Source organism: Cupressus sempervirens, chromosome 3 (assembly GCF_028749045.1).
Source record: "Cupressus sempervirens isolate cs-2001-9-10 chromosome 3, ASM2874904v1, whole genome shotgun sequence".
Taxonomy (NCBI): Eukaryota; Viridiplantae; Streptophyta; class Pinopsida; order Cupressales; family Cupressaceae; genus Cupressus; species Cupressus sempervirens.
In genome coordinates, this window is record NC_143120.1 from 772,931,823 (window position 1) to 773,076,001 (window position 144,179).

At 34.2% G+C, this 144,179-nt stretch overlaps 1 protein-coding gene and 1 pseudogene across 2 annotated transcripts; both read left to right on the top strand.

Moving 5' to 3' along the window:
* Window positions 1-8,092: 8,092 nt before the first annotated feature.
* LOC149569081 (glutamate--tRNA ligase, cytoplasmic-like) lies at window positions 8,093-107,079 on the top strand (annotated as a pseudogene).
* On the top strand, window positions 106,747-114,769 carry LOC149569082 (uncharacterized). Of its 2 annotated transcripts, XR_016362682.1 has the most exons (3): window positions 106,752-107,868; window positions 109,189-109,435; window positions 114,263-114,769. XR_016362682.1 is itself a non-coding variant. In XM_089821867.1 (2 exons), the coding sequence occupies exons 1-2, from the start codon at window positions 107,287-107,289 to the stop codon at window positions 109,342-109,344; spliced, it is 738 nt and encodes a 245-aa protein (XP_089677993.1). In that variant the 5' UTR covers window positions 106,747-107,286; the 3' UTR covers window positions 109,345-109,696. The 2 variants fall into 2 exon arrangements, 1 of the variants encoding a protein (XP_089677993.1); XM_089821867.1 differs by lacking the exon at window positions 114,263-114,769 and having other exon boundaries at window positions 106,747-107,868; window positions 109,189-109,696.
* Window positions 114,770-144,179: the final 29,410 nt, after the last annotated feature.

Here is a 144,179-nt window from a genome sequence, read left to right on the forward strand (position 1 = left end):
GATTAAAAAAAAATAAAGCTATTCTCAGCTACATTGACAAATGCTGCATTACAATGGTTTAAGAGCCTTAGGGACATTAGAGCATGGGACCAAATGAAAGATGCTTTTCTAGCAAAATATCAAGAGTATTGTAAGACCAAGGAAGTATGGGATGAAATATTTTGCATGAATCAATGAGAAAATGAGTCAGTTGAGGATTTTCTAGAGAATTTTTCCTTTAGCTTACAATGTTTGAGACACCTTGATTTAACCATAGACACTATCAAAATACTCTTCCTAAGGGGAATTCACGATAAAACCGTGGATGCTTTAAATTTTATTGGTAAAGGTAATATTTCTAAATTATTTTTCGATGAAATTTGTAATATATGTAGGAACTATTCATGGTATCAAGAAAGTTTTCCCCTATGGGTAATGCATAAGGTATCTCCAAACAAGAAATTTTTAATCTACTCGAAGACCTTAAAACTAATTTATTAAATCATATAGGCAAGCAAATTAACACTTTTTATACTCCTAGGAAACAAGAAGAAGTTGAAAAGGTGTTGGTAGTATATTTCCCAACTTGTCATAAGAAGCATGGACCATAAGACTACCCCTATAATCTAACTCATATAGTATCCCTCGAGGAAGTTAGCAAGACTTTGACACTATGACCTTTTCTTGAAGGAATGGTTCCTATGGAGTATACTGAAGAACTAGTTTACTTTATGGCTCCATGATGCCAATTTCCACCTAAGGGTTCCCCAACAAACATTTTTCTAGACCATCTCAATAATTTTCTAACCAAGGTCCATAGTATGGAGGTTGGAAACAACCTCAAACAACCATGGCATCAAGCATGGAGGCCACAATCTTCATATCCACCTCCACAACCTTATACACAATCCTAACTTCCATAGTAATCCTTTCCTCCACAGCCAATGATAAGTCCCTATCAACAACCTCAAAAATTTCTTCCTTCAATACCTCCATCTTCTTGAAATCCACATTCAAATCTACTACAACCACCTAAACCCACATCCATGCCAACTCAACCAAATCCAAATCCTACTAATAAGCCTTCTCAACCACTTTATAATAATAAGGTGTCCAATTTTCCTACCTATCTCATAAACATAGTGAGTTGGATGATGTACAACTAAGATCTAGGAAGGCTCTTAAAGGACATACTATCTAATACTATCATACTATCACTAGTACATTTGAGACCATTTTTTGACCATTATTGGTCAAAATTTTGACCCAATTTTTGACCAAACTTTGACAATTTTGACCAATACGTTGGTCGAAAAACTTCCATAGCCATGGTGCAATTTCTGCTAGGAATTGGTCAAAATTTTGACCAATGAAGGTAGAAAAGTTTGACCAATGAAGGTAGAAATTTTGACCAATGAAGGAAGAATTTTTTGACCAATAAAGGTAGAAATTTTGACCAATGAAGGTAGAAAATCTTGACCAATAAAGGTAGAAATTTTGACCAATGAAGTTCAAAAATTTTGACCAGTGAAGGTAGAAATTTTGACCAATGAAGGTCAAAAAATTTGACCAATGAAGGTAGAAATTTCGACCAATAAAGGTAGAAATTTTGACCAATGAAGGTCAAAATTTTTGACCAATGAAGGTAGAAATTTCAACCAATGAAGGTAGAAATTTCTACCAACGCCTGAGTGCAAATTTTTTTTAGGCATTCTATAAAATAGTTCACATGCCTTGCATATGATATGACATTTTGCATGCATCCTGCACTCTCTCATCCAACTGATGATGGATTACAGAGAGTGATATGAAACCATGATGCTAAAAAACACACACAATCAAATCCAAAATGAACTTGCATTACAAATGGATTGTGGAAATCTGATATTTTTGATTTTGCATGCATGTCTACCAGGACAATCACAACTTAAACATATCTATTATGTTTAAGTTGTGATTGTCCTGGTAGACATGCATGCAAGATCAACAATATAAGATTTCCACAATCCATTTGTAATGCAAGTTCATTTTGGATTTGATTGTGTGTGTTTTTTAGCATCATGGTTTCAGATCACTCTCCGTAATCCATCATCAACCAGATGAGAGAGTGCGAGATGCATGCAAAATGTCATATCATACGCAAGGTATGTGAACTGTTTTATAAAATGCCTCAAAAACATTGACAGTAACTAATCAAATTTTCGTAAACACTGACAGTAACTAATATGCTTCTTCATTAATATGTTTGATACAATAAGTGAACTTTGCAACTATGCACACCAAGTTATATGCTAAAAGGAAATCATTTAGGAGATATAGAATTTGAACAACCATATGTTAAGATTTTACAATTTGTATCACTTGCCTAAGTTTGACTATTGAAAATAAGTTTTTCATCCTCCCTATAGTATGCTCTAATGGCTTGCACATCCACAAAAGTTCCAACATCTCAAATTTGTAGAATACGAATTGTTTGGTAGCAAATGGACATGATTGACAATAAATCATCATATAAAAAGACTCCAATGTTGTGACCCAGATGAATAAGGTCATTGCAAAAAGTTCGTACATCCATGACTTCCCCATTTGTCAACCTTCAAACAATGCCAAAGTAGGTTAGTGCAAATTTTCCTAGACTGCAACGGGAAACTTCAATCATGGTTATTGTGACTGAATTAGTCATCTATCACAAGCATATAAATAACTTTTTAGTTCAATTATAACTTATTACTATTACATTAGATCCTACAATCACATTGAGAAGGGTAAGCCAAATGGCAAGGGACACCAACTACAACATCTATGTTTACTAGAAATGCTTGTCTATGCAACATCTATGTTCACTAGAAATGCTTGTCTTGCAAATGCTTGTCTATGCACTAGATACCTCTCTCATGGAAAGTATTTCAAGAGCCTCTTTATATTGTGACTTTTGAATTAAATGTCGACCTTTTGCATGAAGCATTAGTCCCATCATAACAGCCCTATTCAAGGAAAAGAATCCTTTAATTCAATATGGTTTACAAGAAAAGACTTCTACAAGTTTATACAATTAGGATGAAAAACATTAGTAAGGGACATTGATTGCGAGCACAAAAAATATATTGTTGATGGAAATGGCAATGAAACTGACATTTGTATTTGTGCCAAGTACAATTAATTATGTTCTATATCACCACATGGGTACCATATGCAAAAGAAACATTAAAAGTCATTATAAAATACTACCTTTGATCAGTCTCTAAAATAGACGACATCTTTTCCCCATGCTAATTCTCGAGCTCGATGCAAGGCTAGTGATTCAATGCTCTTCTATCCATCTGAAACTTCAAGCCAAAGATATGCAATTTTTCCCTTGACACTACAATAAAACTTAACTTGCACATAAAGATATACATAGAGATATATTCTATGTGCAAGTTAAGTCAAATACATTCTACAAGCTAGGTTGACAATGACATAATTCTCTAATGAGTTATTCTTCGCCAATATATTGATATGATCAAAAAAAGATAGAGTGTTAACTATGATGAGATACTAGGTGTAGACAAAGGAGAAATAACATAAAGAATAAAACTAAAGTGCTCTAATTACAAAGCATAAGATTGATAGTCCATGTTAAGGCCTGAAGAACACACATACACACAGACAAGAAGACATACCTCAATCATGCTCTTAATTTGATTAACTCTTCTCTCAATAGCCTTCTGAGTCGTTCCATCACTAACTATTGTTGTTGAATCTTTTGTCAGCACTATCTTGGCAGCAGTTCCCAAAACCTCATTCCAAACAGTGTCAAGGGCCTTCCCTACTTCATCTCTAATGACAGTGCATGCATTAAAATACATGGTTTAGATTATAGTTGTCTATATTACTGAATAACATATTAGGAGAATGAACTCTGAAATGACAATCCTAAGCTGACAACTTACTTTTTGCACTCAATTTAAACTCATGTTCAAAATATTAAAAAGACTACTTCATTATGGCCTATGAAAAACTAAGCAACATAATCAACATTGGATAGAAAACTACCATGATAAATGATTGAGACAAAAATTTAGGGTTCAGTTGATAATCATACTACTAAATAATATTCAATAATACCTCTAGTCAACACGACAAGTTGGGGGGTGGGGTGGGGAAGTGTTTTAAACTAATCTTAATTAATTTTCCTTCCTTCAAACTTTAGAACTATTTCAATAGACCCTTGAAACCTACAAACATTTAGTAGACCCAACTGTCTCTCTCAATGATGATAAAAATTTATTGAAGGAATATCATTTTAAATTGCCCTTGTCATATGATTGTTCCTAGCCAGGCTACACATTAACTTTGTTTCTCTCTAAATCTCTAATAAGCATTTTGCATGCTTCTCACCCCAATTTACATTTTTAAGCCTTCTAAAAACTATTCTACATGTTCATGCTGCATCTCTCCCCCCTCAACCAGCAGGCATCTTGACAGGTGCAAACTACATTCACACCTATCTTGGCATTTATTTCCTGCCACCAAATGAATGAATGCTTCTTCTATGAGCGGGATGGAATAGCAAGAATACTGCATACAAAAGAAAAAGGGTAAAAAGGAAGCTACCAAAACTCATTCAAAGCTTCGTTGAGATCAAGTTGTTTTGGGAGACGTGACCACTATCACAAATGGTTGAATTATTGTGATTGCAGAATAAGTCATAAGATAGGTTGATCTGGAGGTCAGAGTTGTAGGAAGTATTGTCTTCATCTATGCTGCAAAAAGCATCAATAAAAATCACTGAAAGTGATTAATGAAACTACAATGTGCATCAAGCTTATTTATTCCCTACTTAAATGCTTGGACTAGGCCAGTGGATCTAGATTAAGTGATTAATTTCTCTTATGGCATCTCATGACTGCTAAAAGTACATTTTTTTGATGGATGCCAATGCCATTAAAGTTCTCAAAGAATGAATTGTACAATTTTCCTCCAAAATGGCATAGGTAACTATATTGATATTTAGTCAAAAACCATGAAAGTGCTTAAAGAAACTAAAGAAAAGAAACATGCCCCTATGTTTGGATCTTGGGAAAATATAATGGTATCCAGTGATTATCTCTGAACCTACATTTTAATAGTATGAAAAATAACACAGAATTATAAACCAACAAAAAAAGTCGAATAATGTTCTTTTGTCTAGGCCATGTACATAGACATGATAATTAGCTTTTCTGAAAATAATATTTGTATTCCAGATTCATCTTTCAATTGTTACTTGCAAATAATGTGCAGTAATTCCCATCTATCTATGACTTCAAAAGTTAAATCCATGAAAAATGTTATTACTTCATCTTGTTTCTAAGTGATTATCAAATCACTATTTGGTAACATTTCTCTTGATCAAGATATGCCTAACAAGTAATGAATTGTTTCTCAAATAGACTGATATATTGGACGAAGCTATTGTATGCTCTTCTATCCATTTGACACTTCAAGCCAAAGATATGTAGTTGTTCCCTTAACACTACAATAAAACTTAACTTGCACATAGAGATATGCAATTAAATCACAGGAATGTATTTAATCATATTTCCAACTTCATAATTGTTCCCAACACGAAAACACAATTAAGAAAAGATCATTACTGAAAATACTATTCTGGAGGTTGCATCAGTGAAGCTGTCAAACCCCTATTTGAACTGAAGTTGTCCTTTCCTTAGAAACCCTACTTATAATATAAGAAAGAGGAATGTTTATAATACTAAGTGACAAGATAGTATACAGGAAGAAATGAAAGTTCAGATTGAGATAGAGGGCAAAGATTTGGGAGCATATGATGACTAGACAATGTGACATGTGATAGTGAACTAAGGACAAAGAGCATAAGGGTCTTAAGTGAATAGATACATCAATGTGGGTTAAATTGTGAACCTTATCCCGATTCTACTACTCGTAATTATTAGTCTTTGACATATCTCAAAAATATGGGAGAGAATTATTTTATTTATACCTTCTAACATGCTCACCTATCCATGACAGCTATATGATGCTTATGAGTATCATATGATTCTATACCACCCATTGATATTTATAAATGCTCCCTTGTGAACCCATGAAACTCTATCAAGATCTAACAATAAAGAAATCATACCAGAAAAATGTAGTGCACTAAAACATATAATTAAGAAGGTATGGTCAATCCTCACTGGTTAAGTGTCTTTACATCTAGAGCCTTTTCATCTACCAATTGCAAATACTTTGATATAAAGTTTTGGTGTCAAAACTATGATGATCTACAACCTGCCATATAATACCATAGGATGTGTCAACTCCCATAGTATTCTTTCATGATATTTTTCCTTAAACAGTTCTAACAAAAAAATTAATACTCATGGATAGGTAAGCATGTAAATTAAGATGTCAACAATTACAAGTAATATATAAAAAAGACATCAACAATTCTAAAATTTGCAACAACTAGCAATTCACAAATGTTTCGCTACCTTTCAGGGGATTCATTTATATTTTGATTTAACATAGTTTTATTTCATCTACAGTGACTTTTTATTCTAATCATATTACATTGACTAACTGAACTGTAAGTTTCTTCATTGTTACGCATTTCGACAATTGTTTTTTATAATCCCTTGGGATGGAAGTGCAATGAAGCAATCAAAATTCTAGTAATTTTTTATTCCTAAGGGATTCTCTTCTTTAAATATTAGATTCTAGATCTATGGCAGTTGAGATCATTACATTCACACGTACGTCCTAAAAATGAAATTTAAATAAAATGTGGAAGATTTAGAAGCTTTAGTCTCTAGTGACCATAAATGGATTGGTCACCAAAAGGGCTTGTAGCTCAGTGGTAGATCATCCTAGCATCAAACTAGTGGTCATCAGTTTGACTCCTAGCTGGTACATAGAAAAGTTTACCTTGGTATCAAAGCCAAGGTAAAGTAGACCAGGGCTAGGATAGGAGCCCCAAGCACTTGTAGTTTGGATGAAAGGGAATGTAGGAAACACCTAAACCATAGATGGACTAGTAAACAAGAGAGCTGGTAGTACAACGATAGAGCAACCCAACAACAAATAGATGGTCCCAAGTTTGATTCGTAGCTGGCCAATGAATTTCTCTATCACTAATCCAATTGAATTATCTTTCTTAGCTTTATCCCTAAAACTTGAGTTAACAAAAGTATGAATTTTTGATTTTACTTAATCTGGGTCATTCTTTATTCAATACCAATATTATTCCTGAGACTGCAAGTCATATATCCACTCTTAAGAATGTTCTTATTGTTCTAGACTTTCAGTATATCCAAATAAGCCTAAAGGCTGGTTAATGCATATTGCAAAAATTGTATGTTTGAGACAAATCGTCACTTTAGAAAGCTTAAATAATAGTTCTTCTATCCCATAGGCTATCTTTGTTCTTGTGGATATTTAAAAACTTATATTCAATTGTGTACACTGCAAAAGTGCTCAAGTTTCTAAAAGAGCCCTCAAAATACTATAATATTTCTAGACCTTATATTTTGAATTTACTTAACAAGTTTCTATGTCTAACCATCGTCTACCACTTATCTTTGTTACCTATGATTATAAAGTTGCTCAGCAATACTTGTTTCATATCCTAGGTTGGCATGGCAGTGTCTTTGAGGGAACTCCATGTAGGAATTGAAGAGAGAAAGATAGTACAATAATTTTTGTGAATGACACAAACATAGATCAACAAAGGGTGTAAACAGTAAACAATCTTCTCCCTTGAATTACACAAGAAGAATGCCACCCCCAAAACCTTGATTAGTAGGAATGGAAAAGAATAAAGATTTTAAGCTCCGCTACACTTCCTTAATAGAAATAGGCAAATTCAGTTGCAACTCAAACAAATCAACTAAATTTAGACATCTATATAATACAAATGTCATTTGCAAAAAAAGAGGAATCTATATAATCCAAATGACATCTACAACACAATGGCAAACATACTTTGAAGCTTAAAGCTCCTATGCATAAGGATGCTATATGAAGCAGAATGCCCTAGGTTCTTGAGGTTCTTCCTTTCAATAAAATGCAGATGAGTGATTGTGCTATTTAAGGCAATTCTAAAAAGTAAATGCATCACAAAAACATCCAGATGACCCATGAGTTTGGAGTATATTTGAAGCAAGAGTATGTTATAGACTGTACCCAGGTAAATTTGGGTCTATTTTGTAGGTCCTAGCCAAATCCAAAAGAGAACTATGTCAGTACCCAGTTTGTGTACAAATTGGTCTTGGATCTAGGATACAATATGAGTGAATCAGTAACACAGTTTTTAGGCTCCATGAAGCCTTTCGCACCAGAGAAAAGGATAACTATGTCCTAAGAATTCTTAACACTAATTCATGGTATTTATGACCAAAAATACATCATAGTTGCTTGTGGATATATTATTAGCTTACTAAAACCATATACTAATTCATGGCCACTTATTCCTAACTTATTCTCGAGATTATAATATGAGCTGGAAGAAGTTGTTGAAAGCCAACCTATAACTAGCTTTCAGGGATGCCTAAAGAAATACCCACCCTTTGTCAAAAAAGGCCAGTAAGCTAGAAATTATCTCCATGCATTAACCAAAAAATAAAATCCTCTCATAGTAAGAGAGGTGAAAGCTAGAACAATTTTAAGCTAGTGCCTTAGGAAACTCTCCTCACTCTATTTAAAGCTTGATTACACAATATTAATCCAAAAAAATTAAAATTAGTTCACAATAGAAAAAGGAACATTAGACATTGAAATGACTAAATCTAGCATTCTGCTTTCATGAATTTAAATCATAATCTTGTACACTTTGTAAAGCCTAAGTTTAAATTAGGAAAATTATTTGTATTTCATACCCATATGTGTCAAGTAGTCATGCAATCACCTTAAACAACTTGTAGTTCAATTATAAATATAACTTACCCAAGACTAGACAAATACTACCATTTCAAAAGCATTCTGCAGTATCAACATAAAGCCTCTATTAACATTACTAAAATCCAACATAGACAAGCATGTGTTCTTAAAGTAAATTTCAATTTTACGACACCTACTAGAAGATCTTGATTACCTGAAATGAAATGAACTAAATCAACCACAACAAAAGTTGAGGTTTACCAAACCAAAAAAGTTGATCACAAGGCTTCAATTGAGTCCCTGCAGTTGCATCTATTGCTGCATTGTCCAAAGCTAGTTTTTCTATCACATGTTGAAGTTTTGTGTCAATGAATAGGATCAACTTTCATAAGTATGGAGGAAAGAAGAGAGATTTGAATAAGAATAAATAAGGTGGTTTGTATACTCAGTAGTTTAGTGCTTGATAGAATTAAATAAACAAAAAGTCATTGGACATAAGACAATATCATAAAATAAAGATAACTACAAAGAAATAAGTGATTGGTTTTAACTGATGAACTTGTCATCACTTACTATCGTAGGGATGAATGATATCCAGAAGTAGAAGTTCAATCCTGATTCGAAAATTAACAAGATTTGATTAAGAAATTAAATGTTAAAGATGATGGTTATTAGTTGGACCCAAATATAATTTTAGAACATATTTCTTTATGAAGATAAGAAAAAACCATTTTTTCATACATAACAAATTGAGGAATTGAGCATAAATTTACCATGCAGATTGAAGAAAATGTAGATAATTGTGTATCCCTAGAGTGGCCAGCTGCAAAAATACCAATCATTAACTAATTTAAGGTTATTCATTCACTTTTATAGATCATATTTTTTTTTTTTCAAAATTATACAAGTAGAGATTGAGTCACTGTAATAAATTATTAATTATGTTAGTGGTATGTTCTCTAAAAGAGGCCATAAATCATCAATAAACATATCCAAAATACCAAATGAGGTCAATAGATATCAGAAATAACTATTTTTCTTAAAGGGCCATGTGGAATGCCACATGTATATTTGTCTCTCCTCTCTCTAGTCCTTTTACATGCATCATTATCTCCTATATTGTCAAACACATTGTTGTGCAGGACTTAATTTCAATTCTGTATTAGTAGGTATTGAAGTTTCGCCATAAGTTCCTCCTTATAAATTTTGGTGAATAAAAATACTACACTCTCAGCATATATGCTTACATGGATAACATTTTAAAATTTAATACCTCTCCTGACTCAGCCTGTATGTATGTTCTTTTCAATTTCTGTACTACAGTCTCCTGTTTCATTCTAGAAGCAAAACACATTTTCACTTAATAGTTAGGGATTATGAGGTAACATAATCATCAATAGTGTCCATACTAGTTTCAATTAAATTTTTTTTAATATGTGTGGATAAGTTTGACAATTAGGAAGTTATCATAAAAAATCATAGCCAACAACATTGTCAAGTATCGACCAGAAGTATTTGGAAGATAGGGTCCTTATAAGCTGAATGGTGATCCAATCAAATGGGAAGCCTTGATACATGATTGGTCAATTGTCTAAGTTTTGGCACAAGAGATTTGGTTTCCTGCACAATGGAGCTCTACCTCTCTTGAGGAATAATCCAAAACTATGTTCTTGGTTACAACTGAGAAAGTACCTTTTCCCCATTTCAATCCAAGGGAGTCTATGCACATTTTTTGATGTGATAATTGGTTTTCATTATTTTGGCACATTAAAGACATGCATACAAGGTAATGGCTCTCTTTTTTTGGCTCCATTACCATGCTGAAAGCTATGTTGTGTGCTATGCCCATCAATTCTATTTCTTGTTTAAATTTGACAAACAATGTGGCGGCAAAACTGGATGAAAGTTTTGGGTGGCTCAAACAAGTCTCACTAAATCCCTCTAATAAATTAGGATTGTATCTTTTGCAATAAGAGAAATAGGAGCCTAGCTGTCAAGCAAATTTTGGAAATATTTGACACTGTGAGCAAAACTTGTCTTGAAAGTGTTCAAGAGCTCAAAGAAACATTGGTGCAAAGTAATACTTAAAAAATACTAGGAATCAAATGATTTAATAGGAATTGCGGCTATGTTTTGACTAGGTGATTAGCTTTTAGGCAGTTCATGTGGGAGTGCAGAAGCATCATTGTGAATCACATTTCATGGAATATTATAAAGGGCAATATATTGGACTTTTGGGACAACTTATGGGAGGGCCACCAAGCATTAGGCTCTATTGAGGAATATAAGACTCCTAAAGGATAAGGTGGTCTCTAAGCTCTCTGATTACACTGCCAAAATCCATTCTATATGTTACTTTAACACACAAACTGTAATAGTACAAATACAAAAGTCCGAACTACGAACCATTCATGATAATGTTAAGGATATAAATGAACAAAAACAAACAAGCACCAAAAACAAAACATGAAATCTTTTGTTAATAATATGAGATGTACTCTCGTGCAATGTGATTTAGCTATAAATTCAAACTAAAGGCAAATATAACCAAATCCAAGTTTGAAATTTGGTAGGCATGCCCCTTAATTTTCTTTATAGTTTGACACTTTAAATGTCGAGGTTAAATATGATTTGTAGTATTCATAAAATCATTTACAAGTAAAATTGTAAAACATAATAAGAGTGTTAAAAAAATAGTCCAGCAGCAAATAGTCTAGTGGTAAGATTGATTGGCATGTACCAAAATCCTTTAGTCATGCAATACATAAATGGAAAACAATCTAGTGGTTACAAGATTGTTGGCACAAACCAAATTGCATTAGACAGGCAACCTGCTTCAAAACAACCACAATAATGCAGGTCCACTAAGACAAGGCTAAAAGAAAATGCCACAGGTACTTTTGATAGAAAATATATACACCAAGCATGACTTCTATGCCAAATAATATTGAAGCTTGATAATCCATTCTCAATGCATCAAGTGAGAGCAAGCTAGTTTTAACCACTTGGGCAAAGAAATAAGAAAATAATGTCGATAACTAGAAAAGAAAAGTTGACAACTGTTTGAAATCGACAAAAAGTAGAAATGTGAACACCTTGTGAGCCAAAGTGTTAAATAGATCACTCAATAAAAATAGTATAGTAAGAAAAACATCATCCAAAATTTAGAATAGAAAATGACATGCCTAAAAGATGCTACTGGCAGATAGTAGGACTAGTACTTGTTGCCTAATAGAAGGAGCCTAATTTAACTTGAGTAAATATAATAGTATGTGGAAAAGTCAAAATCAATGAAAGGAGGCTCAATTATATCTCCTTAATGTATGACTCAACTCTCAAAAGAAATATTAAAATTAAAAAATATCACTTGCTTGTTAGCAATTTTTGACTAGTGACTGCTGAAAAGAATTTTCAAGATCATTATAAAGAGACATGAAATAATTATGACATCATCATCTTATTATTTATATTGAGTATTTTTGTCCTATAAAAGTATGGAAATTGTAGGCCAACCCTATTAGCGACATTATTAAACAATTCATTGCTGAGAGCATGGAGCATATGTCTTTGGCCTACCAAATTTAAGGTGCTAATGGTTAAGCAGTAAGCCTATAGATAAATTGTTAAAAAGGTAATGTAGTTTAGGCTTAACAAATCCTTCATCAGTAGGAAATATTTAGTTACTACAGTCTTGATCAATGTAACTAATGCTTTGTTTAGGCCTATAAATGCTACTTTTATCTTGGTGATTCAAACTAGCATCTCAGGCATCTTCAATCATATTTGACATCCATTATCCCAACTTATAAATTGAGGAGGCCGGTGTTCACAAGATGTAGCATTTTTTAGAAAATATGAAGCATTTTAGGCACAACATTATGTTATCCCTCATGTGTGATTCTGACAGATATTATTAGTGTCCAGTTGCTGAAAGTTTTAAATCTAGTAAATATTTCCTGTAGCTTCCTCATTTGATCAGAGGCAATAAAGACCAAAAATAAGAAATACTTTGGCATTCCACTAATTTGAGAGGTAGTTTAAGTAAATTTGAAAAATAAGAGCTGAAATCTGTCATTCCTATGAAGGATCCTAGTTATCGGAACCTAAATTTGGCAAAAAAATTAGCATTTATATAGATTTTGAAAAAGGCCCATATGAAAGATTGCGCTTAAATAGGAGGTAGATAGAGTCGCTGCATTTGAGAAGTGAATTCAGTGTTCCATAGTGATGTGTCCCTTCCAAGAAAGCACATCCCCAGTGCAAGACATTTTTGAGCCTTGAGGAAACATTCCCCTACAGCACCAATTCTGCCACCTATGCTAGGTCCATTACTAGGTTGCTTGCTATATGACCATGCCATTACATACTGAGTGTAACCTTTGACTTTGTGAAAACTAATTTACCTGTCATGAAGTACTAGCAGAGATATTATCCTATAGATATTGCCTTGAAGATTTACTGTATGGGAAGATGTTTGTCGGCAATGAACAATCACTTGAAGTTCTTTCTTACAATTAAATATGAGTAAAAAGGTAAATTTATATTTTATAAAATAAACAAATAAAATAATAGGAGACCATACAAGTACACCACATACAAGAGACCATATATTTATGATTTTATCCAATATTGTTAGTAATGGACTAAAAATTACAAGTATACATCATTGGATGTGCTATAAATGCCAAATGTAAGTGGCACTATCATCCAAAAATAGATTGTGTGTTTACAAAATCCAGTGAAAAAAAAATTCAATAAACTTGCCTATATGTTGTTGAATTCCAAATGTGTACAGTACCATCTTGAGAACCTATGATAATGATAGGAAGTTTAGGATGAAAGCCAACTACTAATACATTATGGGTATGTCCATCAAGAGTCTAGATACAACCTTTTGTCTTGTAATCCCACACCTAATACAAGTACACCAAAGAAAATGAGTTGTGGACTATTATTCAAAAAGATCCATACAAAAAGTAACAAATGTCAACTAAGAAGGAATTTGTAAAGAGCACCTTTGCTGTATGATCATCTAAACCTGAAATCAGATACAATTTGTCACCTCCTATAAAGTAATCAACATAATTTACACCCTTTGTATGGGCATCAAGGGTAAATTTTGGTTCTTATAGTGAACTAAGACTCTAGATCTAGATGATAAATTCAAGTTAGGCAAATTAGTTCAAATAAACATGATATCTAATAAATAATTCCAATTTTGGCATACAAGAGGTATAAAGAAACTTGTCAAATCAAGCCCAATTTTTAATTTTTTAAACTGGTAAGAGAAAACTGATTCCCACCTTTATAGTGCGATCCAGTGAGGCACTTGCAAATGTATTTGTGTCCTTCAGATTAAAGGCAACTTGCATCACATAATGTGAATGACCTTCAAATATTTGTGTGCATTGCCAACCTTTATCCTAGTCCCAAAGCTTGATTAGCATGCCATCTCATGATGATAGAATATAGGGTAGGGTTGGATGAACTGTCACACACCTGATATAATCAAGCTAAGATTGTGGAAAATTTTACATTAAACTAAGAATGCAAGCTAGCTCTTACTTGACATCTGTAGTCTTGAAAGATTTGTATCATAATTTGAGAATATGTTTTTGATCCATGGAAAACAACTTTTAAGTTAAAATAAAATATGTTTCACAAGCCAATAATAGGTTGGCATGAGGAAATGTGGGAATTTGTACATTGAATTGATGCTGATTTATTTTCATGATTACAATCTATAGCCAAATAAATATAAACACATTTCATCCTAAAAGAATTATAGCAAGGGCTTAAGAAACTTGCTTTAGAAGTGCCTCGCACCATTTTTGGCTCAAGCTGAAACATAAATTCTAGATCTAGATCCTTGATAGTTGTAGTCTCATCAATTTAAATTTTTTCTATTGATCGACCTTGAGATGAGCCTTTTAGATTGAAACACATATGTATGCGAAGCTCTGAATAGAACATATTTCCCATAACTATAAGATTAACCTATTACAAATTTCCAAATCCAATTTTTAAGAATTTGTGATAAGTTTTGCTTCACAATCACTTTGGATTCATAATGGCAAAGGAGTCCATGACCCAACAAGCTGGAAACTAGCTCTAATTCCACTGTAATATCCTACATTGAGTAGTGTTGGAAAATTTTTTTTCATTAAATGTATAGCAAGGGCTAAACATAAATCTTTGAAGATCTAGAAATCAAACTTACCATGGTCCACAAGCCTATAGTTTGATGAAAGAATGTTCGAATCTTAAGATCCAAACTCCAAGCTCATGACAATTTTGCCCAGCAAAAACTTGCTTAACGCTCTTTAATGGTTATGTTGTACATTCTCAATAAAATACTTTGGTTATTGTAAAATAAGTTTGATCAGCCAAAAAATGAACATGTGGAAATTAATGTAATCAAACAAAATGTTGCATCTAAATTCAACACAAACTTTGGCTACATATAAGCAAGTAACAAGCATCGGATTTCAATTAAATTGATAATCTACTCAACATATAGTACTAAGAATCCTTTGTGCAAGAGCTAAAATCTCAAAGGGAGTCTTGATATAATGCCCAAATTGTATTGTAGATTGTCAAGTAAATGACATGCCCAAAAGCTAGAGTTTGGAAAATATTTTCCTTGCAACACCATTTTAATGTTGACAAGTACAAGTAAAATGAGAGTATATAACCAGGTCAAAGATGAGAGGTAATCCCCAAAAAGAATTGCCCCTAACTATTTTCTCTTCATAGATGCTAATCATGAGTGGCAACTAACAATCTAGGTCCATGCTTCACTTATACGAATCATGTTAACAAATGTTCCAATTTATCTAAATAATGTTTTGTAGACATGTGAACTAGCAAAATAGTTTGCAAATTCTCTTCTCTTGATATCCATAGAAAATGGTATTAGTTTGAAAGATCAATCAACCACTCAATCATTCAAGGTCTTGTGAAAAGTTGTCTACCGCGAAAAATCCCATATTAATGCAAAAAAAGCATGACAACTAGTCAATTCTAGAAACCAATGACATCCAAATCAAAATTATGCACACAAATCTCCTAAAATAAAGCAATAACATATCACTGGATGATAACTTTACTAATACATACCGAGGTTGATGTTTTCAATAGTTCACAAATAGCCATTGCTGCATAGCATGAAGTGGGAAGGGTGAAGCTTATTTGAAGAGTAGTATGCAATGAAGGTTCAGAGCCACCATCATGATTAAATTCCTTCACATTTGTTTTCAATATCTCTTCATTGTAACCTTCAACTACATTATTCTGTGGGCTCTGCTCTCCCTCCAAAGCCAACAATTTTTCATGTTTAGTTGATTTTTCATTTGATGTTTCTTGCAACACATTATTATTTACATTATTACATTTCGCTAGTTCATCAAGATCTATTTTGACCAACTACTGTGTAGGTTCCTCATACTTGGTGATATTCCTGCAAAATATTACCACTAATAGTAATAAGAGAGAAAATCATGTCAGAAGGAAAACAACTCATTTTATTTTAAAGGATAGTAAGACCTATATACAGAAGCTAACTTATAAAACTAGAAAACAAATAACCATCTATCAGATAAAAAGATCGAAGCCAAACTTATATAGTAGTCATTTACAAGTACAACCATCAATTCAAAGTGATCTCGTCAATGAAAACATGAAATGAAAACAAAATCATAAAAATAATGAAGTCCTCTCATACCACAAATAATCAATTGGCTTCTGGATTAATCTTCTCTATCCTCTTGCCAAGTTCATTATTGAAAATTCCATGAAATGATGAGAAAGAACTTCAAAATAATAAATAAACCACAATCATGGATGGACAGCATGGAACAAGACAATATTCACTTATGTTTCCCTACTAAATTTCATAACTCCATTGTTTCTAATCAGATCACAAGCATTGCTGCACTTCAGTCTTACAAAAGTCCTTTAGATATTCTAAATTTTGAGAACAATAAAAGAGATATCCTCACATATGAAAATACATTGAGGAAATTACTTCACACTATGTGAGCTATCTTGCAAGTTAACTAAATCCTAAAAAAGAACCACATGATCACCAAAATTGTGTATCTTGTTTTCAGGCAAATCACACAAACCCTTAATCCATCAATTGAATGCTACTAGAGCACATTGTTTTTGGCATGCCAAGTGTACATGAATAGAGATATGAGAAAAAAAAATTAAAAAATTGATGTCATTGAAACCAAAAAAATTTAAACTGACAAAGAATGACAAAATATTGGTACTTCTTTTAGAAACGTATATCAGGATAGTCCAACTTCAAATAATACTAATTGTGGGGTGGACATGAAGAAATCATTTGGATTATGGAATACCAATTTTCCTCTATCAGCTAATGGCTTAACACAACCTAGACTTAAAAAATAGCCATAGCAACAGAAGAATTACAAAAACAATTGAAAACATGACATTAAGATACAATCATGTTAACTCGTTCCACTACTTTGATAAAGATAGATATCATATGAGTTCATTCAATTTCAAATGCATTAAAGTGAAGAATTATTCTTAAATAGGAATTCAAATATGTAGAACCACCTTGTGTAGGAAATTTATACACACTTTAAACCCTTGATAATTGTGTAAAACCCTAAATTTGCAAATATGAGATTTGTTGCAAAATAAAAAAAAGAGGGATTCCTAAAAAAATTGGTCAAGTTCTGGTTAGCAAACTAACAATCATCAAAAACTATATCACCAACCCTAGCCACTAAACGAACACCCCTGATTTTGTTTCAAATATCATGGGAAAAATTAATGAAAACCTAGGCACAACTTTTAGCTATTTAAAAATCTGCAATTACTACAAAAATTGCCACACAAATTCACAAATACTAGCACCACAACATTTTTAAAAATCTCACAATTTTCCTACCCTTAACGAGTTCGTAAAATTGCATACAAACTCTTTTGGATCTTGAATCTTCACTGGTCTTCACATCCAATTTGACAACACATCAAAATCAACCGTAATCCCTACAATGATTTGCTTTCTCAGATCCTGAAGCTCAACTTAAGCTTCGATACTAGATTAAGAATTTTTTTTTTTTTTTTTTAATCAAGATATTCAATTGATAAACTAAGAAACAAAAACTTTCTTATGTAGACTTACACAGAGTTAAAAAGTAAATAGAACATAAAGACTTATTTCAGACTAATCTATGTAGACACCTAAATTTGATTACATCGCTTTAGTAATCCTATTTAGTTATCTCTAAAGGCATCATTAATTAAATTCCTATTTAATTAATCCTTTGCCATCCCCTAGCTGATTAATTTAATTAATCATCTATAGTCCTAATTGATAAATCAAATAATCTATTATTTATCAATTAAATCCTTTTCTCCTATCTAATTCCAAAAATCCCCATTTATTAAATAAATCTATTTGATAAATGAAATCCTCAAATTCAAAAACCCCTAACCTATCTCTAATCCTCCATTTAGCCTAATCCACCCCATCCACCCATACTAAACAAGCTTAACCACTAACTCACCCACCCTCATTAATGCCATCCACTTGCACATCTCTAACATCCCTAATCTAATCCTAAACCCAAGCCTAATCCACCCCCTAATGTTGTCACATTCATTAAACAAGTTTAAGACTTTCCTAATCCAAACCAAAGTCTCCCCTCAAAAAACCCAACCACTAAGTCATGAGTGCTCTTACAAAACATAAATACTCTTACAAGCCCACTCATGACTCTTACACCCATCTTCCACACTCTTCCCTCTTCCACACTCATTCCTCTTACATCCCTCTTACATACTCAACCCCACTCATCATGACTTTAACTAACCCTTTACCCTACCCTCTCACACTCATCCTCCTTGTGACAAGTGTCACCTTTTCATTGGTGCTAAAAAAGCACAATCCATGTGCTCTCTTTTGAGTGCATCCTAGCCCTCCTTAAGCCTTCATCCATCCTTGCATCTAAGTCCTCCATCCCTCTACCCCTTAGCCTATAAATTGAATCCCATTCCAAGCCATTTCATCAACAATCTTTGAGCTAAAGTTACCATGCTATTTTGAGAACCAAAGCCATCAACCATACCCTTATAATGCCAAATTGAGAGCTCACAAAGCTACCAATTTGCCATTACCCATCTCCATTGAAGCAGCTTTTGAGCATCTTGAGCATACATCCACAACAAAAGGACACATCTACAGAATCAAGAAAGCATGGAGTGTTTTCTCTTGTGAGGTTTGCACTTCTTGTTCTCTTTCTTTGTCTAAGCATATATGTGAATTTAGTTTTTGGTTTGTGAATGTTTACTTTATTTGTTAATGTTCTCTGCATACTGATTCTAGTTCTACATTTTGGCACGCCCGGTGGGACCCCACTATGGGTCATTTAATCATCTATTTTCATCTATATGTCATTTTTCTAACCATCTAATGTTTGTTGTTGTTTGAGTGTGTTGTGAGGGTGTTTTGCTTGTTTTTGCAGGTTAAAGAACGCACTTAGGAAGAAGAAATACCATCTAAAATTTTTTTTTTGCATTTTTCAGCTTTTTTTTGGCGCAGTTTTGGCATCTGCAACCTGTTCTGTCTGCGAAAATTAACGTCTGCGAAAATCCGCGTCTGCGCAAATTGACATCTGCAAAAATTCACGTTTGCAAAAATCAACGTCTGCGAAAATCCACGTTTGCAAAAATTGACATCTGCGAAAATCCGCGTCTGCGAAAATCGTCGTCTGCGAAAATCCGCATCTGCGCAAATTGGCGTCTCTGCTTGTCAGCTGTGTTCTGTGCTGCAAATCTATTTTGTCCTCTTCGTATTTTGGCGTCTCTGTATTTCAGTGTCTTCGTATTTTGATAGACTGTCTTCTCTGCTTGCTTATGTTCCATTTCTGCTTTATTATTTCTGCACTTTGTAGCTAAAAAAAAGAAAAAAAAAAGAGTATAAATCAAAATTTGACTTTTAGTGGTTCCGTAAGATTTAGACCATTTTAAGCATTTTTACGCGTAGAAAAAACAACAAAAAAAGTTAAAATTTTTTTTCCCATAGTTAAGCTCTCATTTTTGAAGATTTTGGCTAACTAACTAAATTGCTTTTTTTTTTGTCTCATTGCAGGTTGGAGCACATATGGAACCACTAACCCTGTTTCTTGTAGGTTTTCATGTTGCTAAAAAATGAACTTGAATGTTTAACCATTTGTCTTTGAATGCATGTTGCTAAAAAAAAAAAATGAACTTGAATGGTTAAACACATTTTCCATTGAATGAATGTTGCTCAAAACACACTCTTGAATGTCATGGATTAAAATCAACTTTCTTTGGAATGCATGCTTAAAACAAAAAATCCAATCTTGAATGCCAAGGATCAATTAACCATTACAATATCAAACACTTCATTTGGAGCTTCTAAAATTGAACAAAACAAATCTCTTTTTCACATGCAATCTAGGTAAAGTTTGATTTTTGGACATTTAAGAAACTTTGTTAAGTTAAAATACAAATTTACAAAAATAAATTTGAGTAGTTCCTTGGACTCACCTCTTTTCTAATCACCCATCAAATATTAACCATTGGTTGCAATCTTAGCGCCATTTATGGGGATGGGTCTACTTGAAAAAGGTGTTAAATGTTCCACAATCTAACTCACTCACTTGGTCTTTGAAAGTTTGCTTTAACTTTATCAAAATTCTTAAATGGCCAAAACTCTAGATTAAATCGGTCACACTTCAAGTTTGGGCACTAAAATTGAACAACAACTGACGTGGAGAGCCTCCGAGCATGCGCTTGAAATCGAATCTCACAAACTTTTGTTTTGGGCTTAAAACAAACTCACACTCAATCTTGAATGCCTTAAAGAAAATTAATCGATACTTGACGTGGAGGGCCTCTGGGCGTGCGAGTTTGCTTTTGTTGACCCTAACTCTTCTTATTGTTTGCATTCTTCGATCGATTTACTTTTGTTGGCACTTCAAGTTGGAATTGAACATTGTCTCTTAAACATGAGTGCTTGCAAAGTCTAGATTAGCACACATAAGAGTCAGTTGGTAAAAAAACAAGCGTGTTTTTTAGCGCAAGGTCATCCGAGTCTTCTCTCCCCTTGTCATCTTTCAAGGCCATCTTGGGTGCATAAGATTAGGATCCAAAACCTTGTTTCTTTTTAGGAGGCCTGATTGGGGATTTCATCACCCCTTGGACGACCTCAAATCTAGTGCTCCGGCGGAGTATAAGAATCGGGAGGTGAATCGAAAGACACCTCTCTTGGGATCAAGATTTTGTCATTCGGGCTAAGCCTCAAGGAACTTTATACCCTTGAGAAGTGAAAGAGGAGAAGTGGGTTACCGCTCCTCTCGGCTGTAAACCAAGAACATCAACTTTTTTCTAGATTAACTTTTTCCATATGTAATTCACTCTCCATTAAGAGGCAATGCTTACCTAGGACCATTGCTAAAGTGGACCGATTAAGAATGGCTCCTGTAGCGGCCTACTCATTTTTCCTAAACATACTATAATTAGTTGATCAATTAAGAATGGCCCTTGTAGTAGTCTACTCATTTTTTCCTAAAGATACTATAATTAGTTGAACGATCAAGAATGGCCCAGTAGCAGCCTATTCATTTTTCTAAATATACTAGGAGTATTGCAAAATCTTGAGAACCTAGACTTGAAAAAATTGAAGTTTTTGTGGTGGTTCCATGCTATGTAAGAGTGTTGCATGGGGAACCAAAACATTTGGTGATTAAAAATAATCTAAGCACGACATAATTTTCCTACTCATGTCACATATTTTTTTAAGACTCTACCATACAGGACAGAGTGACAAATTCAACTGAAGCAGAAAGTCTACTATAAATATTGTGTAAGAAATATATATTGAAAGGACATTGCCAACATAGATTACAACTTGCATCCATAAATATTCAAATTTAGCTTTTGTATTTTCCTTGGCATAAAATAGATTTTCAACCTTATGAGTTACAAATGTTTGAAGACATACTATACAACACAGAGTGATAAATTCAAATGAGAACAACAAGTGTGTTGTACACTATGTGTAAGCAATATTTATTGTGAGGACATTACACGTAAATTTATAGGTGTAAATTGCAAATTGTACCCATACTTATTTAATTTACTTTTGCATCATCTATAATTAAAATAATTGAATGAAACAAAAGCGACAACCAAAACTCCAAACTTCACTCCATTGTTGAAGGATACATAGCACACAACATCTCTAACTATCAGCGTCATTGTTGCACCTTATAGGTGCATGTGCTGGTCATTACAAAATACCAACTAAATTAGTAAATAACATATAAGAAAGGCTTGACTTCCTTATCCCTTCACACACATATATAGAAGAAGTCATCTAAAAGGAGAGGGAAAAGATGGGAAGGTATCCACAAATCAAAGAAATATCAAAGTTTAGCTAGATGGTTTAACTCAATATTGTCAGAGTATCCAATACTTGGTCAAGTAGCTGATAAATATGTTGGTAGAAGAGGAACTAGTAAGACAAAGCTAGTAAGTCTGAAAGAAAGTGCGCCTAATGGTATCAAAAGTGAAATCAATGAGAAAGAAAAGGAGGAAGGTTCTTTTGACATTGATCTACCAGATGTAGAAATTGGGAAAGTTTGTGCTCGGTTTCCTCCTGAGTCAAGTCGATATCTTCATATTGGACATGCAAAAGCTCATTTTTTAAACCAATACTTTGCTCAAAGGTATAAAGGGTGCTTGATTATATGATTTGATGACACAAACCCTACTAAAGAAAGCAACGAGTTTGTAGAGAACATATTGAATGACCTTGATATGCTAGGAATTAAAGGAGAAGGACCTACATACACTTCAGATTATTTTTCGTAGTTAGTAGAAATGGCTAAGAAATTGATATCTGAGGGGAAGGCATATGTGGATGACACACCTCAAGAGAAGATGCAAAAAGAGAGAATGGATGGAATTGAGTCCATCAATAGGAATAATTCTATGGAGCAAAATATGTGTCTATGGAAAGAAATGATTGCTGCTACTGAGAGGGGGATGCAATGTTGTCTAAGAGGTAAGCTAGATATGCAAGATGTTAACAAAACATTGCGAGATCCTATTTATTATAGATGCAATCATGTCCACCATCACCATGTTAGATCTAAATACAAGATATATCCAACATATGATTTTGCATGCCCATATGTGGATAGCATTGAAGGTGTGACACATGCTCTCCGGTCAAGTGAGTACCATGATCATAATGAACAATATTATAGGGTCTTAGAAGACATGGGATTGTGGAAAGTGCATGTGTGGGATTTTAGCCATTTGAATTTTATTTATACTCTCCTGAGCAAGAAAAAACTATAGTGGTTTGTAGATAATGAAAAAGTGGAGGGTTGGGATGATCCTCGCTTCCCAAAAGTGCAAGGAACATTGTGAAGGGGATTGACAGTAGAGGCCTTAAAGCAATTTATTCGATCACAAGTTTAAATGTTGGACTTTTTCTTTGGAACACCTTTTTTTTCACTTAATTTTCTATAGTTTCCATACAGATTCTTATAACCTATACCAATTAAAATTATAAATCTAAGTTTTCTTTGGCACTTTTTTTTCAAGGAGGATCAAAAAATCAAAAAATCTAAATCTGATGGAGTGGGACAGACTTTAGACAATGAATAAAAAAATCATTGACCCTGTCTGTCCTAGACACGCTGCTCTTTTTGAAAATTGTGTTCTTCTATGCTTAACAAATGGGCCTAAAGAACCTTTTGTCAAAATTCTGGCTAGGCATAAAAAGTATGAAGGTGCTGGAAAGAAAGAAACTACTTACACAAAACACATTTGGTCGGAGAGTGCTGATGCTACTCTTGTCTTAGAAGGTGAAGAGGTAACACTGATGGATTCAGGCAATTCCATAATAAAAAATATTGAGAAGGAATCAAAGGGTATTATTGTACGGCTTCATGGCATGTTCCATCTTGAAGCATTAGTCAAAACAACAAAGCTAAAGCTAACTTGGCTACCATAGATTTTAGAGCTTGTCAACTTGTCACTTGTTGAAGTTGAGCATTTGATTACTAAAAAGAAGGTATATTTTTCACTGACTCAAAACCTTTATGGTTAGTAATGGATGAATTTATGTATGTTTCTATACATTGTGTTGATATTTTACAATGATGTCCAAATATGACTCTCATTGCAAGTTGCTGATATAGCTTTCAGCAATCTATTCAAACAAAGATGTCCAATTTGGCTCTGTGTCACATACACACTGGTAGGGGAGCTCTCATAACTATCAATGTTCTAAATTGTTTTGTATGGGAAGGTATCCGCAGAACATATACCAGTGAACATTTGAGAATTTATACTTCAAGAAATTGCACAAGAGTGTATTCTAATAATATATGAAAGTCTTGAAATTCAAAATTAAAATGCTTGCTTTGTGTGACCTCAGGACATATTCCCACCCTTTCATTCTCTATGAAATAGTCTGTAGATTGTTGTTCAATGGAGAAGGAAGAAGTAACCTAGTTCAATTTAATAGTATATTTAATGTGGTCGGTTAGAGTTATGTTACCTTGTAAATAGAGCCAAATCTCCCTTCTCCAAGCTTGTTATCATCATGAAAATTTCTAGTTGTAGCATTTATATTTTCCAAGTTGAGCAAAATTCCATGCAGAGTACACCTTTGTATCAGGATTCTCTACTGATTGATGCATGGGAAAAATATTACAAATTTTGTATAGAGAAGATTTTATTTTACAATGAAAAATAAATGGAAAATTTTCCCCCTTATTTCCTTTTTGAGTGAGTAGCTCTTATATAATCAACTAGCTAGAATTTTCGTTGACATTTGAAAGAACAATTTATCGAAAAACAATCACCTCGAAAGTACCTTTCCTTCATGCTGAAAACTTGAATCTTCTTCTAAATCTAAATAGACATAGCAATAACATCAACAAGAAGCCCCCAAGAATACCCAAAACTATACCCACTTTGTTTGAAGACTTGCTTGCATAGGAGATCAATTCAAGTGTTTAGTTATATAAAAAAAAACCCTAAAAAAAACCCTATTCTGGTCAATTAAAAACATCAAGACATAATTAAAACATTGATGGTTGGAATCAATACTTCATGATAAGTTCTCATTCTCATTAAATCTGAAGATGAATCATGAGTATGATTCAAAACTTCTATTGAATCTTAAAATATGATGTGAAACTTCGATGCTAAAAATGCACACACAAAATGATTCAGAAATATATATACGTTACATTTCATGGATTGTAAGATGGGAAGGTATCCACAAAACATATTTTTGATCACTATTCTACCATAGCTCTTTTATTAAGTCACAACCAAACTTTGAATAAGTCTCTCTATTTGAAGTGGTGTCTTATTGTCCAGATGGGTTTCGATCAGGTTGCCAAAGACATTCAAACATGGTTATGATCGAAGAAAAAATATTAAAATAAAAGGTCTACTTAGATACCCATAGTAGCATTATCAATATTGTTCAAGTTGGATCAATCCTCTGATCTCTGACATACCCAACTTTCCAACTATTGCCTTGAGATTAAGCATTCCACAGACTAGATATGAAGATCATATTCGGCATAACAATGCAGAGTGTGCATAAAAATGAAATAGGGCGCGGTCTTTTACATTTTCAAAACAACGTGAAGCCTGTGTTGGTCAAAATTTCAACCAACTCTTAGTGTTGGTGAAAATTTTGACCAACAAGGGCATGGATTAAAAAAAAAACACATTTTTTCTTGACTATTTCGACCAATTTGACCCCATTTTAATAGATGGTCAAAAATTTTGGTCTAAAAATGGGGTCAAATGTACTAGTGTATCATGATGGTGAGTGGAATTTTTGTTGTGCTATATAGGCTAAGAATAGTCTTACTACTTCTATTCTAGCCATAGGAGCATAGGTCTCATCATAGTTTAATCCTTCTTGCTATAAGTAACATTTACATACCAATCTTTCCTTGTTCCTTAAAAATTTTCCTTGCTCATTCATCTTGTTCCTAAATACCCATTTAGTTCCTATGACATTCTTGTCCACTATTCTGGGGACCAATTCCCATGTCTCATTCATTACTATCTAATTCAATTCTTCTTTCATAGCTTGTTTCCAATAATCATCTTTACATGCTTCATCTACATTCTTAGGTTAAACTTGATATATCAAACTTAGTTCTTCATTGACTCTACTTCTTGTCATCACATCTTTGTCTTTTCTTTTGATGATCTACTTGGATGGGTGATTCTTGATCATATTCTTTCCCAAAGTAGGAGTTTCTATCTCAACTCTTGGCTCTACTGAAGGTGCTTTGTTCCTGCCTTAGCTCTCATTCATTCTAACAATCATTGTTATTCTCAAGAAATACCTTATTTTTCCTTGGCTTGGTAACAACACCATCATTTGAATTGTAATAAACTATTCTCTCTTGTATCCTAAATTTCTCATCAATTCTCATTTGCACTTTCCATAATAGTCTTAGTTCTTAGATTATAGCATCTATAAGCCTTTCTTTTCAAAGAATAACCAAGAAACGTACATTTATCACTTCTAGTGTCAAACTTACCAATATCATCATCTCTTTTGATATAGCACTTACTTCCAAAATTTTTAAAATACTCAACTATAGGTGAGTGATTAAACCACAGTTCATAAGGGGTCTTGTTTGTGTCTTTCCTAACTTGCATTATATTCATAGTGTAGACTGTTGTATTCACAACTTCTCTCCAAAAAATCTTGGATATATCATTCTTAGCTAACATAGCTCATGCTACTTCCATAAATGATTTGTTCCTTCTCTCTGCAATGCCATTTTGTTCAGGTGTTCTCAGAGCTGATAACTATCTTTAGATTCCATTTTTTTTCACAAAACATGTTAAACTCATTTGAAGTAAATTCTCCCCCACTATCTAATCATAAACATTTAATCTTCATACTAGATTAATTCTCAACTTTATTCTTGAATATCTTAAACTTATCAAATGCCTTAGATTTCTCTTTAAGAAATGCAACCCACATCATTCTAGAAAAGTCATCAACTAGAATCATAAAATACCTTTCACCATAGAATCCTTTAGTCTTCATAGGACCACTGAGATTTCTATGTACAATTTCCAACTTTGATGTAGTAGTTGTATGCACCCTAAAATGGTTGCCTAGACTATGGGCTCCCATTATTCAATTTATCAATTTCCCAAATTTATGGTTTTCAATATTTTATTAAATCAATTCAAATCAATTTCCTTGCTCAAATTCAATTTATTTATTTTTCTAAGGTTGATGATTTTATCCTAAGTCTTATTTAATTAAAAGAAAATCTCCCTTTTAATTAAATAAAATAAGTTTCCATTTAATTAAAGGAAACCTCTCTTTTAATTAGAATAATTCATCCACATTTAATTAATTAAGAGAAAAACCCCTCTTTTATTTTAAATAAATATTTCCTATTTAATGAAAAGAACTTGCTCCCTTTTAATTAAATAAATTCCCATTTAAAGAGGAAATAAAATAAATAAAAATTGAAAATTCATCTACACTTAAATGTACATATTTCTAAGTGAGATTTCATTTAATTCTTTTCCTATTTTCTCATTGGTGGATCTTTATTTCACATGAATTATTCTTTCTCCACCTTTGATTAAATCTTTTTTCCTCTTAATCTTGATCATCTAATCTTCTTTATAAGGGAGAGCTCTCTCCTTATTTTACATACACACACTGTAGGCTATTGTTATGCTGCAGGTTTGGAAAGTGATTTTTGAAGGAGTTTGAATACTAAAGCTTTTTGTGGAGAATTTCTATCTTCTTGTATTCTTCTTTCATGCATCCATGGCTTCTACCATCATGATTCATCTTTGCATTTTCATATTAGCTTAGATCTTGCTTTCATAGATTAGATCTTGCATTGATAGATTAGATCTTGCACTATTTTGCATTGTTATCATTTAGATTAGTTTGCATCTCCATTTGCAGGCATATTGGATCTTTGAATCTCTCATTTTATAGTGTACTTGCATGGGCACAAACTAGGTCAAAACTGAGGGCCTCCATTACAAACCCTTGCACTCCATGAATAGAGAGCTATGAGCTGCCATTTGATACCTCATTCTTGAGAAATCTTAGATATAATGACTCATAGAAGTGTGCTCACATTTTAGGCATAAATTTTTGGTGCCCATTGTGGGGCAAGCCACATTTACTTGCTAGTTTTGGACTTTTTAAAATCAAACCCCCTTGTACGGAATTGTTTGGAGACGAAAAATCCTAGATCTTAAAGATTTGATCATATCTCGCAAATGGCTTGGTGTTTTGGTCTAATTTTTTTTTTGTGAGTTTTTAACACATTAGAAAAACTTTATTCCAACTTTCATATTTTTTTGAGGTATTTTCAATTTTTTAATAAAATTTTCTTGATTTTTCATGAAAATTTATTTTAGAGAAAAAATTGGTACATTTTTTTTAAAAAATTACATTTTTAGAAAGGTCTCTAAATTATAAATAGGGTTGGTTCTTTGTGTTTTGATTTTAGAGATCATATTAGGGCTCAATAATTTAATTTATTAAAACTATTCTATTTTGATAAAATGGATCCCTAGGGCACAAATGAAAAGATATTTTCAAAATTCTAACATTTTTGGAAAGCTCTCTGATTTTTTATAGTGTTTACTTTTTTGCATTTAGGTTTTTGGATTTAAATTCATATCAGATATGTCCAATCTTGATGACTAGGTAAAAAATCAATAACAAAAAGGACATTTAATGAATACCTTGCATTTAATTTTTACAATGGATCAATGCATGATGTGAGCTTTCATTTGAGTTATTTTTTGATTATTATCACTATTAAAAATTATATTTTTATATCTAACCTTAGTTTTTCATAAGTTGGATAGATATTGCATATCTTGTGTTTGCTTTTTTTGCTTGTTGCTTTGTTCATTGCGAGCGAGTGTGCAAGCGTAAACAAAAGGTATAGTAGAGAAAATATGTGTTGCAAGGATTACTAGGTATTTTGTTGGATCTCTATAACATTTAGATTTAGAACTAAAATGAACCCTCTCATATGTTTACGCTGAGTTCTTTTACATGCTTTCATAGATTCACACTTCATTTAGTGCTCTAAAATTGGATCTAGATTTACTTTCATGCATATGTGTTTCACATAGTAATTAGGCCCTGTGAAAACTACTTGGGATATCTTGAGAGATTGAGCTTCATTCACTTGCTTTGCATGGGAAGCTCCTCTTGACGATGAATCTCCTTGTAGGTAGGGAATGTTATTTGTTATTATCTCACTATTCCACTTGGATTTGTCCTCAACACCCATTATTACTTTCTCTTTTGAGATTGGTGGTGTTTGTTGTTGATTTTCCAAAAAGTTGGTGAGGTGATTTTTAATTATCATGTCAAATAATCTTATTTGCTATGTTTGGGTAAGGTGAAGAGGCTAGAGGAGTATGATCTGTTCCTTTTTGGGCACATCAGAAACTTGGAATCCTTGAATCCAAACCAAGTCCCCATGTGGTATAACTTTGTGAGTCTTCTTTTATTAGAGAGGGTTAAACCATAGTGGACATTCCCTTTATTGGGTCAACCACATAGATGGAACCTCAAGCGGTAATAGCCATTTTTGATGTGGTAGTAGCAACCACCATATAAATGTCCTTGTGGGGGAAATCTTCATAGGTGTAGTCTTTTGTTGGGCTGTCAGATCTCCTTAGTATCTCCGCTTGATTAAATTCTCAAAATATGCCAAAACCCTGGTGCACTGGGATTAGATTTTGCCCACTCTAGATTGCAAAAGCTACTAAGTTGAACATTACTAAGAACCATAGTGCTACCAAAATTTATTTTCTAGGACTATGTGTGTGATTGAAAAACATTTTGAGAACATACATAGTAGTGGTTCTAGGGTTTAGATTGATACTATGACACTATACTTGTTCATGTGCAAAGTTGCTTTGTCCCTTGCTCACTGTTTGAAGACATTTGCTTGAAATCCTTGATTACTATCTTGAATGCCTAGTTCATGATTAAAAATCCATTGATACACCTAGTTGGACATTTAAAATGAACCAAATTTGAGTTCCTGAGTTGAGACTTTACGATCAAACTACTTTGTTGTCCTATTATTTCCAATCTCCCTAGGTTGATCTAGTTCAGATTAGGCTACTTACCCCATTGTTAGAATCTTGTTTGCACCTTGGGTTATTGTGCTTTGACCTCTTGAATTAGTGATCTTTGGTTTCGCAAGTGACCTTGTTTGGATTCAGTGAGTTAGAGACTATCCTTGTTGAGAAAGATATACCTTTGGACCCTTTGATATTATGCTTAGAGAGTCTTAGTAATTTCTTGTTCATCTACTTTCATAAAAATTCAATTTTAATTATTTATAATTTGGGTAAATCATCCTCTTGGTCCATATGTGCTAGGGTATTCACCCAAAGTTGTGGGCACATCTGTGGCAGTGTTGGTTTATGCCTATTGCAAAATTCTATCTTATCACATCTCTTTTGGACAAGTGAAGTGCTTTTACTATCCTAGTTTGGTACCAATGTTTCTTAGGGTTATCCTATCAACTAATACCTTTTCTTTCATGTTGGTTACAAGTGTTGTTATATGTTGCTCAATATTCAAATGAATTCAAATGGTATCAAATTTCCCAAAATGACTCTTGGTCTTCTTTCTTCGTCATCTTTCACATCTTTCTAATCTCCCATTTCCATTCTTCCTCTTCTTCATTTCTTCTTGATTATTTTCCTCCTATTATCATATAGTCTACCTTCTTCTATTCATCCTTTCTCTTCTTCCATGCTTGATTCTTTTTCTTCTAGAACCATGGATCTTGAATATCTTGTTAGGGACCCTAGTTTGAGCACAAATGAACTTGATCTCCTTATTGAATTTGAAAAGTGTTGTTACTCCAATAGATATATGGATTCTAACCTTGTGACAAAAGTGATAGAAAAAGGGAAGAAATTAGATATTCTTGCTAGGATCATACACAAGATCATATCACAATATCCCTCTTCCAAATATTCCTTATCTTCCAAGTCTAGTCATGATTCTTCTAAGTATCATTCACATTCTTCATCTTCTAAGTCTTATCACAATTCTTCTAAATATCATTCACATTCTTCATCTTCCAAGTCTTATCATGATTCTTCTAAATATCATTCAAGTTCTTCATCTTACAAGTCTTGTCATGATTCTTCTAAATATCATTCACATTCTTCATCTTCCAAGTCTTGTCATGATTCTTCTAAATATCATTCATGTAGGTCTTCACCTACCTCTTCTTTGTGATATCATTCTTCTTCTACTTCTACCAAGAGTCTTATTCCTCTTATTGATACATACCATAATGAACAACATGAAAAGTTTTGTGATATGCCTATCTATAATGCCTATAGTGACAATGATTATGATGACAATGACTATTATATTCCTACGAGTCCGAAAAGTCCTCCTAGTCCTGTTCTTGTGCTTAAAGGGGATGAGTCATGGATAGATATTGATGGTAATCCATATGACTCAAATTTTGAAAAAAAAATTGATAAATTTTGTGAACCATACCTAAATGATAGATCTACATTTTTTGAGGAAGAGAAAGCATTTTTTTGTGCTGAAATAAAACATCAATGGCATAAGAGTTCCTCTTCTAAAAACCTTCATGCTGAAAATAAAGATTACACTCTTGAGCAAGATCATGTTAATATTGAACCTTTGTCTTCTGATGCTCCCCTTCCATCTTCTACTTCCTCCACTATCCATACATCCCCTAAAGATTCAGAGTCTCTCAAATCTTATAGCAATCCTTCATCCAACAAAGATCCTAATTCTTTTCATGTGGTTCCCTACAGTTATCTTCAAAAGCTACCTCTTAAAAAAAGTCAAGCTAACCTTCGCTTGGCTGAAAATACTTTTAATAATGCTAAACCTAAAGAGCCTAAGCTTTCATGCACTATAATTCCTACTTCAGCTAGTCCTTCATCATCTATTCCAAAGTTTTCCATACAATTCAAACATGCTTCCTTCTCCTTATGAGTGGCTTCATGTCGAGGGGACTCTAAAAATGATAAAGAAAAAAATATAAAGAAAGATAAAGATCAAGAACCCTCCATGTCATCCAATTATTTTCATGATGTCTTTGATCCATTTCATGGTTCTTTTGATCCTTCATGCTCTTCCTCATTCATTCCACCATGTCTTAAGTCTTCTCTTAAGCAAGATCAACCTACTACTTACACCACTGAGCTTATTGACAATCAAAATGATCTTAATATAGTTGCACCTTCCAAAGATGATACTTCCATTAAGGTTATTAAAAATAGTGTTGTTACTTCCAATGTTGAGCCTATTGAAAATCAAGAGAAAAACTCTATACTTATGCTATCCAAAGATCCTTGTCAAGATTAAAGTCTTCCATCTTCTTGTTCTACCACTCTATGTTCCCTTCCACTTTCTACTCTTTCTAAGTCTTCTCAAGATTCAAGTACTCATATCAAAGAAGTTGCTCCTATTCAAGATGTTCATGATCCTATTGAAAATCTTAATGCTGACTCTAAAGATGCTGATGTCCTTGATTGTCATATAGATGTTGATGAACTTATTGATTACCCTTTTGCATCTTCCACATCCATCCTTGGACCTCCCCCACCAATACTAAATGATTCATGTATTCCTTCCATCTTGGGTCCTTATGTCCCTTCACTTTCCCCTCCCAACTCTCCTAATTCATCATCCATCTTGGGTCCTTACATCCCTCCCTCTCCTATCTTTCCTCAAGATCAATGTAGATGCATATCCTTGAATCCTTTTCAACCACCCACTTACCTAAACTAGTCATATCATCCTTCTTACACAAGTTCCAAGTCTTTTCGAAGTAACCTAAATATTCAATACAAGAAAAATAAGCCATTCAAGAATCCATATAAAAAAGAAGACCACCATGTCTTCTCTAATCAACATGGGGGCATAAAGTCAAAAGAGATATCTAAGGAAAAAATTATAAGACAAGTATGGGTTTCAAAATTCATCATTGAAGATATTATCTTTAAATCATCAAAAACAAATGAAAAGAGGCCTATGGCTATATGGATTCCAAAGTCTCTCTTGAGAGAGTCTAATGTTGAACAACAATTAAAGTTGACATTCAAGCTTCCAAAGAATTCCACTTCATCTTCTTCCAAAAGCATTCTTCCATTCCATGTGCATAAATTGCAACCTCTTCTATTCACTCACCATATTCCTTCATGTATACCTTCATTCACATTTTCTCCATCCTCTTTCCACCCTTCAAGGTGTGTGTAGATGTTGATCTCTCCTTCATCTTCCTCTTCCAATCTCACTCGCTTTGCATAAAGCCATATCCTCCATTTTTTTCTTCCATCTTCCTTTCCCTATTAGCATCTTTGAGCATATCATTTCAACTCCTTTGCATGTCATGGTTTAAAATTTCAAGGAGAATTATCTAAAAATCTTGACTTCTTCCAAAAAATTCAAAAAAATTGAAAAAAATTGACAAAAAGAAAGAAAAAAATGAAAATTTTGAAAATGTGCCTTGGTGAAAACCTAGTAATCAGGCACCTTGGTAGCAAAATTAAAGAGAAATAAATTCATCCTATGGTGAAAACCATTCCCTTGTGGCACCTTGGATAATTACCATGATAAAAACCTGATAATCAGGCATCATGTGTAGTTCTTCTACATCTTTCATCTATTCCATCTTCTCTCTTTGATCTTGACATGTTGACCTATACACAAAAAAATACTTATCTTGTGAGCTATCTTATGATGATCTTGTTTTCATTCCTTTCATGTTTAGCCTTCATATCTATTTTTCTCCATTCATTCTAGTCTTTCACTATCTTTTTCCCATTTACACTTTTGGTCTTGATCTAATAAAAAGAATAAAACATGATGCTATGAAGCCTCTTGATATGTATACTCATTTGGATTGCATCTTTCCCACTTTTACATTATGCTTTCGTGAATGATCTTATGCTTGTCTTTCATTTCTTGTCTAAATGTGCTTTACATGATAAATTTTCCCTAGCTTGGGTACTGTTGAGGAGTTTTCTCTTAAGGATTTCTTCTATTTATTCTCCTTCATTCTCTTGTCTTTCATTTCTTCCACTAGCTTGCTAATCACTCTTGCCCTCCACCTGGCTAGACATTGGGACTGCACGATGTGATCTTGCTTGAGAGTTTGGTCCTTGTTTTTGTTTGGGGGCATTGTATATTATTTGTATATATTTATGGATCTTGAAAAAATACAAAAGAAAATGATATATTTCAAAAATCCAGAAAAAATGATATATTGTGAAAATTTTAAAAATTAGAAAATGTTTTGAAAAAATGATCATCTTAGTGAAAACCTAGCAATAGGTGCTTTGATGTATCTTTAAAAAAATTATATATTCCAAAATTTTTTTTAAAAAATAAAAAATCCAAGTGGTGAAAACCTATAAATGAGTGCTACTTGAGGCCTTTACACCCTTCTTTCTTAGCACATGTCCTTGACACTTGGCCTTTCTCCATCTTGCCTTGTCCTTGTTGCCTTGGCTTGGAATTGGTCTTTATCTAGGGGGCATAACTGTGTTCACTTTGGTCTTTTGGCTACGTTAGTCTTTAGGACACCTTGCAAATGGTATTTTTCAACACCACCCCAATTGTTTTTTATAATAAAACCCCTGACATAGAGTGTTTTTCAACACTTATTGGTTTGGTTTTATCCAATTTTTTCATGTAATCTTACCTATTTGCAAGCATTTGATCCTTATCCTCAAAACTCAGTATTAGTTAACACAATTTTTTTGAAAAACACAAACACTTAATGCTTGACTTATGTCATTACCTTTTCTTTGTGTGGTGACTGTTATTGATTTTTGTTGAGCGTCCTTGTCTAATAAGTCTCTCCAGGATGTATACCTAGAGGACTTGGGGCATGGGGCATGTTTTTATTTATTTATGCTTATGGGCATGGCCTTGAAATTCTAGAGTGTCTCTTGTTGTCACCTTGGAACACTTAGAATATTTGAGGTATTATCCTTGACTATTTTTGTACAACCATTCTTCTGGTCATCATGGCATTTATTCCTTTATGCAAGCATGGTTTGCTACATTAAATTGTGTAATCTAACAACACATTCATCTTGACATTTATGTCTTTGATGGTTATGTTAGAATCTTTCCACATTCCAATCTAATATAAGTCACATTCATATCTTCATAGTTGCACTTGTGACTAGTGATGATTGTGTGATTTTTGATGTTTGTTAATAATGGCCCAATGATGAAAATAAGTTCTTTTACATTCTCTAATGAATGATGAACACAAAATCCTATGTTACAGTTGCTCCATTGCAAGTACACCTTTGCATTTTCATGTAGCTTGAATTGTTAGGCTTCATGTTAGTTTTCAATTTTAGGGTGCATTATGAGTTTGAAAGGGTTTTCCCTTCATCTTTATTGTGGACTTTTAATCAATTGTGGTCATGTTTTGATCTTCATTTCCTTATCTTATTTCGCGATCTCAATCAAAATTTCTATCTTAAATAGTTGATTGATTTTGGAGCATTCTCTTTCTTAGGCAAATGATCTTTCTTCTTTCCATTTCTTTCCATCTCTTCCAAATTTCTATCTTGCATTCTCTTTCACCCAACTTCTTTGCTTTTAATTCAACTTTGGGGCATAATATTTCATGCTTTTTGATCTACCTTGGTTTTGTGATTCTTATATCTTTTATCTTACATCAAGAACTTTATCTTTTGTTCGATTTGATCAAATTTATCAATTTTCTATTTCTCCTCCATCTCATTTTGATTTTGATCACGAGGGGGTAGTACTTATCAAACTTCAATCCTTAATTCAATTTTATCAATTTTATCCTCAACTTTTTAAAGTCAAAATTTATTTGTATTCTTTGTCTTGATGTGTTCCCAAATCGACCACACATCTAGGTTGTTTTGTGATCCCAAATCGATCTCATAATTCAATTTATTTCTTTGACTACATGTGTTCCAAAATCGATCACACATTAGTCAAAGAGGGGCAAATGTATGCACCCTAAAATGGTCCCCTAGACTATGGCCCCCCATTATTCAATTTATCAATTTCCTAAATCAATGCTTTGCAATATTTTATTAAATCAATTCAAATTAATTTCCTTTATCAAATTCGATTATTTATTTTTCTAAGGTTGATCATTTTATCCTAAGTCTTATTTAATTAAAATAAAATATCTCTTTTAATTAAATAAAATAAGTCCCTATTTAATTAAAAGAAAACCTCTTTTTTAATTAAATAATTCATCCAAGGCAAAAGTCTACAACATAATGGTAAATTGTGAGCTTCTTATCGAAGAGGTCTTGGGTTCGAATACTCATGATTGTGCTTAATAAATAATAATAATTAATTAAAACACATAATAATTAATCTTGGCTTCAACATCTTATTGATAAATTTTTTTAAAAAAAAAATCATCCACAATTAATTAATTAAGAGAAAAACCCCTCTTTTAATTTAATTAAATATTTTCTATTTCATTAAAAGAACTTGCTCCCTTTTAATTAAATATTTCTAATTTAATTAAAAGAACTTGCTCCCTTTTAATTAAATAAATCCCCACTTAAAGAGGAAATAAAATAAATAAGAATTAAAATTTTTTCTACAATTAAATGTAGATATTTCTAAGTGGGATTTCATTTAATTCTTTTCCTATTTTCTCATTGGTGGATCTTTATTTCACATGAATTATTCTTTCTCCACTCTTGATTAAATCTTTTTGCTTCTTAATCTTGATCGTCCAATCTTCTTTATAAGGGAGAGCCCTCTCCTCATTTTACATACACACACTCTAGGCTATCGTTATGTTGCAGGTCTAGAAAGCGATTTTTGAAGGAGGAGTTTGAATACTAAAGCTTTTTGTGGAGAACTTCTATCTTCTTGTCTTCTTCTCTCATGCATCCATGGCTTCTACCACCATGATTCATCTTTGCATTTTTATATTAGCTTAGATCTTGCTTTCATAGATTAGATCTTGAATTGATAGATTAGATCTTGCATTGTTTTGCATTGTGATCATTTAGATTAGTTTGCATCTCCATTTGCATGCATATTGGATCTTTGAATATCTCATTTTGTGGTGTACTTGCATGGGAAAAATCTAGGTCAAAACTAAGGTCTTCCATTCCAAATCCATGCACTCCATGCATAGAGAGTTATGAGCCACCATTCGAGACCTCATTCTTGAGAAATCTTAGATATAATGACTCATAGAAGTGTGCTCACATTTTAGGCATACAGTTGTAAACTTATTATTGGGAAAGTAAGTTCTATTATACTTTTCCAACACACACTCCTTGCAAATTGTGTTAATAGGTTTTACAATCTTCGAAAAATATTTAACTGCAAACATACTACTAGTCTTCACAATACTATCAAAGTTTATATGACAAAATCTCTTATGCAAGCCAATTCTCATCTACCTTTTCAACCAAACATGTTATTTCAGTAGGATTCAATTGAAATACATTACCTCTAGATTTGGTTCTTGTTCCAATTACCTTTTCATGTCTATCTTTGATCATGCATGTCTTCTCTATGAACTGCAACTGCTAACCTTTGTCTACTATTTATCTAACACTCAAAAGATTGTGCTTCAAACCATCAAAAAAAATACATCCTTAGTGTTAGTTTTACCATCAAGAGTTATAGATCCAATACCTTTAACTTGGCATGCTACATTGTTTCCAACTCCGACAATGCCTCCATCCTGACTTTTGAAGTCAAAAAATTTGATCATATCACTAGTCATATGATGTGAATAACCACTGTCAATTATCCAATCAAATTTCTTTTCTACCTCTGACACTGATGCTATTTTCTATGGAATTTCTTCTTTAATTTCCACAAATCCTATTTCATCATCACTAGCACTTATTGCTTATTCATGAGAATCATTTTCTTCATTTGCATACAAACACTCTCTATCTTTTTTAGGTTTGTAATTTTCTTTGGACTTTTTCTCTCTTTTAGGACACTTGGATGCATAATGACCATATTCATCACAATTCCAACATTTAAATATTTTCTTACCTCCTTTTTCTCTTCTTACTAGAAGGGCTACTCCTTCTTCAATATTTCTATCCTCTTTAGATCTGCTACTACCAGCAAAATGTCCTCTAGCACTTGTGCTTCTTGATAAACTAGGTTAAATATTCAAGGCACTAAAAGTTGTCTTTGTTCTAGTCAACTCTCTGGACTTTCTAAGCTCATTCTCAATTGCTTCAAGTCTTCCAAGCAATGTCTCCTTTGTGAAATCTTTGGTATAAGATATCAACAACTATATCATTTGAGTTGCTGGCTTAAATGGTGGTGTTAATCTCTTCAATATATTCGATATAACTTCATCATCTTCTTTGGTTCCTCCTTGAGATCTAATAGCTACAGTAATCTTTGATATTCTTCCTATAGATGTTCCTACAGATTCATCTTCTATCATTTTAACATCTTGAAATACATAAATCCAACTTTGTAGCCTTAGTATCTTAGAATTTTCATCACCTTTAAAACCATTTTTAAAAGCTTTCCAAATCAAGTGTGAAGTAGCAAGTGACTTTACTTGATTGTATTCAATTTTAGGAAGTGCAGTCAATAATGCTTCTCTAGCTCTCATGTCACACATAAAAAGATCTTTTTTGGCTTTGGTACAAGTTTCCAAATCCTTTTCAAAAATGATTTTCTTTGCTGATTTTGTCAAGATCCAATATCCCAGACTGATACACAATAGATATGTCTTCATCTTTTCCTTCCAACTTTCATAATTTGTTCCATCGAACTTCAAACTATCTTTCCTGAACATGCTTTCCATGGATCTCCCAAAGTTGTTAAACTTTATCTTCAAGGATTTGATGCTCTGATACCAATTATTAGAAAAAATAGTCCACCAAGATAATTGAGGAGGGGAAGGGGGGGGGGGGGTGGTGGTGAATCAGTTATCTAACAATTAAAACATTTATCTTCTTTAAATCAACTTAACCATTCAACCAAAGTAGACAAAAACCATAATAAGATGCACATATACAATTACGCTAGATATTTTGACTAGGGAAACCATTGATAAGAGGGAAAACCCTCGTGGGAATGATGCCGAAGGATGATGTACTAATATAAATATTCCTTGTTAGAGGATGGACCCTATTAGGAGATTCCAACCTTGTTAGGAGTTGTAGTACAATGTATGCAAAATAAGTCCACTACCCAAACATGCAATTTTAACTACAAGAAGATCTCACTACCTAAACAAGTAATTTACTATTATGTTCTTATTTCCTTTATTCTATCAACCAAACCAATCACTATTAGACCTTGTAGACTAGGTCACGAACCTCGAATCACTCAACAAAACCTCGACAATGAAGTTTCCTTCACTACTGCTCTGCTTTGCTCAACCTTGCATTTTGCTCTTGTGCTCGTTACAAATATCATCCTCATCCATAATGTGATAAAGGAAATTTCCCTTCCTTTTACTGATTCCATAAAACAATTCCCTAAGTTGGTTGTTAGACCTTCTCAATTAATCATTATAGGACCATAGTAAGAACATGTTACACTTGGCAATAACATTAATCTTTTGCCTTACAACTTGAATAAATTTTTGTACACACAGTATTATGACGAGTGAACTTAGCCACATCATCATCAACATGTCTTCTTCACATCCTCAACCTCAATTCTTAGAATAATAATTTTTCTAAGAGATATAACAAGTTTATCAAAACATGCTTTTGTAAACTCTATCTTAGAATAAACATCACCCTAACTTATATAATTTCTTCCAAACTTATCATTTCTTCTTCCAATGTTAGTTGCATATACTAGATACTTAGAATTATCTCTCATAACCTTGGATAGGTAGAATACTCAACTATCTGTTCCTACCAACTTGATCTTTCCACTATTCTTCCATCAAATACCATAGAAAACTGCTATGTTGACATCAATGAAAAACTCATTCATGGATGTAACATATCATTAAAGTAACATATCTAAAATACTCCCCCATAGGAATATCATCAACACTCATGCTTCAAAAAATCTCTCAACATACTATGGATCAAGGACCCCAGTTCACTTCAGATCTCATTGTTGCATTAGGCAAAGAGTATAAAATCTACTACTAGAAATCATCACCCTATCACACTCCATAAAATATAAAGGTAGAGATCACTAATTGGGAATGAGAAAATATTCTTACCAAGACTGTTGCATTTCATGAGTGTTATTGGGCCACATAGCTTCCTAAAGCCATGTGGGCCTATCATATAATGTGGAAGACCACCATTGGTTTGACCCCTTATGAGATGGTTTGTGGTAAGAAGGTTTTTCTTCCTATTTAGTTCAAGATTAAAATTCTTTGAACTGCACTTCAACTTGGTTTGAGTCTCTCTAATTCTTGATGGGAATGTATAACACAACTGCACTCTTTGCATGAAATCCATCAAGAGGCATTCCTCAATACCAAACTTGTTAAGAATCAATGTGCACTATGGCATGACAAACATATTTTCCAATGTTCCTTCTAGCCAAGGGATTAAACACTTTTGTATGACTCTTAGTTTTAGGATTTCAAAGGTAAATTTTATATTTGATGGCTATGCCCCTATGAAATTGCACATGTATTTAATAATGGTTTTGTTCAACACTACACTATAGACTCTAAATGTTGTAAGCTCCTTGTTAACAACCATCATCTCAAATTATATTGGAGGCCTCTTTTGGCCTCCTTCAATTTTTTTTTTAAACCCCCCTCGCAAAAAAAAAAATACAAAAAAAAACATTGAAAAAACACAAATGACTCATCTAGTTCTTTTTGCTATAGGTACCCACCTTCTTCCATCTTTTTGTGTGATAGGAACCTTTGCATCTTCCTATCACCTTCTCTACTCCTGGACACTTTTTTTTTTGGTTCTTGCCACCTCTCCATTTGCATGTGACTACATATTTTTATGCCTATCAATTCGTGTTGGCAGCAAGCAAGTGTCCCTTGTAGGACTCGTAACATGGCTTAACCACCTTCTATGGTTCTATAAGACTATTGTTTGTATCAGGCATCTGTAGGTCAATCTTTTGGTGCAACTATAACCTTGGCCTTTCTAAAAATTGGTATAAGAGCCTGGTGATAGGTTCAAATCTCACAAGCCACAATGACTAAGGCTAGGAGGGGGGTTGTTGGTAGTGGGTTATTATCCCTCATAGGATTTTGGTTAACCATCTCATGTGGTTATATAAGACTATTGGTTGTATTAGGCATTAACAGGTTGATCTTTTGGTGCAACAATAACCCTGGCCTTTCTAATAGTTCACACAAGTGATATGATGTCCTGCCTACTTTAGCATCCCCACACTCTCACCAGGTGCTCACGTGTCTTCTAGAATGTGCCTTCTTCCAATAACCATACTACCAAATAGGTTGTGTTTTTTTGGCATCATCATTATCATATCCTCCCTCAATCTGGAATTTTTTTTTTGCCATCCTAGGTGTTGTTGCACATATGTTTCAACATATCATTCCTTGTTGGGCTATGCAATTAGGAAGTACTTTCTCCCCTTACATTTTATTTCAATATATTTTTTTTCTCTTCTTCTTATGTGGTATCACTAGGATGGTTTGACCCTTTCAATTGGGGGGGTGGGGGTGGTAGTTGTCTACATCATTGATCACTTATGCCATCTTTTCCATGTCGTTAGTTATTATTATACATCATCGACCTCATTAATTATCGAAGATATGAAGATAAGATTTTCTCTTACCTTCCCATTTTTACTTCTTAGAGACATACTTCTCTTATTTTCACCCCTTTAAGGCCTCTCCTATAATTTGTGTTGCTATTTTCTTTCTCCATTTCTAGAACCTCTTGCTTTGTGTTTTCAGTAGCCATTGTTGTCTAAGATCATGGGTAGCCATCATCTTTGTAAGGAGTCAAACTCATTCCACCGTCTGTAAAATGCTAAGGAAGTTTACAAAATATTTGAACATTGGGGATGGTAAAGGTATTGTGAATGGTTATGTGAATTCATTTCCAGTGATAAGGTCACTGCCAAGTTTGTCTTGACATTTATTGTGCAAGAGCCACAATTCTAGGTCAACTTACAGACTGTCACCACTGCCTCTGGTCTCCCATAAATTGGGAACCATTATTTCTCTACAGGATCTCCAAGGTTTTTGATTTGAAACCCCACAAGAAGCGATTCTTTCAAAGAGAAAAACCAGTTGAAATGACCCAAGAACTAGAGATTATCCACAAATCATTGCCAAAGCCATGGGATGAAGTTGTCCAATTTTTGATTCAATTCATTACATGTGAAGGTCGTTATAAGTATGTTTATGCTCACTTCTACTACACTACAATATGGGGTCCTTTTCAATCTTCCTTCTTATCTCTTTCATTCTTTGAAATGGTTCCATTGCTAGTACAGAGAAGGGCATATTAATTCTCTTTCCCACCATTATTTGATGAAATTACTTATCATTCACACCCTAAAGTCCACTCAAATTTCCCTAGGATGGGAAAGATTTATTACCCTTACCAATGTGGATGACCCTGAATCACCTCCTAGTGAAAAAGCACTTAAAGCTAGCTCTTCTAAAAAATGACTAACAAAAACCTCATCCTAATCAAAATCCAAAAAGCTAAAAATCCTCAAAATACAAGAAAAGGACAAACGTTCTAAGCAATATAAAGAAACCTAAAGCCCCCATCCTATGGTTACTAGATTAAAATAGAACACTTTGGATAAAATATAAGAACTAGCCAACATAGCCTGCTACATCTAGAAATTATTAGTGCTAAAAATCCCTTAAAGAAAAATGATCATCTTCTAAGGGAACAAAGGTCATAGTTCAGGTATAATAAGAAACAAGATAAATTGAAACAAATGATGTGTTAGTTTGTGGTGATTGATCAAAGAAGTACTATATGTACTTTATAATTCTTATCATGCCTTATTTAGATAGCCATATTATAACCCTAAGGAGGGAATATATTATACAAGATAGCTTATGGTTAGGGATTGTGGTAATGCAATGTATAATGAGATAGGTTGTTCTTGCGGTGGTATTGAGCTGTAAGGGTTTGTATTGTACTCACTAGATAATAAGAAAGGTTATATGGCTATGTAGGTGGACATAGCCTAGGTTTTGGGTGAACCATGTTAAATCTGTGCATTATCTATGTTCTTATGGTTTTCTTCTTTTGTTTTTGCATTTAACTATTTATTAGTATATTATTCTAGATCTTTCGAATCCTAACATGATGGAGCAAGATGAATTGCCCTCTAAAGGAGAGAAAGATACTAACAAGGGGCATGAAATAGAAGAAGTATGAGGGATGGAGGCAAATCCAAAAATTGAAGAAGGCTAAGAAATTGACAATGGATAGGAAATAGAAGAAGGGCAACAAGAAGATGAAGGAAATAGTGAAATTGAAGAAGAATAGGAGGTTGAAGACATACAAAAACTAAAGAAGAATAGGAGGCTAAAGATGAGAAAGAAGTTGAAGAATAATTTGAGAAAAGCACACCAATAAAAAGGAGGATGATGTTCCAAGTACATGATAGAAAAATCCTACTAAGGACGTTGTCACTGAAGAAGAGGTAAGACTCAAATCTCCTTTGGTAGCAAAATTTCCAATAAAAATATTACCCAATGCTACCATTGAGAGGGTAATAGAAATAGCCTGTGGTATTCCCCTTGGTGATAAAACTTAGTTGGAAAAAATATAAGAACTTCCTCGATTAGATACATTTATAATACAAGAAATAGAGTCTCCTCAAATTGATGATACACACATTATTACTATAACATCTTAGCCAAACCCTAGTGATGGTGCTTTAGGAACTATTGAAGTTCCTGAAGCAATACAATATTTTTTCCCTGAAAAAATAATGCAAATCATCAATTAGCTCCAGAGGTCTAACCCATAGTTAAAGGCATAGATACAAGAACTATCTACACCCAAGTCTGCTAGAGATGAAACTACAAGAGTCATGATAGTATTTGGAAATCTAGCAATTGAGTTTACTGATGTTGGTTGTCCACTAGCATGTATGAGAACATACTTGATCCTTCAGTTGAGGGGAAATGATGGGTGTGCATTTGTGTGTCTTTTCATATATTCCTTATGCATATTTTCACCCAACTTTGTGTCATCCCACTCCCATTTATGCCACTAATTAGCATATATTTAAAGTATATCGATAAAATCTAAGATAGAAAGTAATTACTAAAAAGTCCACCAATGTGTAGAATTTGACAACATTTTGGATATATTTGCTACAAGAGCTAAGCATGGATGTTTGAGTGGTTATAGGAGCTTGGGGGAAAATGGATCAGTTGTGTAAATATTATAGCTCTATTTTATTATCCAATTTTGGGAAGACATTTTTCTTAGTCTTTGGTCTAGAGTGACTTTCGAGTAGAATAATATTCTATTATTATTATGTTTAATGTAGTTAAAAGACTAGTGGCCTATGAACAAGATAGTGTTTTTTTAACTTAGATCAATGACTTGTGACCATAACAATATGATTCAACTATTTTGGTATTTTAAACACTATATAAGTATATACATGATCATATGAGAATATCAGAGAAATATACTTATGGGTATGCTATTATAAATTATCCTTTTGTAATACTGTTTGGATCAGTTTTGAATTAGTTTAAGTAATTTTGCATTAATCTTCTTCTCAGCAAGCTACCTGGAGGAAGGACCCCCTCTTTGAAACCCTGGTGAGAGTGTCTTGTGTGTGTTAATTCTTTCATTTATGAACTATAAAATAGAAATTGATTAGGTGTGTGTATAAACATTTATGACACTTGTACAATTCATGCTATATGTTTTTATTATCCAAAGGCCTAATTGTTTATTGGTTTATTGGCTTGCAACTACTTCGTCTTATTTGATCATTACTCATCCATTCAAATATCTATATCAATAGAAGCCATATAATCCATTCACCAAAAACTATCATCCGTTACATTATATTTTCTAGCACCTTTTTCCATAAAATTCCTATCACTACCCATCATTCCTAGTGAACTTCTTGTCACACATTACTATTTGGACTTCTGACTGAATCAAAGACTTCCTACCACAATCGATCTTCCTATTGAAAATCGAGTCAATCTTAATCTTCATTATATTAAACTATTTTTCAATAGTGGTGTTTAATTTATTGGACATATTCATGGATTATGGTATTTAATATGTACTTGTTTAGGTGTGTGGCTATTGTCAAGTTTGATTATTTCTTAATTAGTGTAAAGATATGCTTTAAGCAATTGTTTGGATTAAGTGTGAAGATACATTGCATACACATTCCTTCTTAGTTTCATTCTTTAACATGTGAGTTCTAATTTGATTAATTAAAATCCTTTTAGTTTGATTTCTTAGAATGCATAACTTTCATTCATAACCACTTGATTTATTATCTTCATTCCTTGAGCAAATAGTTGTTATATCTCACACTAGTTACAAATCCCAGATTGACACTCTTAGGGTATTTAAATTCAATCATGTTCAGAAATAATCCATCAAGTTAGAATCCAAATTTTCCCTACAACCCTCATTTTTTTTCCATTCAAGCATTCAAATTTAAAACTCTTCAATTAGGGAAAGTAAAACCTAATCAATATTCATAAAGAAACCAAACCCCTTGATGTCATTATTGAATCAAATTACACTACTATGTTATACAATTTTGTTTGTCACATAGAGATGTCAAGTTGCTAGGGATTTCCCTCATAAATCCATAAAGAGAGGGAAAAAATTGGTTTTATAATATTAATGTACATACATGGGCCCTAGAATCCCTCAAGTTTTATATTTTCACAAATGTGGATACATGCATGAAATCCATTGGTTGTCTCCAAAGGTGAAAAGGGTTTCAACCAAGATATAGATAAATAAGTTTTCTCCCTTATCCTACAACTTCAAACATTAAAACTTGATGAAAGTGAAACAATTCTTTAACTAGATCTATGAGCCATTCCAACCTACCAATCTAGTAGCATAGGAAACATGTATAAGAAACACATAATTTATTGCAATTCCTCACTGTTTCATCCACCAACTTGAAAAATATCCTTCACCACACATGTATAGGTCACTAAAAAGGTTTTAAAATATTTTTACAATATTGGAAAAATAATTTTTGAATTAGTTTACTTTTATCCCCTAGTTTGGGAAAGTTGACAACTTTTTACAAATGTTGTCATTGACAACATTGCAACTTTTTTTGTAATTTTGCATTTTGCAACTTCATAAGTACTCTAAGACCCCAAAAAAATTGAAATTACTATATTAACCTAAAAATATCATAAAAATCATGACCATTTTATTTTCCCCACATTTTGATCGCACTTGACCAAATAAACCTAATAATCCCTTATTAGTCCTAAAGTACAAATTTGTGCCAACTTTGGCTTCCAATTTTTTTTTCCCATTACATTATCGGTATACATGATTCATGTGATCTTATTAAATTCAATATAACCTACTAGGAACCCAATTAGTTTGGGCCTCCAATATAAACTTGAGGTGCCCCTACACCAACAAAGTGTAATATTCAAATCCTAGTCATGGGTAACACCTACAAAGGTATAATAAAGGTACTTATAACCTTATTTTCATAATACTTAACCATTATAGGATTTTTTCAATGAAAAATACATTTCATTATCTATCTTAGAAAAAAATAGTAGAGTAAAAAGGCTACACAATCCATCTTTCACCAAAATAGTCAAAAGACAAAGACATTGGCATTAGTAAATAAGACCATATACACTTATTAATAACACAAAACATTTAGATGACTAAAAAAAGAAAGGAAATTAAGGCATAGTGTTAGTCCCTTAAATAATTGCCAACTAGTGTCAAATAGATAGTGATGGAGAATGAGTTAGTTGGCGAATACTATCACCAAGTGTCATTATATTTCGTGAGCAATGAAGGAGGAGATGTAAGAGTTTTTAGTTAATATCCAAGCTTTGTACGTATTGATTACTTCTTTATTCATTGAGTAGAGACATTATTGAGAAAGTTTGATATACCCAAGGAAAGACATCACAAAGAGACAACATTTCTACTGAGTAGAGACAATATATTTATCAAGTGGAACAAAGGTCACTCAAATGTTTTAATTGGCACAAAATAATGCATGGAACAATCATATCGAATGAGAAACAAGATTTCCATAGACTGAGGAAAATATTTATTGGTAAAAGATCTTTGATTGTCATATTATTTCAAGGTAGAAAAGAGCCAATAAAAATGCAAAAAGGAAAATTATGGAACACATATTATTCTAGATCTTTGATTTTGATCAGTAATACAATCTAGAGAGTTCCTAAACTCTAATTAGGATAGAGATCAAAGAGGGAAAGTAAAACTATAAAAGGACCTATATGGATACATTTTAAGTTGTTGTCTAAGTGAGAAAGAGGGGTATTATTATTGTTGAGAAAAGTTTTTATATCCAAAAAGTAAAGTGTAGAGTATATTAGAGATCATGGATTCAAGTAAAGTTAAGAGGTATTCAAGGTTAGCCACAACAAGGTGATATATAGTTGTGCAAAAGAGAGATTTGATTAGCAAAGTAAGTTGCATTATTTAGATTAGGTTACTACTATTTTCTAATAATTGTAGCAAATTAAATCCTTCTACAAGGTAGACCTAATAGTCTTATTTAAAATATATTAACCGAGTATACAGTTAGCATAGTTTGTAAAATCCTTGAAGAAGGTAGATCTTAGTAGATTTAGTTGTATACTCTTAACATCGTAAGTCACCAAAAGTGACAAAAAAATTGTATCCATAACAAGGCAACATCACAATTTTCCTTCTAACCAAGGGTTTCTATGTGACCAAATACTTGTGTTATATGTTGTGAGTTTATGTTTATGATTTAATGGTTAATGCAACTTAGATAAGATAGAGTTATTATTATTTACAAGTATTGTGGTTAGTGATTAGTACTTATCGAGTTGTGAAAAGGATAAGGGAACCAATGAATTTATTTAAGGTCAAAGTTTTAGAGGATATTGATTCACCCCCCCTCTCAGTATCCTACCATTTCTATCATTACAACAATTGGTATTAGATCTTAGTTCTCTATTGAGTGTTTTACCACCTAAGAGATAATATATGAGATATGGAGAAGTAAAATCTTGAGAAAACCATTGAGAATCAGAAACTTGAGTTAAGGATGGACATGAATCAAACCAATGAGATGAAAGACTAACTCAAGTTGTCATTGAATAAGAGGAAGAAATTTTCCCAAAAAATGAATGAAACAACATATCAAGAAGATTTGATTGAAGAATTATCTGATGAAAACATGCATGATGAATCTAATGCTACCATGGTTGATTTGCTAAATAAAATCATAGCCTTATCAAGAAAATTAAATCCTTGAAAAGAGAATGAGAGCTACAATCTACTAAGATGTGTGAAGTGTTTTAAAAATAGAGAAAAGTTGAGGATGAGAAAACAATGATGGAAGAAGGTAAGAGACAAATCACTATAAGATTAGATTTCAAGGATGATTAAATCACAAGGTTAACTTAGAACCATTATGATATGGTAAATTAGTTACTCAGTGTAAATCATGAGATTGACACAAAGATGAAAGAGATTGTGGAAGTGAGAATAGAAAATGAAAATTTGAAATGTGAATTGAAATTAGAGAAGAAAAATAATGAAAGACATAAAATATTAGAGGAATGCATAAGAATATTGGATGAAAAAAATTAGACGACAGAGTTGACTGAAAGACACATCTGGACTAGGCTATACCGAGAATTCTACTACTGAGAAAGGAGAATAAGCAAAGAAAGATGAAGAAAGGAATGTCTATACAAATCCCAAGACAAATAATCCTACATGCTATTATTATGGAAAGCTTGGACACACAACAAATATTTGTAGGAGCAAAATTAGTAAGTCCAATGTTACTCCAAAATTTGATGGTTAAAGTTACAATCAAAATTAATATAGACATAAAACATATGAATGTATATCCAAGACTAGTTAGTCCCTTAAGAAGTAAAAATTCAATGGTTACTGTCATACTTGCAAAAAAATTGAACATAAGTCTCAAGACTACATATTACATAAAAAATTTAACTTGTCACCAAGAAAGAAAGGTAATACAATCAATTGGGACTATAATACATGGTATTCTTGTAATGCATATAGAAAATATGGAAACATTGCTGATAACTACATAAGATTAAAATTTTCAGGAAGATATGGAGGAATGAAATGTTATCATTGCCACAAGGTTGGTCACTTAAGAAAAAACTATAGGTACCAAGTTTCAACACCTAAAGAGGAGGATCCAAAATAAAAAGGGAAAGTCAATGCGAATTTGTGAAAAAATGATCAAGAAGTGGATAAGAAAGATATAAGAGAATGAGACATCAAATGCAATTGATGGTGGCACCTCATCTAATGGATTAGGTGAAACATCTACTTCTAACTAGACCTTATAAGAAGGTGCAATTACACTATTAATGGTATATCTTACATTAGTTTCTAATACACAATGGAAGGAGGTACATATCTACATAATGAATGATGCATACAAATAATTCATGAAGTCTAAAAGTTATCATAGTTAATAAGTCACATAGAGATGATCAATAATTGAAGGCATAGTGTTAATCGAGTAAGTGAAGTTGTTGGTATAAGTTAATGTGCTAACTAGGTTTGAAATGACACTGCAAAGATAACTGAGAAAGTGATGAAAATGAAGTATGTCTGAGTTCTCTATGGTAATCGAGTATGAGGTACAAAGAATTTAATATTCCCTAATAAGCATTGAAATCTACTATTTCATATTAAATAGAGTAATTATTTTTCATTTGGTTACCCTACATTATCGAGAGTGAAACATAAAACTTAAGCTATTTGTGTGAGTGGTTGAATTCAAAATCTTGTGAAACGAAAATTTGTTGGATGATTTTAAGTGTGAAGGTAAATTTGGAGGGAACTAAGTGATGTGTGAAAGTTTATTTACCAAAACTTTAACCTACAATAATGGTGCCAATTTGTAGGCCAAGGTGAACAATCTAAAATTGGTTTGAAAAGAAGATTATGCAAAGCCAGACTACAAGCCACATCCTGAAGTGGCTACACAAATAGATAAGGTGAGTATATTATCATCTATTCCACCTAGGGTTTTATTGATAAATGATATTTGTTCAATTTATCATTGTAAAATTGGTGAAGTTGGGGACCATGAGATACGTGAGGTTTATGAAAAATTGTATTGTATGTTGATAGGAAATTGAAACAAGAACACAAAAATATGGAGACAAAAGGTGTCCCCCATGCCTATCATTGCTTGAAAATATTCAAGGTGGACTAAATTTGTATCATGTTGAGTAGATTCCACAACATGAAAATGTGGTTATAATAAAAAATGTGTGATTCACATGGTCATAGGTTACCCTCTTACTAAGAAGGTGAAATCAATTCATACGACTTCAAAGAATGAAATTAAAACTAACACCAAGGCTTAGTGGGATAAACATGGTTTAAGGATTTCCCCAATAGAAGACTTGGAAAAAAAATTTGGAGTATATGTTGTTGTATATAAAATCTATTAGTCAAGAAGGCCCAATAGTGTGTTATGTGTAGCAGTTGATCTGGGTTCTAAAATTCTGAAGAAAGTTCATAAATATGAATTAGCTAAGCTATAGCTTAGGAGAGTTTCTAAGAAGATGAGAAAAGTTAGAGTTGCAAGGACAAATACATGCAAATTTGGCTCACTATTGGTATGCATTTTCTTTTACACACAAAACTATTTCCCCTCAATTTATCAAGTGAATTTGAAAACATAGACACCTGTTATTTATCAGATCAATGAGTTTATTCAAAGCTTAGGAAATAATCTTGGAAGTGTTATGAATGAATACTTTGACATTTTCTAGGAGATAATGAATCAAAGATATATAATTCCACCCTAGTTAGTTGAGAATTATCATGATGATATTTGTTTTCTTTTTTATACTAACACCACAGTTGTGAAAGCGATAAATCCAAGGGTTGGATGGCTTGAACCCATGGAGTATGACATAAATATTGATTAGGCTACCAAGGAAATATAAGCATTACTTAATGAATTGGTGAACAAGATAACCAAACCATTTGACACATATAGACAAGCCAAATAAAGGATAAAAAATGATGTTGTAACACTGAAAGTGCATAAGAAAACCAAAAAGATGATTGAAATATTGGAAAGTGCACTTGTTGCAAGAAGAAAATAGAATGAGCCCTTGATGATTACTAAACAAAAGGGTGAAGATATTGTTGAAGAAGAAGGTAAAGGAAAAGAAATTTTATTTGTAGAACTTGAGAAGAAGAAAGGCCAGAAGAGGCCATTGGATACCCCCATAAGTCCTAAGAACATTACGTCAAGGACCCAAACAACTCAAGAGATTACACCACCCTCAAAGAAAGGAGTTAAAATAATCATAAAGTCAACATTGAGAACACATCAATAGAGGAAGAATGCTACTGAATCTACTAACAAGCCAACAAAGAGAAGGATGAAATTGATTCTTAAAGATAATGATGATGTCAGGGACAGTGAAAGGACTGAATTTGACGAAGGTATTTGTTTTAAAGTTGTTGTACATATGAGACCTGATACTATTGATGAAATAGTTGAATCTATTAGAGAAATTAAGGGTCTATCTACATTCAAGTATATCAAGTGCAATAATATGAATGATGAGGACAAGAAACAGATAAAAGATGTCATAACAACCATGATGACTAGAATCAAATACACACCTCTTGATGTAGGCAAAGGGTGAATAACTAGAGCCAAAGGCTCACCTAGCTATCTGAACCACTCTACAAGAGAGTTAACACAATGAAAGCAAACACAAGGAACAACAACCAAAGGAGGAAGAAGAGTGAAATACTTTTATTGATTCATCAAAATATCTTCATACATGCCTAGCTATAAGTCCTTCTAGGTTACAACCAATTACAAATACATTCACATTCAAAGGTCCAACTACAAATTCACACTTTTAGTTCTGCTTTGCAATCTTGTTCTCCAAAAACTTGCCCAACTCTAAGCCTAAAACTATATATATCTTGCCAAAATGGCTTACAGATTATTCTAGAACATTACAGAAGAGGAGGGCAGACCCAACAATAGTCTAGACACATCCCAAGAAAATATCTTAACATAAATTTCACGATCAAAATAAATCCTGCAAGTTAGCTCGTAGAAATCACGTCCAAATGCTAACACTCAACATATACTGGGTAACTCAGCACATGAAGGAATTGCTACAGTAGCTCGACACATGAAGGAATTTCTAGGCACATGAAGGATTTGCTAGGCACATGAAGAAATTTCTATGCACCAACTTGTAAAATCAAAAAAAAAATGAGTAGGATAACAAGGCAACCCAGGATGCTCCTGCATCAGACAATCGGGTTTGAAAGAAATGATTCTCCTGAATCATTGAGATGTCACAACTTGAGCTTAATCCAACTCAAATTGAGAAATCCATGAAGCATCTTCAATAGGTCTGTTCTTCCACTTCACCAAATATTCATAATAATCTTTTCCTCTTGTGCTCTTGCCAACTCTCTGATCCAATATTTGTTCAACTTCTTCAATCTGCTTCTTTGGATAATCATTTGATACAACAACTTCATCCTCTAATTCATGATACTTATAAAAAATCAGAAATATTGAATATAGGAGATATATCCATGTCATTAGGTAACTCAACTTCATAAGTATTACCACTATCAAACTTCTTCAAGATCTTATGAGGTCCAAATTTCTTCATCTTCAACTTATTGTATGTTCCAACTAGGAATCTTCCTTTCTTCAGATGAACCATCACCTCATCACTAACTTGAAAACAACGGTGTCTTTTAGACTGATCAACATTCTCCTTATACTTCTGATTACTTTGTTCCAACCTCAAGTTCACTTCCTTATGCAACGACTCCATAAAATCAGCAATTTCTTCTCTTATAGCACTTTTCTTTTCTTCACCAACAACATCTCTCAAATCTAATATACCTCTAGGATGCATACCAATAACAATCTCAAAAGGTGTCTTTCATGTACTCCTATTCATAGAATTATTATATGCAAACTCAGCTTGTGCCAGTACCATCTCCCAATTACTTGGCTTATTCCCAACTAAACATCTCAACAAATTACCCAAGCTTCTATTCACAACCTCTATCTATCCATTTTTCTATGGATGGAATATAGAACTAAACTTCAGCTTAGTACCCATCTTCTTCCATAAAGTCTTCCATTAAATAACCAACAAACTTACTATCTCTATTAGAAATAATGCTTCTTGGTAATCCATGCAATCTCACAATCTCTTTAAAGAAAAGTTCAACAACATGCTCAACATCTGATGTCTTCTTACATGGTATGAAATGAGCTATCTTAGAAAATCTATCCACTACAACAAATATGGAATCATACCCCTTCACTGGCTTAGGTAATCCAAGAAAAAAATCCATAGTAATGTCACTCCAAGGTTTCTTAGGAACAGTAATAGGTGTATACAAACCGGTATTTTGACTCACTCCTTTTGCAACTTGACAAATTCTACAACTATTTATAAATTTATGAATATCCTTATACATTTGTGGCCAATAATACTTCTCTTTCAGCAAACTCAATGTCTTATCAATTCCAAAATGTCCAGCTAATCCACCACTATGCTTTTCCTTAATTAGATTCAACCACATAGAACTTCTAGCAATACACAATTGAATACATTTGAACAACATACCTTCTCGAATGAAATACTCATCATACTTATGTGATTTTCAGATTTGGTCATTTGCACTCTCTCCATGCCTCAAAAAAATCAAGATTAGCATCGTATAACTCTTTCATTTCATAAAAACCAAGAACTTTAACCTTCATTTCATTCAATAGAGAATGTCTTATGCTTAATGCATCAACAACTTTGTTAGTATCTCCACTCTTATGCTTAATGACAAATGTGAAACTTTGCAAATACTCAACCCACTTCATATGTCTTTGATTCAATTTATGTTGACTTCCCAAGTATTGTAAAGCTTTATGATCAGTATACAACAAAAACTCCTTAGGAATCAAATAATGTCTCCACTTCTTCAAAGCGTGAACAGTAGCATAAAATTCTTGACCATACACAAAATATTTCCTTTTAGTATCATTCAACTTTTCACTAAAGAAAGCAATAGGCTTACCTTATTGACTTAATATAACTCCTATTGCACTACCACTTGCATCACATTCAACTTGAAATACTTTATTGAAATTAGGCAAAGCCAATACAGGTAACTCAACAACCGTTTGTTTCAAAGTCTCAAAAATCTTATTAGCTCCATGTGTCCACTTGAATTCCTTTTTATCTCCTCTCATTGTCTTAGTCATAGCATTACAAATAGAACTGAAATTCTTTACAAACTTTAAATAAAAACTAGAAAAACCATAAAATGATCTTACCTCACCCACATTCTCAGGTGTAGACCACTCCAAAATTGCTTTAACCTTCTCAAGATCCATCTTCAACCCATTAGCTGAAATCACAAATCCCAAATACACAGTCTCCTCTTGCATAAAAGAACACTTTTTCAGATTAATCAGCAACTTTTCTTCTTTCAACCTCCACAATACTTGTCTAATATGCTCAAGATGTTCTTCCTTAGTCTTACTAAATATTAGAATTTCATCCAAACAAACAATCACAAACTTACCCAAAAATCATTTCAAAACTTCATTTGTCAACCTCATGAAAGTACTAGGTGCATTAGTCAAACCACAACACATAACCGACCATTTATACAAACCATCTTTTGTCTTGAAAGCAGTCTTCCATTCATCACCTTCCTTATTATAATATGATGATAGCCACTCTTCAAATAAATCTTGGTAAAATACTTTGCTCCACTCAAACAATCCATTATGTCATCCATCCTTGGCATAAGATACCTATATTTCACTGTTATCTTGTTAATGGCTCTAGAATCAGTACACATTCTCCATTCTCCATTATATTTGGGTGCTAATATAGTAGGTACAAGACATGGACTCAAGCTTTCTCTGATCAAACCTTTTTGCAACAACTCATGCACTTGTCTGTTGAGTTCTTCATTCTCTGTAGGTGTCAATCTATATGGTGCTTTGTTTGGCAAACTAGCTCCAAGAATCAGATCCATACAATGACTTATGCTTCTCACTAGAGGTAAACCATTAGGAATATCATCAACAATAATGTCTTTATACTCATTCAAAAATTCTATAGCTTCTACTAGTACTCGACTATCACTTGGTTGTTACTAGCTTCTACTGCTTGACCATTAGTACCAACACTCGGTCCTCTAGGAAATATGGCAAAATAGACTTGATTCCTTTTCATTTCCTTTTCAAATTGTTTCCCATTAACCATGCAAACTTTTATTGTAGTGCAACTAACCTCATATGGACTTTCAATCAAAGGCAACAATATTTGTTTCTTTCCATTTACCCAAAGAGTATATTGATTCAATCTTCCATCATGCACAACATATCAATCATATTGCCTAGGTCTACCCAAAAAAATATGAAAACAATCCATAGGCATAATATCACACAAAACTTCATCAAAGTAATATCCAATCTTTAACTTCACAAGGCATTGCTCACTTATTAATATCTTATGCTCATCTTTGATCCATGAAACATGATAGGGTTGAGGATGCTTTGGCCTCTATAATTGCAACTTTGTAACTAGCTCCTTTGATGCCAAATTTGTAGAACTTCCACTATCAATGATCACTTTGTAGCATTTTCCAACCATCTTACATCTTGTCTTGAAAAGACTCCTCCTTAAAATAGGTTCCTCATCACTTCCCTTATTAAATAAGGTTCTTCTCACCATCAGATTTTCTCCAGCCTTAGGTCCACTTGGTGAACCCTCATCATCTCCTTGAGTCACAACATTTTTGTTACCTTGCCCACTTTCAAAGGATCTATATTCAAAAGATCTATGTCCCTCTTTACCACATTTGAAATAATTACCATGAAATCCACCTCTAGAATAGGAATTACCTCTTCCTCAGTAAGAATTAGTGCCTCCTCAGTATGAATTGCCACTTTTCCATTCAGTCTTTCCTTTTTCATCATTCTTCCATTCAAATTTTCCTTTTTCCTGCATAGAATTGTCAGATCTACCACCTTCACCATAAGATCTACCTCTGCCTCTCTGGAATCTACCACCTCTACCTCTTTGTCTTTGTTTATGCTTCTTTGTCAAGATCTCCTCGACTTTCAGGGCATATTGATATGCTTCTTCTACACTTTTCATCTTCACAAAACTTATATAATCTTGTATACTAAATCTCAATCCATTAATGTACCTTGCCATTTTGTCAACATCATCATCCATATGTCCAGATCTAATGTCCAATCTATAGAATTCCTTGGTATATTCTTTCACAGTCATGTCTTTTTGTTTCAAAATTTGCATCTTTCTCAACAAGCTAACTTGGTAACCAGTATGAATGAATTTTTTCTTTACCTTGTTCACCATCTTTGGCCAAGTTTTGATCTTCTTCTTTCCTCTCCGTTGTCTATCAATTTGCAAGTGCTCCCACCATAGTGATGCATGACCTTTCACCCTAGTAATTGCAATCTTCACCTTTCTATTATCAAGAGTGTTTTCATACTCAAAGAACTTCTCCATATTAGAGATCTAATCCAACACAAAATTGTTATCCAATTTTCCATCGTAAGGAACAACTTCTTCAATAGGCTTTGAATTTTCCCTAGACAACACTCTCAACAATTTTTCCTCATCTTGATCTTCTTCAAGTTTTGGATTATGGTTTGGTGTTGCTACTTCATCATCAGTTACATCATCAAGATGTGCTCCTCTCCTTTGGGCTATCTCCATAACATCTAATCTAGCTAAAATTTGTCTCAATTGATCCAACATAACATTATTGACATTTCTTCTAGCACGAACCATCTTTAAAAATTAGGTTCTTGCAAGACCGTAACCTTCTACAAGTTATAGGTCAAATCTGTAGATCTACAAGCCTATAACCAAATCCAAATTAGGGTTCTACACAATCCAATCTCCACAAGGATCAACCTCAAGCTCTAATACCAACTAACAGAGGCAAAGGGTGAATAACTAGGGCCAAAGGCTCACCTAGCTATCTGAACCACCCTGCAAGAGTTAACACAATGGAAGCAAACACAAGGAACAACAACCAAATGAGGAAGAAGAGTGAAATACTTTTATTGATTCATCAAAATATCTTCATACATGCCCAGTTGTAAGGACTTCTAGGTTATGGCCAATTACAAATACATTCACATTCAAAGATCGAACTACAAATTCACACTTTCAGTTCTACTCTACAATCTTCTTCTCCAAAAACTTGCCTAACTCTAAGCCTAAACACTCTATATATACTTGCCAAAATAGCTTACAGATTATTCTAGAACATTACAAAAGAGGAGGGCCAACCCAAGAATGGTCTAGACACATCCCAAGAAAAGATCTTAACATAAATGTCACTATCGAAATAAATCCTACAAGTTAGCTTGTAGAAATCATGTCCAAATGTTGACACTCAACATAAACTAGGTAACTTGGCACATGAAGAGACACTTGGCATACACTAGGTAAGTTGGTACATGAAGAGTCACTCAACATACACTGGGTAACTCGACACATTAAGGAATTGGTACAGTAACTGGGCACATGAAGGAATTGCTACAATAACTCAACACATGAAGGAATTGCTAGGCACATGAAGGATTTTCTAAGAACATGAAGGAATTTCTAGGCACCAAGTTGTAGAATGAATAAAAATGAGCAGGATAACAAGGCAACCTAGGATGCTCCTACATCACCTCTAGAGATTAGAGATTCAATTCCTAATGAGCTTTATTAAATAATTGATAGTAGATGAAAATATGCATTGAAGATAGAAAAGGAAATGAGGGGTATTTCACTTGCTACAATTATGCTCAACTTTGGAAAGGAAGAAATAAATGATGCATTGGAAAAGTATAAAAATAGATTTATTAAAAAGAGAAGAGCTCTCTATTTTTTTTCATGACACTTGGAATACATTGATGAAGATTTTCAAATGATCTACAACATAAAATATCTAGAAGTGATTCAAGTTGATAATACCCAGCCCAAGAATGATAATTGTCTACATAGCAAAGAAGATGTATATGAAACTATTTCCCCATAAGATGTTTCTACTTCTGTACATGAAATAGTGGAAGATATAGTAGGAAGCAAAGAAAATGTTACTATTGAAGATATAATAGGAGAAGATCCATCTAAAAAATTGAAGAAGGATGGAGATATTATGGTAGACACTAAGCTGAATTTAACATCTACCGACTCAGCTCATGATCACATACCATACTTTGCACTTGTTATTTTTCAAATCAAATAGTATCCTACACCTGAGAAAATGAATGAACCATAAAATGAGAAGGATACACTTGTTGGTCCTTTGCATATCTTATCTAACACTATTCCAATAAATATCAATGATTAGAAAGAATACATAGATACCAAGAAACAACCTCAAAATACATAAGGGGAAGACAACTACCATTCAAAAAGTGGATTTATCAACTACTATAACTGAGACGGAGAATTTTGTGCAAAATATTTCAATATTGTTTCAAAATTATGTGATATTTCACTCCTCACCAGTCAAGCTAAGAATAAACTACAACAATCTAGTGAAGACATGAAAGCTAGTGCAGAAAAACTAAGAGAAGATTTGAGTATATCATCCTTGCACTATTCCCAAGTAATATTTTTAATGGAATTTCAACATGAATTATTACAAGAAGAAAGAAAACTAAGAATTGAGGTCAATGAAATTCAATTTTTTTTATTACCTCATTTTGAGGACATGCAAAATGATATAAAGATTATTAAGGATCTCATAGCTATCCTAAGCTTATCTATTGCAAACCACATGATAGATCTTGAGACCATGTTGAAGATTGAGAAGAAGAAAATTGTGTTGGTCAAGATCAACTGGGATAATACAATGGAATGTATCTTGAAGAATAATCAAGAGCTTCTTAATCACTTTGGATTACATCCAAAGTAACTATTTTCATGTTTAAAGTTGTCTTGACATCAATGTCAAAAAAGGGGGATGTATATGTTTTGTCTATATATTTATACATACTATGTTTATGTAAGGAGTTATAAGGGGATGATATAATACTAAAAGAAAAATAATTTTGAAAAAGATTTTAAAAAAATGTAGCTTCTATCGAAGAAGTATATGTATAGGGTGAGTTGTATAAACTTACACTCATTCTATTTTTGTTCATAATTTGTTTGCCACTAATGTCAAAAGGGAACAATTTTACTCCCATAAATACTCATGTTTCTAATTAGCATTAAAAAGATAGTGAAAAAGATTGAGTTAGTTGATGAACACTATCTTCGTGTGTCATTATATTGCCCAAACAATAAACAAGGAGATGTATGAGTTTTCAATTAGTACTCAAGATCAATACTTAATGAGCACTTCTATATTCATTGAGTAGAGACATTACTGAGAATGTTAGATATACCCATGCAAAGACATCACTAAGAGACAACATTTCTATAGAGCAGAGACAATATATTTACGAAGTGGAAAAAAGGTCACTCAAATGTTTTAATTGGCACAAAATACTACATGGAACGATCATACCAAGCAATAAACAAGATTCTCGTAGATCGAGACAAAGATTTAAAAATATTGATTGGTAAGAGAGCTTTTATTGTTGTATGATTTCAAGGTAGGAAAAAACCAATGAAAATGAAGCATTGATTTTGACCAGTGATTCATTTTAGAGAGTTCAAAACCCTAATTAGGGTAGAGATCAAAGAAGATAAAGAAAAAAATAAAAGGACCTATAAGGAAACATTTGAAGTTGTTGTTGAAATGAGAAAGAGGGGTATTGGTACTATTGAGAAGAGTTTTTATTTCAGAAAAGTAAAGTGTATAGTATATCAAAGATCAAGTATTCAAGAAGAGTTAAGAGGTATTGAAGATCAATCACAACAAGTTGATATATAGTTGTGCAGAAAAGAGATCTGATTGGAAAAGTAAGTTGCATTATTCAGATTAATTTACTATTTTTTTTCTAATAAGTGTACCCAACTATATCCTTTTACAAGGTAGACCTAATAGTATTATGTAAAATATCTTAACTTAGTACAAACTTAGCATAGTGATGTAAAGTCCTTGAAGAAGATAGATTTTAGTACATCTGATTGTATACTCTTAATAGAGTAGGTCACCAAAAGTGGCAAAAACATTGTACCCCTAACAAGGCACCCTCTTATTATAGTAGTGATGGATTTGTGGGTACCATCCCCACCTCTATTTTCCCTCTGACCAAGGGTTTCTACATGGCCAAATACTTGTGTTATATGTTGTGAGTTTATGTTTATGATTTAATGGTTGATACAATTTTATTTAGATAAAGTTATTTTCATTTACAAGTATTGCGGTTAGTGATAAGTTCTTACCCTATTGTGAAATGGATAAGGCAACCGTATAGTCTCAATACCTAACTTATTCAATATCAAGATTTACCCAAAAGATGAAAACTTATAAGCTCTTCCAGCCGGAACAAATTTTTTCTTAGCACTAAAATGTTTTTTAACAAAAAATTTGGTAGATTTTATATTATTTTTTCCCTATATTTTATATGGTGGTGACATGAGCATTTAATTATTGTAATAATTACATGTTGGCATTATTATGTAATTATAATACATTGTCTATTTTTTGATAACTATTGTAACTGTCTAAAATTTGTTAGACTTTAGATTCCAAACAACATTGTATATATTCTCCCTAAATTTATTTAATAAAAAACCAAATGTCCACTAGCTCTTTCTCAAACATTTGGTATCAGAATAAAATGAATTCCCCTTGTGTAGAATGTTCTTTGAGTGAAAAAACCATATGCCTTAAGACATTCCTTGATTTTGTATGGAGTGCATATTCTTCCCTTCCACAGGTCTGAGTATTGTCTTTGACCAACAAACCAAATAGATAAGAGGAAGGTATCAATGTACCTGCTACTGATGAATAGAAACATCAACAAGATGCTGAAAATTTGGCTAGGAGGATATGTAAGGGTGATATAGGGTTGTAATTTATGGCAACATATACTTGCTATAAAGAAGGCAAAAAATAATACTAAGTTTTCGATACCTTGACTTAAAAAAATGTCTAAGTATAATTCTGGAAACAATGAATAGTTGTACATTTTGTTTTATTGTGATTGACTAGAAGAATATGTAGTTATATGAAATTGAGGAAAGGAAGGACTTGATTTAATTACCACACAATTAAGGCTTCCTAAGGATATTCTCTGTACAAACATAGTTATGGTGAGTTTTAACAATTACAAGTTATATAGGTAGGACATAGAAGATAAAAAAGTAAAGGCATTTTGGTTAAGGGATTGTTTTGTTAATGACTTAACAAGGTTGGGATGATATCCTAAATATTAACCTTCACTTATCAAAAGTTATTTCAAAATATTTAGCAAGGTATAAAGTAGCAAGACCAACAAGATGGAAGCATTTGGTATAAAGGAAGAACTTTTTATTTGTAAGAAGTGTGGCATTTTAATGTAATGTTATAATATTGTGATACACACTTTTTATGATTAGTATTGATGCAAAACTAATGACAGTATATTATTGTACAATTGTATGACTAGTTTTATGAAAAGAGCTACAAAGGATTAATCAGATATTGAAGATATCAACATAATCAGAAAGGTTTTTGTATCTATACCATTTTTTATAAATATTATACTATTATATATGCATGATTGAGCATTGATCTCAACTTTCTACTTTTGTAATTTTAATACCAACTCCTACTAGGGTTGTGGCTTCTAACAAGGCCTAGTCCTCTAACAAGGATGTATACACTATACAGATGTAATAGACTCCTAACAAGGTCATTATCTTTCACAAGATACTTTTGATTATTGGATCATTTTGTGGGTACAATCCCCACTGGGGTTTTCTCTTGGCTAGGATTTTCCTAGTTAACAAATAGTGGTGTTATAAGTCTTAATGTGTTTTGGTTATGTTTAATTTTGAATTTGATCACTTATGCATGCTTAAAGATTATTAATAATATCCATAGTTGGGAAAAAGTTTTTGGAATGCTAATTCACTCCCTCTCCTTCCAGTATACCATATTCCTAACAATTGGTATCATAGCACAATTACTTAGATGAGGCCTAACAACTTGGGTAAGATCTCTATGGATATGGATAAGTTTTAGAACCTATAGGGATCTGTTGAGGAACTTGATGTAGTCATAGAAGAAAGAGACAATATGAAGATCAAACATAGAGATGGACAAAGATTTCATTCAGAAATTAAATGAGTAGATTGAATCAACTAAATCCAAGAAGAAAGAATCAAATGATTAGATCAAGGATACTAAGGTAGATTCTAAGATTAAGAGGGAGAATTAGATTCTAAAACATGAACTTGAGATCACCAATATTAAGATGAGTTTGATGGAAGATGAGAAGAAAAGTCATTCAAATTTGAGATCTGAGAATGCAGATCTAACATCCAAACTTACCAAGGTGACATTTGAACTTGAGACTACAAAGCTATAATACGCATAACTTGAGAAGTATAAAACTATGTTAAAGGAGAGCTAACAAAAACCAAGCAACATCTTTAGAAGTTGTATTCCAACACTAAGAATCTTGACGAGTAGATCATGGCACAAAGACCTATTTATTATAAGATAGGGATTGGGTATGGTGAAGGTTGATCATCTAAATGATCTAAAGTTATTGAGGAACCATATCCAATGAACCAAAAAATTAAACAACAAGAAAATTTGAACAAGGAAGCACTTGATCAACTTGAACAACCTAAGAAGGTGACAAAGCAATTTAATGGAAGATACTTTTTCATGCAATGAACTCAGCCATATGAAGAAGGTTTACATAGGTAAGTATTCTAAACCCTTTTCTGGTTATTTTAATAATTGTTTGTCTTATGGAGATATAACCAATGAATGTAGGAAACCTAGATATATTAATTTTTTTTTTTATTATCAAAGTACTAACCTTGTAGCTAGTATACCTATTAGAGAAACAAATGTCATAAGAAATGGAGTTATGTTTTATAAGTGCAAGTTTTTTGGACATATCACTAGGGATTGTAGATTGTAGAGTACTCAATTTGGCCCTAGACATAGAAACAATGTGATACCATGTTAGATTTGCAATAATTTGGGAGACACAAAATTTTTTTATAGAGTGAACAACATGAGAGCACCTAGTATGAGATTATAGAACATGAATTATAGAAGGAATGCAAACAACAACATAATCTAAGGAATGCAAATTTAGGAATAAAATGTAGAAATAAATTGTAAAAGAGAAAGTGGAAAACTTCAATGAAAGATTTGTAAGTTAAAGACACCTAAAAGGACACAAGTATGGGTTGAAAAGGAAAATGACACATTTGAGAAAAAATTGTAATCAGCTACAGTGGATGATAAACCCTTATCAATTTAAGCAATCAATTCATCGGATGAAACATGAGATATTAGACCAAAAATTTGTTAGACCCTAAGATAGTGACATAAATTTTTGTGCACTTAGGAGGAGCATGGAAATGTTGTTTTGAAGCTATTGCTAATAAAAGATAAAGGTCATATGTGAGCTTAAGAAAAAAATTTGGTCCATTGATTACAATATATGCTTTTTGAGTTTACATGCTGGCACAATTGATGCTAAATGAACTTGTGCTGAATACAAGGACTTGATTAAATTAATGAATAATCATTTGAGAGTTTGGAGCCAAGATAAAGTTTTGTAGGATACTGATGAGTGATTTGAAGTTTTTGAGAAGTAAATTTAGATAGCTTAAACAAAAAGCCCTAAATATGTGATTTCAAGGTATTTATATGCATTGTTGAGGCTCTACTGTGAACTAATTTTAAATTTGTAAAATGGACTAGTCTTCATTTCATGATATTATGGAAAAAAATAGATACACATTTAAGGTAACATCAATTGCACACTAGGAGATGACCCTACTAGGGTGTTCTATAAATTTAAGATAGAATGGAAGATATAAAAGCATACAACCACTGTAAGTTTGAAACCCTAGGAGATTCAGATATTTCTAAGGAATTTGAGAAGGTTTACAAACAAGATATGATTTTTAAGGATGAGTTCAACCACTTAGGTCAAATCAAGTTTGGATAGTTCATATTCCACCTTGAATTTGACAATGAGGAATGGGCTAATGTCATTCTAAGAAGAATACAAGACAATAAATTATGGTTAGGATATCAAGTAGTTGAAGTTAAAAGTGACCTAATTCATGAGGTAACAGGGCTAAGAAACAAGGGAAACATTCCTATCAATGGGAAGAATGTGAATAAACTGTGCTAGCAAACACTAAAACCAAATGGAATGGTAGAGGCATGATAATAAGCTTGATTGAAAATGATGTAAGATTTATAAGAAAAATCTTAGCCTACAAAATGAGTTCAATCTCTAGAGAGGATGAAATCTCTATAGGCTTCATTAATACAACTTACAAAACGTGTGTTGAGAGAATTGAAGTCAATGTACATGAAATTTTGAAGCAATAAATCTTTCATAACTTGGAGAGAATCAAGAAGAAAAACTATGCAATATTTAGATTTGGATCTCTAATAACATACTCATTGTTTCATGTCATAAAGAGATTCCCAAGCATGAAAGAGTTAGAATGGAAATCAAACAAGTGTACAGTGAAATTGGTGAGTTACTTTTATAGGAAGACACCTGAAGACTATATAATTATGACTATTAAAAATTTCATAAGACCATTCCAATTAGAGATGAAGGGAATAGTAAGGATACCAAAGTCTATTGTAGAAATATAATAAAAAAATATGCTTTATGGTTGAAATTGATAGAACTATAGTCATTGAGGCTGAAATAGTTGAGTATACTAAAGAATACTAAAGGTAGATGTAGACGATGAAAGTGAAAAATGGGGAATAATAGAAGAGAGATTAGCCAAGGCACAAAAACTACATACATCTAAGGCAACTAAGAAATCAATAAAGTTTTGAAGAAAATGCTTAAAGAATCATGGATAACTGAAGTAGAGTATATGGAGGCAAAAAAATGACAACAAAGATGAAGGAAATATGAAAAAGTAACATATTGCTAATGCAACCTTAATCTATTGCACCTAGTAGTCCATCGTTACTAGTAACTACCCCTACAATACCTATCAATGTAGAACCATCTTTTGAAGAAGCTAAACCACTAGCTGAGAAAGAGGAAGATGTGACAATAATAAGTGAGATTAGTACACCCATAGTTTCAAGAAGATCTACAAGGACCTCACCATCAACAAATTTTGCACCTATTAAGAAAGAAATGCAGGATAAGAAAAAGGAAGAAGTATACCTAAAAGATCTAAGAGGATTAAAGAAATAACGATAGGTTTGAGAGCTAGAAAGAAACCAAAAGTCACAATGACTTATGTTGAAAGAAAGAAAACAAAAAAAAAGCACATCAAAGAGAATGAGAGGTAAAATTACCCCACCTCAACTACGACCATAACAAGCAGATAGTAGTGAGAAGAAGAAAAAGAGTTGGGAGCTAGAAATTGGCAAAATGAACCAAATGATAATTAAAGATGGAAATCTAGCTCAATTAAACAGATATTATGATTTATATGATCTTATGCAAAAGAGATAGTTGGAGAATGCAATGAAAAGGTATATGATTGATTTAAAGAAAAATGTTATACACATACAAATGATTTATATGAAAGGTTGAAGATAAGGAAGAAGAGAGGCAATGAGGAAGAAAAAAGAAGAAGAGAAAATAAAAATCTAAAATTACGGACCCTAGACAATGACAATCAAATAGAGGATATAAAGAAGAAGTTGGAGCCCCTACCGAGAAAAAAACAAGAGAAATTCAAATAATGGGAGGCTTGCATGATGAAGAAATCAAGGAGATAGAGGAGGAAATAGTAAAAGTTATGACATAGTCTATTCTAGTAACAACAAAAGATGAACCACATGATGATATTGCAATGGATACAAAAGATGTACCAGAAGTAGAAGATGACATCATGATGATAGGGGGAGCCAAAATTACTATTTATACTAGTGAAGATCTCTTTTCTTGTGGTGAAGTTAACCCCTCTATAGGACAAATGAAACAAGAAGATGGTGATTTGGAAAAAAAATCCATTTTGTAGATTATACTAGTTCAAAAGAAGAGGATAGCAAGGGAAAAAATGATTCTAAAATTGTGCATGGTTAGACAATACCTATAGAGTTATCTTTAGTACCTATTCTAGCAAGCGCATAATTTGACTACACAAAAGATTAGTCACTTATTGTTGAAGAAACCACAAAGAAACCCATTTATTTTAAGAACATAGAAACAAAATAAGAAAATAAAGAAGGAGAAGAAGAAATAGGGAGAGAGAAGAAGAGAAAAAAGAGGAAGAAAATAAAGACAAAGAGAGGGAATAAAAAGATCAGATAGATATTCAACCATCTCACCCACTTGAAATACAAAGTCCTATAGTTGAGAGACAAATACTAGTCGTGAAAATACCTATTAAGGCAATTGAGAAAACACAAGCTAGTACTTCAAGATCTTCTCTTGAAGCACTAATTAATTTTTTTCCACAAGATGTTACCAAAATGTTTGATGGTAACATGAACATTCAGAAATATCAGTAAGTAACAACATTTTCATTGAGAAATACTGCAAAAGAATGAGGAAAGGTGAGAAAAAGTGCATTGGGAACACTTGATAAGATGATAAAGAAAAGGTAGGATATTGTTCATGTACAAATTAATGAGTCAAATATAGAAAAGAGAGCAGAAAACACAATGGTAGAATTTCATAAGAAAATCTCTACATTGGTAGAAGTTTCAATAGAAAAAGCTCAACCTACTCATGATGCTAATTTATTTAGCATTATTTGAAAAATATTACTAGTGACTTATCACTTCTTGACACTTGTATTAAGGTATTGAGAAAATGTCTATAAGAAGGTAAAGAATTGTATGGAAAATGTACTTTACCATTTGAGTACAAAAAATAAATTGAAAATGATATCAAGAAAAAGGAAGTAGAATTGAAGAGAATTATGGATGAATTTAAAAATCCAAATACATAGTTAACAAATCTAGAATCAAGAATAAAAAACATTCATGATGAGTTGAGATTACTTGAGTTGAGGAAGGAGATGACTATAAATAAAATTTCACTATTAAGGGAACACCTTACCTTGAAAATTGACCATGTACAAAGGTAGCTTAAGGAGTGTACATACACAAAGGATTCCTTTACTAGATTCGTTTATTCTAATCTCAATGAAATAGAATTAGAATCTTATGGCTTATATGCACTAATCAACACAACATAAGCATTAAAGGATACATGGGATAAGGAATTCACTAGCTTGAAGAGGAACTTTGGAGAGTGCATGACACTCATGAACAATAAAAAACCTTGATGAAGGAGAAGGTAACACAATTTTGATATGTAAAATTTTTTGACTCACCTTTGCCGTCGATATTAAAGGGGAAGAGTATTGAGGAAAAATGTAAAATTGTTATGTATATTTTATTAAAAGGAGTTATAAGTAGGATGTAGTGTATAAATTATTGTAAGAAGTTATAAGTAGGATAAAATATAGTGAAAGGGGAAGTTAAGTATAAATGTATGATTTAAAGATGGTAAATATATAAAGTGATCAAAATTTTGCAAATTTTGTTTGGTCATGTGAAGAACTTAACAAGTTTTGAAATTTTGAAGATTTCAGGGACTTAGCCAATTTTACCATATGTTGCCATCAATGTGAAAGGGGAAGATTGTTGGAAATTTGGCTAGGAGGATATGTAAGGATGATATAGGGTTTTCATTTATGGAAGCATATACCTTCTATGAAGAAGGAAAACCATAATTCTACGTTTTGGATACTTGGACTTGAAAATTGTCTAAGTATAATTCAAGAAAACAATGAACAATTGTGCATTTTATTTTAGCTTAGTTTACTAGAAGAACCTCAAGTTTTTCACATTTGAGGGAAGTAAGGACATGATGTAATAATAACATGGTTAATAGAGCTTAAGGATATTCTCTGTATGGACAAAGTTACGGTGTGTTTTATAGGTACATGTTATATAGGAAAAACATAAAAGATAAAAGAGTAAAGACATTTTGGTTAAGGGATTATTTTGGTTTACCAAAAAAATGGCTTAAAAAGGTTGGGATGACATCCTAGATGTTAACCCTCACTTAGCAAATTTAGTTCAAAAGATTTAGCAAGGTATCAAGCAACAATGATGGTAGGATGGAAAAATTTGGTATAAAGGAAGAACTTTTTGTTTGTAAAAAGTGTGGCATTGTAATATAACATTTTAATATTGTGATACACATTTGTATGCTTAGTATTGATGCAAAATTGATGATAGTATGGTATTTTATGGCTTTATGATCAATTTTGTGAGAGCTACAAAGGGTGAATCAAATATTGAAGATATCAATAGAGTCAGAAATATTTTTGTATCTATACCTTTTTGTATAAAGATTGTACTATTATATATGCATGTTTGAGAAATAGGCCCAACTTGCTACTTTTTTAATTGTAATACTAACTCCTAACATGGATGAGGCTTCTAACAAGGCCTAATCCTGTAACAAGGACATATACACTATACATATGTAATAGACTCCTAACAGGGTCAATATTTTTCACAATATACTTTTTATTAGTGGATCATTTTGTGGGTACCATCCCCACCGGGGTTTCCCCTTGGCCAAGGTTTCCCTATGTAACAAATAATGGTGTTATGAGTTGCATCGTATTTTGGTTGTGTTTACTTTTTAGTTTGATCACTTATGCATGCTTAAAGATTGTTAATAATAACCAAAGTTGGGAAAAAGATTGTGGAACATTGATTCACCACCCCCTTTTAGTATTCACTATTTCTAACACAAGAAACAAGGCTCAATGTAGTTGAAGTAATGAATTTAAATACTAGGAATCATTTTTATAGGTTATGTAATAAATAGATGAACTATTGTTTTGAGATAAGAGGTGTGATAGTGTAGTTTCCTTGTTAGGAAATATTCAATGTAGTGATCCAATTAAGCATATTATGATAAAGTAAGTTCATTGTCTATTTCTATTCAAGAAAGTAGATTTTTTTTTGTAAACATAGAGAAATCAATTTATTTCTAAGGGGCCTAGACATAGCACATGAAAAAGGTCTATTACAATTTCTATGACACATTAGAATTTGCAAAGGGGGTGGTTAAACTGAAGGTGAAAGAGTTGAGAATGAATTAGAAGATTGTGGGGCACATTAAGAAAGTCCATTGAGAAAAATGATAAATTGATATTTCATAGCTCAAAAGTAAATCTCACTTCTATAAAAGAACATACATTTTGAAAAAGTAAAATCATTAAAAAATAAAAGTATAGTTATTTGAATGCAAACTTTATGTTTATCAACATTAAATATGTTTGTATATTTATCTTGGTGTTCAAGTATTTGGTGTTTGAGTGGTTTTTTTATTGAAAAATTACATCAATAATACATTTATTTGTTTTTTTCTTATACTTTATCTCCTTTTTCATATTTCAAATATTGGTAGTGAATGTGATTGATACATGAACTCAAGAGTAGAGTGAAATACAAATTTTGATCCTTTATGGATATGACACATTAATTTCTTGACAAAATGCCTCAAAGAAATTGACTACAAATATAAAGATATCTTAGGTATTTGGAATAGTTATAATTCATGTGAGTTTACAAAAATTTGTTCACCATTTCACAAATTTGAACTCCTAGTCTATGAATCTAAAGTTTGTATCATTCAAGGATTATACGATAGTGAAGTAACAAATGAAGGATGAGAAAGATCATATTGTTCAACTAGGCTTTATTGGCTAAACATGTTTGGAGATTTTTTTTAAAGTAATGGGCAATGGAACAAAAATATAAACTCTAAATATATTTTCAATAAACAATCCATTTAGGAGTTTTTGGTATCTCATGATATCCCTAAGGGATCTTTCATCTTGAATGGTTTTCTTAAGGTTAGACATTTGGCCTCCTTGAAAGTCAAATGGAAACCAAGCAATGGTTCTTCTATTTTTTTTGGGAGGAAAACTAGTTTCCTTCTGGTATCTTGGAGAACATAGATATTTTTAGTGTTTGGAAGGACTAGTGTGTGACTATATATGGAACTAGAGTGGCTAATTACTGGGTTGGGGGTGATTCGGTTAATCTTGGTGACATTTCTCCTACTCTTCAACCTTTGATGAATTTTCTCTCTTATGTTGTCTTGAGTAAAAAGTAAGATTCTTTGTTTTTGGAAGCTACAAATTTTGGTAATTTTGTAGTGGCTTCATCTAATAAGGCAATCTTGGGTGACTAGGGGGGTCCTCCTTGGTGAGCAAGGCCTAGATTTTGTCTTTCACCACTAAAGTGAACATATTTTTTTGATTCTTCTTCAAAATATAATTCTTAATATAGATAATTTGTGTAAGTGTATTTTCTATATTCCCAAAATGTGCATCCTATGTTGTTCAAAGACCAAATCTGTGAACCACCTATTTATTCATTTCTCATTTTCTATAGAATTTTGGTCCATTTTTTTGGGAATGCTTGGTTTTTCTTGGATATTCCTAGTTGATATCACAAAGTGTTTTTCACAATGGTCCTTTCCTTTTAATATTTCTAAGGAGTTTAAAATCCTGTGGTCTCTCTCTCATCCACATATTCTTTGGGACATTTGGAAAGAAGGGAACAACAATTTTTTTAGGGATAAAACTCAACATTCTAAGGTGGTCTATTTTAAAATTGAAAATGCCATTATTGAGAATTGTAATATTAAAGAGGGTGGTGGTCTTGGTCTAAGGATGGTTATGGTGAACATGCAATCTATGAAGGATCCTAATAAGAGAATATTGGAGAGTAGATGGCCATCTCCTCTAGAAGACTGGTGTAAGGTTGATTTTGATGGGGGGAACTAAGGGTAACCTTGGGTTGGTTGGGTGTGAGGGAGTGATAAGAAATCATGATAACTATTGTCTGGCTGCAACGAAATTTCCCTTAGGAATCAAGACCAACCACTTTGTTGAGACAATGACCATCCTTCAGATTAAAAAATTGGCTAAGAATTATAGTATTACTAAGATTTGGTTAGAAGGTGACTCTATTAAAATAGTTAAGTTCCTTAATATGTTCTCTAGTCCTTCATGGACTATTAAGAACATTATAAGGGAGACAATTTGTAGTGCCTCTCATGTTTGCAGTCTGTACCTTGTCTATTTTTGATTCAAGAGTTACTTGATACTCTTATTATATGTACTTTGAGATGACCTAAGGGTCAAATGTTATACTTTTATTTCAATACCATAGGTGCATTACTGCTATGCTGTTCAATTTATCATATTTGCATGTTGATGAGATGATAGTAGATCTATGATGATATTTGATTATCTGGTATTTGGACATATTTTTTGATTATGTTATGTGATGAATTTTATGTTATGGTGATTTAATTCATTCTTGTCTATTTATGCTTTGTGCAAATGTGAGTGATGTAAATGGGTTAATTAGGTATTTAATGCACTATCGCTTCAACTATGATATTATATACAATTTCATTTGACCACGTGTTTTAGTTTGTAGGAATTATATCCCTAGCAATGGCACATAGAGTTAATGATTCAACTATTCATATTTTACCAATGTCATCCCTGTATGGTTGAACTATCCTTATTTAATTGTTTAAGTTAAAACCTTTCAGTGATTAAATTTGAACTCATGTGCATTATGTGATTAGACCAGTAAGTGTGTCTATTTATTTAGAGGTTCACATTGTCACAAAAGATGTTAAGTGATTTTATGTGATTTTGGGTTTTCGAGCTTTAAATCTTATTAAGTTTAAGTTTTGGCAGCTTTGCCTTAGGTAAATTCCCATTATGAGGAATAATCTATTTTCATTTGGGTCATTTTGAATTCTAGCTAGTCTAGCTGGCTATTTTCCCTAATTGACTATTCACTCGAAAAGTGAATAAGTTTTGAAAAAGGGATTTGTTTTTTCACTTTTCAATTTTACAATTTAGAAATTTTAGAACTTTTCTAAAATCCTCTTCCTAAAGGATTGGATTTATGTTTGTTCTAAGAGCTATGAGAATGGGATTTTTGTGAGATCAGTATTATTGGATCTCGCTTAGGAAGGCCTTGCTTTGTTGCCACTTTCGACAGTTTTGGTGGGGTTATTTATTTTATTAGCCTAATTTTAGTTTTTGCCCCTTTTGTTGTCAGGTAGGGCTTTCTAGTTTTCATGTTTCTACTTCTATTTTTGGTAGTTGTTTGTCTGGAGGTTGAGAACTAGTGTTCCCCTCCATTTTTATTTGCTAGTTTTTCTCAGTTGGCTGGGTATGAACATTTTTTTCTATTTTTGGGATGGGAGTTTGGGGTTTCATATTGTTATTTTGGTTGTTTTTGCATGTGGTGTTGAAACTCAAATATTATTGGATTTTTGGGGGTTTTTTTACCCAAAGGCCAAATGGGTTTTAATTTTGAAGTTCTCTAATTTTTGGGTTTTTTACCCCATTTTTTGTGCCACCCTATTTTCTAAGGTTTTCTTGGCATGAGTTTGGTTGTGGACCTAGATTATCTACTTGGATGTCAGTTGGATCTTTGTTGCAATTTTATATTGCATTGGGATGTGTACCACATCTGACTTCCCAAGTCTATTTTTGGTTGCATGACTTTCTACTTGTATTCTCATCCAATCCTTGTGTTATGATCTTCATGATGGTTGTGCACCACGCACGAGAATGTGCACATACAATTTTTGGGTGACTTGCAAGGCATGATCTTTTGTGGTACTTCCAGAAGCTATGATCATTGGGGTTGAGTTAGGAATTTGCATGCCTATGGGCACTCATCTTTAGATGAGTATGGGCGGGGTAGGGTAGCACATGGAGGGGCTTCTATCTTGCAACTTGGTGACTATTTTTCATTGGTTCGTAGAGGAAGTTTTATATAAGTGGTAACTAAATTAAAATACTAGGTGGTTATAAACATAAGATAATTAAAATGTTGGGCTCATGCAATTCTATTGGGAAGAGCTACCACCTAGAGTGTGTGTTTCCCATTTGGGAGTTTAGCTGGCAATATAGCTTAGGCTTATTGATGACAAGAAATTCTCCATGATGTTAGTCCCTACTTAGTAGCCCAATGAGTGTATGACTAGGACCTATAGTTTATGCATTGTATATGTTCTTGGTTTCATTCATCATACTCCATGGCATGTGTGTTAGTCATCGATTTTTGCTTTGTGTGCATTAGTGGTTGGATCATTATCTCCATTAGCATGACAAGAGTGGGCCTGCAAGTGCCACATGGTTTGGAAGCATAGCTACCTATACCACTACTACAGACTAGTGTATAGATATAGTCTCTTGTCCTATTGTGACCATTTTTGGATGTTATCATTTGGTCCTTTAGGTTCTGGAGTATGCTTTCTTGTGATTTATGCTTTCATTGGGATGTTTGTATATCATGTTTAGATGGTGTTACTTATAGACACATTTCCTTATTACGATGATTAGCATATGATAGATGATGTTATCTATATTCGTAGGATTATATTATGCTTTACTTTTAGCATGTTAGTTTTCCTTATGTTTTAGTTGTGACATCCTTTTAATGATAGTACCAATGTGTAGGTGTATTTTCATTACACCATTTTCAAACTTTTAAAGTTGACCTCATAAAGAGTTTCCCCAAATGTTTATGGTTTTTCCTTAACCATATTTCTATGAAGTTTCATTGTTTTAAGGTATTTGATGTAGAGGTTCCATGGATTCAGGTTTTGACTATTAGAAAATTTAGTTTTGCTGAAAACTAATGTTTCATGAAGATCTATTCTTTATGAAGATTGAATAAAGGTTGAGAAACATAACAGATGAAATTCTAGAATGCGTATCTAAAATTAGAAGGAAAGCATGTGAAGAGATGAATAGAATAACAATATTTACTAAAATGGAGAAGTCATTTTCAGATTTTCCATTGGAGAAGAAAATGTTTCATTTTCCACCAAAGGGAAAAGTGTAGCAAAAAACTCATTTTCCACTACACCTTTTGTAGTCATTTTCAGATTTTCCACTAGAGAAGAAAATGTTTCATTTTCCACCAAAGGGAAAAATGTAGTAGAAAACTCATTTTCCACTATGCCTTTCACAGTCAAAGATTAGTTTTCCAAATAAGGAGAGAAAAGGTGAATCTCAATCCAAAATGAAGATATATGGGGTCTAGTATCAAAATTAATTTAGAAAAGTAATTTATGAATCAATCTACATCAAAATTGTGCCCACTACATGGAGGTGGAAAATTGAAGATTGGGTGCACTTTTAGCACTCAAAAATGGAATTTCCACCTAGTATCAAATCAAAAATAGAGAGATGAAAAAGAGCTATTAATTGATTAAACAAAGAATGATAATCTCATAATGATTTATCTCTTGAATATTTGGACATCAACATGACAGTAAATATGAAGTGGAAAATTCATTTTATGCTATGCCTTTCGTAGTCAGGTTGGAGTTTTCCACAAAAGGGAGAAGAAAAAATTAAATTTTTGCCAAGAATGAATTTGAATATAACCAGTGACACAATAAAAAAGAAGAAGTATCATTTTTTAATTATTTTCAAAGTGTAGTTGTTATAGAGCATGTGAAAGTGGAGTTGATGGAAACTTCATTTTATCAATTCTGATTTTGTAACAGTCATCTAGACTAGAATTTAGTAGCTCATATCTTTTGAATCAGAAATTATTTCAAAAATCTCTCTAGTCAGAATGAAGATAATTAAGTTTGGAAAAACATATTCAAAGCTAAGCTTGATCCAATGGTGGAATCAAAAGATATGTTCCCTGCAACAAGACCCAAGTTTACAAGTAGACTTATTTTTTAGGCCGACTAGCAAAGGAACAATTTGATTTGAATTTAATATATTTTGATATCACTTGTCCAAACATCATTCAAATATGTTAATTTATATCCTTATAAATCATAGTTTATAAGTATGTTAGTTTTCAAAAGGAAGAAGATGAAGAGATCAGAGACAAGAGTCAATTACAGAACTGAAAAGTCACCAGAAGACACCAATCAGAATGTGAAGAGAATCTCTAGAATGAAATAGTTATAGAACTGAAAGATCACCATTTGAGAACTGAATGGTTATGAAGAAGTATATTTATCATAAATCTTTTCTAGTATAGAGGGTTCTTCTTTTCTGCAAAGGTAGGTACTGCTGGAGTAGAGAAGAGGGCATTTAATTTTTGTATTTTCGTTTATACATTGGAGAATGATATTCATTTTTTGTAATAGATTTGGCTATAGATTGCAAGAAAATATAATCAGAGTGTTGTGTTTGTTGTGTTTAAAAAAAGAAAGGTTTTGTTATGAATCAGAGTATTTGAGATCACTTTTTTTGATTACTTTCAATCGGAGTATTATTATAGTCAATTTTGAGCACTTTCTTGCATTCTTAGTCAAATGATGAATGGGTGATGGATCAGAGTACTATCATTCATTCCTCTTGTAAAGATTAGGATGTTTAATCTTCATTTTTATTTCATGTCATTGCATTTTCATAATTATCATTCACATTGCATTACCAATGTCCGGGAGTCATAGGAAGTGTGAATTCCTGGGGTTGGCTAGGTTTAGAACTAAATTCACTGCCTGAGTTAGTTCTATCTAGGGCTGGCTTGGTTTTCCTTTTTCATTCTTAAGCTAAGAATATACCTAGTTAGTTTAGGAATAAAACAAGATTCATTGAATATATTCATAAGGGAGCTATACCTTTTAATTTTGAGGAAATCTATCCACCTAATGATAGATTATCCAAAAATTGGTATTAAATTGTTTCTCATGGATTTGGGCATTTAAGAGTTAAATTGAAAAGAATAATTTGTTTACCAACAAGATGATCTATTTGGTAGCTTTGGATGTTACATGCAGGGGATGACTAGGACACATGATGGTCTTATGATGCCATTATAGTTGGTAGGAACCATGTACTTCATTTGGTTGTACTATTCATTGCACTGTTATTTCTATTATTGCAATGTTGTCTTAGTATACTATGATGTTTCCTTCTATATTTTCCCTTCATTGCTTGTTAGATGGTTAGATGTTGTTTCCATCTTTTAGTATTGTGTTCAAGTGTTTATGCCTCAAAATGTGGATCCAGTACTCCTCAGTGTGGAGGAACTTCATTCCTTACCTTTTAACCTTTTTGTTCCTGGCTTGTTATCTTGGGATCTCATGGAAAATTGGGTTTTCTCACGTAAGAATGTAAGATCTTGTGTGGCATGTTGGGTTTCTTCATGTGGCCTTTGGCACTTTCTCGCATGAAACCCAACACCATTTTTGGGTGTCTTGGTTGTTTGGCCAAGTACCTTCTTGCACCAGTTGGTGCACATCCTCATGTAGAAAGAACTTCCTTGTTTGGCATGCTGCACATCTTCACTCAAAAATCTGTCTACTATTGGTCCTGGTGTGAAAAATAAGGGCATCTGCACTGATTTTTGGGAATCATTTTTTGGTGATTCTAGTACCTCTTTGGTTTTCTTAATTTTCTATGCCTTGATAGACCTTAGATTCCTCATATTATTGTCATTTTGGATTTTCATTTCCTATTGTGTGTGTGCCAGTTTTGGTAGTGGCATTTGGAGATTCGTTGGTTGTCGTGATGGTGGTTAAGTCTTCCATTGCGATCTATGTGATCCGTGTATGATGTCGTCATGTGCACTCATACTTGTTAAAAAAATATCTTGGCTTGTATTTCATCCTTGTTCCAAGGATCTCCAGGTAGGGCACTACATATGGTATTAGAGCCCATATTACAACATTGGGATCTTTGTGTTATGCTTCCACTATGGTTTTTTTTCCATTGTGTATTATCATATTTTGGTTGCTATTTTTGATATCTTGTTACTTCATGGTTTTGACTCTTATGCTTGTGATCCAAGTGTTTTGACATTGTCTTGTTGTTCCCTTAGTGAAGCCTCCTACACATAGGTCTGGTGGAGGTGGTAACTGATGGGTTGTTTAAGAAGAAGAACACCATGAGGAGGAACAACAAGATGGTGGGGGAGAACAAGTTAGTGCTAATCAAAATGTCATGGAGGTATTAATGCCAGTGCTACAAGAGATTCTTGCTCAGTTGGGCCATCATGTTGAGGAGTACCAACAAGATCATAATCAAGAGGAGGGGTCCCATCATGGGGATTCCCATCAAATAGAGCATAGAGAGGAGGAACATGAATGTGAATGCTCTCGTACTCCATCGAGTGACCAAGGGCACCGTTGGGGTGGTAGGGACCACAATAATGAAGATTCCATTAGGTTGGATATCATGAATTTCCTTCATCAATCCAAACTATACGATGGTAAGGGAGGTGGCCTCAAGGCAAAAACTTAGTTATTGGACATGGAGCATTGCTTCACCATGTACCCATATGGAACCAATTTGAAGGCATGTTGTATGATTATGTAGATGAAGGACTAGGCATCCATAAGGTGGAATATTGAGATTCAGAAGCTCTAGATCAACATTGTAGATCTCACCTAGGAGATCCTTGAGGAGAGGTTCCAAGAGATATTCCTATCTCCTTACTTTAGGGAGGCCCATGCTGACGAGTTCCATGCAATCTGACAAGGAAACATGATAGTGGATTAGTATGAAATTTTATTATTTGAGCTTAGGAAATATTATTGTTACAATAATGATAATTTACTCTTGGCTCATAATTTCATCTAAGGCCTTAAGGATACCCTAATTGGAGAAGTCTGTATGCATCAACCTAGGAATCTTGTTCTTAGTGTTGAGAAGGCACATATTGTAGAGGAGAATTTGGCTAGAGGTTTTAGTAGCAAATCTTGTCCTCAAAACCAAAGTGCTCAAAATTTAGGATAGGATGCTCAATATTCCTAGTCCTCTAGGAAGGGCCAAGCCCAATCATCACCCTCTCAAGGTGGTAGTCATTGTTTTTGACCAAGGCGAAAATGACCTAAAGGTGGACTTGATTCTAGTACCTTAGGTAAGAAAGGAGATAACCAAAATTGAGGATAGAAATCCCAACAAGATCATCCCCCTTAGAGTATTTAGTAGAATTCTAGTAGGGATAGTGCAACTTATCCTAGTGCTACCTAGGGTGGTCATGGAATAGGTTCCAACTTTGTAGGAAACTGTTACTCTTGTGTTTAGCTTGGCCATAAATCTTTTGAGTGCTCCATCAAACCATCTTCAGGACCTAGTAAGGGCACAAAAAGACATAAGCCTACTGTAGGAGGTGCTGGTAGGAATCATAGAGCCTTTGCAGTAGTTGACAACCATCAAGCAGATCATCAGGGTATAGTAGTCGAGGCTACAAGTACATTGCATGGTATTTCAACTTTAGTTTTGTTTGACTCTAGTACTTCAAATTCTTTCATTTCACCATCTCTTGTTTAGTGATGTGGGCTATTGATAGTGCGTCAGGTAGAGCTAGCCATGGGTTCCAAAGTGGTTGTTGACTCATTGGTCAGGGGTTGTATTTTGAATTTGGGAACCTTCACCACCATAGTGGATCTATGCATTCTACCTATGGGATCATATGACATTGTGTTGGACATGGATTGATTAGCTGCCCATCAGATGAATATTGATTACCATCACAAGACAATACAGTGTGTTGATGATGCAAGTGGGTAGGTGGAAATTTTGGGTGTCCCAAGACTAGTCTCACTTCAAATGATCTTAGCTAATCAGCTAAAGCAGAGTGTGTAGAAGGGTTGTCAATTTTTTCTTGTGTTTTTCAGTTATCTTGAGGAAGTCAAATTTCATATGGTGACACTTGATGATCACCCATTCCTTCATGAGTATGCTGATGTGTTTCTTGATGAGATTCTAGGTATGCTACCACAATGTGACATTGATTTTTGGATTGATCTTGTACCAGGAGTGGAGCCACCTTCATGAGCTGCTTACCACATGACTACTCAAGAGTTGAGTAAGCTCAAATTGTAGTTGGAGGAATTGTTGGCCAAGGGCCATATTCATCCTAGTATGTCCTCATGGGGTGCACTAGTCATCTTTGTGAAGAAGAAGGATGGTTCTTTGTGTTTAAGCATTGACGACTAGTAGTTGAATAAGGTGACAATGAAGAAATGTTATCCTTTGCCAAGGATAGATGACTTGTTCAATTAGATGAAGGGAGTTTGAGTGCTCTCAAAGATTGATCTACAGTCAAGATACCATCAACTTCATATCTAGGAGGCCAATATTCATCACACAACTTTTTGTACATGATATGGGCATTATGAGTTCCCAATTGTACCCTTTGGGTTAACCAATGTGCCATCAGTGTTTATGAGTTTGATGAATGGTGTATCTCACACTTACCTCAATTAGTGTGTCATTGTATTCCTAGATGACATATTAATCTATTTGGAGACTTTGGAAGAGCATAAGTCCATTTATGTCAGGTATTGCAATGCTTAAGAGGCCATTAGTTGTATGGAAACTTGAGTAAATGTGGGGTCTTCCAGTCAGAGGTGAAATATTTGGGACACATCATCATTGGTGATGGAATTACAATGGATCTAGAGAAGATTCAAACTATCATGGATTGGTCAGTGCCCACTAATGTGTCAGAAGTTCATAGTTTCATGGGATTGGTGGGTTACTACCTTCGCTTCGTGAAGGATTTCTCACAAGTAGCTCATACCATCACTGCTCTTCAGTGAAAAGAACAGAAGTATGTTTGGTTAGATCAGTGTGAGGTAATATTTAATGCTCTTAAGGAGTGTTTGACCAGTGCACTAGTCCTTGCAGTGCCTAATCCTATAGGTGATTTCATGGTTTGCACAGATGCTTCATTGGAAGGTGTGGGTGCAGTGTTGATGCAGGATGGTTGAGTGATTGCTTATGAGTCTAGAAAACTCAAGGACAATTAGCTTAACTACCCCACTCATGATTTGGAACTCATGACTATAGTGCATACTCTTGTTTGATGGAGACATATCCTTTTGGGACACAGGTTTGAGTTGCATAGCAATCATAGGAGCTTGCAATATATCTTTACTCGGCCAAACTTGAATGTACGATAGTGTTGCTAGATGGAGTTCTTGTACAAGAATGTCATCACAGATGCCTTGAGTAGGAGCCAACATTAGGTATCATTGATTTCATTGGGAGTGGATTTGTGAGGCCATATCTTGGAGGCATTTCCTAGTGACACTTGTTATCAGGAGGTGAGGGTGGCGATCATGTGTGGACATACCCTTGAGGGGAGATTTTCAAGTTATATTCTTGAGTCTGATGGACTATTGTGACACTTGGGGTGTATCTATTTACCCATGTTAGGTGATCTTTGTACCTTGGTTTTGTTGGAAGCATATCATGCATTGTATTTTATACATCTTGGTGTTAAGAAGATGCATGTTGATCTCAAACAACTATACTTTTGGGTAGGGATGAGATGCGATGTTGCTAATTTTGTTGCTAGATGTCTTGAGTGAAAGAGAGTGAAGGTAGAGCATCAAAATCTAGTGGGTCTGTTGCAGCCGCATACCATTCCAGATTGGACATGGGATACGATATCTATAGATTTTATCATAGGGTTGACTATGTCATCATAGAGATATGATTGTATTATGGTGACAATGGACAAGTTGTCCAAGGTAGCATATTTTTCACTCGAGAGAATCCGACATAGCTTCTCCTATAGCACATATTTTTGGGAAGATATTGTTCATTTGCATGGATCCCTCATTGGATTATTTTGGATAGAGATCCAATGTTTACTTCTACATTGTGAATGTCTCTCTATCATGCTTTGGGTGCACAACTCAATTTTAGTTCATCTTATCACCCAAAGACCAATGGTTAGATTGAGAGAGTGAAGTAGGTTTTGGAGGATATGCTTTTCATATATGTTATGGACAGGTAGGTGAATTGGGAGGACTATTTTTACCTTGTTGGGTTTGCATACAACAACGGGTATCATAGTTCTCTTAGAATGTCACCTTTTCAGGCCTTGTATGGTAGACCATGTTATACCTCTTGGAGTTGGGACTACTTAAAGGACTGAGTTCTTTTGGGTCTAGAGATGCTTTAGGACATGGAGTAGTAGGTTGTTCATATTAGAGAGCATTTGGTTACTGTTCAGGATAGGCAGAAGTATGTAGATGCCCATAGGTTGGATCGTCACTTTTCTATTGGTGATAGGGTGTTTTTGCAAGTGCGTCCGAGGAAGAGCCCCATCTATTATGGGAAAGGCTCTAAGTTGGTGCCACATTTTGTTAGACCATTTGAGATCCTTGAGAGCATTTCTTTTGTTGCTTATCGACTAGCATTGTCACCTAGCCTAGCACGCATCCATGATGTTTTTCATGTTTCTATTTTGAGGCAGTATATCCAGAATTATGGTATTACTAAGATTTGGTTGGAAGGTGACTCTATGAATATAGTTAAGTTCCTTAATAGGTTCTCTAGTCCTTCATGGACTATTAAGAACATTATAAGGGAGACAATTTGTAGTGCCTCTCGTGTTTGCAGTTTGTACCTTGTCTATTTTTTATTCAAGAGATACTTGATACTCTTATTATATGTACTTTGAGATGACCTAAGGGTCAAATGTTATACTTTGATTTTAGTACCATAGGTGCATTCCTGCTATGTTGTTCAGTGTATCATATTTTCATGTTGATGCCATTTTGAGATGACAGTAGATCTATGATGATATCTAATTATCTGGTATTTGGACATATTTTCTGATTATGTTATGTGATGGATTTTATGCTATGGTGATTTGATTCATTCTTTTCTCTTTATGCTTTGTGCAAATGTGAGTGATGTAAATGGGTTAATTAGGTATTTAATGCATTATCACTTCAGCTATGATATTATATGCAATTGCACATGATCATGTGTTTTAGTGTGCAGGAATTATATCCCTAGTAGTGGCACATGGAATTTGTGATTTAGCTATTCATATTTTACCAATGTCATCCCTATATGGTTGACATATCCTTATTTAATTGTTTAAATTAAAACCTTTCTGTGATTACTAAATTCAAACTCATCTGCATTATGTGATTAGACTAGTAAGTGTGTCTATGCATTTAGAGGTTTGCATTGTCACAAAAGCTGTTAAGTGATTTTCTATGATTTTGGGTTTTTGAGCTTTAAATCTTATTAAATTTAATTTTTGGTAGCTTTTCCTTAGGTGAATTCTTCTTACGAGGAATAACCTATTTTTGTTTGGGTCATTTTAGAGTCTAGCTAGTTTAGCTAGCTATTTTCCCTAATCGACTATTTACTCAAAAAGTGAATAAGTATTGAAAAAGGGATTTGCTTTCACACTTTTCCATTTTACAATTTAGAAATTTGAGAGCTTTTTTGAAATCCTCTTCCTGAAGGATTGGATTTATGTTCATTTTGAGAGTTGTGAGTGTAGGATTTTTGTGAGATCAGTCTCGTTCAATCCGACTCGGGAAGACCTTGCTTTGCCATCACTTTTGGCAGTTTCAATGGGTTATTTATTTTATCAACCTGGTTTTAGTTTTTGCCCCTTTTGCTATTAGGTAGGGCTTTCCAGTTTTCTTGTTTCTGCTTCATTTCAACTTCTATTTCTAGTAGCTATTTGTCTAGAGGTTGAGAACTAGTGTTCCCCTCCATTTCTATTTGCTAGTTCTGCCCGATTGGTCGAGTATGAACATTTTTTTCTATTTTTGGGATGGGGTTTGGGGTTTTGCACCATTATGCTAGTCATTTTTGCATGCAGTGTTTGAACTCAAATATTATTGGATTTTTAGAGTTTTCATACCTAAAAGCCAGATGGGTTTTAATTTTGAAGTTTTCTAGTTTTTGAGGTTTTTACCTCATTTTGCATGCCACCTTATTTTCTCAGGTTTTCTTAGCATGAGTTTGGTTGTGGACTTGGATTATCCATTTGCATTTTGGTCTAACCTTTGTTGCACTTTTATGTTGTATTAGGATGAGTGTCACACATGTTCTCCTAAATCTACTTTCAGTTGAGTGACTTTCTACTTGTGTTCTCATCCAATCCTTGTGTTATGATCTTTGTGATGGTGGTGCACTACACACAAGTACGTGCATACACATTTTTGGGTGACTTGCAAGGTCCAACCTTTTGTGGTACTTCTAGAAGCTATGGTCATTAGGGTCGGGTTGAGAATTTGCATGCCTAGGGCACTCATCATTAGATGAGGATGGGTAGGGTAGGGTAGCACATGGAGGGGCTTCTATCTCACAACCTAGTGACTATTTCCATTTGGTAGTTTTATATTAGTGATAACTAAATTAAAATACTAGGTGATAATAAATATAAGATAATTAAAATGTTGGGCTCGTGTGCCTTCCATTGGGAAGTTTCCCATTTGGGAGTTCAGCTGCCAATACTAGCTTGGGCATGTTGATGCCAAGCGACTCTCCATGATGTCAGCCCCTACTTTGTAGCCCATTGAATGTCTAACCTGTTAGGATAAACCACAGACATAAATAAAAATTACATGCAAATATAACCAATAACATAAAAAATAATAGATCACACAGAAATTAACACAAGGCACCAAGATTTAATATGGTTCACCCAATCCCTGGGCTACTCCCACCAAACAGCAAGTCTGATCTTATTACAATCTAGTGATTACAACCTGATTACAGTCTGTAATCCCTTACAACTCAATACCACCACAAGAAGCAATTTTACATCAAAACATAATGAAAATACCTAACCCTAAACCCTTTTATACAAGTATTTTATCCATTTTAGGGTTACAACATGTCGGCCATAATATGTCAGCTACAATGTCAGCCTCAAACCCCACTAATTATGAAGTATGTACTGTACTTTCCTGATTAGTCACCATAATCTAACAATCTCCCACTTGGGGACTGATCAGGCTCCACACTAAACAACAATCTCCCACTTGGAGATAGATCTAGTAGCAATACCACTACCACATGGGGCTCCCACTGGATCAAACCACCCTGGACTCTCCTGTTCTTTGATTCATGTTCAGTCTAAAAGACCAACTGAAGCTGAAGAGGAGTTTAGCTTCTCCCTTGTTACAACCTTTGTCAACATATCTATTGGATTGTCATTTGTATGGATCTTCTCCAGCTTTAGCTGTCCATCCTCCAAAACTAACCGAATGAAATGGTACCGCAACTGTATGTGTTTGGTCTTAAAATGCAGAGCTGAATTCTTTGCAAGATGAATGGCACTCTGACTATCTGTGAACAAATAATTATGCTTTTGAGGATGTCCCAATTCTTCCAAGAAGAACTGAATCCATATCATCTCCTTGGCTGCCTTTGTAGCAACAACATACTCTGCCTTTGTAGTGGATAGAGCATTAATCTTTTGTAATCTAGAAACCTAGCTCATGGCTGCCCCACCAACAATAAAGACATAACCTATAGTACTCCACCTAGTATCGATATCCCCTGCCAAATCTGAGTCAACATAGCCCTGTAAATCAGTAGTAGAGCCCCCAAAGTGTAAACACTTATTGGATGTTCCTCTCAAATATTTGAGAATCCACTTGACAGCATTCCGATGCTCAAATCCTGGATGACTCATATACCTGCTAATGACTCCCACTGCATGTGCAATATCTGGCCTAGTACATACCATAACATACATTAAGCTTCCTACAACTGAAGCATAGGGTACGGTGAACATCTTATCCTCCTCTTCCTATGTCTTAGGACACATCTCCTTAGTCAACTTCAAATGACTAGGTATAGGTGTACTGACAGCTCTAGCATTCTCCATTTAGAAACATTGCAACACCTTCTCAACATAATCAGCCTAAGATAGCGTCAATGTTCTATTCTTCCTATCTCTACAAATATTCATACCAAGGATTTGTTTTGCTGCCCCCAAATCCTTCATAGTAAATGCATGTGCTAATTGGCATTTTAGCCCCTTAATATGATCCATGTTAGACTTGGCTACAAGCATATCATCAACATATAAACATAAAATAATGTAGCTATTATCATCCAACCTCTTCAAATAAATACAATAATCTAAATGACACCTATTATATCCATGCTCATGCATAAAATTGTCAAATTTTAGATACCATTGCCGACGTGCTTGCTTCAAGCCATATAAACTTTTCTTCAATTTGTACACTAAGTTCTCCTTACCTTTGACCTCAAAACCTTGTGGCTGAGCCATATATATTTCTTCATCCAAATCACCATGAAGAAAGGCTATTTTAATATCCAACTGCTCTAAATGTAAATCTTCAGTAGCCACAAGACTTAAAATAGTATGAATAGAAGTCATTTGAACAACAGGAGAAAATATCTCATCAAAATCAATTCCCTTTTTCTGTGCAAATCCTTTTACAACTAACTTGGCCTTAAATCTTTTCTGACCTCCTTCCTTTTCTTTCAACCTGTAAACCCACTTATTCTATCTTATTCTTTAGCAAAGAGTCCATTTCATCTTTCATTGTAGACTCCCACTGAATCTTAGTATCCACCTGCACAGCTTCATAATAACTTTCAGGTTCACCAGCATTAGTAAGTAAAATTAAATACAAAGAAGGAAAAAATATTTGTGGAGGTCTAATTTGCCTCGTTGACCATCTAACATTCACTGGTGTCTGTGGTATTTGTTGTTGTTGTTGTTGCACATCATGAGGAATGGTTGGAACATCAGCTTTTGGAGTATCATCCAGCACTACATAATCATCTTCTTTCTTCTCATGTTGCTACAACAGATCTTTGTACAACACTTTCTCATTGAATATGACATCCTGGCTTCTTACAATTTTATGATTTTCAAAATCTCAAAGCCTATAACCAAATTCATTAATGCCATATCCAAAAAAGACACATTTCTTTGATTTAGCTTCTAACTTGGTTCTATTTTTAGAGTCTATATGAGCAAAAGCTTCAAAACCGAAGGTCTTGAGAAAAGAATAACTCACCTTCTTACCAGTCCATGCTTCCTCTAGAATACCATAGCCCAAAGGAGTAGAGGGACCTCTATTAGTCAAATATACTATAGTATTGATAGCCTCCACCCACATGTGTAAGGGCAACCTAACATGCAACCTCATGCTCCTTGCACACTCCATTATAGTCCTGTTCATGCGTTCAACCACTCCATTTTTCTGCAAAGTCCTTGGAACAGTTTTCTATCTACGAATACCATTAGTAGAGCAATAATCTTCAAATTCATGACTGTAATACTCACCACCATTATAAGATCTAAGACATTTTAATTTCTTACTAGTCTCATTTTCAACCAAGCATTTCCATTTCTTAAAAAATTGAAATACATCAGATTTATGTCTAAGGAAATAAACCCTTACTTTTCTAGTTGCATCATCAATAAATGTAACATAACAATGAGAGCCACCAAGGGAAGATATCTAAGTTGGTCCCCATACATCTGTATGCACAAGCTCTAATTTCTCCTTTTTGTTTTCCTTCCTAGTCTTTACAAAACTCACTCTCTTTTGTTTTCCATACACACAACTTTCACAAAAATCCATATTAACACATTTCAAACCTGGTAAAACTTTCTTTGAATCAAGTACTTTCATACCTTTCTCACTCATGTGCCCAAGTCTATTGTGCCACAACACTGTATCAGAATCTACAGCAACTATTTGTTTTCCCTACTCAACTGCACCAATTGTTCTTGAACATTCATTTTTCTCTTAAACAATCAAAGTAGAAGGAACAAAATGACTTGTACAAAGATATAAGGTGCCTACTTTCACACCTTTTGCTACTATAAAGGAACCTTTTGAAACCTTCCAATTTTTATCATTAAAAGTAACTACACAACTCTTATCATCGAGTTGCCCCACTAAAATTAAATTCCTACTTAGCCTTGGAACATGTCTTACCTCATGTAGTAGCCAATGATTCCCATTTTGCAACTTAATCTTAATTTTTTGCTTTCTAACAATTTGATAGGGTTCATTATCCCCCAAATAAACAAGCCCAAAATGCCCTTGGACATAGTCAATGAAATAACCTCTATGAGGTGTAGCATGAAATGAAGCACCAGAATTTAAAACCCATGAATCATCAACACTTTCTAAAGACAGAAGCAAAGCATCCTCTTTGGATTTGTTACTTACCAAATTTGCCTCCTTGTCTCCATTTGATTTATCTCTTTCATTTTTATTTCGATTCCAACAATCTTTCTGTTTGTGCCCTGGTTTCCCATAGTACCAGCAATCATTTGGTCCTCTCGATTGAGACCTCTTCCCCTTTGACTTTTCTCTTGATTTCCCACGATTTCTAGAGTTACTTCCTCTCTCAGTCGTTCTACCCTTACTTTGTGCATTCAAAGCACTTCCTAATGTAGATCCACCTGAGGATTTCCTACGAGTTTCCTCACTCAAAACAACATTGATCACATCATCATATTTTAGGGTATTAGATCCAGGAATAGAATTACTCATAGCCATTACCAAGCCATTTCAGCTTTCAGGCAAAGAACACAAAATCAAGAGAGCCCTAATTTCTTCATCAAAATTGATACCCATAGAAGATAACTGACTAGTAATTGTATTAAACTCATTTAAATGATCTGCAACAGATCCACCTTCTGCCATTTTCATATTAAGTAAACGCTTCATGAGAAATACCTTGTTTGAAGCGAAGGGCTTTTCATATAGTGTTGCTAGGGTTTTCATCAACTCTTCTGTCATCTTTGCTTTTGTAATATTAAATGCCACTGATGGTGCCAAGCATAACCGAATGCTTCTGAGTGCCTTTTTGTCCAAAAGATCCCATTCAGCATCTGACATAGTTTCTTGATTCTTGGCTTTGCCTTCCAATGGTTTCCATAAATCCTTCTGATACATATAGTCTTCCATTTGCATCTTCCATAACTGGAAGTTCTACCCACTAAACCTATCAACCCTCAATTTACCCTCATCTACCATTTCTCTCACTCAACTGTGAGACTCCCACTCAACTGTGAAACTTTCTTGCAAAGGATAACTAAAAAAACAACTAGGCTCTGATACCGCTTGTTAGGATAAACCACGGACAAAAATAAAAACTACATGCAAATATAACCAATAACAGAAAAAATAATAGATCGCATAGAAATGAACACAAGGCATCAAGATTTAACATGGTTCACCCAATCCCTGGGCTACGTCCACCAAATAACAAGTCCGATCTTATTACAATCTAGTGATTACAACCTAATTATAGTTTGTAATCCCTTACAGCTCAATACCTTCGCAAGAAGCAATTTCACATCACAACATAATGAAAATACCTAATCCTAAACCCTTTTATACAAGTATTTAATCCTATTTAGGGTTACAACATGTCATCCATATGTCAGCCATAATATGTCGGCTACAACCTCGGCCACAACCCAAATTTTTTTATGAAGTATGTATTGTACTTTCCTAATTAGTCACCATAATCTAACATAACCAGGACCTGTAGTTTATGCATTATCTATGTTCTTGGTTTTAGTCATCATAATACCTGGTGTGTGTGTTAGCCATGGATGTTTTCTTTGTGTGTGTTTGTGGTTGGATCATTATCTAAATCAGCATAGCGAGAGTGGGCTTGTGGATGCCATGTGGTTGGGAGGAGTAGCTACCTATATTATTGATAGGGATTGGTGTACAAAGATTGTCTCTTGTCCTAGTACGAATGTTGTTGGATGTTATCACTTAGTGCTTTGGGTTTTGGAGTATGCTTTCTTGTGATTTATGCTTTCATTAGGATGTTTGTATATCATGTTTAAATGATTTTTCTTATTGACAAATTTCCTTATTATGATGATTAGCGTATGATGGATGATGTTATCTATATTTGTAGGATTATCTTATGCTTTACTTTTAGCATGTTAGATTTCCTTATGTTTATGTTGTAGCATGTTTTAGTAGTGACATCCTTTTTATGATAGTATCGATGATCATTTTGGTAGCTTGGGATGTTACGCACAGGGGGTGGCTAGGGCCCATGATGTTCTTATGATGCTATTGGGGTGGCTTGTCCTAGTACGAATGTTGTTGGATGTTATCACTTAGTGCTTTGGGTTTTGGAGTATGCTTTCTTGTGATTTATGCTTTCATTAGGATGCTTGTGTATCATGTTTAAATGATTTTTCTTATTGACAGATTTCCTTATTATGATGATTAGCGTATGATGGATGATGTTATCTATATTTGTAGGATTATCTTATGCTTTACTTTTAGCATGTTAGATTTCCTTATGTTTATGTTGTAGCATGTTTTAGTAGTGACGTCCTTTTAATGATAGTACCGATGATCATTTTGGTAGCTTGGGATGTTACGCACAGGGGGTGGCTAGGGCCCATGATGTTCTTATGATGCTATTATGGTTGGGAGGAACTGTGTACTTAGTTTGGTTGTACTATTCATTATGATGTTATTTTTGTTATTGTGATGTTTTCTTAATACACTGCAATGTTTCCTTCTGTACTTTTTTTCACTACTTGTTATATGGTTAGATGTTGTTTTCATCTTTCAGTATTGTGTTCGAGTGTTTACACCTTAAAATGTGGATCTGGTGCTCCCTAATGTGGAGGAAATTTATTCCTTAGCTTTTTACCATTTTGTTCTTTGGCTTGCTATCTTGGGATCTCACGCAAAATTGTGCTTTCTTGTGCGAGAATGCAAGATCTCATGTGATGTGTTGGGTTTCCTAGCGTGCCCTTTGGCACTTTCTCATGCAAAATCCAACACCGATTTTGGGTTCTTGGCTATTTGGCTAGGTACCTTCTCATGTCATTTAGTGCACATCCTCAAGTAGAAGACATTTCCTCACGTGGCATGCTACACATCTTCGTGCAAAAATCTATTTTCTATTGGTCCTCACATGGAAAATATGAGGTATCTCCACTAGTTTTTGAGGATTTCTTTTTGGTGATTCTAGTACCCTTTGGGTTTACTTAATTTTTCGTGCCTTGACAGATCTTAGATTCCTTGTATTATTGTGATTTTGGATTTCTATTTCTTTTTGTGTGTTCGTTAGTTCAGGTAGTGGCATTTGGAGATTTGTTGGTTGCTGGGATGGTGGTTAAGTCTTTTGTTGTGATCTATGTGATCCATGTATGATGTGGTCATGTGCACTCATACTTGTTAAAAAAAATATATCTTGGCTTTAATTTCATCCTTCTTCCAAGGATCTTTAGGCAAGGCATTACACAATTGATATCCTAAAGTATATGGACCAGTATTATATAACTCATGTATATAGGGAATTGAATATGGTGTCTGATTCAACTGGAAATGTGGTGGTAAGGTGTGATCAAAATATGACATGGTAAGGTAACATTAATTTGCCTAAGGATGTCATATTGAGCATTGATTATGAAATAATTAATGGTAAGGAAGAAGAAATTACTAATGAAAATGGAAGTACATAGAAGTGATGGTTTTTTGATTGCGAGAAACTAGAAGGGAAGTAAGGATGAGATATGCAATCATATCTCCTTTATTTCACATTATTTCTAGGAAATTTTGAGAGTCATTGTGTTTATTTGCATAAACCACTCTCTATTTTTTTTTGTGAGCATTGTTTTCTATAGCTCTCTAGTGAGAAATGATCAAAACATGGAAATGGGTGGACAATGAAGGAGGTGAGAACCCATAGATTTTAAGAAATAGAGATTACACACTAAGGTGTGGGAGATCTTAGAGAGAGGAGGTCTGGCAACTTTTGTGGAGAGACTCTATGGTGGAAACTTGCAAGTTACTCAACTATTCATAAGAAAATGGAATAAATGTATGCTGACTATCGGAGGTTAGAATGTTACTATCATCAAGGAACTTATTTCTAAAGTGACTGGCATTCTGATTGTGGATAGGAAATTTTACAGAGAACTCAAATTCTTGGATGCGGGCATTGAAGAGTTTCCCAAGGAATTGGGTGAGATAGTGGCTCTGGTCAAGCTTGAAGATAAAACTTATTTTCATCCTGCCTATATCAAGAAGCTCTAACATTTTGTTCTATGTGCTAATGTCTATTATATTACTTTGGATGGTAGATTCAATAGGGTTTGTTCACACCATTTTGCTATTCTAAATCACTTTTGGCATTGTGTCAATATTTATATCTCGTTCTACCTTTATTCCTTGACGAATGCCAATATTAATGGTATGAGGGAAAAATTTCTTACCAACCCACCCCTCCATGATTGTTTAATGTTTCTTATCTATGAGAAAATTAAAATATGTTCTATGGAGAAATTCATTGAGGTGAAGGGTGGGGCAAATGAGGAAGAGGAGGAGTTAGAGGAAGGTTCCTAGGGTTTTTCTGAAATTAAAGATAGTGAAGGCAGGCAATTAGAGGAGGAGGATGCTCCTAAAACCAAGAGGAAGGGGAAGGGGATTGCTTCCAAGTCTTCTGCCTCTTCTTTAAAAAAGAAAGGTCTCTACAAGTAAGAAGAAGGAGAAGAAGGCAGAAGACTATGATGATACTGTGATGATGATTACTATGATGAGGATGAAGATATGGAGACCGATGTTGAAGAGGTGGGTTATAGCAAGAAGAAGCACGGGAAGGGTTCCTACTGTGAAAACCCTTAGCACCCCTATGACCAATAAATTGACAAAATTTGTTATTTCATTAGATGATTACAATGATTATGATGTGGATATGGATACTAGTATTGAAGAGGAGGATACTAGTAAGAAATTTCAGCCTAGAAGGAAAACATAGAGAATTGGGAAAGGGGATGCTAGAGGTAGGAAGGTCTCAAAATCCCCTTTGAATCTTATTAAAGATTAGTACAAGGATGAGTCCCTTGAGGAAGAGACCAAACATGACACTAATCTTATCAAGGCTACTTAGACCCATGACACTAATGTCACTCAAACCACAAAGATTACCCCTACTAGGAGAAGAAAGATGGTCTAGAAGAACATGAGTATGAATTCGACGAAGCTCAATATAGCTAGAAAAAAAAATCTCATGGTTGGCGAGGAGGTACCAAGTAAAATTGAACCCTAGGAGCTTATTGATCCCTTTATGATGATTCTAAGTGAAAATAATAAAGAGGATAATATAGATGTGTTGAAAAATGCCATAAATAGCATGTTGGACAACTTCAGGTCAATTAAATAAATGTTCCATTAGATCATGGATTTGAATAACAATGTGGGTACCCTTAAGGGTAGGATGGGTGATCATAAAACTTTTAATTTTGTTGTGAGGAAGAGCTGTATTAGGGGCTTGTTGATTGACATGGCAAATTTTAAGAAATTGGAGGCTAAGGTTCTCAAGATAGATAACAAGGTGAATGAGATTGAAAGCAACCTGAGAGGCATTTCCGATTAGAGATACAAAATTCTTAAGGCTTCCAATGCACAAACTAAGATTTTTATTAGTAGGCTCGAGAACTTGATAGGGGAAAAGACCATCCTTATAGTTCTTGAGTATCAAAGGGTGCTACTGATAGCAAAGAGGGGTATGGTAAATGGACCAAAGCCAGTACCAAGAAGATGATTTTGACTATCTCTATTGATGTTAGTCAACTTAAAGATGTTGTAGAGAAAACAGATCACCTCAAGTTGCAACTTGCAAAGTTATTGAAGAAAATGAGTTAGGGTTTGTAGTGCCTACCCCTAGTTCGCATTTTTTCTATCATTGCCAAACTCTTTTAGGCTGGTTTTATGTGTGACTATTAGTAGAATTACTTTGAGGTTAACATATATTGTTTCATGTTCAGTTGATTTATGATGAAATTACTTGGTACTCTATACTTCATGTATGCATGATGATTATTATAGTGTTTGCAGTTATTGATGACAACTAGTTAGATGGATTATCATATGTGTTTTCTTATGGATACTTACCCTGTACTGCATATGTATGATGTGCGTGTATGTTTTTTTTTATGTATGGGATTTCTGATGTGGTTAAGAAAGGGAGTCATAGTCACCTACTAATTGAGATCTACACAATGCACCACTTCCTGCCATTGTCTATTTAGCTTATAATATTGCATTTGTACATGCATGGATTTTATGCAGATTGTAAGTATCGAGTATTGACTTCCCTGAATTGCTAGGATGAGCATACCCTATCGCATTATCCCAATGGTAAGAGAGGGGAGATAAATTCTTAAGTCTAGATCATAAACCTTTAACCCATTTGTCCTAGAAAATTAGGACGAGTATCTGTGTTTATTACCTTTCGAATGTGTTGTATGACGTAAATTCATGATTATAACCTTTAGTTTGATCTTGTATGTGTTTTTCTATGATAGGTTTTCGTATTTTGTTTTATGAATCTTTGGTGATTTTTCTGTTAATTAAGTCAAATTAAATGATTAAATTAATGATTAAATTTAATAAAAAAAATATTATTGATATTTTAATATTTAATTGTAATTGGGAAACTAATTCAATAAAAAGAATTAAATTTAAAGATAAAAGTTATAAGTTTAATTTTACAACGTGATAATATTTATTTAATTTAATAATAATATATTTAGAGTTCATTTTTAAATAAATGCTAAATACTATTATTATTTAAGTTAATAAATATTTCATCAATTAATGTTTCAAAAATAAATTAAAAAGTGAAAAGATATTAATTTATTAAAAGTTTTAAGATTGCATGAAATATGCATGAGATTAAAATTTAATAAATTAATTGAAAAGAGAAGTCAAGTGAAATTAAATAAAGTTATTCTAAAATTCAATAAATGTGCATGGAAAAGATAAAGAAAAGAAAAAGAAAAGTTAATAAGAGTTAAAGTCTGGTGCGCAAGGAGTCCTCTCGGGTAAACACACAATTAGTGCCCCAATTTTAGGAGAGAACTCCTTATCAACATTTGAGGGTTCATTTTTTCAAGGGACCAAAATTTTGGGAAGAGACCGCAAATTTTGGAAGAGGAAAGAATTTTGGAAGAGGGAAGGTTTTGAGAGGGGAAATTTCTCTCACAATCTTCTTGGGCATAGCGATTAGCATCAGAGTCCAAGTAGATGCTTGTGATTATTTGCACAGTTTATTACACTCTTTCTTTTCCTATCTTCATTGCGACTATCGAATGATTATCTGAATAATTCTTGTGACAAATGTTTCAATATTGTGAATTTCTAGTATGCATGTTAATTCTTCTATATATGTAGAGATTGAATTATCTTAGAATCCTCATCCAGTAATTTTGCAAATTGGATTTTAACTAGGGAGGGTTTTGAAATGTAAAAAAGAAAATTTAAAGAGAAAATCCGACTAGTTGGTCTTATTTTCCCTTCTAGAATAATGTTGGAATTGTTATAAAAATAATAATAATAAAATTTATGTATTTTAAGGGTGAAGGGAGTTTGTTTTCTTTAAAATTTATATATAATTTTTTTTTTATAAAAACAAATTAATTAAAAATGATTTATATATATATATATATATATATATATAATAATAAATGTCAATGGCGGCCTTACTACAGCTGTCGCTGCCTATACTACTGTTGTGGCAGCAGTCTACTACGATTGTGCTATCGTAGGCAGTATATATAATGGTAGTGCAGGCTTTAAACACATAAACTTTTTTTAAAGTTTTGTTTAAATTTTTTATTAAAGATTTTAATAATAATATATTATATATGATTTAATATATATTTAAATTATTAAGTTTTAAATAAATTATTAAAAATTTTAGTTATAATTGATGTTAATTATTTAATTAATATAATTTATCAATTAAATTGTTATTATAATTTTATTAATAAAATAATAGTTATTTTATTAATAATCTAAAAATAAAAGTAATTAAAAAAGTGAATGATATTTAATTAAAGTTTTAATTATCTATTATTAAAATACTCTTGGGGAATAAGAATTGATTATCAAAATTTAATAATATTTAATTAGAGTAATTAATTAAATTATTATTAAAATAAATAAATTGGAAATGTAAGTTATGAATGATTATTAGGCGAACTTGAGATTTTATTTCCTAGTTGGATTTATACGAAAATGTAATCTTGAAATCTATAGTAAAACTACACCTTTGTGTCTTCAAAACGTAATGTATTGAGTAAGCTTCATTGTATGTTTTGTATGCGAGGTATATCTTATGATTTGGAGTTTTGAGGTTTGACCGAGCTTTGACTAGTCTTAGGATGTACCCAGAGGTTTGGGAGTTCTGTGATTGTGATGTTATGATGATTTGATTTCGATCTTTTATACTCAACCATCGTAATGTGTCTGGTATGCTCTATGATGTGTGTTGATCTATTGATTGATATTCCTTTCTAGTGTTCTTGTGTGAAGTTGAGGTGAATGTTATTGCCTACTTGACTTTAAAAAATTTAATCTTCGATCAGTTGTATTTGGATTGCTTTCCAGTCGCTTTTATAGGACTAAGGTGTTTGGTATGATTTTTTCTTGGTGATGTCATGCTATAACATATTTGACTTAACCATTTTGAGTCTTCGATCAGTATTTTTGGGACGCTTTCCAGTTGCTTGTAGAGAACTGACATGTTTTTGTGAATTATCTTTTGATGCTTTCCAGTCACTTGTATAGGACTAAGGTGATTTTATATGATTATTTGATTTGTGCTTTTATGAGCCTGGGGTAGGTTATCTATATGTAATGTTAGGAAGTGGCTTGCAATGGAGGCGGGGGCCCTAAGTGGTTTCTAGGGTAACCCATTGTAAGTTGTTTAATAAATGAAAACACTACACTAAATGAGAGTAAAATGAACCTAATAAGAGTCTTTGTATGTTCTCACCCATGCCTTGAGTGCTAGTACAAACTAGGATGGGAGTAGAGAGAACACTTGGTTGTGACCTTGCATTTTATTATGTCTTGTTAGTATGAGAGGATACTAGTGCCGCATAGGGATCACTAGGGGGCCAGGGTATTGAGAGATTCCGAGGGTAACTTTAGCGTGATTCGTGCGAAGACACTTCAAGCCCACTTACATAGTAGATTTCCTACATGTCTTTGTGTGCCTCTAGGTTTAGATGTCGATTTATCTTGGAATCTTTGAGTTAGATTACTTTAAGGACTTCTTGGACATAGAGAGTACTTTTTGTTTGAAATCTGATTGAAAAAGCTCATTTTTATTGAAGACCAAAGAGGGAGATTGTTGTAAAAGAATGTTTTCAAACATTTTTTTGTCATTGATGTTGAACCTGCTATTTGCTTATAAGATCCTAGTACTATCACTTAGTTGATTGATGAAGAGGATTTGATCAACAAGATGTAACAAGAGCACCTAAAGGAAAAGGTTTGAGTTATGATTTTGTAATGAAGTGCAAGGATCAGTTAGGACAATGATTAAGTAATGTATTGATGACATACTCAAGGATACAAAGGGTGGTCAAACATTGGAAGAAAAAGTTGTAACAAGGTTGATTGCAAAGCTTAAACTAAGATCTTTAGTGGTTGCTGAGAAAGTTGGTTGAAGCCAAGCGAATTCTCAGTAGAAGCCAAGTAACATAAATTCCTAGTGTGTGCCGAGTGAAGATCAGGTGTCGAGCATTAGAAATTTTTCAGTTGGTGCTGAGTGATCTTCAGGTGCTGAGCATTAGGAAAAACACAATTGAAGCCAAGTAATATAGTATGTATCAATCACCAGTATTTCAATAGTGCCGAGCTGCTACATAATTTTAAAAGATGAAGATTCATCAAATCTAAGCTGACATAGTGGTTACATTGAATTTTGTGAACGAGTTGGAAGATAAGGATGATGAGTTGGAGGCGCAGAATCCTATGTAAGTCATTTTTGGGTGAATTCTAAAGGATTATTCATGAAGTTTCTAGAGGAAAAAATATATGGGTTAGATGCAATGAATCCTACCTAATCCATGCAAATTGAAATTGAAAAATGGAATAATAGAGTAGGAAAAGGTACTCCAAGGCTTCTACTTAAGAAGTCATAAACCAAGAAGCAAAGAGTTGTTGATATTATTGCTACTGAAGAGCCAAATCTGCAAAGTGGTTAAAAGGGTGTCAAGGAGGAGACATCTAGGAGAAGGAAGAGCACAGAGGCTCTACTTCTACGAGTGGTCATGAAGATATGATTGCACTAGTACATTGAGTGTGGAGACTCAAGGAGACAAAGTTGGAAAGGAGGTCAAGCTATCAAGAGTTGCAGGGATTGAAGGCTAGGCAAGGGTATGAGCTAAGAAGTGATATGAGATCTGCAAGATAAGTTGCATGTTGAAATTAGGTCAATATTTTCTAATACTCTCTAGCAATTGTATTAGATTTGAAAATCCTATGGACTTAGGTTGGCCTAACAACCATTTGTAAATCCTTTAATAGGGTGACATTCCAAGTGAATGTTCTAAAGTCCTATAACCAGGCCCACTTCTAACAGGGTGGTTAAATCCTTTAACAAGGTCACATTTAACAATGTGTTGTAAGCCTTTAATAGGGTGGGCCTTTCACAAGGCATCACTTCAGAAGAGTGAGAATTGAGTAGCATGTTACTAGTGGTTTTTCCCAAATTGGGTTTCCACGTAAATCACTATGTCATGTGTTGATTTCTTATGTGTTATACTTACATGTTGATTTATAGTAACTTGCTAATTAGATAAGTTAAAGCTTGGATGAATGAATGGTTGAATGGATCCACTATACCTAGTGAAAAGTTTGAATAGGACATCTAGACCTTGAATAACTAATTCAAACCCCCCCCCCTCTTAGTTATTCTAAAGCATTTCTAACACTTTTGATATTTGTATTGATATCCTGTTTGGGACTTGAGACTATCTCCTTAGTGCAATGGGAGTGGGCCTTTTTGGGTTACCATGTAGTCGGGTGGTAGTGCTTTTTACTCTTACCATTGAGATCTGTTTGTTGATATCGTGGTTGGAGTTTCCTTGTTTGCATTTCCTTTCATTCTATCTTTGTATCATTATGATGGATGTTTATATCTTTTATGATGGATAGTTTCATTTATTGTATTGTACGTTGTATCATGGGTCCGAGAAGGATGATGTAATTCTATTTTTATAAATGTATATTCTTTTAACCTTTCATACCCTATGACATGTACACTGGATGATTGAGCATTCCAAATTTTATTGCCAAGTGGCATTCAAAAAAAAAAGTATATTTTTTTAGGGGGTAAAAATTTATTCAATCAAAACCAAGGTACAAAGCAAGGGCACATGACCCACAACAACACTACATATTCATGTCACCTAAAACCAGCTACTCAACAATCCCACTATACTCGAAAGGTAACTCATCCCTTCCACTAATATCCCACCCATCCAAATTCTCTGAAGCCCACTTTGCCAAACAATTAGCCACTCTATTCTATTCTCTAGGGATATGACAAAAGGAGACAAAGTCCAAGGAACTACAAAGACTTAAAGTCTATCTAACCAAAGCAACTAATTGCCAACTAACATCCTCCAAACTTTGGTTATTCAGTATGTCCACAAAAATATAAGCATAATACTCATAGATGATCCTCTTGTAGCCTAAAGAGTAACCTCTCTGAACTACAATCTTAATGGCAAGGGCTTCCATCAGGGTATTAGAGTATTGAAATTTGTAAATAGAGAAGAGAAAAACCATACCACCATCATTGTCTCTCCCTATACTCCCAATACTAGCATGACTAGGGTTTCCACAAGAAGAACCATCCATATTAATCTTTGGGGTCCTAGTCAGGGGGGGAGACCACCTCCCATCTTGGTAGACCCATTGCTTGCCATGACAAGGTCATTTTCCAAGGGTGAAATCTCATGTGCTATCTCCCAGATTTAAATTCCACATAGTAGCAAGATCACCAAGATCAATACTTTTAGACATATCACACTTAACAAAGATAGTCTCCTAAAGCCTACTAAGAATCATCCTCCACAATTGAAAACTTCCTAAGTTGGAATCATAGAATATTTTGTAGTTCCTCTCTAGCCAAAGGTTCCAGAGAATAAGAGTTGACCTGACTGCCTAGGCAACCCATAGGAAAGAAGTCTTTAGAGGAGGTCTGCCCAAATTCTCCCAAAAGCCAATTAGAGAGGTAGTATGAATACAACCATGTCACCAAGCCTCCCACCATCTATGCCGTATCTCAACTGAAAAAGGGCACAAAAAAAAAAAGTGAGAGGTACATTCCTCATTGGTCGAACATAGGAAACAAATAGAAGGTCCTTGAAAATCTCATTTGTGAAGATTCTCCCAAGTGAGGCATTTTTTGTGAGCCAACAACCATAAGAAAATATTACATTTAGGCCAAGAAAGGTTAAAATAAACCTTCTTCCACTAGTACACCTCATCTAGACCATTTAGGTTCCTGTCAAACATAGCATAACCTTGAGCCACAGTAAGCTTGCCTTTTGGGCTAAGACTCCAAGCCAAAACATCCTGCTCACTAAGGGAGCTACAAAACCTACTTTCCAAAGCTTTAATGAGAACAACATGATCCTCATCAGAGTCACCCATGGGCCACTCCTGAGGGTCCTTCCAACAAGTCACCTTCACCTATCCCATACGCTTGACCATCTTAAAATGCTCCATCATAAACCATCCAACATTAGTAAAAATGTGGCAAAGAGGCCGAAGTTGGGGGGAGCTAGAAAGAATGGGAGGGTGGTCGTCCCAAGAGTCCTGCCAAAACAGGGCATCAAAGCCACTGTTACAAATCTAGAAGAGACCTACCTTAATAAGTTGAGATCCCTTCTTAAGAGTGTCCCAAATATAGGAACCTTTACCTTCCAGAGTAAGTCAATGCACATCAAGACAATTAGCACCCAAAAAATACTCGTGGGCAAGAATCTTGGCCCAATCTTGATCTTGAAATTTGCATCATTCTCTAGTACGACTTGGCAACCAAATCCATGACAACAAGAGCCATCGATCTAAGACCAAGGCCCCTAGCATGTTTCATCCTACACACAGACTCAAACTTAACAAGGCTTCACTTCAAGGATAGTAGGCTGTCATACCAAAGGAATTGCCAAGATAAAGCATCAAAATCCCTCACAAAGTTGGAAGGGGGAACCTAAACACAACACCTATAAATTGGGAGAGACTGCACCACAGTCTTTAGGAACCACTCTCCCAGTTAAAGATAACCATATGTAAGTCCAATGACTAACCTTACTCCAAAATTTATCCAGAATCCCCTACCAGTAGTCCCTATGTTGAGAACCCAAGACCAAAGGAACCCCAAGGTACATCAAAGGAAGGGATTTTATTTGAAATCTAAGAATCCTTGCAATCCTATTCTGAATAAGTCGAGGAGTGTTAAAGAAATAAAGAGAAGACTTATCATCATTAATACACTGCCTAGAGGCTTTCAAATAGGTATCCAAAGCTCATCTGAAATTCACTACCTCACTGATTCTAACCATGCCCATTAACATGAGAGTAGGAAGGAAGATTATTATTCTAGCTCCAACCTTGGATAAGACCCTGCCTCACTTGAGATTTTATAAATCTACCAAGACCCTCTACCATGATGATGAATAAATAGGGAGATAAAGGATCCCCTTGCCAAAGTGCCTGAGAAGCCCTAAACAAATAAGAAGGTTCCCCATTAATGAGAACTAAGAAGGAGGAAGAGCTCACACAACTTAGAACCTAGTTCATCCACTCCTCATAAAAACCAAAGGCCAAAAGAATTTTCTATAAGAAATCCCAACTCACCCGATCATAAGCTTTAGCTATGTCAAGTTTAATACACAGAACTTTCTCCTTAGATGAAGCCATAGAGTGAATCACCTCCATTGCTATCACAACCCCATCCAAAATCTATCTATCTTCAACAAAACCACCCTATTCAGTAGAGATCAAAGAACCAAGGAGTGGTTTGAGTCCCTTAGCGATCAATTTAGTGATGATCTTATAGACAACATTACATTATGGTATAGGCCTAAATTGGTCCAATCAATTAGCCTCTTCCTTCTTAGGTATGAGAGCCAAGAAAGTAGAATTCAAAAACTTCAACATCTATTTGTTTCTATGAGATTCTTGAACCACATCTAGGAGATCAAACTTTATTATTTCCTAGAATTCTTGGAAAAATTCAATTGAAAAATCATCTGGGCCAGGGGCCTTACCTTTTTTCATATTAAAAACAACTTTCTCCAGTTCAAGTAGCAAGATAGGACTTAAGAGGGCCTCATTCATCTCAGCAGGGACCAAGTGGGGGACACAGTTCAAAATGGCACACTCCTCTGTCCCAATAGGAAGGTCTTCCCTAGTAAAAAGCTTAGAAAAATAATTAACAACTTCCCTATAAATTTCTCTGCAGGATGAGATCTGGTCACCATCAGTTGAGACAAGAGAAGAGATAGTATTACCCTATCTCTTATCCTTCACCAAGTTGTGGAAGAAAGCAGTATTCCTATCCCCTTCTTGTAGCCAATCAACATGAGATTTCTGCTTCCAAAAAATCTCCTCCCAAAGCTCCCATTCCTCCAATCCCTTTAAAGCCGAGGATTCAACTTTACTCAATTTAGATGTCAACCCCTAGTCTCTAATCTGATGGGTAATGTTATCCAACTTGGTCTAAGCAGCTAACTTCTAAGCATGCAAATTCCCAAAATGTTGTTTATTCCATATCTTAAGCATGTACTTCACATGTTGGAGCCTCTTACTGAAAGTATACACAACCATTCCATGCTCAAGCATTCCCTCATACCACCAATCCACCATAAGATCAGGTAAGGACAAGGCTTTGAGCCACATTAACTAGAATTTGAATGAGGGGTTTTTGGTGACATTGTATGAGGTGATGGAAAGCTTAATGGGCCAGTGGTCAGAGCCCCTCCAATTAAGGATTTCAAAAATTGTGATCCACCTGTTGTTCATCCAATAGCAAGAAACCAAAAATTTGTCAAGCCTTTCAGAGATAGCCTCACCCCCACATCTCCAATTATTTCAAGTAAAGATGCCATTGGTTGGCTTCACATCAATGAGATTCAAGGAGCCAATCATATCCTTGAGAAAATTTGAAGACAGGTCCAACCTAGCGAGCCCTCCTCATTTTTGCTCTAGACTATTGACAACATTAAAATCTCCAACCATAATCCATGGGAAAATAGGGTCTAGGGACCAGATGAACCTGATATGAGCCCATAAATGTGATTTACTGGAAAAATTAGTAGGAGCATATATATTGGATAAAAGACACCTTTCTCCAGTCACAAAGCTAGAGGCAACCAAAGAAATGGAGGATCGACTGGAGATCCACCATAAGGGAGAAAATTTTCTTGGGTCCCAGAAGCAAGCCACCCCCCTCAAATTTTTCAAGGCACCCACTCCTGCCAAGAGCCCTGGGGCTAGATATGCGAAGCACAATTAGCCAATCCATCCATTATAAGCTTAGTTTCCGGAATAAAGATCACATCAGGAGACTGAGACTCAATTAATCTGTAAATAGCCTTTTGTTTGGGGATGCTGCTCAACCCCCTTACATTCCATGACAACACAATCATTTATGGGGTGGGAGAAATGAGAATCAATGGGTTTCACAAACCTAGACTCAACCAAATTTTCACCCATTATCTTCACCTTCTCCTAATCAATCTTCCTACCACTCTTTGAAGGTTTATCAAAAGGCCCCTTTTTGAAAGATTTCTGTTGTATGCCTAAGAAAAGGGAGCCTTATTACTCTTTGCAGAATTTGAGGTCCCCTTGGGCGTAAGGGGGTCAGGAGGCACCAAGACTAGGCCCTTTGAACCCTATGATCCACACAGATCTCCAATATCTTGAACAAGAGGAGGCAAATCAATATCTAGCTATCTAGCCTGTTGATCTCCTGTAGTTAGAATCTGGTCCCCCCCCTACATATCCCCAACTTGAATCTCATGCTAACCTTTGGCCCTAGAAGGGAGCTCAACTAGGGTACCTTCCTCTTGGGCCAAGTCTCCAAGAGCATCAAACCTATTAAAGGTGTCGTCGATCTACCTGTCTATCCAGGTTCTCTTCTTACCTTTGCCTTTGTTACGAGACTTAACCTGAGTAAATCCATCACTATCTATAGGTCCATTAGATGAAGTAGCCTTCCCCTTGTCCTCCCTAGGGGGTCCGAGAGTAGCCAAGGAGGGGGACTTATTCCTAGGACATTTGTGGTGTAAATGTCCATATTCATGGTACATTCTACATTTGAATGGTAGGGTCTCATAGTCTAGCTATTGGATCCAAGAAAATGATCCCATGCAAATTTCCATAGAATCTGGCAATGGATTATTTAAGTCTACTTCTACACAAATACGGGAAAAAGAAATTACCATACGATCTTGAGTCTATGTAGCAGAACCCATAGGTTTTCCAAGTAGCAACGAGATTGAGTGAAGAATATCTTCCCTCCAGAATTCCAAAAGAAGCCTCGGTAAGTGCACCCACATCGAAACTCATGAAGATATTTCCTCAGTTGAGTTAAAGCCCATGTGCCAAGGCTTGATGAAAAGCCCCACCCGATTAAAGAAATAAGGGCCTCCTTCAAATGCCTTATTCCTGTCTATCATGCTTGAAAAGATAATCATAAAATAGTTATTAGCTGCTAACAAAATCTCCATATCTCCTTCTAGGTTCCACACTCGGCGAGCCCAGGATTCTAGCACAAGCAAGGAAAGGCTAAGGCCTAAAAAATTGCAAATAAGGGCATGATTGCTCTAGTATTTGACATTCGCTAAGACTTGTTCAGGTTGATTAATCAAAATTGGCCAGTTCTCGGCTCTCTGCAAACATCCATTAACTTTCTTTAATTTAATCATCACTTTTGGAGAGGATTCACCTTCCCCTGATTGAGTTTTACCATTCAAATCCTTATTATTGGCATGCAACAAGGAAAAAAACTCACCCATCTCTATATCTCCAACATAAGGCTAGGAGGTTATACCTCGATCCCCCATTCACCACAGAACTATGACTCAACAAAAATGAGGAGAGGATGGGGCAAAAGCCCCACAAACTCAAACCACTGCAACCCCCACCGAGGATGAAGCAAAGCGGTGTTTGAATCGCAAAATAGTCACTCACAGGCTAGAAGAAAACATGGCCACCCAATCAGATCAATGAGATTTCCACAATCCATGCATAAGAGTTCTGGTTTCTGGGTTAGATTGTGTGCAGTTTTTTTAATCATCAACGTTTCGGATCATACTACATGATCCATCATCAGGATGCCAGAGAACAAGAAGAACAAAAAATCTAACCTATGCCACCCAAGCCACCTATGCCCAACCAAGCCAGAAATCGACAACCCTAATAACAAACGACCACCATACCTCCGAATCATAGACCAAAGATGTCGTAGGGGCTAAGGCATGGAGGCCCTAGTGGAATCTAGGTTTTCACACGCTTGCCATCGCAGACAATCTTCCTTGGAATAAATGTATATTATTTAAATGGAATTTGGACTTTTAATTATTCTTTCATGTGGATGTGGTATTTATTAGACTTAGTATCAATTATATTTAAATGTGACTCAATGTCTTGGGATCCTTAAGGAATGTAATCTGTTATGTTTGTTTAATTATGATTGTATGTTATTGCTTCTGCTACTTTATGTATGATGTGTATGTTATTCTTTCTTATAAAAAAAAATGTTTGGAAAACTTAGTAAAAATTTAGGTTTATTCTTTTGGATCCCTTAGCAAGGTGTTACAAGGTCCTCCTTGTGTCCTAGCGTTGTTTGTATATGTTTTGTTTTCTATTAGTTGGTTGGTGTGCTGCCCTTTTTTGGTTGACCTATGTTCATCTGTTGGCTCAATGCGTTTGTGTCCTATTTTGACAGTAGGGCTTAATGCTTAATCTTTACAATTTCTTTGTAAGGGGTTTTAGGGACCCTTCAAAATCTATTTTCTTAATAAAAAACAAATAAAGGATTGTTTTGAATAAGTGGAATGCAATTTATGTTCTATATACTTATTTCTTTCCAAGCAATGCATATGAAGATAAAAAGTTTGAAAATGGTTATAGAAAGGATTGAGTTCAAAATCTTGGTCATGGGGATCCATTCCAATGCAACTCAAATTATTTACGATGATCTTGGAAAATAAAATATTCAAAAGTATCCCTTGAATATTTGTGACTAGGCTCTAAGAGGTTGTATTACTTTCTCTAGTGCAATTTTAAGAAGGTAAAGTGTAAGGATCAATTTGGAGGTTGGAAACATTAGAGGATGGAGGAACTTCCACCATCTTAAGTCAACTTCTTGCTTTGGGATGGTGCTTTGCATTAGAAGCATTTTTGACGTTTTTGATTTTCTTCTTTGTTTGCTTTCTGATGCTGGAAAATGTGAAAAATATATATTTTTTGGTGACATTTCATTTTGGAGATAGGTTGGGACTTGATATTGTGCTCAATATGGATTGCTATCAAGCGAGCTTTAGAGTATATGATTGAGAATTATACCCATTTGTAGTCACTAAACAATGATCGAGATCTGTCCCATCTCTTAGGGATCATTGTTGAATAATTCAAGACTTTGCGATTTAAGAAAATAACTCGAAGCTACACCTTTTCAAGAGTCACAAGACAACTTGATTGAGCCTTGCTTGCTCCAAGGTCTACTACTTCAAAAAAAACATTTTCTCAAAATATGTATTCAAATGATGTAATCAACACATTTTGTTATGTATGCCTCAAGGGGGGTCCCTAAGGAAAAGTCAATTTGATATTTTTTAGGATCAATGTAATAAGGGGGAGGAGGGTGGGAGTGCTGGCATTATTGTGTAATTGTATTACTTTGTCTATTGTTCGATACCTATTGTAACTGTCTAATTGTCAGACTTTAGATTCCAAACAACATGGTATATATTCTCCCTAAAGTTATTGAATAAAATATCAATTGTTCACTGACTCTTTCTCAGACATTACAACGATCCTCATGCTATAGATTTTGCATCGTTAATCTTTTTATGTTGATGACATGAATGCCAACCTTTTTTTTTCCTCAACGGATTTGCCATCATGAAAAGGGAACATGCTAATTCATCTCATGACAAATGCCCACTTTTCATTGTATGACATCATTTTCCCTTAACATTAACATTTTCTGAAAAAGAGCTTTATCTTGCAAGTCGTGGGTCTGAGCCATTTGAGATTTGATGATGCAATAATGCAAACATGCATCATATGTGTAGAAACCTTCAAGAGTGGTCTTATGGCAATGCCTCCTGATCTTGCAATGTCAACACATGTCAACGTTGTGGCCCCATGGTAATGCCTTTAGGTCCCAAAGTCCTGTAATGTTGATACATGCCAATATTGTGAGCTTGCTTGAGATTGAAGACCTAGCTATTTTAGAATGCATGTGACATCAATATATGCCTATGAACATGGGAAGAAAAGAGAAAAAGTTGTTGCAATGTCAACACATGCCAGCATCATGGTCCAATGGTACTGCCTTCACATCCCACAACGTTGACACATGTCAATATTATGGACCTTTCTAGAGAATGAAGATCTTGCTACTTTTAGAAGGCATGTGAAATCAACATAGAAAAATAAGAACAAAAGTTGTTCCCACAAAACTTTTTAATCAAAAACCTATCTGCTATATACACACGACCCACTAATTTATGGAAAATCTCTTTAGAAAAAGTCAACTAATTAAAGACCATAAATTTTACAACAATTGGTGTGAGAATGCTATCCTTAAGCATAAATCTTAGGAAAAATAAGATAAAGATGTAGCCACATTTCCAAGGGGAGAGGTGCGCGTGATTCTCTTTCATGAGAATTAGCAAGATCCTCGGTGTGGCATGCGTCTTTGAGTTTCTATGCCAACTATTTCTGCGTTAAACTCGGGACCATTCCCCAACAACATTCCACGGAGGATATCTACCAAAGACATTCATTCTCTGGGCGACCCGTGAAACGATTCTTCTCAATCCTTTAAATCTTCCTCTTTTCTCCGGGCCTATGTTCAGGCAGAGATTTTTTCCTCTTTTCTCCATGAACAGGGGAAGCAAAGAAGAAAAATAAGTTTGGGGCCATGTTCATCGGTAGGCCGCAGAAGACGGTACTGTCAAAAGACGGAATGATTGACTGATTCAGGAGTCTAATGGGTTGTTGTAGGTTTAATTGAATTCAAACCCAAATGGGTCCCCTACCCTGATATCATGCCCTTCCGATTTCTCCTGTTCATATTTGACTCAGAAGAATGTCTCATTCCAAGTGGAATCGGGCTTTTAGTTAAATTCCAATTTGGGCGATTTTGTTGACTCTTGGATCAGATCATTGGTGTTATAATGGACATCATAGAGGCCTGTGAAGGAAGGATTGGGAGAGGAGCTAAGAAGAATCCCAGCGGTACTTGTAAGAAGAACCGCTTGTTTGCAATCATGGAGAAATATTATTCGTATGATGGCGTTCCTGTTCCTGTTCATGGCGGACTTTCATTCTGTGAGAAATTTGGGAAGACCTTCTCAGGCCCGCAGAAGAAAAAGGAGGGGGAAAGGAATGTTTTGCCGCAGAACAAAAAGGAGGGGGAAAATAACGTTTTGCCGCCACAACAGAGGAAAAATAAGAAGGTGAGTTTCAGGGAAGATAGAGAAGAGGAAAGGCCGAAGACGGATCTGCAGAAAATTGGCGGGGCGGGGCAGAAATTTTGTTCAAGCGATGGAAAAATTGGTGCAAGGCTTCCTAAATTTGTCGTCCCATCGACGATTTTGGAGGTGAATTTGGCGGCAATTGCAATTGAATTGAGAGTGAAAGTGAGAGGAGCAGAAATGCCTCCAGTCCAGCAGGAGCTTGCTTTCCGCTGCGGAAGAAAATGTTTAGATGCCTCTCAAGAAATCGGATTCAGAATGGTTGCCCTCACTTTGAAAAAGGTATTTACGCCTTCTACCCCCTGTTCTGATTTTGTTGATAAGCTTCAACTTTGTAGATGCATATGTACCTCAGATTGCGTTTTCATTTATGTGGGTGTTGGCAATAATTTCTGTCTCTGTACAGCTGATGTTTCTGTCCATGTACAGCTGATTTTTCTATGAAATTTCACCAATAACTTGTTGCTATGGATAAGCCATGTTAGTATTTGGGCAAATGTTGTGACCAATTGCCTTCAATGTTTCATGAGTAGGCCTGTAGATGTTTCTGTGTATTAAATTTTGTGTGATTTACATGAATTCTATTGGTTATGATTTATTAGTGATTTATAAGATTTTTTTTTGTTGAGATGGGCAGAATATTAGAAATGATGGGTAGCATATCAGGTAATTTTGTAGTCTTGGATTCATTTATGTAATCAGAGTATACTTCGCCTTATTGTGGTATACAATAAACAATTACTATAAATCTACCATTTCTGAACATTTAGATAATTATTGACTAGTTACAGATTATGATAGGCCTAAAAGAAAAAGGGGAGACGGGGTGAGTAGCTAAAACAAAGGTGATACAAATAAGATAAAATGAAAAGACAAGTTATAAAAAACACACAAATTTAAAGAGAGAATTGTTAGAAAGAACAAAAAGGAAAAGGTAAGAATTATATATAAACAGAACACAAATACATTATCTACAGAATTTATGAAAAACTAGAATAAGTAACAATGAAATAAATAGTTGAATATTATATTTTTATATTTCTATTTTTCAGAACATAACTTTTATAATACTACCATCATAGATCCTCTCACAATATACTTTTTACAATACTATGCTTTGAGTAGGTTTACAAATGCCATCTACTTCTAACATATTATCTGTTAGATCTATGAGATTTCCACAATCCATGAATATGAGTTTTAGTTTCTGGATTCGATTGTGTGTAGTTTTTTACCATCAACGTTTCGGATCATACCACATGATCCATCATCTGGCATCCTGATGATGGATCATGTAGTATGATCCGAATCCAGAAACTAAAACTCATATTATCTGTTATGTTTAAATATTTCTCAGTTTTCACTAAGATGACTATTTATCATTTTAATTTAAACAAAATGAACTAATTTCACATTCAACATATGTTTAATCAGATTCCCATCTTGCTTGAAGACTCAACGAGTTGTTCTTGCAATACAAGTTACACAATGGGCGTTTCTGACCATATTATGCTGCTGATGTACATATAATCACTCTGGTTGATGATGATATTAAAATAAAAATTAAAATGCAGTATACTAAAGCTTGTATCATATATGCAGGAATTTGACAAATGTTATGGCCCTGCTTGGCATTGCATAGTGGGAAGGAGTTTTGGATCGTTTGTGACACATTCTCCAGGGGGGTTCTTATATTTTTCAATGGACAAAGTATCTGTTCTTCTTTTCAGAACTGCAGTTGAACGAATAGAGCAATAGTCCTCCTCACTAAAAAGCACTCCGGAATCTTGTTTTGTCATGGAGTATTCAAATTTTGGCAGCTTTCAGACTTGTTCAACCATTTCAAAAGGTATGTGTTGAGAAATCTGGTCGGAAATGTACTTAGCTTGTCAGAGTATGAACATCAAACTGAAATTGGTCAAACCCAAACAAAATAGTGAAGAATTGTTTGGCATTTCTCTTGCTTTTTTAGTAGGGAATTTTCTACTTTAAAAAAGGTGGACCCTGATTACCCATTCCAGTTCCTGTACATATTCATTCTTTATACTACCCACTAGTCTCAAATCTTAAGAATATATGAGTTCAAATTCCACTATGATTGGTGACGTAAGCTGAGTTCCATGTGATTGGTTTGAAAAAAATAATATGGGTTTTGACTGAATATTATAAATATATATTTAATGGTAGGTGAGAAAAGAAGTGAACTTTTTATAGTAAAAAATATTAGTTTTGTATATTTTTAAAAGACATTCATTTGGGGGATTTGAACTACTGAATTCTTTTTGATGAACATAAGTTGGTTGCTACTATATTAATAATTTAGTACTATTTTTTTAGAGTTAATAATTCTTAAATTCTTATAGTAATATGTTTGATTGGTGTACCTATATCATATTGAAGGTAACATTTTTTTGTTGGGAGTAATGCATTAAATGAATTTACATATGGAAGAGTTCATCCTTCTTAAATGAATATTTGTAATATCACTCATAAAGATTTCAATGTTGTGACAATAATCAAAACACCACAATTATACCATCACATTATGTTATTATGTACTATTCATTCATTTATTATTAATAATTTTAATGAACTAAATTTTTAAGTGGAAATGAGTATTAATATTCTATAAAAAATAATGATCATTTTTAATGTAAACAATGGAATTATATAGTTGGTGGCATCTATAACTTAGGGAGGTAGAATTCATTAAGTCATCTTCTCACTAAGTAGTCAAGTGGAGGGGGTACCATTGTCAAAGCCATCCATTTGTCAAATTTATCTTAGAACATGTTTTTAACGATTTGAACCTTGATAGATGATCTTTAAGTTTTCAAATATACTCTTTAACCATTCTTGTTGCCTAAATTGAAAGTATCTTAAATCTCTATAACTAAGATAATGTCCTTGCTTGAAGTTGTGGATCCCCTTCTTTTTTGGAATTTGAACAATATCAAAATATAACAAAATAAACAATGATTAAAGTTAATTAGCACAAAATAAGAATAACATACAAATTATTTATAAGATGATGACAAAGATGACATGCACAACAAGCTATTCAAAATTACTATGTAGACATCATCATCACATTGATGGTCTACAACACTTATTTATAGGAAAGACTTTTGTCATTCTTGAAAAAAACGTTGGAAATAAAGCCAAGGTGGGTCTCATTTTCAATAAATGAAAGAAAGTAATATTTTTACCAACATATAATAATCATACCGAACTTTTTAAATAAATTTTAAAAGATATCACTAAAATAAATTTTTTTTTTTTTATACTTGGGAAATACAATATGCTATTACATCCACCTATATTTTTTGATAATTCGAATTTATCCAATGTTAACATATTTATTAATTTAATTCATAAATTATACAAATTAACTATTAGATTTGAATTGCTAATCTTATGTATCCTATACTTTAAAAAGTGAGTAAAGATTGTTTGAATCTTGAATAGAACCCTTTGACCATTATAAAAAGTTATGTATTGCATAAATATAATATATAATTGTTAGTAGACAAAATTATTTTTATTATACTATAAAATTAAAAATTAAGATTAAAATTACAATTATGTCTATATTTACTATTTCAAAACTAAGGTTTCAATATTATTTTAATAAAAATAAAAATTATAACTTAAATTTGTTTAAAAAATTAAAAAATAAATTTTAACATGAAATAAACTTTTTAATTTTCAAACAAATTTTCGTACAAAGTGTCATATATATATATATAGATATATAATTTTTTTCCTTATATTCATTTTTGTATAAAACAAAAATAAAAATTTAAACTTAAAAATTCAATTGTCTAATACAAAAATATCACCTTTTTTTTATAGGTAAAGGCCACGAGGCCCAAGATTGTATTTAGATTAAGAAAATTATCTCAATTGAGCACCAAAGATCAGATATGGATAGGTACTCTTGGTGTAATCCTAATATAAATATCTTAGAGAAATTTAACCAATTTTATTGCCTATTTTTTATTTCCAAATTCATAACTATACTCTTGATAATTCCTTACGAATATAACTTGAAAATTAAACTTGGCTACGATCAAGTTGTTAGAACAAAAAGAAATATGCTTCATAATAAAAAATTGAATTTATCTACTCTTAACTTTAATTTTAAAATCAAACAATATATAAGAAAAAGTTTTGAATAATTGAAAATGGGCCACTTATTAACATTAAACTTCCATGATATTAGCTAAATTGATCAATCATATAGCTTGCACATAGACATACAAAACCTTTCAAAAGAAATTAATATTTCATTTTGACAGTAAAAGTTCTAAACCAATTTCTTATCATATTGTCTTGTGCTATTAGAATATATTCTCCATCTGTTCCTTTGTTAGCAAGGTTATCTTATTCTCTATTACCTACCCTATAATTATATTTTATGATTGGTTCTTAGAATTGATTAACAATGGCTAAGGCATATTCAAGTTTAGAATTAAGGATCCAATTTAGGGTTTCTCTTTTTCTTAACACATTTAGGATAATTTGGGAGTCTCCTTTGATAACTAATTTGTTAATATATATATTTCTACTCAAAGTTAAGCCTTCTATCAGGGCCTCTGATTTGACTAAGTCATTAGACATTATTCCTAAAAGTTTGACGGTTTTAGTTGGGCATGATTCATTATTTGAACAAATAATACATCCTAGAGACTATTGGTCCTGGATTATCTCTAGAGGCCCCATCAAAAATTAACTTTGACCATTCTACAAGAGGAGGTTCCTATTTACATACTTTTTTAGTGATCTTATTGGATTTGTGTTTATCATTGGTGGATTAATTAATTTAAACCAATTTTTATGCATATCTGCATCCTAGTTTGAAAAAGAACCTTCCTTCTCAAGTATGAGTTTCTAAGATTATTGTTAGCTACCTCAATAATATAAGCTTCCAATTTATTAAAAAAGGATGTTAGATCCATCTTTTCATTACAAAATTTCTTCTATTCCTTTCTTTCCATAATTTCCATAGGAGTGTGGAAGGAGGTATTTTATATAAATTACTATAAACTGTAGAACAACCATGTTTCAAAAAACTTTTAATTTTCTTTAATAGGCTATTAAGGAATGTGGTTTGCAAATTCCTTACATAACCAATACCATCAATTCTTAGCAAAGGGACAATCATAAAGAAAGTGTTCAAAAGTTTCAGATTCTTTTTTTACAAAGTGAGCATCTAGATGGTCCTTCAAAACCCACCTTGGTAAACCTATCTTCTATTATAATTCTCTTTTGAAGAGCATCCCAATGGAAGACACCTTCTTTTAGAAGACATATTGGATCCCAAGATAGATTTAAAGGGATGTCATTCTTATCCCATTGTTCAGAATTTCTTACTTTTTCATACCCTAGTTTGACTTTACAATAACCATCCTTCGAAACTCCCCGAATTAATTTATCTTTCCTATCTTTATGATTTGTCTGTCTACTTAAAAAAAATTGATTAAAAATGTACTTTTTCTATGATGAAAGTGAAGCTTCATCTAGGGTTTTCCATTTCCATTCTCCATACCGATTATCAATAATTTTTAATTTCTATATAATCACTCACATTCTTACCCCATAGAGATGAAAGAGTGTTTTTGATATCGATAGGTAGATTTACACTATCTTGAGAAGGGAGCCTTATGCAAGGCCTTATGATGCCCAAGGAGGAAACCCCAAGCTAACCTTGCTAAGATCTACACGTAGAAGATTTACTTAGACAAACAATAGGGAACAAGAGGCCATATGCAACATTCAATAGGTGTAATTATTTCACTTCAAATATAAAGAAAACAACATGCTTGACTATAAGGCCTTTTGGGTTGTGGCTATATACCATGAGAATTACAAAATTGGAGTTCAAAATCACATCTTCTATCTTCTTCTCTCTAAGACCATTCTCTCATGCATCTAACCAAGCTTATTATATAGCTAGCTAAGCCACACGTCAGTTAGTCAGGCTTTTAATTACATTATAGGTCCAACCTTTGAAGAGTAAACCAAAACCCAAGAAAAGGACAACTTAAGATCACGTTCTTTTAGAAATATGTCTAAACAAATGTTAGGAGTTAGCTCCCAACATTTGATTAGGTTTACAAATGCCATCTACTTCTTTTACAATACTATTCTTTGATTAGGTTTACAAATGCCATCTACTTCTAACATATTATCTGTTAGATCTATGAGATTTCCACAATCCATGAATATGAGTTTTAGTTTCTGGATTCGATTGTGTAGTTTTTTATCATCAACGTTTCGGATCATACTACATGATCTATCATCATGTTCTCTGGCATCCTGATGATAGATCATGTAGTATGATCCGAAACGTTGATGATAAAAAACTACACACAATCAAATCCAGAAACTAAAACTCATATTATCTGTTATGTTTAAATATTTCTCAGTTTTCACTAAAATGACGATTTATCATTTTAATTTAAACAAAACGAACTAATTTCAGATTCAACATATGTTTAATCAGATTCCCATCTTGCTTGAAGACTCAACGAGTTGTATTTGCAATACAAGTTACACAATGGGCGTTTCTGACCATATTATGCTGCTGATGTACATATAATCACTCTGTTTGATGATGATATTAAAATAAAAATAAAAATGCAGTATACTAAAACTTGTATCATATATGCAGGAATTTGACAAATGTTATGGCCCTGCTTGGCATTGCATAGTGGGAAGGAGTTTTGGATCGTTTGTGACACATTCTCCAGGGGGGTTCTTATATTTTTCAATGGACAAAGTATCTGTTCTTCTTTTCAGAACTGCAGTTGAACGAATAGAGCAATAGTCCTCCTCACTAAAAGCTCTACGGAATCTTGTTTTGTCATGGAGTATTCAAATTTTGGCAGCTTTCAGACTTGTTCAACCATTTCAAAAGGTATGTGTTGAGAAATCTGGTCGGAAATGTACTTAGCTTGTCAGAGTATGAACATCAAACTGAAATTGGTCAAACCCAAACAAAATAGTGAAGAATTGTTTGGCATTTCTCTTGCTTTTTTAGTAGGGAATTTTCTATTTTAAAAGAGGTGGACCCTGATTACCCATTCCAGTTCCTGTACATATTCATTCTTTATACTACCCACTATTCTCAAATCTTAAGAATATATGAGTTCAAATTCCACTATGATTGGTGACGTAAGCTGAGTTCCATGTGATTGGTTTGAAAGGATTTTGAAAAAAATAATATGGGTTTTGACTGAATTTTATAAATATATATTTAATGGTAGGTGAGAAAAGAAGTGAACTTTTTATAGTAAAAAATATTAGTTTTGTATATTTTTAAAAGACATTCATTTGGGGGATTTGAACTACTGAATTCTTTTTGATGAACATAAGTTGGTTGCTACTAAATTAATAATTTAGTACTATTTTTTAGACTTAATAATTTTTAAATTCTAATAGTAATATGTTTTATTGGTGTACCTATATCATATTGAAGGTAACATTTTTTTGTTGGGAGTAATGCATTAAATGAATTTACATATGGAAGAGTTCATCCTTCTTAAATGAATACTTGTAATATCACTCATAAAGATTTCAATGTTGTGACAATAATCAAAACACCACAATTATACCATCACATTATGATATTATGTACTATTCATTCATTCATTATTAATAATTTTAATTAACTAAATTTTTAAGTGGAAATGAGTATTAATATTCTATAAAAAATAATGATCATTTTTAATGTAAACAATGGAATTATATAGTTGGTGGCATCTATATCATAGGAAGGTAGAATTCATTAAGTCATCTTCTCACTAAGTAGTCAAGTGGAGGGGACCAATCAAGTGGAGGGGGGTACCATTGTCAAAGTCATCCATTTGTCAAATTTATCTTAGAACATGTTTTTAACGATTTGAACTTGATAGATGATCTTTAAGTTTTCAAATATACTCTTTAACCATTCTTGTTGCCTAAATTGAAAGTATCTTAAATCTCTATAACTAAGATAATGTCCTTGCTTGAAGTTGTGGATCCCCTTCTTTTTTGGAATTTGAACAATATCAAAATATAACAAAATAAACAATGATTAAAGTTAATTAAGACAAAATAAGAATAACATACAAATTATTTATAAAATGATGACAAAGATGACATGCACAAGAAGCTATTCAAAATTACTATGTAGACATCATCATCACATTAATGGTCTACAACACTCTTATTTATGGGAAAGACTTTTGTCATTCTTGAAAAAAACGTTGGAAATAAAGCCAAGGTGGGTCTCATTTTCAATAAATGAAAGAAAGTAATATTTTTACCAACCCAACTTTTTTAATAAATTTGAAAAGATATCACTAAAATAAATAAATTTTTTTAATACTTGGGAAATACAATATGCTATTACATCCATCTATATTTTTTGATAATTCGACTTTATCCAAAGTTAACATATTTATTAATTTAATTCATAAATTATACAAATTAACTATTAGATTTGAATTGCTAATCTTATGTATCCTATACTTTAAAAAGTAAGTAAAGATTGTTTGAATCTTGAATAGAACCCTTTGACCATTATAAAAAGTTATGTATTGCATAAATATAATATATAATCATATCAAACTTTTTAAATAAATTTGAAAAGATATCACTAAAATAAATAATTTTTTTTATACTTGGGAAATACAATATGCTATTACATCTATCTATATTTTTGGATAATTCAAATTTATCCAAAGTTAACATATTTATTAATTTAATTCATAAATTATACAAATTAACTATTAGATTTGAATTGCTAATCTTATGTATCCTATACTTTAAAAAGTGAGTAAAGATTGTTTGAATCTTGAATAGAACCCTTTGACCATTATAAAAAGTTATGTATTGCATAAATATAATATATAATTGTTAGTAGACAAAATTATTTCTATTATACTATAAAATTAAAAATTAAGATTACAATTACAATTATGTCTATATTGACTGTTAGGGTTTCAATATTATTTTAATTTAAAAAAAAAATTATAACTTAAATTTTTAAAAAAAATTAAATTTTTTTTTTTAACATGAAATAAACTTTTAAATTTTCAAACAAATCTTTATACGAAGTATCATATATATAATTTTTCTCCCTATATTCATTTGTATAAAACAAAAATAAAAATTTAAACTTAAAAATTTAATTGTCTAATGCAAAAATATCACATTTTTTTTTATAGGTAAAGGCTACGAGGCCCAAGATTGTGTTTAGATTAAGAAAACCATCTCAATTGAGCACCAAAGATAAGATATGGATAGGTATTCTTGGTGTAATCCTTATATAAATATCTTAGAGAAATTTAACCAATTTTACTTCTTTTTTTTTAATTTTCAAATTCATAACTATACTCTTGATAATTCCTTACGAATATAACTTGAAAATTAAACTTGGCTACGATCAAGTTGTTAGAACAAAAAGAAATATGCTTCATATCCTTACAAATATAACTTGAAAATTAAACTTGGCTATAATCAAGTTGTTAGAACAAAAAGAAATATGCTTCATAATAAAAAAATTGAATTTATCTGCTCTTAACTTTAATTTTAAAATCAAACAGTATATAAGGAAAAGTTTTGAATAACTAAAAATAGGCCACTTATTAACATTAAACTTCCATGATATTAGCTAAATTGATCAATCATATAGCTTGCACATAGACATACAAAACCTTTCAAAAGAAATTAATATTTCATTTTGACAGTAAAAGTTCTAAACCAATTTCGCTCCAAGAACAAGTGTCTAATTTATTCTTATCATATTATCTTGTCCTATTAGAATCTCTTCTCCATTTGTTCCTTTGTTAGCAAGGTTATCTTATTCTCTATTACCTACCCTATAATTATGTTTTATGATTGGTTCTTAGAATTGATTAACAAAGGCTAAGGCATATTCAAGTTAGAATTAAGGATCCAGTTTAGGGTTTCTCTTTTTCTTGACACATTTAGGATAATTTGGGAGTCTCCTTTGATAACTAATTTGTTAATATATATCTTTCTACTTAGAGTTAAGCCTTCTATCAGGGCCTCTAATTTCACTAAGTCATTAGACATTATTCCTAAAGGTTTAATGCTTTTAGTTGGGCATGATCCATTATTTGAACAAATAATACATCCTAGAGACTATTGGTCCAGGATTATCTCTAGAGGCCCCATCAAAAACTTAACTTTGACCATCCTATAGGAGGAGGTTCCCATTTAAATACTTTTTTAGTGATCTTATTGGATTTGTGTTTATCATTGGTGGATTAATTAATTTAAACCAATTTTTACGCATATCTACATCCTAGTCCGAAAAAAATCCTTCCTCCTCAAGTATGAGTTTTTAAGATTATTGTTAGCTACCTCAATAATATAAGCCTCCAATTTATTAAAAAAGGATGGTAGATCCATCTTTTCATTACAAAATTTCTTCTATTCCTTTCTTTCCATAATTCCCATAGGAGTGTGGAAGGAGATATTTTACATAAATTACTATAAACTGTAGAACAACCATGTTTCGACGAACTTTTAATTTTTTTTAATAAGCTATTAGGGAATTTGGTTTGCAAATTCAATTTCTTACATAACCAATACCATCAATTCTTAGCAAAGGAACAATCATAAAGAAAGTGTTCAAGAATTTTAGATTCTTTTTCACAAAGTGAGCATCTAGATGGTCCTTCAAAACCCACCTTGGTAAACCTATCTTCTGTTATAATTCTCTTTTGAAGAGCATCCTAATGGAAGACACCTTTCTGAAAACATACTGGATCCCAAGATAGATTTAGAGGGATGCCATTTTTATCCCATTGTTTAGAATTTATTACTTTATCATACCCTAGTTTGACTTTACAATAACCATCCTTCGAGACTCCCCAAATTGATTTATCTTTCCTATCTTTATGGTTTGTTTGTCTACTTAAAAAAAATTGATTAAAAATGCACTTTTCCTGTGATGAAAGTGAAGCTTCATCTAGGGTTTTCCATTTCCATCCTCCATACTAAATATCAATAATTTTTAATTCCTACATAATCACTCACATTCTTACCACATAGAGATGAAAGAGTTTTTTAAATATTGATAGGTAGATTTACACTATCTTGAGAAGGGAGCCTTATGCAAGGCCTTATGATGCCCAAGGAGGAAACCCCAAACTACCCTTGCTAAGATCTACACATAGAAGATTTACTTAGACAAACAATAGGGAACAAGAGTCCATATGCAACATTCAATAGGTGTAATTATTTCACTTCAAATATAAAGAAAACAACATGCTTGACTATAAGACCTTTTGGGTTGTGCCCATATACCATGAGAATTACAAAATTGGAGTCCAAAATCATATCTTCTATCTTCTTCTCTCTAAGACCAGTCTCTCATGCATCTAAGCAAGCTTATTATATAGCTAGCTAAGCCACAAGTTGGTTAGTCAGGCTTTTAATTACATTATAGGTCCAACCTTTGAAGAGTAAACCAAAACCCAAGAAAAAGACAACTTAAGATCACATTCTTTTAGAAATAGGTCTAAACAAATGTTACGAGTTAGCTCCCAACTGCACAAGATGCCACATAAATGTACAAAAATTGTGCCAAAGGAAACAACATGCTTCACATGAAATAGAGACTACAAAAAATGTCATCGGACACAAAGAATATGAAACATTAGGGAATACACACTTAGGACAAGGATAAAGGATAGGTCCTTGACATGATATCAATTGTGCACAACCTAAAACAAAAAATAACAATGACTACTTCAGGAACAACAAATTGGTACATAAAATAAGAAATATATTTGGATGATGCAAGATTGCTCAAATACCCAAGATGCTCCTACATTAGACACCTGGGGTTAATAAGGAACCTATGTCCACATCTGGCATTCTAGATATTCTGACCTAAATCATAAAGATCCAACTTATTCTGTGTAATCTATAAACTGTCTTTTGCTAGTTTTTCTCTCTATTGAACTAGGTATTCCATGTAGTATTTTCCTCTTGCACTATTGCTTATTGTGCTATTCAAGATCCTCTTAATGCCATTTGTCTTCTTCTTAGGATAATCTAGGTTTGAAGATCTTTCAGTTCATCATCTGATTCAAAATACCCAATGATATCTACAATATTGAATATAGGTCAAATATCCATATCTTCTAGTAATTCAACTTCAAAAGCATTTCCATTGTCAAACTTCCTTAAAATCTTACAAGGACTAAATATCTTTGTTTTCAGTTTACTATAGGTACCAATTGGAAATCTATTTTTCTTCAAATGAATCATAACCTCATCTCCTACCTCAGAAGATTTATGTCTCTTCCTTTTATCTACTCTCTATTTATATTCCAAGTTACTGTTTTCCAAATTCCATTTCACTTCCTCATGCAAAGTCTTCATGAAATCTGCAAATTCCTCATCTTCAACACTTCTTTTAACATCAATAGCCAAATCCCTTAATTTAGTAGTTCCTTTAAGATTCATTCTAGTAACAATCTCAAAAAGGTGTCTTCTTAGTGCTCCTATTCACAATTTTTTTTTAATGAAAACTCTACTTGTGTCAAAACAAAATCCCAATTAGCAAGCTTATCTCCAACTGAACATCTCAAAAAGTTACCCAAACTTTTGTTCATAACCTTATTTTTCCATCTATTTGTGAATGAAATGTAGAACTAAACTTGAACTTTGTATTCATCTTCTAAAGTTTCCTCTAGAAATAACCAATAAATTTAGTATCTCTATGTGAAACAATAGTCTTAGGAAAACCATGCAATCTCACCACTTCCTTAAATAATAAAGTAGCCACATGTAGTGCATGAGATGTCTTATTACAAGGTATGAAATGAGCCATCTTTGAAAATATGTTGACTACTACAAAAATTGAATTATTACCTCTATGAGTTCTAGGAAAACCAAGAAAAAATCCCATACTGATGTCTTCCCAAGACTTACTAGGTACAGGTAATAGTGAACAAAATCCCAAACTTTGACTAGTTCCTTTTGTTATTTGACAAATTTTGCAACTTCTAACCAATCTCTACACATCCTTATTAATCTCTAGCCAAAAGAACCTATTAGAAATCAAATTTACTATTTTATCAATCCCAAAGTGTCTTGCAAGTCCGCCACTATGCTTCACCTTCGTGATGTTATCTCTCATAGATTTTCTAGGTATTAATAAAGAACATGTCTTCCTGAATGAAATAATTAGCCCATCTATCTCTTACCATCATATCTTTACAAGCTCTCCAAGGTTATGAAAAATTAGGATTAATTTCATACAAGTACTTCAATCATAAAAATCAAGTACTTCAACTCTCATCTCTGTCAGCAAATTCTTTCTTTAGCTCAAAGCATCAACAACCTTATTTGATTATCCACTCTTATGCTTCAATAAAAAAGAAAAGTTCTGCAAATGCTCAACCCACTTCACGTGTCTCTTATTCAATTTATTTTGACTTACTAAATGCTGTAAAAATTTATGGTCATTCTACAACAAAAAACCTTTAGGAATCAAATAATGTCTCCATTTCTTAAAAGCTTGAACAATAACATATAATTCATGATCATAAACTAAATATTTTCTCTTAGCATCATTCAAATTTTCATTAAAGAAAAATACATGTCTTCCTTCTCGACTCAAAACAACTCCAATAAAACTTCCACTAGCATCACATTCAACTTGAAAAACTTTTCTAAAATTAGGCAAAGTAACTGTAGGTAATTCTACAATCTTTTTCTTCAATGTCTCAAAACTCTTTTCTGCTCCATGTGTCCACTTGAAATCCTTTTTTTGTCTCCTCTCATAGTCTCAATCATAACTGTTGATATGAAAGTCTGCACCCTTGCCCGACGTGTTATCCCTGGGCGACCCTATGTAACATGGAAACAATCTCAAAAGTGTGGGACTTTGTAATTGGATATCAAATCTACAGAGAAAGCCAACTTCCTCACAATCCAGGTGCACCTAACTAAGAATTAGAAGGAAAAGGGAGAAGGAAACATAATTTAAAATGCTGAAGGAGAAAAATAGTGATGCATCGAATAAATGTTGATCTAATTCTTTCCAAAAATTGCACTAAAATCAAATAGACTTCACAAGAAATACCACTATCTATATTCTTTCAATCTTAACACCATAGAAAAGCCAAGAAATAACATGACCATGCAAGGAATACAAAGAGTCACTTAACTGATTAGGTAATTATAATAAACATATACATAAGGTGCTGTAATTGTCAAAATACATCAACGAAAATGAGGCATCCAAGGTTGCACAAATTTAATTGGTTGAGAATGGATGTGATAGCAACAATTTCTATTGAATAAGAGACAAAAATATTTACAGAGGATAAATCTACAAAATATCAGAAAAAGGGATCCCTATAATAATAACAAAACTTGCCTTTATAGGGTGCAGGTGTAACCCATATGCAACCTTGAGTTAAAACTCCAACTAGGTGGAGTTGAGTTGTAGAGGAGAGAAATAAGTAATTATTAGAAGAAATCTGATCATGAAGTGCAATTGCTCGCTGGAAGTGATAGGACGAGACAAAATAAGTACACCTAGCTATTGTAGACACCTAAATTTGATTACATCACTTAAGTAATCCTATTTAGTCATCTCCTAAGGCATCATTAATTAAGTATTTAATATTTAATTAATCTATTGTCATCCCCTAGTTAATTAGTTAATTTAATTAACTATAGTCCAATTGATAAAATCAAATGATCACCCAAAATCAATTTATCAATTAAATCCCTATTCCTCTATTGAATTGAATAAATTCTCAAATCTATTCAATTGAATTCCATATCCCCATTTTATTAAATAAATCATTTAATAAAATATCTAAAATCCTAAAAGCCCCCCTAAACCCTATCCTAACCCCTAATCCAACCCATTCACACATACTAACCTCACTTAGCCACCTAACAAACCATCCCATCAAATCTAAGCCAGTTGCCCCCCTAATCCCCCTCTAATCCAAGCCTAATCCTCACTCTAACCATGTGCACAATCTTAATCCTAGATTAAAAATTCCTAACCCAAGCCAAAGCCAAAACTTCCACCCACCTCCCATTTTAATATTCAAAACAAAGACTTCATCCTCCATTTTAAAGTCAAAACTTCCACCCACCAACCATTTTAATATTCAAACAAATACTTTATCCTCCATTTTAATATTCAAACAAAGACTTAACATCCTCTTTTAATATATTCAAATAAAGACTTAACCTACCTCATTAAATCCTACACCACTTGCCTCTTAATCTCATCCTAAGCTAAGCCTAATCCCTTCCTTAAGCATGTGCACAACTTTAACCAAGGGTTAAGAAAGTCTTAAACCAAACCAAAGTCAAAGTTCCATCCTTAAAGTCTTACATTCCTATTCAAGAGCCTTAAAGGTTCTTATATGACTTAAAGGCTCTTTAAAGACTTTTTACACCTATTTTCCACACTCATCCCCCCTTTTCTTCCCTCATAACTTCCTCTAACCACCTATCCTGACCATCTTCCCTATCCAATCCCTTTGTGACACTTGTCACAAGGCTAGAGCTTTGAAGAAGCAAAATCCATGTGCTCTCTTCTCCTTGCATTCTAGCCCTCCTTAACCAATTCCCTTTCCTTGCATCCTAACCCTCCATCTCACTACCCCTTGGCCTATAAATGAAACCCTCTACCTTCACAAATATCATCCACTTCTATGCTAATGTTATGATGCTATTTTGAGAGCGTAAGGACTAACAAAATACCATCATAATGGAAAAATCCATCCACAAATCTATTTTGAATCATATTCTCCATTGAAGATTGAGCAACATCATTGAGCACACGTCCCATCTTACGAACACATCTATGCATCAAAGGGAAGATTGCTTGGTTTAAGAGGTTTGCATGTTCTTAGGCTACTTTGGTACTTTAATTCTCTTTTGTCTAACCATATATGTGAGTTAAATCTATTGTTTTTAATGTTTTGATTCTTCATTATATTCCTTTAAGCACTAGTTTTACAGTTCTACATTTTGGCATGCCTGGTGGGACCACCCACAATCACAAGGTGAAATTTATTTATTTATTATTTATTTATTAAAAAATAAAAAATAAAAAAATCTCACCTTCTCTCTTCCTCAAATTTTCTTTAATATTTTTATATTAAAAAAAAAAGTTTTTTTTTTTTTTGGGTAACACTTTTTTTAGTGAAAATTTGGTAAAAATATGCATATTCATATATATGTATTTGAAAAAAAAAATTCAAAAAAGTGTAAAATTTTCTTGTAGGCACCATCCAGACCCACCTAGCGGCCACCACAATGCCATTCCTAGTCACCATAGCCGTGTGGCCCTGCCTACCTTCTTTGTTCACAGCCTCCTTCGTCCCTACCTCACTTCCTCTACACTCCTCCCACAACCTACTCTTCATCCCAGACAACCTTCCACTGTTACCAGTACCAATTTTTTGTGACCTCCGCTACTTCTTCCACCCTTTGTCATTAACTCCAATGCCTCCTGCAACCTCCTCGTAGCCCGTGGCCTTTAAAGACCGCCGCCACCACTGCAACTCTTACTTCCACCCATTGGGTCCTAACCATTTCAGTCAAAACATCATCATATTAAGTCACTACCTAATCATGCATAGTCAGCGCCCATTGGATTTGCCATGTCAGTAGGTCATTTTTTGCCTATGATAAGCTATATGGCCATCAAATTTAAACTTTCACTTTGGTGATGTTAGCACGACATCATTTCTACATACCTTTCTAAGCCTTAAGAAGCAACATTCAGTGTTTTACTCATTCTAAACTCTATTTTTAGAAAATGAAACATCGTTGGAAAGCTGGTTCTGAGCCCGTCATGATGGTGTTATTTTTATCATATTTTGTAGCATTTTAGTTACCTATTGTTGCTATCAATGATCGAATGTTGTTATTAATATTTTTATTGCAGGGTTATTTCACTTTTTATTTTGGTACCCTAACTTGAGGTTTTGCAGGGATATTTGCTAATTCATGCCTTGTTGGTTGAAGACTTCTATGAAACCACTAACCATGTTTCTTGCAAGTTTTCCTTACATGGTTTAATGCTCTTGGAAAATGAACTTGAAAGTTTAAACACTTTTCTTTGAATGCATGTTGCTAAAATCAAATCTTGAGTGCCATGGCCTAAAATCTAACGTTTTCATTGGAATGCATGATTAACACAATCTTGAATGCTAAAGATTAAAAAGAATGAATGTGATAAACATTTAATTTTGGGTATTAAAGAACATTGCAAATCAACACACTTCAACTTTGGTGCTTAAAATGAACTTCATTCAATCTCGAATGCTCTAAAGTAAAAATGTTCTTATTCCCTCCTTTTCAAGCTTTCACATGCACGATTTACTTTTGTTGACTCGATTTACCTTTTTTGGCGATGTTGTTTAGTTGGAATGAACATCTGAATGTTAATCATGTATGTCTTCATGTTATATGATAGAGAATCTAAAAGCTTTAGAAATAGAATGAATCAAGTGTCTTGCGTGTATTGAGATTGTGCCTTTTAGCACATCTTTGACTTCTCTATTTCTTGCAAAGTAGAACCGTTTAAATACATGACACATGTACCGAAGTTGTTAGCAAGACCATTCACAACAACCTAGGAGTGCTTCTAGCGAGTTCCTCCACCTCTGGGAAGCGTATCCTCATTGGTGAGAAGCTCAAACCAGTAAATAATCTAGCTGGTATATAAATGAGGGGAAATGTAAACTTTCTCAGTGCATTAGGAAAGTTCAGGCAGTGTGTTTCTGGGGTAGCTTGAGGTGGAAATTTTTTCCCACAATTTCAGCATGTCTAGAATAGATTCTTAAGTGGATCACATACATAACAACTATTTGGCTGACACCACATACCTAATTACGAACCAACTTAGTAACTACCATTTTATCCTTGGCATGTTATTTGCAGTGCAAGGGAAACAACATCCCTCAAGATTACTCACCATTGTGCTCCCCTAGTAGAGGCATAAGGCCACTTGGGTTTCATCTCCAAGGGTCATTGTTCTTGCAGAAGGGGAACTTCTATTTTTCATGCCTTGAAGATTCTTTGATGTGTATCATTTGTTGATCGACTCTTGTATCGGCTCACCTCTTCGATAAGAGGAACATATTGCACTAGAATTAGGAGACATCAAGTTGTGGGGTCATTGAATAGCATGTTGCAGCCAAAATTTAACTTTAGGGATAAAGAGTGTGTTTGAATTGTCTTATTTGTGCTCAAGACCCATGAAAAACATTTGTAAAATATACACAATTTTGTGGTTATTATCAAAAATACTTTTTCTAAAGAGATCATCTATTTTCCTTTCTCAAAGTTGCTTTGTCCTTTGAGAAATTGTTTGTTTATAAAAACCCTCATATCAGAGAAAAAAATTCCACCTTTATTATCTCAAAAGGCAGTTGTTAGAAAGTCTATTTGCAACAATTGTTTGTCTTGTTGGTCCAGACTTTCTCTTTGCCAAAAAAGTTATACTTATTCCCTCAAAAACAATAAAATCACTAAGCAAGTCTTAGTTACTAATCCTTTTTCCTTGGTCCAAAGTTTTGTCCCTTTTCAAAATATCCTTGTTACTTACCCTACTTGACTAAAAACAACACTTTTACTCTTGACTAAAAGATTGTTAGCAAGTTCATTCACAACAAAATCCTAAAGTCTTGTTTGTCCCACTTCAGTCAAATTTTACATTTCTAAAAACTTAGCTATCCCTCAATCAATTTATGATCCCAATCCAAGGTCAAAAGGTATACTTAGCGTAGTCACTACCCATCAAAACCCCACTGTTGTGATCAAATCTCTTAGGGTTATCTCATGTTAGGCCAACCTAAGGCTAAGTTCAAAAAGGCTAAACTTCCACAAATACCAGTTTACATGGAGATAGAAGAAAAACATCAAAAAAATATTCCCAACCCAAGGATTTCCAAGCTAGACCAAATTGAGAAAGATAGAGCAGACGTTGCATTACAAACCGAGTAGGATTACAAGATTTAGAACCTAACTCTCCGATGAGGTGTCAACCATAGCCTTATCAATAACTCTCATGTTAACTACTTTGATTAGGTCTATCTTTTTCCACACACAATTATGCACTTGTCTCCTTGTAGGTTTAGTCTCTCTATTAATTCTTCACCCCATCTAAACATTTGGTAGAATCATCTCCTCCACTTTTTGTCATCAACCTTAGGTTTTCAAAAATCTTCCAAATCAAGCATCATTAAACCCTAAAATCCTCCATTAGTTACTCCACACTTAGAAACATTTTTGTATCACCTCATTAAGCTTTGTCTCCCTAAAGAAATCTCCATCCATCTCACCATCATAGTTTTCCTTAAACTAAGCATTGTTTAGGATAAACTATCACTTGTGTCCCACATCACCTTAAGAAAAAGGTTGGGCTACACACTTGATCCCATTTTTCTTCCAAAATAGTCACAAGGCTACCTTAGGGTTTGATATCACCACCGCATATTCAAGTTCACACTTAAGGGAAACACAATCTCCTCCACGTAGCACCATATCATCTAGATTCTTAAAAGTATCATATACACTTAGCATCATTCCTCTTTGCATTTTCATCATTAGGAAAATCATCCTTTCATGCCACCTACCACACATTTTGGTAAGAACACATAGAAAAAGGACATGGATCCTTGTCATAGTAGTAACACATCTTGAGCTCAGTTGTACCTTGTAGTTTCCATGATGCCACTAGATCCACCACCAAAAATCCTTGAAGAAACAAGTTCCTCCATAGACATTGATGCTTTCATGAACCAACCTGGTCATGTTACCATTATAAATGCCATCAAAGATCGAAACAAGGAAACCATCATGGAAAATTTCTTAAGGGACAATGTTGGTGCCTTTGAGTTTGGGCGTCCACCCCCCATCAACATAACAGATCCTACTCACCCTTTGTTTGGATGGCAACCACCTTAGGTAGAACCAACAGACCCAAATATACTCTCAACCTAGGTGCCTGTTCCCATTTCGCAAAATACCCATCCCACTCTCACTCAACCCTTAGTGCATACTACATCCCAACCAACCTTGAGTATACTATCTACATTTGCATCCACTACTCATTTTCCTACCCCACCAAATCCTCCATTTGCATCCAACAACACTACATTTTTGCTTCCACCCCACATCACATCTAGTCCATTTACTACTCAAATACTGCCACTAGGGTCCAATACCTCATCTTCCATCCCACCTAACATCACTATCAATCCCTTTGTAGCTAGCCAAATCTCTTTGACTGCATTTCCTTTAGGATCTTGGAATTTTGCTATGATGCAGGGCCCTATCACTAGTCTTCCCCCTAGCATTGCAACCATGTCTACCCACCAGGCACTTTCATCCACCACTTCACATTGTTATTCACTACCACCCCTGACCAACTATTTCTCCATGCCACCTTTGGGAAATAGCCAAACCACCTCACCATTGTAGTTCCCTATGATGAATACTCTACCATAGATTAATTACCTTGCACCTATTCATAATCAGTCATACTCTCAAGCAGGAGTGCAACCCACATATATTGGACATGGTATGTATTCCCAAAGCATGGCACATGCATTACCCATATTACCACCCTTTCAGCCATAGTCTTCACGCCAGCAGTATGCTCAAGCACCCACATAGAAATATCTCATAGGGCAGCAACCTCATACTTATCTTCCCCACCAACAAACTTCTCAGCAGATGCAACAGTATACCCAAAACACATTGCAACAACCCATAACATCCATCCCACCAGTTGTGCAACCTATTTTTCCATAGATGCCATATGGAAACTAGGGTTTTCCATATCAACCTTCAGATCTTGGCATGTATCCTACACTAGGGGCACTTGGATCAAGGGCACTCACTCCCCCACCTGTAAACTCTGAATGGGAAGAGATGAAAAATTCTCTTAAAGCCCTCAAAGATGGGACAAACTCCAAAACTTTCAAGTGTGAGAATGACTGCCCATACCCGTTTGACAAAACCATCATGATGATACCATTTCCTAAACATTTTGAGATCCCCAAGTTTGACAAATTTAGGGGGAAAAGTGATCTAGTCACACATGTTAAGGAATTCTATATGCATTGTCAGGAGGTAGCCTATAACGATGTGTTCCTCATGCAACTCTTTCCCAAAAGTTTAGGAGGCCCAGCCTTAGAATGGTTCTGTCATATCCCTCAAGGCAATATTAAAACTTTTGCTAATCTTTTTGAAGCCTTTGTGGCTCAATACACTCATCTTGTTGAAACTGAATTATCTGTCATGGACCTAGTTCATACTAAGCAAAAAGGGGGAGAAAGCCTTGTAGAATACTTGCAACATTGGAAAATACTCACATCTAGGATTTCTTGTACCATTCCTAAGTGTCATCTTGTCAAAATGTTCATAAACAATGCACACCCTAGTCTCGCCCATCATATGGTTATGAATTGTTTACAAACATACAAAGACATTAAGGAAAAGGGGATGGGACTTGAACAAGGCCTCATTAAGGATGGTGTTATTAGACTTTACAAGGAAAACACTCAGGACTGAGGACCAAGCAATAAAAAAAACCCAATATTGGAACAAAAATAAAAACATGGTGATAGATGGTGCCACCAACACCCAAAAAGTTCATATCATTGGGGTGGCTACTAATGTTCCTACCATATTTCTTTAGCAACAACCACCCTGTGTATCACCCGCCACCCATACAGAACAATCAGCAAATACCTACTCATCATAATCAAACCAATGCTATCACACTTTCGGTAGGTACTAAATCTCGTGTTCAGAGACAACCTCGTGTATACACCCCACTGGGGGAACCTCTTGATGCAATCTTTGACAAACTAGCTAAGGATAATCTTATTCGACATCCACCAAAACAACCCTTGGAACGAAACCAATCTAGTGCATCCTGGTACAAAGATAATGAGTTTTGCAAATTCCATCGTGTCAAAGGACATACCACCCTCAAATGCATGCAACTCAAGGACTATATCCAAGACCTAATTGATCAGAAAGAAATCACAATGGGGGCACAAACTTCACCTAATGCAAGATTAATGATGTATCAAAATTCTTTCCCTCCTCATAACACAAACCTAGGAAAAGCACCTACAAACCCTCCTGTCAACAAACCAAACAATACTAAAGGAAAACAAAGAGATAACCGAGACAAGTCTCAAAACTATACCTCAACATATTTAGACTATTGAAGCCTCATCGATTGCATATCATAGGTTGAGCCATCCATCAACATCATTAACATTAAGGGACTAGATACCTAATGTGTAGTCGCTACTTGCCAAACTCGACTCAATATAGTTGGCCAACTTGTTTCTACACCATCAAGACTACCTCCATCTAGAGAATCTCCATCAGAATCATCCTCATTAGGGTTGCAATATAACATCTTGGAACACCTTGGAAACACGTCAGCCCAGATCTCCATTCTGGATCTCTTATGAACAAGCCCACTTTATCAAGAGATCCTTAACAGTACTCTACATGAGTCATGCATCCCCTCCGACATAAATGCCACTGAGTTTCACAACTTGGTTGGCCATCTTTCAACATCATGTGTCTTATCCTTCAAAACCATTGATATCCCAACAGTTGAACTAGATCATATCCTTATAGCCATCATGGTTTCTAACTTTGCTGTTAAATGGGTCATGATAGATAATGGATCAACTTTAAATCTATGTACTCTAAATTTCATCAAATAGGCAGGATACACTAAGGCAAATATCATTAATGAAGTAATCACCATCAAGGCATATGACAATTTGGAGTGCACCACTGAAGGAACCATCTTTCTCCCTATTAGAGTTAGCCCAGTCACTCAAGAAACACTTTTCCATGTAGTTGATCTTAACCTTCCATACAACATCCTCCTCGGTCACCCATGGATTCATGCCATGAAGGCTGTTCCATCCATATATCATAAGTGCATCAAATTTTTGCATAATGGTACTGAGATAATCAACCATGCAGATCGTAAACCCTTTGCTTATTGCAATGCTATTGAAGCTTCATACACCAATCATTTTCTTGGGATTGAAGTTGGCCACACCACAGCCAGTTCCTCTAGCACCTGCCATGATCCAGACCCCATTTTAGCCTCCACTCTTTCCACGATTAAGATCAACTACCAAGGTTGTGGTGAGTACAGTCTTATAGATGTTTTTTTTTGTCGGCGCTCTACCACTTGATCCCCATACTCAAGGGTGCCCGACACATCAAGGGCCTAGACTAGAAAACACCTCTTGACTCCAACAAATGGGCCCTACTACATTTATTATCAAGGGTTATCCTTGATGGAGAGGAGAATGCACCAGACATTAACACATGGCTATACAAGGAGCTACCTCCTAAAAGTGAAGCACTTCTTGATCACTTTAAATAGAAATATGCTTGGTCACATCACCTGGCCATGGAGCAATGGGATTATCAAGGAGGTGGTTTGGGCCATCTGGAATCAGGTATGAGAAAGCCTATAGAGGCACACCAGGGACAGAAAACCAAAGGCTGAGGCTATGGACTCCCCACAATTGGGGGTACTACGAAGGAAGGCCATGCCTTCACAAACATCCAAAATAACCTTGTTGAGGTCAAAGACATTCTTGAGGAAGTAGAAAAGAAAGCCTAAGACGATATATTCCTTGATGAATTAATCCTAGGAGCCTCTGTTCTCTGCCAACTATCCCTAAATGTCATAGACCTACCCCTCACTCACCCTGAAGTCATAGATTCAAACCAACCTAGTGTTGTTCATGTTGATAAATTCTGTACCGAGCATGTACTCCTTAAATTCACGGGGGTAGAAATGCCACATAAATGGCTGCCACCACCATCGACATATATCTACAAGCTGGATCCTGTAGGTTACTTTAGGGAGGAGGAAATATCTAGTTACAAAACTAAAATAAAAAAGGAAACAAAAAAGCAAAATATCAAATGAAAGATGTCCTTTGGTGAAAACTCCTCTAGAGCACCATTGGATGACTCAAAAAATGAAATAAAAATAAAGAATGTATCTAATGGTGAAAACCTCGTCGAGGCACCTGAAGATGGAGATTTCATCCTTCCCCCATAAGAGTATAGGCCTCCTATATCTTCAGTTTTGACAGAGGAAACTCGACAGTAAATATCAGTTTGATAGAGACACCACATATCACATACATTATAGCTTCTCTACCACCTGAGTAGGCAAATCTTTTCATTGAAGTCCTCCATGAGAATGTGGGTCATTTTGCATGGTCATATCAAGACATGCTAGGGTTGGACCCCAAGCTAGTGGTACCCTATTTGGCCATGGATCCAAAACCCAAACCTGTTAAGCAAAAGCTTCATAAGATGCACCCCAAAGTTGATTTATTGGTTAAAGCAGAGTTAGAAAAGTTGCTAGAGGCCAAAATCATTTGCCCAATAGATTATTCTGAATGGATTTCTAACATGGTACCTATTACCAAGCCTTCTAGAATCTACACCAATTTTAGGGATCTTAATAAAGCTCGTCCGAAGGATGACTTTCCATTACCAACTATTGACATGATTGTGGATCTCACCGCAGGTCATGAACTCTTGTCACTAATGGATGGTTTCTCTGGATATAATCAGATTCATATAGCAGAGGAAGATCAGCATAAGACAACATTCACTACACCTTGGGGAACATTCTGCTACAACATGCTACTGTTTGGGCTAAAAAATGCTGGGGCAACCTATTAGTATGCCATGATGGTCATCTTCCATGACCTAATCCATAAGATTCTTGAGGATTACATGGATGATATTTTAGTCAAGTCTCTCAATGCTCTTGATCACTAATTTCACCTCGAGGAAGTGTTTAATTGATTGGCAAAATATCATCTCATGCTGAATCCAAAGAAATATGTCTTCAATGTCACCTCAGGAAAGGTCCTAGGATTCATTGTGTCACGGTGTGGTATCAAGATTGACCCTAAAAATGTCAAAGCCATCATGGATATGGCTCCTCCTAGGACACTTAGACACCTTCATTCTCTATAGGGAAAACTCCTATTAGTCAGATGGTTCATTTCCCAGCTTGCTAATAAATATCAGCCATTCACACACCTACTCAAGAAGGATCAAAACTTCAGATGGGATCCTTCTTGCTAGCATAACTTTGAGCTCATCAAGGAATACTTGGCTAATCTTCCTATTTTGGTTCCTCTAGTTGCTGGGCGTCCACTCATATTGTACATCCTATCTACTCCCACAACATTAGGTTCTCTTCTAGTGCAACTTGATAATGTAGGGAAGGAAAGGGCTATTTATTACATCAGCCAAACATTAGTGGGATATGAGCTCAACTACACACCAATGAAGAAGGCTTGCTTAGTAGTGGTATTTTCCACCCAAAAGCTACACCATTACATGTTGAGTCAAACTATGTAGCTAATCTCAAAAATTGATCCATTAAAATATATGCTTTCTCGCACAATACTCATAGGATGCCTGGCAAAATGGGTTATGCTTCTCAGCAAGTTTGACATCGAATATATTGACAAAAAGGCTAGCAAAGGCTAGGCTATTGTAGATCACTTGGTAGATGCACCCTTGGTTGCAGACCACCCCCTCATTATGGAGTTCCTAGATGAACTCCTCTGTTTGATAGAAGAACAACCATCCTGGAAGCTATATTTTGATGGCTCCTATACATTTCATGGCTCTGGTGCAGGCATACTCTTGGTCACACCTCAAGGAAATTATATTCCTAAACCTTTCAAGCTGCAATTTCAGTGTACCAATAACATCATAGAGTATGAAGTCTTTGTTGCAGGGCTCAAGATTGGCATTGAATGGAATATCTCATAGCTACAAGTCTATGATAATTCTCAACTTATCATCAAAAAAGCATTAAATGAATATCAAACCAAGGATGAAAAGCTACTACCTTACAAGGAATTGGTTGATCAATTAAAGGAGCCTTTTACTCAACTCTAGTTCATACAGGTACCTAGACTACAAAATAAAGCAGTAGATGCCATGACTACTATTGGTTCTCTCTTGGAAATACTGCACGAAGCTATGCAATATGAATTCTTGGTCAAGCAGTTGCATGAAACCACATATGAGAATGATGAATCAACATAGGTTTGCATCTTGGTTGGTCCCTAATCCCCATGGTATGACAAAATTCACACTTACCTACTAAATGGTATCATATCTCCTCACCTCACATGAATCCAATTCCAAAACCTTATTCGCAAGGCTTCCCACTACACTATCATTGCCCAAACCCTATAATGTTGTGGTTATCATGATACTCTCTCTCTCTCGATGTTTAGATCAAAACAAGGCTGCAATGGCTCTCAAGGAGGTACACACTGGACTTTGTGATGCTCACACATGCGGGATAGTGCTAGCAAAGCAAATCATTTGGGCTGGGTATTATTGGCCTACTCTAGAGCATGATGCATGTGAGTTTGTGAAATGATATTTACCTTGTCAACAACATGCTAATATGATCTAGGCTCTAGCTTAGGACTTGTAACCCAATACACCACCATGGCCTTTTGCTTGCTGGGGGTTTGATCGTATCAATCTTATTGCACCACTTTCTTCAGAAGGGCACAAATGGATAATCACCGCCACTAATTACTTCACTAAGTGGGTCGAAGCATTTCCCCTTGTCACTAATATGGGAGTTCAGGTGTCTAAGTTTATCCTATATCATATCATATGTTGCTTTGGCATCCCAACTACCATTTTCATTGACCATGGAGGTAATTTTGAAAACCTAAATATGGAGGAATTGAGCACTTCCCTTCATATCCATCACTATTTTCTAGCCCATACTTCTTAGAAGGTAACGGTTAGGTAGAGGCAACTAATAAAATCCACTCAAATCTCTAAAGAAAGTTGTCAATGATTTCGGCCATGATTGGCATTTACAAATCAACCCCACCTTATGGGCCTATCACACCTCGTTTTGTACATCCATAGGAACAAACCCATACTCCCTGGTTTACGATGCTGAAGTAGTATTACCTATTGAGGTCAAACTCCCATCCTTGCACATTTCTTTGCGAGGCCAGATATCAGATGAGGATAACAGAGTGGCTAGACTCACCCAGCTAGATTTAATTGATGAAAAAAGGCAATAGGCCTATGACCACCTCATGGTCTACTAGAATCGCCTCAAGTGCAACTTCAATAAGAAAGTCCATCCACACCAATTTCAAGAAGGAGACATGGTCCTCAAAGAAAATATGAAGGTCCAAGCTGACCAAGAAAAGAAAGGCAAGTTTGAGCCCACATGGCTTGGTCCTTACGTGGTCACAACATCTTTTGGCTTAGGGGCCTATCAATTATCCACACTTGAGGGTGAAGTCCTGAATGATCCCACCAATATCATTCACCTCAAGAAATTCTATGCCTAAAAGAAGCCAAAAAGAAAAGAAAAAAAAGTGTCCAATTGTGAATACTTGGCAATTCAAGCACCTTGGATCGATATCCTGGTGAAAACCTAACAATTAGGTACCACGTGTACTTAGCCTATTCATTATCTATCAATGACCTACATATCCAGTATCACCCCTTTACATCTCATTGTCCATCTCCCCATTTTCCAAGATATTCCAAGATTTCCCTCCTCGCACTCCAACAACTCATGACACCAACTTGGAAAGCCTACCTAGATCACATATTCTACCATGGTTAGCATATCTATTCCATCCTTGTATCTTACCACATGTATCATATCAGGTGTATTTTATCCTTTTACCTTACCACATGCATCATATCAGGTGTATTTTATCCTTAAAACCATGCCTTTATATCATATACCTGTACCAAGCCACAATATTCTATGTACCACATCCTTGTAACATAACCTATAATTTTGTGTACCATACCCATGTAACATTAACCCTATTGCATCAATGTTATTTTTTCATCCTAAGCTTTTCCCTATCATATGCACATTGGCTACTATATTCTATCATAAATTCCTGAGTCATCCACCCATTGTATATTCATGCTTGTATACTTTTGAGCCTTACAACAAAATCTCGTATCACTATTCCAACAAACCTCACTCACATCCTAGTTCCAATCCAAAAATTGCCAAAAAATTATCAAAAAAATTCATAAATCCTCCAAAATTATCAAAAAAAGGAAAAAAGAAAAAGAAAAAAAGAAGAGCTTCCTTCTCTCACAACCCTTTCACGCACACCTTACTTTCCAAAATAAAGGCCTTGGTATTAGACAAGAACCTTTCACGGACCTTACACAATGAGAAACCAATAGACTTAGAACCCTTTTACATAGACCTCTTGAAGAGAATCTTTTAGAGATATAGCCAAATTGCAGGGTCCATGCCAGTTGCCTTACACCGCAAAAGAAATCCAATGCAAAAAAAGAGAGGAAAAAAAGAGGGGAGAACCAATCCCATCACTCCTCTATAGACCATCAACACATCAAGAAAATGAAGCCAAACTCACCCTTCAATACTGAAAAGGGGCTACAATTGAATGGTTGATTTTCCATCTCTAAGACAAATTTTGGTTCTTTGTGGCTTTCCATTACAATTAATAGAAGATAAGAATAAGATAAAGGGGTAGCATTTATAGTTGAATTATTTGTTTATCTGGGGTTGAGAAACTTATAGCCTAGACAAGAGTGGTCTATCAGGCTAGTATTCGATGTAGAATTAATTTCACAAATACCCAATTGACAAACATTTTGGATTTTTAAGTTATACTCTACCAATCAATGGTTGCTTGACATTAGAAATGGATGGACGTAGGGGTAGCTGGAGAGAAGGAAGGTTGTGGCTCAAAGAAAACATGGAGTCTAATTATGTATTGAGATACCATAGACATGAATTGCAGTAAAATCAATGCACATCTTTGCTATCCACCTTGGCCAATGATCTCCAATATTTATTTTAACCCTCAATCAACCCACTTGGCATCATAAACTCCCCCCATATTCCACCAAATCTTGCTCACATCCTTTGTTTCACCCCCACATACCCAAAAATATCCAAAATTATCAAAAAAAAATTCAAAAATCACTCAAAAATACCAAAAAAATTCAAAAATTGCTGAAAAATATAAAAAACATTCAAAAGTCGCCCAAAAATATCAAAAAAAATCAAAAATTGTCTAAAAATATCAAAAAAATTCCACAACTAGCCCAAAGCATTCAAAAGGGGTCATAATTGCCAAACATGGCCATAAAAACTTGAAACATTAACAACACCCCAAAATTTCTCTCAATTTCTACCTCACTTTTTCCCAATTAGGCTCTACAATAGGATGTTAGATATTTGAACTCCACATGCCTCATTGATATTAAGAAGTAGCGTAGTAATGTCCTGAAACATTTTGCTGAACTTTGGAAAGTCTGGCACACCACAAATAGCACAAAAGGTGCTTTTGTTTTCCTTCCTCTTGTCAAGAGCAACAATTCCCCATGGCTCCTTTGTTTTATTTAAGTTGTAGTGGCCACGATTAGTCTAACCCCCTTCAACAAATATATCAATGCTATCTTGAAAGCCTAGATATCTTTGAAACTCTTTCATCCTCATACAGTTTGGGGTACAGAATAAGTAGGCATAAGCCTGAGAGCTTGGCTCCCCACTCTAGCACCTTTTTAGGCCTTAAATGCTTTTTCAAGGCCCAAGTATCCTTTTTGGACCACTCTAGCACCTTTTTAGGCCTTCAATGCCTTTTTCAAGGCCCAAGTGTCCTTTTTAGACCCCTCTAGCACCTTTTTAGGCCTTAAATGCCATTTTCAAGGCCCAAGTGTCCTTTTTGGACCCCTCCAATGCATTTTTAGGCCTTAAATGCCTTTTCTAAGGCCCAAGTGTCCTTTTTAGACCTCTCTAGCACCTTTTTTAGGCCTTAAAAGCCTTTTTAGGCCCAAAGTGCCTTTTTAGGCTCAAAGTACCTTTTTAGGCCCCTCAAGTGCCTTTTTAGGCCCAAAGTGCCTTTTTTAGGCCCCTCAAATACCTTTTTCAAGGTACAAGTGTCCTTTTTAGGCCAAAGCACCTTTTTGGGCCTCCTCAAATACCTTTTTCAAGGTACAAATGTCCTTTTTTCCCCCAAAGTGCCTTTTTAGGCCCCTCAAATGCCTTTTTCAAGGCCCAAGTGTCCTTTTTAGACCCCTCCAGTGCCTTTTTAGGCCCCTCAAATGCCTTTTTCAAGGCCTAAGTGTCCTTGTTAGACCCAAAGTGCCTTTTTAGACCCAAATTGCCTTTTTAGGCCCCTCAAATGCCTTTTCCAAGGCCCAAGTGTCCTTTTTAGACTCCTCTAACACTTTTTTAGGCCCCCAAAATGCCTTTTTAGGCTAAAAATGCCCTTTTGAGGCCCTTGAGACGCCTTTATAGGCCCAAACACCTTTTTTAGGCCCTTGAAATGCCTTTTTAGGCTAAAATGCCTTTTTTAGGCCCCAAAATTGCCTTTTAAAGCCCACACGCCTTTTTCAAGGCCCAATTTTGACCTTTTCAAGCCCCCAAGACACCTTTTTTAGGCTCAAATGCCTTTTTTAGGCCCTTGAGACATCTTTTTATGCCCAAACGCCTTTTTTAAGGGCCTATTTTAGCCTTTTCAAGGCCCTTCTTGACCTCTTTTGGCCATCGCAAGCCTCATAAGCATTTGTCTTGTCACACACCTAGAGAAACATCCCCACATTTCACCTTATTATTTTCTATCATTATTTTTAAATCTACTCATAGACATTCTGACCTACGTGTCATGGTTACCCTTACTCTACAGATTATATTGTTCCCACTTTTACAAAAGTCAAGCTATTTCATTATTTATCACAAAAACACAAAAACACAAAAACATTCAAATATATATCAAACATCGAAAAAACATTTAAATATTCAACAAAAACAAAAAAATAAAATATATATCAAACATCCCAAAAACATTTAACTATTTGAAAAAAACACAAAAACATCCATATATATATATTCCATAAAATCCCAACAAAAAAACATGACATTGCATTACAAACAACATTCGTTGTCCCTTTGATTGCCTAAACAACAAGCACAAAATTTTTATTCTCCTACGACAACATTGGGTCACCCTTTTGTTCCCAAGAGCTCTGCATCATATCCCCTACTACTTTTTCCCTTCTTCCATAAGACTGTTGCTAGTCTCATCACAGATCTTTGTTCCTCTTCTGGAAGAGTTTCTTCTACAGATGGCTGATCTTCTGCACTCACTCCCTCTAACAACACTCCCACACTTGGCAAGTTTGTCTCCTTCTCTTTTTCCCTCGACTCTGTTTGTTGCATCACACCTTCTACTAATAGTTGTAGCAAGGTTGGATCTTCTTCTTCCTCTTTTGGATGATTTTGAGCTGGATTAATTTTGCTAGCCTCCACCACTCCTTGATCACAATGCCGCATGCTTCGATGTGGCAAGGTTTCTCTTCCTTCTTGTTTGCTCTGCTTTACACCCTGCTTGTAGCCCCACAACCACTTCCTTTCTCCTTGGCTTTCATTTTCCTCTTCACTCCATCCCCTCGTTCCTCCTTCTATCACCTTTGGCATTTTCTGCCTCTACTCTTGTGAATTGGCCATTGGTATTTCACTCATATCTTAATTCTTCACCCACACATTTCTTATGCTTCAACTAACACTTCTTATTGCTAGGCTTTCATCAGATTCACTCACTTTTTATAGAACCAACAAAATTCTCCATGGCTTCCATTAAATGCTATCAATATCTTTGGCAATAAGTTTCAATACCCACCATCATAATAGTCAAGTCAGAAACCACCTCCATCCTTCTCACACCTCACCTCCCCTATAGTAACAATATGCTATATCCTATCTCTTTTCGCTAGCTTCTCATCCCACACTTTTTATCCCACTATCTCCTCATCCCTAGATTTTCTTCTGCTAACCTTCTCATCTTCATCTTTCTCGCTACTATCCTATCATGCTGAGCTTTTGTATGGTAATCCCTTGTAAATACTTTGGTCTGTCCATTGTATATTCCTTACATGTCAGTCCTTTGCTTGGTATCATTGTATATCTCCCATCTCTTCATGTCAGTTCATGCTTGATAAAAAAATATTGTAGTTCTCTTGGTTAGGTGCTTTAGCGAATTCTCGTACAAGATCCCTTTTCATCAAAATGTTGTCCTAAATAGTTTTGATTGCCCAACTCATCCTAGTCCTTGATATTATCGATAGATCCTTGTAGGATGCATCCTTCCTCTCATCTGATCTTGGTCCATCAGTATCCAGTCCTACTGATCACTTTGGCAAAAGGTTACTTTTTTCATGGATTCAGACTTTCTTTTGATTTATTTTCTTTTTGAGATTTCAAGTTTGATTCTTACAGTATCTCTACCAAGAGATTTGGGTTGTTCCCTCTTCAAGGTCGCCAAGATCTTTTCTATCATGGTGTGCTATGAATGGGGCAATTCAAGAGCAAGGTTTTGATAGGATCTTTTTCATTTTCTTTTTTTCTTATGAGTTAGTCAGATATGACCCTTGCATAGTCCAAACATGTGATCACTTGTGGTTACATGGTGCACTTGGGAAATATTGTTTGCTTGTGGGTTACCTAGTATCATTTCCACTCTAATTCTTTTGGGATTCATGTGTGATGCCGGGGCAATCCTTGCGTGTTTGTTTTGCGTTAGTCCTATGTAATATTGGTAAAAAGACCTTGATGTTCTTAGTAACCTTAGCACATCCCAAATATTCCTATATCAAAATAAGTGCTCAACTACATGGTGGTGCTCCCCTTTGGAACACCCACACACTCAAGCTTCAATGGATTGCTTCACACTCCCATCTTATCAAAACATCCCATCCTATCCAAGCATCCCATCCAATTAGTCTTACAATCATGATCTAATAGTTTTATCCATATCACAATCATATCTCCTATCAATTGCATGGTATCTAATCCTGTATCAATCATAATCATAGCTCCTGCATTAATCATAATCATAGCTCCTACATCAATCATAATCATAGCTCCTTCATTAATCATTATCATAGCTCCTGCATCAATCATAATCTTATTCATCACCAATCATAAATCCTTGAATCATAATCTCCCTAAATCTCCCATCTTCCAAATCACTTCCTTGGGTTCGATTTAGAAAACCAATCACCCTCCCCCCTTTTCTTGTAGCCAGTGTTCTTACCCATTGGTTATCCTTGCACACAAATTTTTCCTTTGTATCATTCTCCCATAGTGAGCATATGTGCTTCCTTGAACCACCTCTCTTAGCCACTCTCAGTCCTCCTACTTTCCCTCGATTCTTGTACCTTTCAAGAAGTTGTTGGGCTTCCCCTTCTCTCCCTGCCATCTTCCTGAGGAGGCATCACACAGTCCACTCTCTCCTCTTCTATTCAAGATTGGGGCAATCATGTTGCTTTCAAAATTTTTTTCATGTCATCTATTTTCAAACTTTTTTGAAATAGTATTGTTCCAACACCATCTCAAAGAGGGGCAAAATGTAGACACCTAAACCTGATTACATCACTTAAGTAATCCTATTTAGTCATCTCCTAAGGCATCATTAATTAAGTATTTAATATTTAATTAATCTATTGTCATCCCCTAGTTAATTAGTTAATTTAATTAACTATAGTCCAATTGATAAAATCAAATGATCACCCAAAATCAATTTATCAATTAAATCCCTATTCCTCTATTAAATTGAATAAATCCTCAAATCTATTCAATTTAATTCCATATCCCCATTTTATTAAATAAATCAGTTAATAAAATATCTAAAGTCATAAAAGCCTCCCTAAACCCTATCCTAACCCCTAATCCAACCCATTCACACATACTAACCTCACTTAGCCACCTAGCTAACCCATCCCATCAAATCTAAGCCACTTGCCCCCTAATCCCCCTCTAATCCAAGCCTAATCCTCACTCTAACCATGTGCACAATCTTAATCCTAGATTAAGAATTCCTAACCCAAGCCAAAGCCAAGACTTCCACCCATCTCCCATTTTAATATTCAAAACAAAGACTTCATCCTCCATTTTAAAGTCAAAACTTCCACCAACCAACCATTTTTATATTCAAACAAAGACTTTATCCTCCATTTTAATATTCAAACAAAGACTTAACATCCTCTTTTAATATATTCAAATAAAGACTTAACCTACCTCATTAAATCTCAAACCACTTGCCTCTTAATCTCATCCTAAGCTAATCCTAATCCCTTCCTTAAGCATGTGCACAATTTTAACCAAGGGTTAAGAAAGTCTTAAACCAAACCAAAGTCAAAGTTCCATCCCTAAAGTCTTGCATTCCTATTCAAGAGCCTTAAAGGCTCTTATATGACTTAAAGGCTCTTTAAAGATTGTTTACACCTATTTTCCACACTCATCCCCCCTTTTATTCCCTCATAACTTCCTCTAACCACCTATTTTGACCATCTTCCCTATCCAATCCCTTTGTGACACTTGTCACAAGGCTAGAGCTTTGAAGAAGCACAATCCAAGTGCTCTCTTCTCCTTGCATCCTAGCACTCCTTAACCAATTCCCCTTCCTTGCATCCTAACCCTCCATCTCACTACCCCTTGGCCTATAAATGAAACCCTCTACCTTTGCAAATATCATCCACTTCTATGCTAATGTTATGATGCTATTTTGAGAGCGTAGGGACTAACAAAATACCATCATAATCTCAAAATCCATCCACAAATCCATTTTGAATCATATCATCCATTGAATATTGAGCAACATCATTGAGCACACATCCCATCTTATAGACACATCTACACATCAAAGGGAAGATTTCTTGGTTTAAGAGCTTTGCACATTCTTAGGCTACTTTGGTACTTTAATTATCTTTTGTCTAATCATATATGTGAGTTAAATCTATTGTTTTGAATGTTTTGATTCTTCATTATATTCCTTTAGGCATTAGTTTTATAGCTCTATAGCTGCAAGAGATCAAATCACTGAAATTTGATCATTATATGCAAAAAAGAGGCATGGAGTGCATTGGCATTGTGCAAATCAAGGCCCAAGAAGTAGTTGGGCATTGAAGAATTGGCCTTGATGGCATGCCATGGACAAACAAAGCCACCAAGAAAGATAACATGTAGAGTTGATTGTGAGGGGGAATCCAATTTTCCCAAATTTGAATACTGGTAGTCAATGAAGATCCTCCCCTTAAGATATTAAAACACAATTGTCGATATAGATTTTCTTATTTCTAGCGGACGACTTAGATGAAGTGAAGAGACCCCAAGATATACCAGATCCAATGACTATTGTGCAATTCTAGGATCTGGAGCCTTGCAGAGACTCCATAGTATGAAGAATCATCAGAATGGTGACACTTGGTAGCATCTCGCACCCTACTATTTGATAGAATGAATGATGATCTTTTTACCTTTCATTTAAACTCCACTTTCAATCTATTCATGTACATTGGGTTGACTTAAGTGTTAGAAATTGGACCATTTATCACGTGGCACAATTCCAAACTGTGGAGCCTCATAGAGGTATTGTTGTGTGAGGAAACTATAGAATGGAGACACGTGGTAGCATCTCATGCTTTGGTAGAAATGGGCAAATAGCTTCCAAAAATACAAGATCCTTCAGATCTGCAAGCCGGTTGGACCAACCAAGAAAAAATTGAGTTAACATGAAATGTTAGCCACCAACCTGGCACAATGTTAATCTGAAACAAAGAATCCAGACTGCTAAAAATCTCTTAGATTAGTTATCAATGCTGGGTTGAATGGGGGGTCAAAAATGACCAACATATTACAAACAAAACTAAAATTTTTGACAAAATTTCCAATCCATGAAATGATCTAACTTCTCCAACATTCTTAGTTGTAGCCCATTCAAGAATAGCTTTTACCTTCTTAGGATCCATCTTCAAACCATTAGCTGAAATAACAAAACTAAGGTACACAATCTCCTTGTTCAGGATTGAACATTTCTTCAAGTTAATCTGCAATTTCTCTTCCTTCAATCTCTTCAATAGTTGTCTAATATGCTCAAGGTATTCCTTTTTAGTCTTACTGAATATGAAAATGTCATCAAGGTAAACAATCACAAACTTATGCAAGAATTTCATCAGAAATTTATTCATTAGCCTCATAAAAGTACTAAGTGCTTTAGTAAACCAAAAGGCATAACCAACCACTCATACCCATTTATCTCCTCTCTAATTCTAATTTGATGATTACCACTTTATAAATCAATCTTTGTTATATACTTCGCACCACTCAAACAGTCCATTACACCATCCATCCTAGGAAAAGGAAATCTTTACTTCGTTATTATCTTATTTATGGCTCTAGAATTAGTGCACATTATCCATTTTCCATTTTTATTAGGTGCTAATACAAGTGGCACCACACAAGGACACAAAATTTCTCTAATCAGACCTTTCTCAAGAAATTCTCACACTTGTCTATTCAGCTTAGCATTTTCAGCAGGTGTGAATCAATGCGGTGCTTTATTAGGCAAACTAGCTCTAAGAATCAGATCCATACAGTGACTAATACTTCTCACATGAGGTAAATCATCAAGTACATTATCATC

What these genes read in the sequence shown, in the direction of transcription:
- LOC149569082 (XM_089821867.1), top strand. Translation starts at nt 107,287, where the DNA reads ATGGACATCATAGAGGCCTGTGAAGGAAGGATTGGGAGAGGAGCTAAG. An exon ending in TTGCCCTCACTTTGAAAAAG is followed by an intron (nt 107,869 to 109,188) that starts GTATTTACGCCT and finishes TCATATATGCAG; the next exon opens with GAATTTGACAAATGTTATGG.